General features: G+C 43.4%; 1 protein-coding gene across 2 annotated transcripts; it reads left to right on the top strand.

Moving 5' to 3' along the window:
* Positions 1-26,329: 26,329 nt before the first annotated feature.
* LOC311148446 (protein Wnt-7b-like) lies at positions 26,330-79,035 on the top strand (the record flags this gene model as incomplete). Of its 2 annotated transcripts, none has more annotated exons than XM_084185415.1 (4): positions 26,330-26,673; positions 38,189-38,419; positions 63,935-64,202; positions 77,354-79,035. In XM_084185415.1, the coding sequence occupies 4 exons, from the start codon at positions 26,597-26,599 to the stop codon at positions 77,831-77,833; spliced, it is 1,056 nt and encodes a 351-aa protein (XP_084041541.1). In that variant the 3' UTR covers positions 77,834-79,035. The 2 variants fall into 2 exon arrangements, with proteins under 2 accessions (XP_084041541.1, XP_084041542.1); XM_084185416.1 differs by lacking the exon at positions 26,330-26,673 and adding an exon at positions 28,676-28,758.
* Between the last annotated feature and the right edge of the window lie 65,144 nt (positions 79,036-144,179).

The following is a 144,179-nucleotide window of genomic DNA, read 5'->3' as shown; positions in this document are numbered from 1 at the left end:
TTCCCACAATCTAAAGAAATGTTATAAAAACTTGTAAAGAACACACTAAATGTATTCTGGGAATGTTCTGGCAAAATCAGGCAAATGTTTTTAGCAACCTAATAGAAACATTGTAATAATCAGCACAAATGGACCGTTTTTGTGTTTTGGGAACATATCTCTTGTCATGTCCACACAATGTTCCCACACCCTAATGAAACATTCTGTGAACCTTTAAAGAACAGACAAAATGTGTTCTGGGAACGTTATTGTAATATCAGGTGAATGTTTTTTGCACCCTAAAAGAAACATTGCATTATCATCCGCAAAACTGGACAACTTTTGTGTTTTGGGAAGATATATTTTTTGATGTCCCCACAATGTTCTCACCAGACTGTTCCCACAACCTAATGAAACATTCTGGGAACCTTTAAAGAAAATATTATATGTGTTCCAGAAACGTTGTTGCAACATCAGGTGAATGTTTTATACAAACATAATCATCACCACGACTGGACAGTTTTTGTGTTATGAGAACATTTGCCACGACCTAACGAATGTTCTGGAAACCTTCACAGAATACATTTTAGTTTGCTGGGTAGGCACTTTGTCCTCACACAGGTTCATCAAGTTCACTAACTTTACATCTCAGAGAGGGAGGGACGGCCCACGGTGATCTATAGAACCTGCCTATTTAGCTGCTATAGGTTAAACACATACCCTAAGCCCTAAGGTGTGCAGTGGATCAGATTACATTATAGTCATTATCATACAGGTAGAATACATCATAAAAGTAATCTATCCTCCTCTGGTGGGGTTATCCCAGGTGAAGAAGAGATAATGCAGGCACACATGAAGGAACCTTACCCACACATGAGTCTCACACTCAATTTGCGCAATAACATGCAAAAACTATCACAATGTGGCAGTGGCAGAACTTGGCCCCATGTGCCATGGGTGACAGCTCAGGTTGACACACAGCCAAAACCCAGGACGCACTAACAAGTCAGAGGGCTGTCCTCTATATCCTTATTCTCTGCCTCCTGTGACCTATTTTAAGGTTAACTCTAAAGGATGAGCTCCCATAGGCTGCTGCCAACTGCCTCCCCTAGCTGTCTCTGCTGTCTCTTGTTTGTTTTCACTAGCAGCACAATACACCGATAAGCTTAGGTTGGTTGGCAGATGTATCTTAACAAGCTATCAGGCATCAGGCATTTAAATGAGCTCACAGCCACTCTAGGTCATCATGGGACTCCGTGGACTCCCTCACCCCTGGAAGTAGTAGCTCAGGCAAATCAAACTATTTGCAAGTAAACAAATCATTAAAATAAACTGTTTTACTAGGGCTTCACCATAGCTAAAACTCGATTGGTTCAACACTCAACACTCACAGAGGTAAACGAGAGTACAGACTGAAGAGATTCATAAACAAGACCCCATAAAAGTTAGACTGAAAACAAATATTTATCACTTAATTCTAGGCTTGGCTTGTGCGTACTTGAGTGCACTCTATCTGTCTGCATATGTAATGTGTGTAAGTATACGTTTGTAATTATGCGTGTGTGCAAGGGCGTAACTTTTGTGTTGCATATTGGTGGGGTCAGGGTCAATGGGTTCCAGGGTCAATAGTCTTCTAGGGGGGTCTGGGGGCATACTGCCCCAGGAGATTGTTTTTGAAGAAATAGCTGTGAAATTGTTGTTTCTGGGGATTTTTGAAAGGAAAATACATCTAAAACTTGTCTAATAATTTGGTCAATATATCGCAACCACAACTGAAATAGCAGTAATTTAACTGATGGAGTAACTTGAACAGTTCAAAAAGTAACCACAGTTGGCATTTATTTTGTAGAATGCCTATGAGAAAGTCAGTTCTGGGGTGTGTTGAGTTTGATTGAATGTTTGCTACGTTGCGTAATGGCTTGTACTAAACGACACGTTTCCCCAAAACATTCTTCAATGTTCTTGAACAGACTTTGAGGTAGCCTACGTTTGCTCCGTTTGGTGGGCGTGGCGGGCTGTGGCTTGAAGCAATGAGTGACGTATTTGAAGGGCAGCGGTGCATTTTGAACCCACAACCCAACCCCTCCCCATTTTTCATCTGGTCGTTCAGAACCACACTGTTTCCGTTTAATTGAACGTTGCATTCCGATTTTTTGGGCTGAACCCAGCTCAGGTGACTTTTCCCCCAATCCCCCTCACCCCCCCACAAAAATATTGTATATGAATACATTTTACTCATCAAGAAACAGTACATACAAACACCAGAACCTGGTTTCCCTTCAATATTGAAATCAAGAAGTTAACAATTATAAAGGATAAATAAACCAGCTTACTGCTGTACAATGTCACATGCATCCCTATCAAAGAAGACTAGGGTGGGACAATTTATTTTGTAGATTTTCTCAATTGACATTACATATATAGGTGGTTCTGGAAGTATTCTTAGGGTGATTATTATGTTACACAACTTTGGCCTTCTAATTTGTTTTCTAAACATAAATAAGGAGGACAGGTTGCTGCTGGTGGTCAGAGTCTGTGAGTCTGACTGTGGAGAGAAACAGGCTTGCTTGAGCCTACTGCCTAAGGTTCAGAGAAACAGCCCTTCTCTAATTCTGTAGCCTACTAGAAACCAGTTGTTTCAAAGTTTATAACACTACCAAAGTTGTCTTTGAACTCACAAAATTGAGCACAATATAACCGTTACCAAATATCACTAGTTTTGAGAAATACTGGTCAGTCGCGAGATGTGCATCTCGTCAATTCGCAAATAAATCTTTCTCCATTTGAAAAATATCATTTTCTATATAATTCTTATTCGTGGTTATGAATTTACTGCGTTAAATGTGACTGTACTTTTTAATTTGTTACAAGTTAGTTCACAGAATTAAGGGTTTGGTAGTTAAATAACTAATTGCCTCATGGGTGGAATGTTATTAATATTTTTCATAATTTCATAATAACAGCCGGAAATCTGGTGTTTCTATGTCAAACAGTTTTGATATATATCAGTCTTCTGTGAGGTATAGTTGTATAATATTGGGATAAAACTCAGAATTGAATACATTTGAACTCTATATCTGACATGGTACAGGTGTCTTCTTTTTTTTAAGCCCATACCATGTGTGTGAGGTGTATACTTTTGTTTCTAAGCAGATTTGTTTAAGACCACCAAGAAACATTCTGTGTGACCCTGATTTAGCCCACTGCAGTAAAATGTTTTAAGAAGAGGACAGAGAGAGAGAAGAGAGAGAGAAAGAAAGAAAAAAAAGAAAGAAAGAAAGAAAGAAAGAAAGAAAGAAAGAAAGAAAGAAAGAAAGAAAGAAAGAAAGAAAGAAGGAGAGGAGAGAGAGATAGAGAAAGAGAAGAGGAGAGAGAAGAGGGAGAGAGAAAGAGAGAAGAGAGAGAGACGAGAGAGAGAGAGAAGAGGAGAGAGCGAGAAAGAGAAAGAGAGGAGAGAGAGAGAGCGAAGAGGAGAGAGAGAGAAAGAGAGAGAGAGAGAGAGAGAGAGAGAGAGAGAGAGAGAGAGAGAGAGAGAGAGAGAGAGAGGAGCTATTGCTCAATTCTCCTTATAAGCCTTGCGCAACTTTTTTTCCCTTTACAAACCACGGGCCAAACCAAAAGCATAATTGGCGGGTGGGGGGGGGGGGGGGGGGGGGGAGATCCAATCATAAAATGAGGAATTGTGTAATACTGTGTAATGTAAAGCCACAGAAAGCCAATAGCTACAGTGGGAAAATAATTTCCAATCCATCAAATGCATCATAGCATATTATTCAGGGGGTTAAATTGGCCTGTCTCCCCACGCACGCCCGCGTGTGTGTTTGTGTGTGTGTGCGCGTGCTTAGGTGCGTGTGTGGCATATGGTGTTGTTTACCTTAAACAACCTCAATCTGTTGCTTCCAGTGGCATTTATGTCTCGCCCAGTTGGATTCAGTCCTAGGCTAGCTCATATCTGCTCCACTCCAGGGTTCCTCCAAGCATCTGCCCCGAGACCTCCTGACATTTAGGCTCATTGTCTAGCCAGCTACCAGCCTAGCTGTGGTTATGTTGCAAAAAACTTTGTGTGTCATTTGTCATTTGTCATACATTGTCATTTGTCATACATTGTCATTGTCAAAGACGCCTGTGATAAATGTCTAGCATTCTGTTTACCAAACCGATGTGTTGGCTTTGTGGTTCGTCTGTGTTGTTATTATATTTAATTGATTGTTCATGTAAAGTTGTAAACTCCCTTATGAGGACTTGCCGTGTTATTACTCAAAGGAAGCAGGACTTTCAATGTCTAAGTTAAAGTGGTATAACAGATATAACAATGTTGTTTTATCCTTGCCTGTACTTACAGTAAAATCCTGCTTGAGAAACACACCAGCAAGACAATGGCGTAGTGAATGGTTGTGCTAGGCCTGCTGTGGATTTGTAGCAGAACAACATTCTCCCTCCCTATAGTAAGAATGACCTCTCTGAACTTACATTATGGAGCCAGACACACCATGGGCACACAATATCATTACTGTATGTCCCCCTCTCTGCACCCAGTAATGACAAACACGCATTGTCCAAGAGCAGAACCAGAACAATCACTTCCTTTGTGCTGCAGACACTCACGGGTCCAGCAAGGTCAAGGAACTTTTAAGAGTTTTAAGACACTCAATCATGTCAACAGAATCATAGCCATCTACTGTATGTTTATGAAGAAAATGAGTTTTACTAAAAAGATGGCTGTGACTATTACTGGTTTCTGATACTGTAGGAATGCTATTAGAAACAACAAAGTAAAACTCTGTTGTTTCTAATTTCCATATTACTTCAAATATTTGTTGTACAAATTTGGCTAATAAAACTACTTATATTAGATAATCTCGATACAGCTATTAAACTTTCTCAAACATTTTCAATACCCAAACCAATTCCCAAAGCACCCTTCTCACTCTTTAATTGTTGCATTTGTACTTTTTCCTGTGCTCCTTTTAAGTAAGAGGCTCTATCTATTTAAAGGGCGACTGCACTTCCTGATTTGGCCTCATTTTAGATTTTGATAATTAAGAAATGCTAGAGGCCATGACTGAATTCAAAAGTGAGTTGGTTTCGGGGTTTGGTTTGATGTGGGTGTCTCTTAATGTGTGTTCACAGGTGGGAAGAGTTATTTAGCCAATTAAATCAAATCAAATCAAATCAAATTTTATTGGCCACATGCGCCGAATACAACAGGTGCAGAAATTACAGTGAAATGCTTACTTACAGCTCTTAACCAACAGTGCATTTATTTTTTATAAAACAACAAAAAAGTGTTGAGAAAAAAAGAGCAGACGTCAAATAAAAGAACAGTAGGGAGGCTATATATACAGGGGGGTACCGGTGCAGAGTCAATGTGCGGGGGCACCGGCTAGTTGAGGTAGTTGAAGTAATATGTACATGTGGGTATAGTTAAAGTGACTATGCATAAATAATTAACAAAAGATGGGGTGGGGGGGCAGTGCAAATAGTCCCGGTAGCCATGATTAGCTGTTCAGGAGTCTTATGGCTTGGGGGTAGAAGCTGTTGAGAAGTCTTTTGGACCTAGACTTGGCACTCCGGTACCGCTTGCCGTGCGGTAGCAGAGAGAACAGTCTATGACTAGGGTGGCTGGAGTCTTTGACAATTTTTAGGGCCTTCCTCTGACACCGCCTGGTATAGAGGTCCTGGATGGCAGGAAGCTTCAGCCGGGGCTAGTTAGGGACCTTTAATAAATTACAGAATGTAAATGAGACAATATTTTAATGTTGCACACCTTTTAGTTTTCTCATTAAATGCTTAAAATGTTTTTATATTAATTTCTACAATTTATAGTTGGTTGGAGGTGTTTAAGTCATTGAAATTTGGAGCTATTGGAATATTTACACATTGTCCCATGTACATTGTGTAATTTACTGATGGTCCATAACTAGCCCTATAGGGATATCCAAAGTCAACCCAAATGTAATTTATGATTGGGTTGTGTGCAGCTGCACAATTGATGATTACTTGTGTGCTACCAGCTGTGGGCATGAGGGCAGGATTGAAACAAACCCAACCTTTATTTACATTGTGAGGTTGTCAAGACCACAAGTCTCACAAAACTCAGTTTTAGACAGGACTGACTTTATGACCGAAATTGTCCTATTTGCACTTTCTGACCCATATTGATGCCAGTTAGGCTGTTTTGTAAATGAGAAGTTGGTTTTTAGAGGCAGTTGCTCTTTAAGAGAGCATTGCCTGCTAGAAATATCTTCCCTCCCTCCCTCCCTCCCTCACGCCCTCTCCTCCCTCATTCTCCACAGAGCCTGATTCAGCACACCAGGCTCTGGTGTCCCTCTGCGATGACATCATCATAATAATCATAATCATAATAATCAATATCATCATCATCATCACACGTCTGCCTTGCTGAGCTGGGCCCTTGCATCACCGACGGAACTTGGTCTCCCCAAATGACATAGCCAGGAAGGACAAAAGGGGTGGGGTCAGAGTGGCTTCCACCAGCAGAGCAGGCTCTAAGAGAAGGGGCACTGCCAACCAAAAGTTTCACAGAGTAAAAACTTGAGGGTAAGTAGACAATACAATTAAAAAAAAATGTATACCAGGCAAGGAAAGACACATTTAGATGCAGAAACGGTATACCTGCGGTGTCTTTGTGATGCTGTTTTCCCTATGGCTCTCTGAACAATCCAAAGTTTTATCAGATGACCCAAGCTTCATCTCACAAGTACTCCATTCAAGACAACTAAATGGGTTATGGCTGAATACATTCAAATCCTGAACACATTCATATTTGATTTAACTCTGCTTGTCGGAATGCTACATCTGAACAAAGGAAGAAAATCGTCACTCAAACTCTGCAAATGTACAATTGTTTTGAGCTGAACTTCCAGCTGACCCGTATGATTAAAGCGTCAATCAGCAGTTGAAACAATAACAAGTGATTTCCCCACCCCTGTTTCAGTAAAAAGCTGAGGGATGGGGCTGGAGAAATGTAACCACTCTCAAATTCATAGACAGAGCTATGGATGCAAGGACTGACCATCCACGATATCAAGTTTTACCATGTTTGAGGCTATATAGTGTTTGTTTACATTTACTTTGTTTACAAACATTGGAGTAAAACAAGCTTATACGGGCAAGGATTTTGCTGCTAGTAAGATTGCACCTTAATCAACCATTTATCAGATCATCAAGAACTTCAAGGAGAGAGGTTCAATTGTTGTGAAGAAGGCGTCAGGGCGCCCAAGAAAGTCCAGCAAGCGCCAGGACCGTCTCCTAAAGTTGATTCAGCTGCGGGATCAGGGAACCACCAGTGCAGAGCTTGCTCAGGAATGGCAGCAGGCAGGTGTGAGTGCATCTGCACGCACAGTGAGGCAAATACTTTTGGAGGATGGCCTGGTGTCAAGAAGGGCAGCAAAGAAGCAACTTCTCTCCAGGAAAAACAACAGGGACAGACTCATATTCTGCAAAGGGTACAGGGATTGGACTGCTGAGGACTTGGGTAAAGTCATTTTCTATAATGAATCCCCTTTCCGATTGTTTGGGGTATCCGGAAAACAACTTGTCCGGAGAAGACAAGGTGAGCGCTACCATCATTCCTGTGTCATGCCAACAGTAAAGCATCCTGAGACCATTCATGTGTGGGGTTGCTTCTCAGCCAAGGGAGTGGGCTCACTCACAATTCTGCCTAAGAACACAGCCATGAATAAAGAATGGTTCCAACATATACTCCGAGAGCAACTTCTCCCAACCATCCAAGAACAGTTTGGTGACGAACAATGCCTTTTCCAGCATGATGGAGCACCTTGCCATAAGGCAAAAGTTATAACTAAGTGGCTCGGGGAACAAAACATCGACATTTTGGGTCCATGGCCAGGAAACTCCCCAGACCTTAATCCCATTGAGAACTTGTGGTCAATCCTCAAAAGGCGGGTGGACAAACAAAACCCCACAAATTCTGACAAACTCCAAGCATTGATTATGCAAGAATGGGCTGCCATCAGTCAGGATGTTGCCCAGAAGTTAATTGACAGCATGCCAGGGCGGATTGCAGAGTTCTTGAAAAAGAAGAGTCAACACTGCAAATATTGACTCTTTGCATAAACGTAATGTAATTGTCAATAAATGCCGTTGACTCTTATGGAATGCTTGTAATTATACTTCAATATACCATAGTAACATCTGAGAAAAATATCTCATAACATTGAAGCAGCGAACTTTGTGAAGACCAATACTTGTGTCATTCTCAAAACTTTTGACCACGACTGTAGTATAATTTATTCACAATTCTGCTTGCATGTTTAGAGAAGCACAGTCAGACCTCATATCTATTGTAGTGTTAAATCCTTCAAAACCTTATATCAAAACACTCTCTGTACTACCAGTATTGCTTCAGGTTATGTCTGGCTAACAGTTCTATTCAGGTGTTCAGGTAAAAGAAATGTGTTTCTTCTTAGGAGCTCTCTTTTCCTTTCAACTGAACGTGCTAGAAATTCCCTCATATGGCAGAGAATGAAATGACAATGAATTATATAATTCAGGTGTATTGTATGATTTCCTGGTTCACTCCAAGACATAAGAGGAGACAGCCTAGCCTTTTAATTCCGGTGCAGATTAATCTAAGATAGTTGATTACCTCCAGAATGAAACAGAACCTTTGGTCCGGTCTATCAATAACAACACATGATAGCCAACACGTTGAGAAAAAAACCGTGTTCTGTCTTCATACAGTGTGTGCAGCATCGATCTTTGATCATTTTAAATCACACACACACACATACACTCACACACACACACACACACACTTCTTAGCTATCAATGTAATCCATGGCCTTGGCTGCACTCAGGAAGCGCTAATGAAGTTATTAATGATATGCATGTGTGCTGCGGTGCCGTGCAAGCCCTGGCTCCATAGGGCAGCTGGTAGCTCCTACTCAGCTTTGGTAAGTGGTGATTAATAGTGAGACAGAGAGAGAGGGAGGGGGGGTTAGTGCTGATTACTAGTGAGACAGAGAGAGAGGGGGGGGGTTAGTGTTGATAAGTAGTGAGACAGAGCGAGGGAGGGGGGTTAGTGGTGATTAATAGTGAGACAGAGAGAGAGGGAGGGGGGTTAGTGGTGATTAATAGTGAGACAGAGAGAGAGGGGGTGAGGGTAGGGGGAGATTAGGCTTTTCCCCAGACTCTGTGACATGCAACACCAGGCCTGGGATCCAAATGGCACCCTTTTGCCATTTGGAACGCACATCAGCAGTTTCAGAGAGATGCCTCAGTCACCAACTGTGAAATACTGTGATTAAGTTCTTCTTATCCAGATACTCTGCATGTGAGCCTGGGGACAAGAGAAGGGAGTGCTTATTATACATTGGTAACAACTGACTGTATACACACACACACACGCACACGCACATGCACACGCACACGCACACACACATCCATCCACACTCCACAGAAATTCAGTCCCCATGATTACAGTGAGTAGCCGTCAAGGTCGGGTGAAAATGTCTCGATAATGGAGCGAGACATTTCTACCAAGACGGCAGCAATTAAGATGGCGGAATGACTGGAGGACATTCGGAACTCCAGCCCAGAACCACTGTTGGAGGTGTTTGAGGCAGGAGCTCCTGCTCTACTCATTGTGAATACTTATGAAATAGCACCCTCTGGTGGGTATTATTGATAAAACCTCAAATGAACTCAAGGTGTTTATACAAATCGTATGCTAAAATAAATGGCCATTGTAAATCCAATTGAATTTGTCATCCATTGTGTGTGTGTGTGTGTGTGTGTGTGTGTGTGTGTGTGTGTGTGTGTGTGTGTGTGTGTGTGTGTGTGTGTGTGTGTGTGTGTGTGTGTGTGTGTGTGTGTGTGTGTGTGTGTGTGTGTGTGCATGTGAATCCAGAATGCTCCGCCGTTTGATTTTTTTTGCACCAATTCAGCAACTTAGTTTCTCAAACTAGAACATGTAAAAATATCACACAACACATGTTCTACAGCAGTAGGCAAACATGCATTCAAAGAATACATTCTCTCGTTCTCCCTGTTAATCATTTTTAGACCATTTTATATTGTCTGTTCACCCTGCTCTGTCTCCATCTACTGGGAGGGTTAGGAACTTCTTATTTACTTTCATGTATTTCTCTTTCAAGCCATTACACAACAAACATAGACTGATCACTCGATGCAACAGTGGAGGATTTTCACTGGGTGAGGATGACAGCTACATTGCAGAATATGTGACTGACTATGGCAGTGTCTGTGTGTGTTACAATGACATGACAGAGAAGAATGCATTCACCAACATACAGTATTGGCCAGTTACTCAATCATTTCAACAGAAATGGTAACAAAATACAGAGGATATATACTACAACATCTATACAACATATTGCAATGTATTGAACCACACAAAGACATAAGATATCTTATTTTAACATGCAATGAATGAAAAAGAGTGCATGTAAGGCAGGTCTGAATATCATATGAGTTGCCAGGTACAGACCAACCGACCACCCACTTAATCACTTGGTTATGAAATGATTTATCTGTCCAACAACAATCAGAGCCGGCCCTGTATTCAGGAGCCAATACAGCCATTTCAGTCAAAATTATGATAAATGAAATACTAGTTTATTGCCCTGTTCTGTTCTGGACTGTATAAAAGAGAACCTCATTGTCTAGAGACAGTCCTATATGACACTTCCTGTGAGCTTTGTGTCTGTGCACGACTCAGCGCTAGCTTCAAATTCCACTGGATTCCAGTAAGTAGCATTTGACAGCTTTCCTGGGCTTAACGGGAAATCACTCGATGGGGACCAAGATTATAACCTCTGTAACCGCTGGTCAATGGAAAAGTCTTAATCCACTCATAGCCAACCACACCCTGGTGTAACATTGGCTTCGGCAGATACGGAGGTGGCCGATTTGACCATAAAGCAAATAAATTCAGTGAAGAAGAAATACATTCCCAGAGGAACAGTATGTTTGGAGCCACTGGATGGCATTTCTAGCCTCTCTTACTAATGGTCACTTCAGCATTTATATGTCCTTCTGTATTTATTTATTCACAGAAACAGAGGCTAAATTAGGTATTATCTAAACTAACAGTTTCTTAGACAGTGTGTCACAACATCAGCTGTGTCTTGTATAGCGCCCCCTGCCCTTAACAGGTTACTGAGGGTCCCAGTCTACGAACTATACTAGCCACAGCCTAGTTATGCTTACTAAACTAATTATTGATCCCAGCTTGTTTTACAGTGTAATCAGAAGCTCCTGGACCCTGAATAAAGACTTGACTTACTTGACTTATTACACTGAGCTCTTAGAGGAGCAAAGGGCCTCATGAGGGCCTCTGGAATAGAGACATAGCAACTTATTCCACGTAAACACATCACGTTGTATGAGAACATGGCTCCCCAGTGAGTCTCACTACACAGGTCTCATGCAGGCAGGAGCTGATGGCGACCAGTTTTACACTTCAGTATGCCCTCTGAGTAATTGTCTAAAGACAACTACAGACCAAACTGCCTTCTTAATTCTCAAAGAAAACACATGTAGTGAACTCATGCACCACAGCAAAATAAAACCAAATGGATGCCTTTCATGTCGAACAGCTCCAGTTTATAGATGGGTCACTCTGTGACTGAAAATGTCATTGTCATCTCTGTGGCAGCTGAGGTAATGGATTCAGCGTAGCCTTGAAGGTGGCTCCCTCTCCGACTCCCTCTCCAGCTGTTGTCACATCGGCCACACACTGGAAAGAAACAAGATGGAGACTGCAGAAAGAGTGACGCAGACTGAAAAAATAAGAAATAATCAATGAGGAGAAGACAGGAGAGGAGTAAAGAGTCAATCACAAACCAACTCCAACAACAGAACCCAAATATGCCTTTTGATCTTCTGTCACCAAAAACCACAGAATGCTTTCTGCTTGCAGTTCCACTGGAGTTCAGCCGCTCAGCGGGGGCGTCTGGGTCGCCCATGGTGACTGACTGTCACTCTTCTGTCGCCGCGGAAACTGTCCACTTCCCATCCCGTCTCACATGGGCTGAGGGAAAGCCAGGGGGCAAATAGACAGACTGACAGGAGGACAAACAGGAGGACAGAAAGACAGACAGACAGACAGACAGACAGGAGGACAGACAGAGCGACAGGAGGACAGACAGAGCGACAGGAGAACAGACAGAGAGACGTACAAACAGAAAGGAGGACAGAGACAGGAGGACAGAGAGGTGGACAGACAGACAAACCACAGGCACCCAAACTGGCTTGACTTCATATAATAGTCATTTCTGTGAGGAAGTCAAGCTCAATGTGACGGTCCATTACTGAAACACAACAAAGCAGCCTTTTCATCGACTCACAAACACCGGGAGAGGAACATGGGGCTCTACAAGATGGGGGCTGAAATAGAGTGTGTTGAGTACAAACGGTAGCTAGAAGACATTGAGAACTTCTTGTGGCTTTTTATAAGTAATGTCCTCAAACTAAAAATCTAATCCTGTTGAGAATAAGTGCAGCATTCCCTCTACTGTAGAGGTTGAAATCCTCCCCTGACCTGACTGAGATGTCATCAGGTTACTGTTGTTAGGTCCCAAACAAACAAGCAGTCTGTGTGTAATGTATCCCACTAAACATTCCTTTGTGTGTGAGGCCCTGTGGAGGCAGAGGCACTCTCCTTGACTGCAGACAGACACAACAAAGGGCACCTGTGTTTGACAGGCAGCACCATGCCAAACCTGAGGTCAGAAAGAACACTAGGACACACACTAGATCTAGGACAGGGGTTCTCAAAGTGGGGTCCATCCGCGGAGGTACTGCATGGGGTCTGCGACCAGAACAAAAAATAAATAAATAATAGATATATCTATTGTGGCAGATCAGGGGGTTGGGTCAAGACATTTACACAGATCAGACACGGACAGAGTATGATTAGCTCGGTTTCAAGGGTGTTTATTAATAAAATAATCAAAAGAAAAGTTTAGGTCTCCCCCATGAGACCCTCTCCAGGATACCGTCTCCAACTACACAGAAGATACCTTACTTCCCCCAGTCCTTCCCCTTCTGGCAGCTTTATGGGCCTTGCACGCCGTCTTCTCCCGGGAGGAGGCTGCCAATGGTACCTGCCAATATCCTTTGGTCAGGTCAAGGGTGCTGATGTACCGGGCCTTTCCCAATCGGTCGATTAGCTCGTCCATCCTTGGCATGGGGTAGAAGTCGAATACGCTTATGTCGTTCACACCCCGGAAATCATTACAGAAGCAGAGGCTACCGTCCAGTTTGGGCACCAACACGATGGAGCTGCACCATGCACTGTGGGACTCTTCAACGACCCCCATCCTCAGCATAGCCTCCACTTCTTGTTTCACAGCCTTCCGTCGGGCCTCCGGAATTTGATACAGCCTCTTACCGTTTACCCGGGCCGGGTACGGATGAGGGTTGTGCGGCCCGGCTTCTCGGAGAACACCGGCGTCTTCCGATCGACAAGCTCCCGGAGCTCTTGCTTCTGGGCCGGGTCGAGGTCCTCACTGCTCGGGACCCACTGGTACCGTTGGCATCCTGGGTGCCGACCATAACATGGCCAAGGCTGTCCTCTCGTGCCACTTCTTCAACAGGTTCACGTGGTAAATCTGTTGAGGTTTCCGTCTCCCCGGTTGCCGTACACGGTAGTTGACAGGTCCCAGTTTCTCAACCACCTCGTATGGTCCGTGCCATGTTGCCAGGAACTTACTTTCGGCCGTGGGGATCAACACCAACACCCTGTCTCCCACCTGGAATTCTCTGGGCTGGGCTCCCCGATTGTAGACCTGGGCTTGGGCGCGTTGGGCCTTCTCCATATGTTCCCTCACAACTGGCCATATGGCTGTCATCCGCTCCCGCATCGTCTCCACGTGCTCTACCACGCTGCGTAAGGGGGTCGGTTGGGCTTCCCACACCTCCTTGGCGAGGTCCAGTAGGCTACGTGGACTCCTCCCGTAGAGGAGTTCAAATGGGGAAAACCCAGTGGAGGATTGGGGTACTTCTCGGATTGAGAACATTAGGTGGGGTAGCAGCTGGTCCTAGTTCTTCCTGTCCTGCTCGATGACCTTCCGCAGCATCTGTTTGAGCATTTTGTTAAAGCGCTCGACGAGCCCATCCGTCTGTGGGTGAAAAAACGGAGGTCCGGATCTGCTTGATCTGCATGAGGGCACACAACTCTTTCATGAGGCGGGACATAAACTCTGTACCTTGGTCTGTCAGGATCTCGTTCGGGATGCCCACCCGGCTAAAGAGGTGGAACAGCCCCGGGTGATTTCCCTCGAAATCGAGAAGGGGGAGGCTGGGCTCCTCCTCCAGTGATTCCCCAGAGGGTTCGGGTTCCGGCTCCCCCTCCGACTCCGACTCCGGACCCGTAGAGTCAGGTTGGTTAACCGTTGGTGTCCTGGCCGCACAGGCGAGGGTTCGTCCCCGCTCTCTTCTTCGGCCGGCTCGTATCTTTTCTTTCAACTCGTGCCCCCATAGGGCTGTGAACAGCGGACAATCCCGTCCCACTAGGATAGGTACCGGCAGCTCTGGTACTGCACCCACCATCACCTTGGCCCTGCCGACTGTCGGTTCGGGGTACACCGCGGTGGGGTTGTCCTTCCGTTCCCTTGCACAGGTCGCCGACTCGTCCCGGCTCCCCCTCAGTGGGGCTTGAATGTTCTGATGCATCTCCACTGCTTCCAGGAGGCCCTCCAAGGTCTGGGGCATGCATAGGCTCGCTGCCCTCTTCATGTCGTGGGGTAGCGCCCCTACGAAGCGATCCAGGACCACTTTGTCAAGGAGGGAGAGGGTGGATAGTCAGTTAGGAGCAATGCCCTGGTGACGCACATAAGGTCGCTCATCTGGGCTCGGGGGATGCGTCGGGTACGAACCTCCAGTCGTGGAACCATTGAGCCTGATGGGCCAGGCTGTACCTGTAGCGGCTGAGTATCTCCCGTTTGAGTCCGTCGTAGTTAGCCGCCTGTTAGTCGTTCAGGTCCCAATACGCCTTTTGGGCATTCCCAGAGAGGAACAGCACCAGCAGACTTGCCCACTTCGGCCTTGGCTATCCTTTGCATAGCGCTGTCCGTTCAAACGTACAGAGGTATGTTTCAATGTCATCATCTTCCGTTAGCTTGATTAAAAACTGGCAGATCAGGGGGTTGGGTGAAGACGTTTACACAGATCAGACACGGACAGAGTATGATTAGCTCGGTTTCAATGGTGTTTATTAATAAAATAATCAAAAGAAAAGGTTAGGTCTCCCCCATGAGATCCTCTCCAGGATACCGTCTCCAACTACACAGAAGTTACCTTACTTCCCCAAGTCCTCTCTCATGTGCTGCCCTTCTGGCAGCTTTATGGGCCTTGCACAGCTGGTGAGCAATCCGCCCTTAATTACTCACGAGCTCCCAATCAGCCCCAATTAGTCCTGTCCGGGGAGCCCATCGAGACCTGGCACATCCAGCAGATGGAGCCACCGCCTCGTGATGTATACTCCATCTGTTACCAGGCCTCGACGAGTCTCCCCCTGGTGGCTGACTTGCTGTACGCCACACTATATATATACAATGGGGGAAAAAAGTATTTAGTCAGCCACCAATTGTGCAAGTTCTCCCACTTAAAAAGATGAGAGAGGCCTGTAATTTTCATCATAGGTACACGTCAACTATGACAGACAAAATGAGAAGAAAAAATCCAGAAAATCACATTGTAGGATTTTTAATGAATTTATTTGCAAATTATGGTGGAAAATAAGTATTTGGTCAATAACAAAAGTTTCTCAATACTTTGTTATATACCCTTTGTTGGCAATGACACAGGTCAAACGTTTTCTGTAAGTCTTCACAAGGTTTTCACACACTGTTGCTGGTATTTTGGCCCATTCCTCCATGCAGATCTCCTCTAGAGCAGTGATGTTTTGGGGCTGTCGCTGGGCAACACGGACTTTCAACTCCCTCCAAAGATTTTCTATGGGGTTGAGATCTGGAGACTGGCTAGGCCACTCCAGGACCTTGAAATGCTTCTTACGAAGCCACTCCTTCGTTGCCCGGGCGGTGTGTTTGGGATCATTGTCATGCTGAAAGACCCAGCCACGTTTAATCTTCAATGCCCTGGCTGATGGAAGGAGGTTTTCACTCAAAATCTCACGATACATGGCCCCATTCATTCTTTCCTTTACACGGATCAGTCGTCCTGGTCCCTTTGCAGAAAAACAGCCCCAAAGCATGATGTTTCCACCCTCATGCTTCACAGTAGGTATGGTGTTCTTTGGATGCAACTCAGCATTCTTTGTCCTCCAAACACGACGAGTTGAGTTTTTACCAAAAAGTTCGATTTTGGTTTCATCTGACCATATGACATTCTCCCAATCCTCTTCTGGATCATCCAAATGCACTCTAGCAAACTTCAGACGGGCCTGGACATGTACTGGCTTAAGCAGGGGGACACGTCTGGCACTGCAGGATTTGAGTCCCTGGCGGCGTAGTGTGTTACTGATGCTAGGCTTTGTTACTTTGGTCCCAGCTCTCTGCAGGTCATTCACTAGGTCCCCCCGTGTGGTTCTGGGATTTTTGCTCACCGTTCTTGTGATCATTTTGACCCCACGGGGTGAGATCTTGCGTGGAGCCCCAGATCGAGGGAGATTATCAGTGGTCTTGTATGTCTTCCATTTCCTAATAATTGCTCCCACAGTTGATTTCTTCAAACCAAGCTGCTTACCTATTGCAGATTCAGTCTTCCCAGCCTGGTGCAGGTCTACAATTTTGTTTCTGGTGTCCTTTGACAGCTCTTTGGTCTTGGCCATAGTGGAGTTTGGAGTGTGACTGTTTGAGGTTGTGGACAGGTGTCTTTTATACTGATAACAAGTTCAAACAGGTGCCATTAATACAGGTAACGAGTGGAGGACAGAGCAGCCTCTTAAAGGAGAAGTTACAGGTCTGTGAGAGCCAGAAATCTTGCTTGTTTGTAGGTGACCAAATACTTATTTTCCACCATAATTTGCAAATAAATTCATTAAAAATCCTACAATGTGATTTTCTGGAGAAAAAAAATCTCAATTTGTCTGTCATAGTTGACGTGTACCTATGATGAAAATTACAGGCCTCTCTCATCTTTTTAAGTGGGAGAACTTGCACAATTGGTGGCTGACTAAATACTTTTTTTCCCCACTGTATATGAATTAGGTTTTTTTGGCCCATTTGACCTGCCGAGGTAAACTTTTTCACATGGTCAGGAGCAACTCCTGGCTCTATAGAGCTTGCCAGCTTGTAGTCCTAAAAAACGGAAATGAAACCACTGGTTCGTTCAGCCATATAAGGTCTGAGGTTAACACCAGTTTAGGAGATCTTATACGCTTTGTTCTATGAGATAATATCAGTCAACTCACATGACCTTTATGAATTATGAAACATTTATGTGCTTTATGTGCTTGTTTTGATTACATAAATGCTTCAAAATTCACAAAAAGTGAGGTTAGCTGATCAATATTATGTCATAGAACAAAACGTATAAGATCTCCTAAGCCTGTGTTTACCACATACCTTATTTTCGGCGTTTACCCCAAAACATTAATTTCTTCATAGGCTTTGGACAATGAGCCATTCTTCATAGGCAATGAGCCATGGCGGAGTTAGCCTCCATTAGTGGCTATAAAAATACGCCATTACCATTGCTCTCTATGTAGGCTACATCCTGTGGTGTGTGGCAATAGCATAGCATAAAAGCTGGCTTAATCATGACAAATGGTTTTGAAATTGACTAGTTAAACAAATTGTCAACTAGGTATGCAGTATAACTCATATGACCTACTGTGCCCCTGAGCTTTGAGAATGGCATGGGCTTAGAAGTCAGGAAATACTGGTTTTATTTTCTCAATACCACAGTAATACATTAGTCTGATATTAGACTCACGCTCCAAGCCATCGATGGACATGTGAGGAAATAACAGAGGACCTGCCTGCCGTGATATCAATACTCTGTGGTTGATGTTATGATTATGAAAGGACCTTGTCGCAGTGCCAAGAATGAAAACCCCAATCTTATAGCTTAACATATCAGCCCATGCCATGTTGAAACAAGAGCCTTAAATACACCCAAATACAATGTTAAAGATAAACAGTGAGAATCAATGAAGGACATGGTAGATGTTATGGTGAGAGATTGGGATGGAGGGGAAAGAATGCAAACTCTAAGCTGAAACAAGCGCACCTTAAATACTTGAAAGCTTTTGAATGTATTTGACTACATCTCTCTTCTATAGAGCACCCAGTGCGTACAGCATCATTATGCTGCTATTGTCACCCAGGACAAACTCATCATGCTCATCATGTGTGTGAAACTGCTTGGAATACCAACACAATGTCAATGAATGATGACACAGAACATTGGGAGAACACGCAAGGTACATTACTGGGATTCCGATTGATTTCGCAATGAATTGAGGCTCTTGTTTTTCCAGTGACGGTGCTCTGAGTCTCTCTCTCTCTCTCTCTCTCTCTCTCTCTCTCTCTCTCTCTGCAGTGTGTTTTCGTAACAAAAGCTATGCTTTGAGTGTGATTGAATGAGCTGGGGCTGGATGGGGATGGACACATTGGCTGTTTGAAGCACAGGGCCGTTGTGGGAGAGGAGAGGAAACTAGGTGAACCACTCACACATCAAACACCCCAGCTGTTCAGAGGAAGAAGAGCGGTGTGTGTGTGTGTGTGTGTGTGTTGTGTGTGTGTGTGTGTGTGTGTGTGTGTGTGTGTGTGTGTGTGTGTGTGTGTGTGTGTGTGTGTGTGTGTGTGTGTGTGTGTGTGTGTGTGTGTGTGTGTGTGCGGGTGTGCGTGTGTGCGTGTGTGCGTGTGTGCGTGTGTGCGTGTGTGCGTGTGTGCGTGTGCGTGTGTGCGTGTGTGCGTGTGTGTGTGTGTGTGTGTGTGTGTGTGTGTGTGTGTGTAGATGGGTCCGTCCATAAGTACAGTCAGGGCCCTGCCCTGAGTCAATGCAGTCTGTTAAGTTTTTACAGGTATGTAAACTCATGTGGATTCCCATTCATTTTATGTTTCTGTAACGTTTGCCCAAGGAATGACAAGGAGATCAAAGTTAGTACTGTGACCTACCTGGCAACAGCCGCTGAAATAAATCAATAACAACTAAGCAACGCAGTAATATTCAAAACATAATACTAATATGCCACTTGGATGACAGTAGGTCTGTTTCATTAACATTACTTTACAGGATAGGTTTATGCAATTGTGACACGACTACGCCAACATACACAATCTATACTACGCCAATATACACAATTTATACTACGCCAATATACACAATCTATACTATGCCAATATACACAATCAATACTACGCCAATAAGCACTATCTAATAAATGGAGACTATTATTGTCTATCTCTGTCATGCCGTCTATTTGAAACCAAAACTAAAATGTACTAGAAGACTAGTTTCCTCTGGACGTAAAGACAATTTTTATAATTCTAGTATGACAGACAAAATCATGTCCAAAAACAAAATTAGATTTCATTGTCTGTTCTAAACGTTTCTCTCATATCCTCTGGTTTATTAACATAGAACAGAGAGTCATTAGTCGGCCATATACAAGCAATATGTCTGTCAGATTTCATTGTCAATGTAAATCCTTCAGTTCCATTTGCAGACCAGAATGTATTTATGTTTCTTGGGGTAACTGCAATAATTTTTTGTTTTGTTTTTGAATGATGAACTCATATATGACTGTCTGCTATTAGATGAACTGGGCCCTGTCCTTGTGTGCTATTAGATTAACTGGACCTTGTCTACAGGCAGCAGATGAAAACACTAACGCTTAATGCAGTCATTTGTCTACCGCACATTCCAAAACACAACACACATGCTCATTTATGGACAGCCTGTCCTCATTCCATTTGACAATCCCCGTCCACAAATGTGGTGATGGCCTCTTGTCCATCTGATTTAAATTGAAACATCTGCATACAAATTGTTTCTCTAACTATTGCAGCAGGCCTGAGAGCAGAGAGAGTCGGGCTTTTCTCCCTGGAATGAATTGGAGAGACTGATACATAATGACGGGATCTAAGGGGCTTAAGAGAGGCACATTGTGTCCGGATGCGGCGGGCGCTCACATATTCGGCATGGCCGGGAGACGATGATTAAGTGGAGTTCTGGTATGCTACAGTACTCTGCAGGGGAGTGGGTCTCACTCAGTATTACACATGGCCAAAGTGTTTGTTGAGTCTATTGTCTCAGAGCTTTGTGGAGGACACGTCACACAATGGAGTCCCAGACGTGATCATAAGTCATCAACTGACGGTTGTCCCCTGTAATCACCATGACTAGCCAGGGTAATGTGAGATATGACCAGTCCATCATTATAGAGTCACCACTCTACATATGTGTCCTTCAGTTCAATCATGGGACCATTCTGTTTAACAGGCTGTGTGTTGATTTGGGATAAAGCTGAAGTCAAATCTCATTTGGTGTACAATTGACGAATAAAGTGATCTTAATCTTAATCTGTTTAACAGAGTTGAGAAATCACTGGTCGCTCACCTCTGAAGATGGACTCTTCACGTGATTAGTGTTTTCTGCTAATAAGGTGATTTGTTCTGGAAAGACTCCTGACCCTTACTCAACACACACAGTCCACCATGACCCAGACAGAGTAGTGGCAGCACATCCTAATCTAATCTCTATACAGAGAGAGCTCCTCTTCAGTTTGAAACGGAATGCTTTTCTCCCTCTAAGCCACTAGACCATTTTTGTAAATGTACTCTTGACAAAAAGAGCTTTGGCTTTGATTCCCAAACTGTCAGATCTGGGTAAATCGATCCTGGTCTCTTTGCAGTGTCTCTGAGCCCGACTGATCAGAAAACACACTTGACAGGTTGGGAAGAGGCCCCAGTGAGAAGTGAGCCCTGTTTAAAATAGCAACATCGCAAATTATCGTTTGAAGGTTTAACATGAGCAAAACCCCCACTCACTTTTGAGTTTTTTATGAAATCTTTATCTAAGCACCCGATGTGGCATTCGGCTCTGGTAAGCAACAGTGAACCTCAGAAAACCTGTTTTCCATCTAGAGGGCATAGTGGAGCAATTCAGCTTACGCTAATCAGCCAGTGGAGAGAGCCGGGCCGCATGTGGACACAGTCTGGCGTATCCACACACGGCCAGGCAAGCCTCTCCTCTCATGCCCCAATATATCAGTGGGCATGTTGGGGAATTAATCAGGCCTTGGTCCACTCCACACTCCCGTACGGGCGTCCACAGCTGTGTCCGACCAGAAAAGTTCAATCACATCCGTCAGGTTAGGAGGATTGGAGGACTTGTTGGGCGGTTTTAGACCTTTGATCTTTAAATGGTTGAAATACCTCACTGTGTGATATACGAGGTGATGTTTTCAGCGCTGGTCATTCAGGTCACGCCCTCTCTCTCTCTTTCAGACTCTCTGTCCCTTTCTAACTCTCTCTTTCCCGCTCTCTTTCTCTCTCTCTTTCCCTCTCTCTCCCTCTCTCTTCCCCTCTCTCTCTTTCCCTCTCTCTCTTTCTCTCTCTGCTGTGATCCATATCCTGGTCTCAGTTTTTTCTCTATCAGACAGACCGTGAGCTGGGGCCCCCTTTCAGGAATAGGAAGCCCTCTTTCATCCACACCCTCTCCGTGCCAACCTAAATCTTCCCTAGGCTAATTGAGGGAAGTGTTAAAATCTGGAGAGAGAGTGTGGAGCTGATGGAGCCCGGGCCATCAGGGAGCAGCATAATAGCTAGTTGGTTCCCCCTCCGAGCTGCGTCTGCCTGGGGCCTTGGTTTGGCATGCTGCTGCATTCATCCATTTCACTGCACTGCTGCAGCCGCTTTCCAGCTGACAGGACTCCCACACAAACACATGGATGCCCGATGGGTTTCTTATTTAGTTGTCGGTCAAGAGTACTTAATAATATTCAAGAAGACAGTACGACATATCATCTGACGTCTGCCAAAACACAGGCCGATCTTTTTTTAAACTTTCCTTCTTCCCTCCTGTTTGAAAAGATCGCAAATGAAAAGAAGCAGATACAATCTTCAAAATAGTTTCACTGACCGTTAGAAAGCAATGTTGGATTACATAGGAGCATACTGTAGAGATCTCAGAACCTTTTAAGGTAACACCATGTAAATGGGACAAAACTGCCATTACAATTTTGTGTACGATTATAATACAGGTATTATATGGGAAACACAATGTTTATGATTGGGTCAAATAGTGATGGCTCTAGCGACAGGAAAGAGGACGTGATCAAATAGACAAAACAAAACATAATCGTTTGGTCCAGGAGTTTTCCTGATCATGTAGTTGGGGCCCAAGGTTTTGATGCTCCGAAAAAACTCCTGGCCCTATAAAGTGTCTTCAGAAAGTAGTCATACCCCTTGACATTTTCCACATTTTGTTGCATTAAAGCCTACATTTCAAATGGATTAAATTCAGATTTCTTGTCATTGGCCTACACACAATACCCCATAATGTCAAAGTGGAATTATATTTGTACAAATTTTTATAAATTAATTAAAAATGAAAAGCTGAAATGTCTTGAGTCAGTTAGAATTCAACCCCTTTGTTATGGCAAGCCCAAATAAGTTCAGGAGTAAAAATGTGCTTAACAAGTCACATAATAAGTTACATGGACTCATTCTGTGTGCAATAATAGTGTTTAACATGATTTTTTAATGACTACCTCATCTCTGTATTTCACACATACAATTATCTGTAAGGTCCCTCAGCCGAGCAGTGAATTTCAAACACAGATTCAACCACAAAGACCAGAGAGGTTATCCAATGCCTCGCAAAGAAGGGCACCTATTGGTAGATGGGTAAAAAATTATAAAAAGCAGATATTGAATATCCCTTTGAGAATGGTCAAGTTATTAATGACACTTTGGATGGTGTATCAATACACCCAGTCACTACAGAGATACAGGCGTCCTTCCTAACTCAGTTGCCGGAGAGGAAGGAAACCGCTCAGGGATTTCACCATGAGGCTAATGGTGACTTTAAAACAGTTACAAAGTTTAATGGCTGTGATAGGAGAAAACTGAGCATGGATCAACAACTTTGTAGTTACTCCACAATACTAACCTAAATAACAGAGTGAAAAGAAGGAAGCCTGTATGGAATAAAAAATATTCCAAAACATGCATCCTGTTTGCAATTAGGCACTAAAGTAAAACCCCCAATAATGTGGCAAAGAAATTCACTTCATGTCCTGAATACAAAGCATTATGTTTGGGGCAAATCCAACACAACACATCACTGGAGTTGTTTACCAAGACGACGTTGAATGTTCCTGAGTGGTTAGTTACAGTTTTGACTTAAATCGGCTTGAAAATCTATGGCAAGACTTGAAAATGGCTGTCTAACAATTATCAACAACCAACTTGACAGAGAAGAATAATGTGCAAATATTGTACAATCCAGGTGTGCAAAGCTCTTAGAGACACACAAGAAAATGTAGAATAAGTCAAGGGGTATGATTTATTTCTGAAAACACTGTATATGCTATTGTAACAGGATTGATTATGTTTCCACTTGCCTCTGCAGAAATATGTAGTATAATGGTTATGTATTCCTATTGTTTGGTTGAATTTACATATCAATAAGGTGTTATGCCATTGGTCATGCTTGCAGATAGGGGGTGATTGCGAACGTCAGTTCTTCCCAGTCTACAATTACAAGCAAGCAGTAGGTTACGTTCTAAAGCATTCTTAAAACAGGGTGGTTCGAACCCTGAATGCTGATTGGCTGAAAGCAGTGGTATATGAGACCGTATACCACGGGTATGTGAAAACATTTATTTTTACTATTCTAATTATGTTCGTAACCAGTTTATAATAGCAATATGGCACCTCGGGTTTGTGGTATATGGCCAATATACCATGGCTAAGGGCTGTATCCAGGCACTCTGCGTTGCGTCGTGCTAAGAACAGCCCTTAGCCATGGTATATTGGCCATATATCACAAACCATCTCGGGCCTTATTGACTTAGTATTCTATTTATGTTATTTACTATTTGTACAAGTTCTTTATGTACACCATACACTGTAAATATGTAACTAATTTGAACATCATCAATATCTAAATACTCTTCACTGTCTGCAACTGTCTTAACTGTCTTAATTAATGATCTAATTAATTACAATCACATGAGTATCACTACAGTTTTCCTTTTGAAACAACTGGCTGCATTGTGTGATATGGCATATGACGTGGCTTGATTGATGAGTCCTCCCTGTCCCTAATGCTCTCATCCCTGCTCCTGTCCCCTAAGCTCTTTAAAGTAGAATAAACACTATAAACACTATGTCATAAGATGTTCCACATGTCAGCCACCTCAGTGTCATGAGTGTGTGTGTGTGTGTGTGTGTGTGTGTGTGTGTGTGTGTGTGTGTGTGTGTGTGTGTGTGTGTGCGTGCGTGCGTGCGTGCGTGCGTGCGTGCGTGCGTGCGTGCGTGCGTGCGTGCGTGTGAAGGTCTATGTGTGTGACATGTCTGTCTGCAATGACAGTGGCGGGTGACGAATGGCGCTGACGCATTTTGTCCCTGGTCTTTGAGGATCGGGTTTAATAAAACATTTAACTCCTTTGAATGTTTTAATTAAACTAAACAGGACCATCCCCACCCAGCCTCTACCAAGAGTTACGTTTGAAGAGAGAGAAACAAGTCCATCTTTTACAGGGACACATCAAATACGTGTCTTTTTATGTCACCCTGGGTCTTTATGTTGACGTTCATTATTTAAAAAAATCCATCTGGAATTTTGATGGAAATGTTTTGAAGGAAAAGGCCTGGAAACCACAAAGCAAGGATGTCTTCAAACAAAGGTTTCTGCAGTGTTGTCTGTTTCTTGTGGTTAACAACAACTCTCAGCAGCACAGAGATGGGTCATGTCTGCAATTTTTGTTTAAACTGCAATTATTATTCCAGTTTAGACGTTTTCCTGCATGTAGTTTTGTTCAAATATGGTATGACTTACATTTTATGTGCTGTTTTAACAAAGTGCATTATAGAATCATAAAATCTTAAGGAATCTTGAATAATGGATTACATTTCTTTGCAAGATAATTAAAATGCACAAAAAAATATATAGAGATTAACAGAACTCGACTTTAATCACATTTGCATATTGCATATTGATGGTGATTTACACTTTCTAAAGATTACACAGGCGCACATCATATTAAAATATAAGTGCATGAAATGAGCCACCAAACTGTCTGTAATTTCATTTACCTCTGACAGTAAGACAACAGTTGTCTCCTTCAACCACCAGGGGGAGTATTATTCAGCAGGAAGGGACCCCTGGGGACAGACACTCAAGGAGTCATTTTTACCTATTGTTCTAAAACGCATTAATTATAGTAGGAAAATCTGTCACGTATTTATTGAAAAGGAGCCCTATGATTTGATGTATCGAAAAATAAGAAATGCATTTCCATAATGAACTTTAAATAGTGTCTATAATTCATAAAATGGGACAGTGGTCTCTCCCGAGTGGCGCAGTGGCCTAAGGCACTGCATCGCAGTGCTAGCTGTGCCACTAGAGATCCTGGTTCGAATCCAGGCTCTGTCGTAGCCGGCCGCGACCGGGAGACCCATGGGGCGGCGCACAATTGGCCCAGCGTCGTCCAGGGTAGGGGAGGGAATGGCAGGCAGGGATGTAGCTCAGTTGGTAGAGCATGGCGTTTGCAACGCCAGGGTTGTGGGTTCGATTCCCACATGGGGCCAGTATAAACAAATAATGTATGCACTAACTGTAAATCGCTCTGGATAAGAGCGTCTGCTAAATGACTGAAATGAAAATTAAATAAAAGGTGCCATGATTATTTTTTGCTATACGAATTAAATGCAGAATACTCTTCTAGTCACTAGTCACAATGTAAGCTGGTGGACTAATCGCTACTAATTGGCTACTTGATGAGGGTAGTCTAACTCCTGGTGGGCAATACCCAAGGTTGCAACCTCAAATAGCCTATATAAGGACGTTTCGGTTCGTTTATCTGTATGTTACTGTACAACAACCGCACGTGTTCAGCTCAGCCCCGAAGCCCGTCCCATCCCCTGCATATCCATACCAGCTCAAAGGAGGAGGCGTGGATAGGACTTTTGTTACCTGTATTAGAGTACCTGCAGCTACATGGAAAGAATTTAAGATGTCGTCAAGAGAGAGGAACTGCAACCGATGTGTCACGGCTTCAATACAGGCGAGATTCTATTGAAAAAGAGGACATTGCACCGGGTGTAAATGTACCTGGCGCTAGCAAGAACAAGTGAGAATACATAACTTGCCCTACTTTGACACAAAGGACGAAATATAAGAACGCTTCACTCGAGAACTCATCTTTCTCCTCGACCCCTCTTTCTCTCTCCCATAAGTGTTTCGTTTTTGAACACGCACGTTTTGGATCACCATCACTCTGCGACTCTCACCTGTTGACCATGGATTTCAGACGGCTAAAGATTTCAAAGGAGATTAGATTTTACATTTTGGAAAACAGAAGTTACAGGCCTATCTGCATCTGGAAAGGTTAGGTATTGTAGTGTTGCCAATGTGAACGCAAGCGAGACCACTTCATTGTAGTGAATGGCCCGTCCCAGAAGCGATTATGATCATGCACAGACCCCTCCGAAGGTGGAGTTTTTACGTCTTCTTGTGTTTTGGCATCATCTACTTAAGGCTTGGGTAAGTGTAAATGTAATACTTATTGCAAGTGTAAATATGTTTATGTTGCTTTGTTGTGTGTATTATTATTTTAAATATAGCTTACAACATGTTGTACCACATACAGCAATGGATATTCTGAATGCATACAAATGCAATGTAATGCGGACAGCTGACGCACCTACCCTTTTGACCTAAATGACTTATAACAAACGAACTAAAGAAACTCAGTGTGATCCGTCCATGTCAGTGTTCAAATGAACCTGACACCCATAGCCATCAGGGACAACAGCTGGAAGTGCGGAAAAGGTGTCCAAATATTTAGCGGTTTGAAAAAATAAGAAGATTAATCCATATTCAATCTTAGTTTTTGTTCATCTCCTCAGAGTCTGGTTGGTCAGTCGCTCTGTAGCTAGATCATTTGACCCGCTGTCTGTCTCCGCCGCTCCGGCTCACTGCTGCATACCTTCATTAATAGCCGCAGCCTGGTTGAGTTGTATTTCCACATTCCACAGCCCAGACAGAGTTTTTACCTGTTTTGCAATAGCTCACCTTGATGCATAAAGTCAGATAATTTATATATGTTCTGTCTTTGCAAAAGCAAAAACGTCATAGACATTTTTGGATGTAATTATATTCAAACCAAGGGGATGGCTATTTGCTATTTGCGTAAATACAAAGGATATTACGCAAACGGTTAATTCATTTTGTTTACCTGTCTCTATTGTAGGCCTGTATTGTCTCCAAGGTAACCTACCCTGATGGTTTGGACTCGATTGGTATGAGAACAATTATATGCAACGTGTTCATTAAAAATAATAAACAAAACATCTATAGGATATTTCAACAAGAGTTAAGCCTCATCATACAATAATCCATAGCCATTTCATAGTTATCAAAACAACAGGTGTCATCCTCCAGCTCGTTCCATTGGTGTGATCCTTGAATGAAATAGGCCTAACGGGTAACCTCCACAGGTATTGATATCTTAACAGTTCAAATAGGAAAAAAATCACTCCAAGTGAAGCGTCACCAGATATCTCAGGGTTTCATCAAGCCAAACCAGTTAGCTCATTCCCGCGCATACTACCCCCTCCCTCAGCCTGGGAAAATCTTTCATGATGCCCTCTTCACACATAATGAGTGGAGTCTGCAGGTGACGAGTGACCACGTTGGGCTGAAGCGACTGTGCAGACAGAGCCTTTCACTCACCGGATTCAACGCAAAGATGCACCCTGGAGATCCTGAGTATTAAAACGTCTAATTCTGCAGTGAGACTGTGAGAGCTTGTTGGTATTAAAACCTATCAATTGATCATTTATATACAGTTAGTTATTAGGCTATTCACAATGTATGCCTATTAATTGCATAAATATATGGTCACATTAACCTTTTGATTAAGCATTGGATAAAATTTTTGCAAGCCAATTTAATATCTTTGCTTTACGCCATTACGCACATACGTTTTTTTCCAGCCTGATGATGTGTGAGTGTGAAGCAGTAGGCCTAAAGATGAAACCGTCGGTGAGTGCGCCAGTGTTTGTTTACTTTGGAGTTTGATTTGATGAATGAAAGGCAGCTTTTCCAAGGGAGTAGCGGAGCACTGTCACCCTATTGTCCTGCTGTGGCGCAGAAGTGGGCGGATAGCAGTGTCTCTCTCTGCCCAATGGCAGCCACGACTCTCATGAGAGTGAAGAAAGGCACTTTTCTGCCATCCAAAATCCCTAAAACCATCATCATTCCGGCTCGGGAACCACACTCTGTAACAGCCTCTACCACTGAGAGATGACAGAGCCAATCTCCGCGCCCGCTGCACACTCACGGCCCTGGGACTGGGAGCTAGGAGCTGCATAGCACCGCCACTCAAGCGAGCACCGCAAACGCATCGCACCAAACCCGGAGTCAGCTCTTTGATTTTGGAGCAAAGGGGAACTAAAACGAGCGACATCAAGGAATTAAAAAGGAGTTTATCACAGTATTTTTTTTCACTCCATCAGAAAGCGGCCATTTGTTCAATGTCATCATGATCATATTCTCGTCGCGCAGTGTACTGCTATCAGTCTACTATCCACAGATCTTCCTCATCCTTACGAGTGGGAGCTACCTGTAAGTTGCCCCAATCAACGGGCCCCTTAATTAGCTCACTTGTGTGATTCTGTGTTTGGAGACATACTGAGTAGGCCTATATGAATTTCATTTTCGATGTACTTGATGGATAATTCTATTGTTAAATGTTTATCCGAAAGATTGGCGCAGGTTGTTGGTTACGGTATGGTTGTTTGCTTCCACAGTGCACATCCCTAATCAAAACGATTTGAATATAAAACATACAACATGCTTGAATATAGAACTAGTCATTTAAGACAACTAGGGTATATCAAAATGAAGATATTTCGATGTCAGCGCTTTTGCACTTTGGGTGTGCATTTTACACACCGAATTTAATTGATTATTTGGGTATTTCCCCACATTCGATTATGTTCTATGGACTTTACCGTTTAAAATGACGAAATGATACTCACATTTTATTCGTTATCAAAGCATATGCTTCAGGTAGCTGGGGCATCGCTCCTGTCCACGTGGTAAATAACGGATAGAGTTATATGTCGATGTCAATTACCTGACGTACTATTTTAAGGGCAGGTTGTAACACAGGACTTGCTTCTGATGAGGTAATATACATTATTTTTTTGTTAGGTCGATTTATTCTTCTTAAGGACCCAAATCCTTCTTACAACATTGTAATGACAGATGGACACGGTTTCATTTGGCCACAGAGTGGCAGAGATGTTCAAGACAATTAAATGAAACGAGAACATTATTTCCCCCTATGTTAGCAAATCCCGAAGGTATGTATAGCTTTTACGCATGCGGTGGATGATTACCTGTCACAATTTGTGGATAGGGATTAGGATTTATGCATTACATCACCATGGTTTTATGCAGATCTACCAAGTTATAATTTAAAGCCACATCTGGAAAGTGGCTGTAAAACATCGGTCTCTGACATGTATGCACGTGACTGACACTGGTCATAATACTTGCGTCGTTGAATCAGTTGCTCTCACAAGACAACGTTTTATTTTCGGCTTAAAAATAATTACCGAACCATACTTTGAATCCATCCCCGTGCTGGAGACCCCAAATTTGATGTTAAAATAGATGTGGTTTATGGTTGCAGTTAAAAGTGGCTATGCCTATGTTTAGTATTGGTTTGCACATCAGAAACTACATACCATTGTTTGTTTTTATAATTTAAACATGCTTTATTACAGTACAGTACACCAAATTAAATAGGTTTTAGGGATGAGGATGTTTTTAAAGTGGAATAAGGAACAGAGAGGATCGTGATCCCCATCCTCCAAAGTGCTCCTTTCTATCTCATTACATGTGCAGCTAATGTTTATATGTGTTAAACTCACATTGAAATTTGGTGAACTGCATGGGTGGCAAGTGACTCCTCCACACACAGAGGGATTAGTCAGAGCACGCTATCATCCCATTAAATACTATTCAATTAAGGTCAATCACACATTTAAAGCTGCCTTTATTGCACCAGGTCACCAAATGGTGATCAGTATAAGGTTTTTAAAATGGGGAACTTAGGAAATACGTTTTTCCATATTAAAGCATCATAACATCAACGTGGAATAAGACATGAAAACGAGCTCCATTGCTGTTCTACTTATTTATAGGCCTACATATATTACACTAGTTTTAAAAGCTTTTGATTACAGAAATATTTGTTATTACTTAAGCTAAATATTATGAATTGATATCATATCCTTAAATTCCACAAAATAAATCTTACAGGTTTATTTCGTTTCACAATTGATGTTCCAGCAATTTGCCACTGAAGCACTTTTGACGAAATTCACAAAAAAATCCACCTTAAATATCTGCCTCATGAGACCATTGTGGCTGACATCTTATTTCTCAGTGAAACATACCTGTGAGGTTAATGCTGTGTCACATCAAAGGCATTCTCTCTGATGGAATAGGTGTGTGTGTGTTGGTGTGTGTGTGTGTGTAGGCCCCCACAGCCCCCCTCTGTCATCGAACCCACCACCTTATTTGTAAGAAGGTTATTTTGCCTGCACAATAATACACTGTGGGAATCCCTGGATTTGCTATTGTTAACATCCCTACGTAGCCTACTGTACATTTCTGGTAGCAGAATTGTTTCTATACTGGACAAAAATATAAGCGCAACATGCAACAATTTCAATGATTTTACTGAGTTACAGTTCATATAAGGAAATCAGTCAATTGAAATAAATAAATTAGGCCCTAATCTATGGATTTCACATGACTGGGCAGGGGCACAGCCATGGGTGGGCCTGGGCCCACCGACTTGGCCCATCGACTTGGGAGCCAGGCCCACCCACTGGGGAGCCAGGCCCAGCCAATAAGAATGAGTTTCTCCCCACAAAAGGGCTTTATTACAGACAGAAATACCCCTCAGTTTCATCAGCCATCCTGGTGGCTGGTCTCAGACAATCCCGCAGATGAAGAAGCCGGATGTAGAGGTCCTGGGATGGCATGGTTACACATGGTCTGCAGTTGTGAGACCGGTTGGACGTACTGCCAAATTCTCTAAAACAACATTTGAGGCGGCTTATGGTAGAGAACTTAACTTTAAATTCTCTGGCAACAGCTCTGGTGGACATTCCTGCGGTCAGCATGGCAATTGCATGCTCCCTCAAAACTTGAGATGTCTGTGGCATTGTGTTGTGTAACAAAACTCACATTTTAGAGTGGCGTTTTACTGTCCCCATGCAGCACAAGGTGCATCTGTGTAATGATCATGCTGTTTAATCAGTTTCTTTATATGCCACACCTGTCAGGTGGATGGATTATCTTGGCAAATGAGAAATACTCACTAACAGAGATGTAAACAAATTTGTGCACAAAACTTGAGAGAAATAAGCTTTCTGTCTGTATGGAACATTTCGGAGATCATTTATTTCAGCTCATGAAACATGGGACCAACACTTTACATGTTAGAGCGTCTGCTAAATGACTAAAATGTAAATGTTGCGTTTATATTTTTGTTCAGTATACGCTACCGGTCAAACGTTTCTTTATTTTTACTATTTTCTACATTGTAGAATAATAGTGAAGACATCACATCTATGAAATAACACATATGGAATCATGTAGTAACCCAAAAAGTGTTAAACAAATCAAAATATATTTTATATTTGAGATTCTTCAAATAGCCACCCTTTGCCTTGATGACAGCTTTGCACAGTCTTGGCATTCTCTCAACCAGCTTCACCTGGAATGCTTTTCCAACAGTCTTGAAGGAGTTCCCACATATGCTGAGCACTTGTTGGCTGCTTTTCCTTCACTCTGCGGTCCGACTCATCCCAAACCATCTCAATTGGGTTGAGGTTGGGGGATTGTGGAGGCCAGGTCCTCTGATTTACATTTTCATTTTAGTCATTTAGCAGACGCTCTTATCCAGAGCGACTTACAGTTAGTGCATACATTTTCATACTGGCCCCCCGTGGGAAACAAATCCACAACCCTGGCGTTGCAAGCGCCATGCTCTACCAACTGAGCTACAGGGGACTGTAGCTCTGATGCAGCACTCCATCACTCTCCTTCTTGGTAAAATTGCCTTTACACAGCCTGGAGGTGTGTTGGGTCATTGTCCTGTTGAAAAACAAATGATAGTCCCACTAAGCCAGATGGGATGGTGTATCGCTGCAGAATGCTGTGAATTCTCAATAAATCACATTGTAATAATAATAATAATAATACATTGTCACCTGCAAAGCACCCCCACACCATAACATTTCCTCCTCCATGCTTTACGGTGGGAAATACACATGCGGAGATCATCTGTTCACCTACACCGCGTCTCACAAAGACATGGCGGTTGGAACCAAAAATCTCCAATTTGGACTCCAGACCAAAGGACACATTTCCACCGGTCTAATGTCCATTGCTCGTGTTTCTTGGCCCAAGCAAGTCTCTTCTTCTTATTGGTGTCCTTTAGTAGTGGTTTATTTGCAGCAATTCGACCATGAAGGCCTGATTCACACAGTCTCCTCTGAACTATTGATGTTGAGATGTCTCTGTGACTTGAACTCTGTGAAGCATTTATTTGGGCTGCAATTTCTGATAATTATAATGAACGTATCCTCTGCAGCAGAGGTAAGTCTGGGTCTTCCATTCCTGTGGTGGTCCTCATGAGAGCCAGTTTCATCATTGCGCTTGATGGTTTTTGTGACTGCACTTGAATAAACTTTCAAAGTTCTTGAAATGTTCCGTATTGACTGATCTTCATGTCTTAAAGTCATGATGGACTCTTTGCTTATTTGAGCTGTACTTGCCATAATATGGACTTGGTCTTTTACCAAATAGGGCTATCTTCTGTATAGCGCATAGAATTAAAAAGGTATTGTCGGACATTATTCATTCTAATCAGACAGGTTTTTTACATGGAAGATACATTGGAGATAATATAAGGCAAGTACTGGAAACAATAGAACACTATGAAACATCTGGGAAACCAGGCCTGCTATTCATAGCAGACTTCGAAAAGGCATTTGATGAAGTACGACTGGGGTTTATATATAAATGCCTGGAGCATTTCAATTTTGGAGAATCTCTTATAAATTGGGTTAAAATCATGTATAGAAACCCTAGGTGTAAAATAGTAAATAATGGCTATTTCTCAGAACGTTTTAAACTGTCAAGAGGAGTGAAACAAGGTTGTCCACTATTGGCATATCTATTCATTATGGCCATCGATGTTAGCTATTAAAATCAGATCCAACAATAATATCAAGGGATTAGAAATCCAGGGCTTAAAAACAAAGGTGTCATTGTACGCTGATGATTCATGTTTTCTTTTAAATCCACAACGAATCCCTCCACAGCCTCATAGAGGATCTAGATACATTTTCTAACCTCTCTGGATTACAACCAAATTATGATAAATGCACTATATTATGTATTGGATCACAAAAAAAATACAATTGTAGTTTACCAATAAAATGGTCTGATGGTGATGTGGATATACTTGGAATACATATCCCAAATGAAATAAATGATCTCACTCCAATAAATTTAAATAGAAAGTTAGCAAAAATAGATAAGATCTTGCTACCATGGAAAGGTAAATACCTGTCAATTTGTGGAAAAATCTCCCTGATTAACTCTTTAGTATTATCCCAGTTTACCTATTTGCTTATGGTCTTGCCTACGCTTAGCGAACAGTTTTTTAAATTCTATGAGAAAAAAATATTCTATTTTATTTGGAACGGCAAGCCAGACAAAATTAAATGGGCCTATTTATATAATGAATATGAATTCGGAGGACAGAAATTATTAAATATTAAAGCATTAGACCTATCACTAAAAGCTTCAGTCATACAAAAGTTATACTTAAATCCGAACTTGTTCTCTAGCAAATTAGTAAGATTGTCTCACCCAATGTTCAAGAATGGCCTTTTTCCCTTTATTCAGATTACAACCTCTCACTTTCAGTTATTTGAAAAGAAATCATCTCCCAAATATCACTATTTCTAAAACAAGCCATAGAAAGTTGGTTGTAATTTCAATTTAATCCTCCAGAAACGGCAGAACAAATAACGCAACAAATATTGTGGTTAAACTGAAATATACTAATTGATAAAAAAACATTATTTTTTGACAAAACGTTTAAAAAAGGTATAATCTTCGTAAATGATATCATAGGTAGGACTGGTGGAGTTATGTCGCACATGCTGCTAAAAAAAAAACATATGGAAATGTCTGCTCTACCCAAAATTACAATCAAATAATTGCAGCATTACCGCAAAAATAGAAGAGGAAAGTGGAAGGGGGAAAAAGTAAGGGACTTGTCTGTCGGCCCTGCATTAAAGAACATAATTAGTTAAAGAAAATTGTGAGAAATAAAAAAGTATACCAGTTTCATTTAAGGACCAATGGATTGACAGCCGTCCCATATAGATTGCAAAATAGTTGGGAAGAGATTTTTGACGTACCGATTCCATGGCATAGTGTTTATGAACTGATACGCAAAACGACACCGGATTGAAAACTTAGAATTTTTGAATTTAAATTATGATATAAAATTATTGCTACCAATAGAATGTTATTTATATGGGGGATACAATCTTCCCAGATCTGTAGATTTTGCTGTGAAGAGACAGAATCATTAGATCATTTGTTTTGGTACTGTCCATTTATAGCTTGTTTTTGGACACAGGTCCAGGAATGGCTGAAGGATTGCAATATTTACCTGGAACTAACCCTGCAGATAGCACTACTGGGTGATCTGAAAAGTCATAGTCAATCGATCAATAATATAATAATACTTTTAGCAAAAATGTTTATTTTCAATTTACAATCTGTAGAAACAATGAGAATAGAACGGTTCAGAACTTTTGTGAAACATCAAAGTACAGTTGAAAAATATATGGCAAATATAAATCCAATATGGATGGTGTTAAGAGATAGAAGGGAGGTGTTGAATGGAGCTGAAGGATGGGACTAATAACAACTAACAACAACTAATAACAACAAGATAACTAATGTAAAGCATACTGTGTCCATAATAAGTATATTTGGTTATAGGTTGAGAGCTTTTGTGAAAGAGCACAGTTAGAAAGATTTGGCATATAGAAGCAAACCGAATGGACATCATTAAAATGATCAGAGAGGTTGAGGGTAGAGGAAGTTCAGGAGTAAAAACAAACAAAATATAATTATTGTAAAATTGACTGTGTCCATAAAATGTATATAGTATGTATAAGCTGTAAGTAGAGGCCTAAGCATTGTTGTTCACTAGTTTACTCCAATTAGGGAAGGGGTGGTGGGGTTGGAAAGTAATAAAGGGAAATATATATATTTTAAAGATATGTATATGTATGTATATGTATGTTTATGTAGATTAGGTATATGTATATGTGTATATGATGATCTAGCAAGGTAAACAGATGCTCTGGATTACACCATGTGATACAGTCAGGTGAACAAAAGAGTTTGGCAGACAGATCCCAAATATCCTACAACAACAATAATAACAGCAATACCTCTGTGTAGCTTCTTGGTTAGCAACAAGTCCCTGTCCACCTCACTGACTATTAAAGTGATTATGAGGACCTTTTTTTATTTGTTTTATTTTTTATTAGGGGGTAGATCAGCTTTAATATTGCAGATAGATTGTAACTTCCATCAATGTAATTGTCTGCATCACTTCCAATCCCCCATATGTTTTTTCTTTTCTTCTCACTAATATATATATGCCAAACTCTTTTGTTCACCTGACTGTATCACATGGTGTAATTCAGAGCATCTGTTTACCTTGCTAGATCATCAGTTCAGTGCACCTGACTTCATAAACATTAGCATCATGCGGTATAGGATTCACACATACATTTAAACCACAAACTCCATGGGGGTTGTTTTACAATAGAGAAGGTTGGTGGAGCATTTTGATGGTTTTGTTTAGTAGACATCAAGGAACCAGAGTTACTTTAGTGCTCTGTGCTTCACTCATTATTTGCTTTATATCTCAATTTCCGTTTTTGATGGATAAAAATGAAGCCAAGATTTTTAATGACATTTGAGAGATTTTCAATGAAATTTGAGAGATTTCTAATGACATTTGAGAGATTTCTAATGACATTTGTCGGACCTTGATAATGTACCTGATTTCCTGCATAGTGGTTATGTTATCTTTGCAAAGGTCAAACCATTGGTGAGCTTCATTTATCATATGGTTTTGGATATGAAAAACAGAGAGGTATATGTTACTTAGGATGCACAGCAGTTTTGAAGCAAGCAGGGATGTCTGAATCGTCTCTCTTGAACTAATGAAATCCTTTGCTGTTCATTTGAGTTCACTTGGCTTAAATGTTTGAATTTTAAAGAATTTTAAACAACTTTTGCAACTGAAGCTTACACACAACACATCCATAGTACATCCTCCTCTAGTGCAGAGGATGTATCAAAGAGCCTGAATTAAACAAAAGTATTTATTGTTGCCAGAGATGTTGTGTTGCCGTTATGGTTTTATTTGAACATGTCATGTGGTTTTACATTCAAGGTTTATTTTTTATCTGGAGAAAGCCAATCAACAGAAGATGAACATGGTTGGCCATAAGCAATTTCCAATCAATATTCACTCTTTGGGTTCTTCGAGTCAGAGGGGCAGTATGGTTTTGTTCCATAATCCTTTTAAAGGGGAATCCACAAAATGCAGTCGACCCCGCTCTCTCTCTTCTCTCCCTCTTTTCTTTGTCACACTCCCCTCTCTCCCTCTGTCTCTCCCCCTCTCTCCACTCTCTCCCCTCTCTCTCTCTCTCTCTCTCTCTCTCTCTCTCTCTCTCTCTCTCTCTCTCTCTCTCTCTCTCTCTCTCTCTCTCTCTCTCTCTCTCTCTCTCTCTCTCTCTCTCTCTCTCTCTCTCTCTCTCTCTCTCTCTCTCTCTCTCTCGCTCTCTCTCTCTCTCTCTCGCTCTCTCTCTCTACCCCTCCTGTCGTTTTTCGCTGACACACAACTTGCCTGCATCAGCCTGCCCTGCTTGTGGTAAAGCCCTTGAAGGCCTACGTCATACATCAAAGCTGGCATTCGTCTTCATGCTCTTTTACGGCTACTTGTCTACTGACATGTTTGAAAGGCATGTATCTGCAGGGTTTGGATGGCTATAAACATTCTGATGGAGAAACAACCCCATTTGTTCAGCAGTCTGTTTTCTGGTACATGACTGTTCCAAGCCCATCCAACATGTGTCAGGAATAGGGATGATATTAAGTCCCAAGGCGGTGATCAGAGGTACTACAAAACAGCCTCTGAGGAGCAGAACCTCCAAGGTGTCATGTCATGGGTTAAATGGCTGCTTGATCTGGGTTAACCCTTGAGGACTAACACCTCATAGGGCATGCAGAGAGGCTGGTGTCGGAAACCTTACTATTAGCCAGGCATACTGTAGCATTGCTCTTAAAAGGTGGATAAAGGAAAGAAATCTCGCATAGGAAAGATATTTATAGGCGGTGTATTAAACTGCATGTGTGCTTTAAACACATACATCTCAAATTCTAAGGGATAACATAGTTGTGTGTGACTTCTTGGTTGAAATTGAAGGCACGGTCTAGCCACGTTACCTAACAATTAACGCAAAACTCCAACTAATTTCTCCACAATCATGAGCCAAACCAATGCGGAGAGGCACTGTCAGTAAGCAAATAAACACAATGTCATTTTCTGCATTGGATCTGTTTTACAATGCTCTGCAGCGTCGGATAATCGTTTCAGATGCTTTCTTTGCTCTCTCACCTCTAATCTACTAAATTGTAATATTTTTGTAAGACAGCGGTGAGTAACTAAGGAATGCTCATCAAGGCTTTGGTTGAATTTATTCCTGGCCTGGAGAGCCCTAAAGTCTATGTAATCTATCCTCCAGTAGCACTGACTGACTATGTTTGTGTGTGTGTATGTGTGTATGTATGTGTGTGTGTGTGTGTGTATGTGTGTGTGTGTGTGTGTGTGTGTGTGTCTTTACCTCCCGATCCATAGGGCCCTGTCTTCTGTGGTGGCGTTGGGTGCCAACATCATCTGCAACAAGATCCCTGGGCTGGCCCCTCGCCAGAGGGCCATCTGCCAGAGCCGCCCGGACGCCATCATCGTGGTGGGGGAGGGCGCCCAGCTGGGCATCAATGAGTGTCAGTACCAGTTCCGCTATGGCCGCTGGAATTGCTCCGCCCTTGGGGAGAGGACTGTCTTTGGACAGGAGCTGCGAGTAGGTCAGTCTGGGCACCTTGGGCCTGTCTTGGCTGGGGGGTATTCGGCTTTGGAGGGGGAGATCATTGTCTGCTGCACTATGGGCTGACGCTGTAATGTCCTCAACTATGTATGTCAGATTCAGATTCCGAGTGTTTAATAGTCACATGTACAGGGTTGCAGGTGTGATTGCAGGGTACAGTGAAAATCTTAGGCTCTGAGCTCCAACATGCAGGACTAAGTTAAATAAAACAATTTAAATGATAATAAAAAACAACAACAATAGAAATAGCACTACATACATCATAACTGTAGCAGTGATGAATAAATACATGTCAGTTGGGGTGGAGGCAGAGTAAAGACTGTTGAGGGGGGGGGGGGGTGACCATAGGGGGAGCAGCATGACCATTGAGGGGATTTGGGGACTATACAAATTACAATAATACTAAAATAAGTTTGCTACATTTGTGGGGAGGCATAAGGCTGACATTTGAAGAGTTACTTCAAATCTTATTTGCAGGGAGGACTGCATTGCAATCAGGGTGCGAAATTAACACCAGCCACCAGCCAAATGTTTGTTGATTTTGGCATTGGCTGGTAGAATGTCTATTTCACCAGCCACATTAGCGAGTGGTCACACAGAGCATTTGGGAGCAGTACATCTTTTTTAAAATCCAAATCCCACATGTAAAAAAGCAACAACAACATGTGTGTGTGTGTGGGTGTCAACTCTGAAAGAGAGAATCTCAACACTACAGTGGTGAAAGTGGGGTGGGGTACAGTGTTTTCTGTTATTTATCTGGTAAACAAATTGAGTGGCTGGTAAAAATTAGGGCATCCACTAGTGGCTGGTGGACCAAAAAGTTAATTTCCCACCCTGATTGCAATGGTAGTCATCGGTCATTGTTTCTGACAAAGTATTGAAGCCGTGATGGAAAAGAGGTTACATTTCGAATGGTAGCCTTCTCTAAATGGTAGCCTTAGAGTAGAACTCAATACACTACCAAGCCCCGACACCCCTAGCCTTGTGAAAAATGGCTCTTCACATGCCAAACCCAAGCTGTACACATCAGAGTCAAACTTTAACCAACTGCGCACAACTCTATTGTATAACCATACATATTGGCAATGGTTGCTTAGTGCACTCAACTCAAACTCAAGACGTCTTCATTATGTTACCATTCCAACATATTCCAGTCCGGTGTGTCCTCATCTCAGTTCACACTGTTACTTTTCTGCAGCATGGCTTGGTTTCTGTTGATGTAAGATTTGCATTGAACTTCTGGTTAAAAGTATGCCGTACATTGCTGGCTGCACCAAAGTTATGGAAAGGTTACCAGAAGCACTAAAGTCTAATGGGGAAAAAGTATGGTTGAAAAATGATATAGCAAATGAGGAGACAACCAATGGTATTATTGTAGAGAACGTTGTTGAACCAAAATACTGTAGATGGCCACATCTGTTGTTCATCTTAGGAAACTGGTTGTGTCCATTGCTTGGTTCGTGTGTGTGTGTGTGTGTGTGTGTGTGTGTGTGTGTGTGTACATACAGCCAGAACAAGCTACAAACAGACAAACATTTACATTTACTGTGTTTTTGTTCGAAACGGCATTCCGCAGTCCTCTTTTGCATGGCTTTTTTTTACAGGGACTTTTATACATTTCCTTTCATTTAGAAATGTTTTGTTGCTGTTAAAGTGCGGTTTGACTTTGCATTTAATCCAATAGCTCTGTTAACAATCACTGCTATTTAGGAGCGGCTGACTTAGCTCCAACCCCTCGAAAAGCATTTTTCTTTGTTGTAAATCTGGTGCTTTAGTAATGGATCTCGTCGCATTTTCTTCTGTATTCAGCATCTCTTTTGCCCTCCTTTTTCATCTTTTCTTTTTTGCCAAGCTTCAGAGAGACTTGAACTGAACAGTACCGCAGGATATACCTTTCTTATCACTGAGAAAATGAGCAGGCTACAGCATGTCTCCGATTACTGGATCTTCTTTTCTGTAGTCCCTGAAAAACTATACTGCTTATGTTTTTAGACAAATTTGTATGACTTCTTCTAATTATTTGACTCATGAACCCGGCCACGTCTATAGTCAAATCCTTAACTCAGTTAGTTAGTTGTGTACTTTAACTTTAGTGGGATGTTTCACTCCATCCTACACCCAGAGAGAGAGAGAGAGAGAGAGAGAGAGAGAGAGAGAGAGAGAGAGAGAGAGAGAGAGAGAGAGAGAGAGAGAGAGAGAGAGAGAGAGAGAGAGAGAGAGAGAGAGAGAGAGAGAGAGAGAGAGAGAGAGAGAGAGAGAGAGAGAAAGAAAGAACCTCTGCTCTAGTGGAGGCAGAGATGAGACAGGTTCCTTGTTCTCTACAGTACTGCCATACTGTCCCCTATGATAATCAGTGGCAGTGAAACCAGGGATGTTTCACTACACTCTCAGAACTAGAGCCAGACGATGGGTACTGGTACTGTACAATATGACTCATAATGGTTAGTGATTGGCTGCTACCAGGGCCTCCATGGGCCAAATACCTGTGAGGTCAACCTTGCCAGTACAGTAGGTAGAAAGGTCATTGGATGGCCATTCAGTCAGTATTCAGCTCAGGGTTTTCATGTCCTTTACTAGGTCATCATGGGACACCACATCAACCACCACTGCTGCATCTCAACTTCCACTTCTAAAGGTGGCCCTATTTAGTGGTTCCCGTAAACACCTTATTGTCAATCCGCCATGGGTTTTTCAATGCCGCTTGTTTTGGAAACTAATTTGATATTTACAATTAGTGAACAATGAGAGTAGCCATGCTCTCTAATTATGTTGCATGTATGACAGTAGTGTTGTTCAGTGTGGGATATGAAGTCATGGAATACCTCCTTAGTAGACAAACGTTCCAATCCTTTTCCTTCTCCTTCGAATCTGCAAATTCCCACATAATCATAATCAACTGCAAGGAAAAGATCCCTGTTCCGTTCCTGCTGAAGTTTTTCATTCAAATCCCCAAATTATGAACACTAAACCTTTCCCCTTCTCAATGATCCAGTCTTCATTTTGGATTAGGAGAAATGCCGTCGTTTTCTGAAGAGTTAAAGATCAGGGAACCACAAGCCTAATGCTTTCTCTCTGTGCTGCTTGCACTTGGATGGAGTCGGTCAGTTTGGCCGAGCTCCGTGGTATTACATTCGCTTTCCAAGAAGGCACCCATTAATAGCTGGGTTATTGAGTATTACAGAACCCCAAATATCTTGATTCAAGGAAAGATTCTGTTTCAGAAAAGGCCAGTAATTTGATATTTATTTCTGTATTATATTGTAAATATAGATCCTTTAAAGAAAAAGGGGTGCTGTTGGCTAACGCAGCGCTCCTTGACACTGGCAGCTCTGTTCGATGGGACTTTAAAGGATGGATGGAAACATGGATGGAACCATGCTCATTACGGTCAAGTCCTTCAACAGTTCCTCTATTGTACAAAGGGTCGTTGGCTCTCCTGTTATGTTCTAACTGACACGTTGGAGACAAGGCCATAAACACTGAACGCTGGGTATTAAAATATGTTTGTGTTTCCTCCTATAGACATTTAGCAAGATGAAGATTTAGCAATCTCACTCACTCACGTTGTATGCCATAGCAGAATTACATTGGCACCGCTCTGTAAGTTGAGCCCATAAAATATGGAGTGAACTATCCCGTGCTAATAGGAGTGGTGTTATTGAACAGTATATTACACTCTATTAACAGTTAATAATACAATTGAAGTCAGATCCATCATCAAGGCAGGGAGGGGCTATGGATAGTCAAAGCAGATTGTCGCAGTAGGGCTGGACAGAGACATGGAAAAAGACAGGATAAATGGCAAGAGAGTGATACTCAGCAGCAAGGTTTTGATACAGTGCTGAATAATAGGGATGTATGGTGGGTTGATTCCATCAGTAGGTTATCACAACCTGTGGGAAGTCAACACCTTGTCAGTTTTAACACTGCTGTCTACTTTGGCCTGTTGCTCACCGGTCAGTTAAGATTATTAATGGCATCTTCAATTGGAAGTAGTTGATGTCAAAAGAACCCTGGTGTTATTTTATGTGAAATGGTAGATTCTAGGGAGCACCAGGGACATGCTAAGCCCCTGAGCCTGAGCACCTTCAGCTTTAACAGCCTCAGCCTGAACAGAAGAGCAGAGGGCTTGATGTTAGTGATTATAGTATGAAAACAGACACCTTTCAACGGCTACACTCAGCATCAAAGGCTCGTATAACTGCCCTGCTCTGGTTACTTTCTGTTTAACTTTCCAACCAGTTTGTCACGATAGGGATTCATGCTTTTCATCTCAAAGAGGTTCTTGTTGTGCTCAGTGATGAAATATTGCAAAAGTTAAATCACTCTAGCCCCTGGCTCAATCTTTCCCCTGGATCAATCACTCTGTCCCCTGGCTCAATCACTCTGTCCCCTGGCTCAATCACTCTGGGCCCTGGCTCAATCACTGTACCCCCTGGCTCAATCACTCTGTCCCCTGGCTCAATCACTCTGTCGCCTGGCTCAATCAATCTGTCCCCTGGCTCAATCACTCTGGCCCCTGGCTCAATCACTCTACCCCTGGCTCAATCACTCTGGCCCCTGGCTCAATCACTCTACCCCCTGGCTCAATCACTCTGTCCCCTGGCTCATTGCACAATAATGGAAAATGGTTGCAGCACCGGGGTAGGTGAACCTCTCAGTGCAGAATGAAAGAATGCTGCTATTATTTCATACCAACACTAAAAGCCTGGGTTGGGCTGGGGAATCCACTTTCTAGAATCTATTAGAGACTGGAGAACTCAACCCACAGACTTTGATTCAATGACAAAGCAATGCAGTAGTAGTCCATTCCTTAGTTTTTTGACCAGGTTGCTTTTAGACAAAAATATATATTCAATCATCAGAGAGGAGAAGCTGTCAGGCTAAAAGGCAGTTCTTCTCTGTGACCTACATTGCATTGCACCTTTTTTCATTAGCAGAAGCAGCAGGCAGCAGGCAGCAGACAGACAGACAGACAGGCAGGCAGGCAGGCTGGGAGTTGAGTTATAGCGCTGAGCCTGACTCCGTGAGTACAGCTCTGGAGAGAGGCACTCCAAGGCACGACCAGGTAGGAGGCGAACGGACTGCAAGGGAAATGCCGACCAGCTCCAACTGCCTGGTTACCAAGCGAATGAGAGGGCCGGTGCTTTACGAAGAGGAGAAAACAAACAGGGGTGGAATGTGGGAGCTGGTGGGGGGTGGTTCCGTCTCTATTTCCCCTCCCCTGGGCCCATAGCAAACAGTATCATCTCCCCAAGGAAGCACTGTCTCACTCCCACACAGTGGGCTGATGGGTGTAGAGGGGGAGCGGTGAGAGGTGTAGAGGGGGTGGGCTGAGAGGTGTAGAGGGGGTGGGCTGATGAGAGGTGTAGATGGGGTGGGCTGAGAGGTGTAGAGGGGGTGGGCTGAGAGGTGTAGAGGTGGTGGGCTGAGAGGTGTAGGTGGGGTGGGCTGAGAGGTGTAGAGGGGGTGGGCTGATGAGAGGTGTAGAGGGGGTGGGCTGAGAGGTGTAGAGGGGTTGGGCTGAGAGGTGTAGAGGGGTGGGCTGAGAGGTGTAGAGGGGGTGGGCTGAGAGGTGTAGATGGGGTGGGCTGATGAGAGGTGTAGATGGGGTGGGCTGAGAGGTGTAGGTGGGGTGGGCTGAGAGGTGTAGAGGGGGTGGGCTGATGAGAGGTGTAGAGGGGGTTGGCTGAGAGGTGTAGAGGGGGTGGGCTGAGAGGTGTAGAGGGGGTGGGCTGAGAAGTGTAGAGGGGGTGGGCTGAGAGGTGTAGACGGGGTGGGCTGATGAGAGGTGTAGATGGGGTGGGCTGAGAGGTGTAGAGGGGGTGGGCTGAGAGGTGTAGAGGGGGTGGGCTGAGAGGTTTAGAGGGGGTGGGCTGAGAGGTGTAGATGGGGTGGGCTGAGAGGTGTAGAGGGGGTGGGCTGAGAGGTGTAGAGGGGGTGGGCTGAGAGGTGTAGATGGGGTGGGCTGAGAGGTGTAGAGGGGGTGGGCTGAGAGGTGTAGATGGGGTGGGCTGAGAGGTGTAGATGGGGTGGGCTGAGGGGTGTAGTGTTGCCGGGGTAGGCCGAGCCAAACAGACGTCTAGCCAGATAAAAGTGCAAGTCAGCAGGTTCATTGAAAGCCACTCGAGTGGAACATTCTAGATCAGGAGCTGAAGATGGAAACTACTACGCCCCTAAACAGACCAGCTCCCCCGCCCTGACCAGCCCCGCCCCAGATCAGACAAGGTCACTGTCAACAGATCACATCGCTCCATAAGTCACAGTGATTAGAGTGTGTTTTTATCTCTGTTTAGAAGTGGGCTGCACAGAGGAAGGTGAATCATGTTTTGGCATTGTGTTGGAAGGAGAGTTTGACTTATACAGGTCACTCAAAAGCAATATCTGTGATTTATAGTGCTGAGCGATTAACCGAAATTCAGGTTATTATTTTTTATTTTTTAATAACAAATTGACCTACGTTGGTTCAATTATTTGAATTCCATTTCGTTCTGTTTTTTTCTGTGAGCTCAATGCGTTTCTCTAGAGATATATCAGATCAAGCCTGAACTGTGCAATGTAGTAGGGAGTTGTAGTTTCCAACAGGCCAAGGTTCTACATAGTTTAGTGCAGAAAATGTGGTAATTAACTACAATGACCATAATCCATAAAAGTATGCCTTATTTACTTTATAGAACTACTAAATCAAATAAAACAAATGTAATATACACAACAACTGAAATATTTTATTAAAGTAATGTGAATAAATGATGGTTAATAAGTGATAACCAGTAATGGGCAGTCACTACCATCATAGGATTTTATTAATCGTTTTATTCTGTGTTGTTACAGCATTCAACCCACATCATGCATAGTGCATTTAATGTAAAAAATTATCATATCGAAACCGAAATAGAAAACCGTGATTATCTTTTAATAATAAAAACAAAACAAACCGACCTCAAAAGCACTAATTGCTCAGCACTCGTGATTACATTTTTGTGTTTATGTTTTTGTATTAATGGCACTGGTCAGATAAAGTATCAGGTGCGCTAGATTGCGGTTGGAGCAAAAACCTACAGGAAGGTATTATTATTATTATATTATATTATTAAATGTTATATAGCTCTCCAGCAACAGGGTTGGAGAGCCCTGTGCTAGGCTCATAGGGGTTCAAATAAATCAGGGTTTCCCAAAGTCGGTCCTGGAGCCCCCCCATGGGTGCACATTTTGGCTTTTGCCCCAGCACTACACAGCTGATTAGCTTGATGATGAGTTGGTTATTTGAATCAGCTGTGTAATGCTAGGGCAAAAAACAAAACGTGCACCGGGTGGGTGTTTGGCCCGACTTTGGGAAACCTTTAAATAAATGACGTCTTAATGGGCAATTCAGCCAAATGAAAACATTGCCATGTAATGTCCCACAATTATGTCACGTTATTTCCTGTGGTCGTTTTAATCAGATAAGATGCTATCATTGAATTGGCAATAAAGTGCAAGTGATAGTGTAGACCTTGTTCATTTGCGGTTTGAGTGCAAACAAAGAAAGTATACTGTAGCTCTGTCTCATGGACTGTAATATAGCCAAAGCTCACAATTGGAGGACAACTAATAATCCATTCCAATTATAAATGAATTGGTAAGAGTTCCTTCCCTTTCTCAGAATCACTTGATGGTCATTTGTGGTGAAAGAATGCAAATGCAGACAGAATCTCTGTAGAATCTGATCCTAATAATGAGCTATTATGCTCCCAAACCTAACAATGTATTAAAATGTACTGCCAAAATCAAAATCATACACATATGGTTTAATTTATTCATGTATTGTATGCTTTCTTCCAATTTGACTGAATTAAAGGAAAGGCATTTTTCAATATTAATTTTGTCCTGCTGAAAGTTTTCTACAACCGCTACTTTCTTTTAAGAAATATTTGATGCAGACATTGAAATGGAAAAGTCATATACAAATCTGAAAATAAACATATTTCCTTAAATATAAAACTATTGAGAACCCCCCCCCCCCCCCCCCCCCCCCCCCCCCCCCCCCCCCCCCCCCCCCCCCCCCCCCCCCAAAAAAAAAAAAATAACATTCTTAATGTGAAAGATGAACAGTCAGAAAATATCACCCTCTGCAAAGTAAACGCTATAAATTACTAATTTAATCCCATTATCCCAGTACATTATTACATGTGACAGTGGTCATCTATTTCCCTGACCTCTCCCCATAATTCTACATCCAACATGACTAGTGGGGAGGGAAACAAAGTAATTAAATTCTTGCTAGAATAATGATTTGATGCCCCATCTGATCACACAAGTCTCTGTTGACACACAGTACCTAACACATACCATTCCTCAGCCGAGTACTTTAACTAACCCATCCTTGTTTAATGTAGAGAGGAAAAACTATTTTTTTAAGAAAGCTTTTTTGGAAGAGCAATATAAGTTAATGCTTTGACACCGATGAACTCTCCCAAAATATAATTAATCACCTTAGTATAATACAGCTACTGAGGCCATTCCTTTTAGCGTCACTGTTTCTCCTCTTCCTGTTGGCTATGTTATTCTCAAGCAAATTATTGTAATCAAAGCTGATAATTATGCTATCATACGTTCTACAGCGTTATCATGGATAGATATTTAATGTGCAACAACATCATGCCCATGCAGTCTCAGAAACGGAGTCACCCATAGCCAAGTAACTCATATCATGTGGATAACCCTATGCAAATGATGCGTATATTGTGCTATGCGAGAGTGGCAGCAAATAAAATACCTATGTTTGGAGCCATCATCATGTGGGTAGGCCTAATCCACTGGCCTCCTCCTTGTCAAGCTGCTGAGGCCAGGGAAAACAGAGTGGGACGAGGGACTCCTGATGGAAACATGTAGGATGTGTATCACCATCTGTAGGCTTTATCAGGATCATTAGAGTTTATCAGGTACTGTACTGTTTTCTGGCTGTGGGTTCCACTACAGTGTGGGCAGCATCTTTAGGCTTTATCAGGTACAGTAGTCTGGCTGTGGGTCGATCTACAGAAGTGGGTTGTTAGTATCCAAGGCATGGCAAGGTCAGATATTTTTCCCCTTAGACAGTGGGCAGTGTTTTCCCTAATGCGTTTGTTCGCTAGGCGGGGCCCACCACCTACGTCAGGGAAACAGTGATGGCTGGGTCTCTCTCTCTCTCTCTCTCTCTCTCTCTCTCTCTCTCTCTCTCTCTCTCTCTCTCTCTCTCTCTCTCTCTCTCTCTCTCTCTCTCTCTCTCTCTCTCTCTCTATCTCTCTCTCTCGCTCTCTCTATCTAAATATATATAACCTCTCTCTCTCTTTCTCTCTCTATCTATCTATACCTCTCTCTCTCTCTTTCTCTATCTATCTATCTATCTATCTATCTATCTATCTATCTATCTATCTATCTATCTATCTATCTATCTATCTATCTATCTATCTATCTATCTATCTATCTATCTATCTACTATCTATCTATCTATCTATCTATCTTTCTATCTATCTATCTATCTATCTATCTATCTATCTATCTATCTATCTATCTATCTATCTATCTATCTATCTATCTATCTATCTATCTATCTATCTATCTATCTATATATCATCTATATATATATATATATATACACTACCGTTCAAAAGTTTGGGGTCACTAAGAAATGTCCTTGTTTTCCATGAAAACATACATGAAATTAGTTTGAATAGGAAATATAGCAAATGCATAGGAAATGTAGTCATTGACAAGGTTAGAAATAATGATTTTTAATATAAATAATAATTGTGTCCTTCAAACTTTGCTTTCGTCAAAGAACCCTCCATTTGCAGCAATTACAGCCTTGCAGACCTTTGGTATTCTAGTTGTCAATTTGTTGAGGGTAATTTGAAGAGATTTCACCCCATGCTTCCTGAAGACATCTCACAAGTTGGATTGGCTTGATGGGCACTTCTTACATACCATACGGTCAAGCTGCTCCACAACAGCTCAATAGGGTTGAGATCCGGTGACTGAGCTAGCCACTCTATTATAGACAGAATACCAGCTGACTGCTTCTTCCCTAAATAGTTATTGCATAGTTTGGAGCTGTGCTTTGGGTCATTGTCCTGTTGTAGGAGGAAATTGGCTCCAATAAAGCGCCGTCCACAGGGTATGGCATGGCGTTGCAAAATGGAGTGACAGCCGTCCTTCTTCAAGATCCCTTTTACCCTGTACAAATCTCCCACTTTACCACCACCAAAGCACCCCCAGACCATCACATTGCCTCTACCATGCTTGACAGATGGCATCAAGCACTCCTCCAGCATCTTTTCATTTGGTCTGCGTCTCACAAATGTTCTTCTTTGTGATCCGAACGCCTCAAACTTCGATTCGTCTGTCCATAACACTTTTTTCCAAACAACCTCTCCCTCAATGTGAACAAGACAAAGGAGATGATTGTGGACTACAGGAAAAAAAAGAGGACTGAGCACGCCCCCATTCTCATCGACGTGGCTGTAGTGGAACAGGTTGAGAGCTTCAAGTTCCTTGGTGTCCACATCACCAACAAACTATCATGGTCCAAACACACCAAGACAGTTGTGAACAGGGCACGACAAAGCCTATTCCCCCTCAGGAGACTGAAAAGATTTGGCATGGGTCCTCAGATCCTCAAAAAGTTATATAGCTGCACCATCGAGAGCATCCTGACTGGTTGCATCAACACCTGGTATGGCAACTGCTCGGCCTCCGACCGCAAGGCACTACAGAGGGTAGTGCGTACGGCCCAGTACATCACTGGGGCCAAGCTTCCTGCCATCCAGGACCTCTATACCAGGCGGTGTCAGAGGAAGGCCCTAAAAATGATCAAAGACTCCAGCCACCCTTGTCATAGACTGTTCTCTCTGCTACAGCACGGAATGCGGTACCGGAGTGCCAAGACTAGGTCCAAAACGCTTCTTAACAGCTTCTACCCCCAAGCCATAAGACTCCTGAACAGCTAATCATGGCTACCCACACTATTTGCATTGCAATTTCTCGCATGGAATAGCCTTCATGTCTCAGAACAACAATAGACTGATGAGTTTCAGAATAAAATTATTTGTTTCTGGCCATTTTGATTCTGTAATCGAACTCACAATTGCTGATGCTCCAGATACTCAACTAGTCTCAAGAAGGCCAGTTTTATTGCTTCTTTATTCAGCACAACAGTTTTCAGCTGTGCTAACATAATTACAAAAGGGTTTTCTAATGATCAATTCGCCTTTTAAAATGATAAACGTGGATTAGCATACACAACGTGCCATTGGAACACAGGACTGATGGTTGCTGATAATGGGCCTCTGTATGCCTATGTAGATATTCCATTAAAAATCTGCCGTTTCCAGCTACAATAGCCATTTACAACATTAACAATGTCTACTCTGTATTTCTGATCAATTTGATGTTATTTTAATGGACCAAAAAATTGCTTTTCTTTTGAAAACAAGGACATTTCTAAGTGACCCCAAACTTTTGAACGGTAGTATATATATATATATATATATATATATATATATATATATATATATATATATATATATATATATATACACTACCGGTCAAAAGTTTTAGAACACCTACTCATTCAAGGGTTTTTCTTTATTTTTACTATTCCACAAATTAACTTTTAAGAAGGCACACCTGTTAATTGAAATGCATTCCAGGTGACTACCTCATGAAGCTGGTTGAGAGAATGCCAAAAGTGTGCAAAGCTGTCATCAAGGCAAAGGGTGGCTATTGAAGAATCTCAAATATAAAATATATTTTGATTTGTTTAACACTTTTTTGGTTACTACATGATTCCATATGTGTTATTTCATAGTTCTGATGTCTTCACTATTATTCTACAATGTAGAAAATAGTAAAAATGAAGAAAAACCCTTGAATGACTAGGTGTGTACAAACTTTTGACATATATATACAGTGCCTTTGGAAAGCATTCAGACACCTTCCCTTTTTCCACATTTTGTTACGTTACAGCCTTATTCTAAAATATATTACATAATATTTTCCTCTCATCCATCTACACACAGTACCCCATAATGACAAAGCAAAAATAGGTTTTTATACATTTTTGCAGATTTATTAAAAATAAAAAACATAGTTACCTTATTTACATTAGTATTCAGATCCGTTGCTATGAGACTCGAAATTGAGCTCAAGTGCATCCTGTTTCCATTGATCATCCTTGAGATGTTTCTACAACTTGATTGGAGTCAACCTGTGGTAAATTCAATTGATTGGACATGATTTGGAAAGGCATACACCTGTCTATATAAGGTCCCACAGTTGACAGTGCATGTTAGAGCAAAAACCAAGCCATGAGGTCAAAGGAATTGTCCGTAGAACTCCGAGACAGGATTGTGTCGAGGCACAGATCTGGGGAAGGGTACCAAAACATTTCTGCAGCATTGAAGGTCCCCAAGAACACAGTGGCCTCCATCATTCTTAAATGGAATAAGTTTGGAACCACCAAGACTCTTCCTTGAGCTGGCCGCCTGGCCAAACTGAGCAATCGGGGGAGAAGGGCCTTGGTCAGTGAGGTGACCAAGAACCCGATGGTCACTCTGAAAGAGCTCTAGAGTTCCTCTGTGGAGATGGGAGAACCTTCCAGAAGGACAACCATCTCTGCAGCATTCCACCAATCAGGCCTTAATGGTAGAGTGGCCAGACAGAGCCACTCCTCAGTAAAAGGCACATGACAGCCCACTTGGAGTTTGCCAAAAGGCTCCTAAAGACTCTCAGACCATGAGAAACAAGATTCTCTGGTCTGATGAAACCAAGATTGAACTCTTTTGCCTGAATGCCAAGCGTCACGTCTGGAGGAAACCTGGCACCATCCCTACGGTGAAGCATGGTGGTGGCAGCATCATGCTGTGGGGATGTTTTTCAGCGGCAGGAACAGGGAGACTAGTCAGGATCAAGGCAAAGATGAACGGAGCAAAGTACAGAGAGATCCTTGATGAAAACCTGCTCGAGAGCGCTCAGGACCTCAGATTGGGGCGAAGGTTCACCTTCCAACAAGACAATGACCCTAAGCACACAGCCAAGACAACGCAGGAGTGGCTTTGGGACAAGTCTCTGAATGTCCTTGAGTGGCCCAGCCAGAGCCTGGACTACTGAGTAAAGGGTCTGAATACTTATGTAAATGTGAAAATGTCTAAAAACCTGTTTTTGCTTTGTCATTTTGTGTGTAGATTGATTTACATTTACATTTTAGTCATTTAGCAGACACTCTTATCCAGAGCGACTTACAGTTTAGTGAGTGCCTACATTTTTTCATACTGGTCCCCCGTGGGAATCGAACCCACAACCCTGGCGTTGCAAGCGCCATGCTCTACCAACTGAGCTACACAGGACATTGATGAGGGGAAAAAAACAATTTAATCCATTTTAGAATAGGGCTGTAACGTAACAAATTGTGGAAAAAGTAAAGGGGTCTGAATACTTTCCAAATGCACTGTATATATATATATTTATTTCTCTCTCTCTCACTCTCTCTCTCTCTGTATACCTCTCTCTATATATATATATACCTCTCTCTCTCTGTATCTCTCTCTCTCTCTCTCTCGCTCTCTCTCTCTCTCTCCACCTACCCCTCTCTCTCAGACAGCATGGGGTTCCCCTCTCCCCTCCCTCCCCTACAGATTATATTGTTTGCTGACAGGGGCTGGGTTTCCCGGCCTGCCCCACCCCTTGACCCCCTGGGGGCCTGATGCCATGGGCCGGGGTGGGTGGATAACCCACGTGGCGTTATCGTCCGCTGGGATCTGTGTCCGTCTGTGTCCGCCTGGCCGCTAGACGCGGGGGAACAGGATGTGAGAGGATCAACTGTAATCTCAAAACGTGCTTTGTTCCACACAATCCCAGCACTAACTGTATTCACTACCGCAGGGCGGCACTGCACATTTACATGTGCCAACCATCACAGTACTATTGGCCATTAAAGAGAGTTGAGAGACATATACAGAGAGGTTTATGGAGGGAATTGTTAAAGAGGCTTTAACCCCTTATTGAGATGACGATATGAAAATGGAAGGCTTTGCATATTGTTAATGTCGGGATGATCAGATATCCTCTGAGACTTGAATGAGTGGTTGAGTTACAGTTCAACCAGTATGTTGGATATCTAGGTAGCATACTACTGTTGGATATCAAACAAGATGTCAGTAAACAAGATGTCACAAACAATAATTAAAATTGACTAGAACCTCTAACAATGACCTCAAATGAACTTCTTTCTGAGTTGCACAGTTAGATGAGGTCTTGAACTGTCCTGACTCATTATGGGATTTTCCATTAAAGGAGTTTGATGGATTCTGGCTCGTTTTTGACAGTGTCATCATTGTGTCGAAATCTTTATCCTCACCTGGGGGAAGACAGATGGGAGGGGAGAAGTGTAGGCACATGAACAGTGTTCAAACTGTAGGTCTTATGGCCATGTCTTAGAGGCAGATTGGTTGGCTTCCCAGCATTTAAAACCATTGAACCCAAATGATCCCATATTGTTTTTCAGTTCTAATTACAACTTAACTCTTTCTCTCCTCATCATCACTCTATGGACCAGAACTGAAGACTCATTCTTATTCCGACTGCCCAAGTGTGTGACTCCCACAGTATTTCAGTATACACGCTGTATAATGTGAGTGCATCCAGTATGTAGTTCTGGTAAAACAATATTATTTTATTGTACAGGAACATGGCTGCGCTAATTCCTCTAGCTGCAAACCTCTTGGACCACAACTTTGTCTATAATTTGCTCAGAGCATACAGTATGTTCATAGCAACTGTACATAAAGAGGAATGGAAAACAGTAGTACAGAGCGTATTAGTTGGGGGGAGAGAGAGAGAGAGAGAGAGAGAGAGAGAGAGAGAGAGAGAGAGAGAGAGAGAGAGAGAGAGAGAGAGAGAGAGAGAGAGAGAGAGAGAGAGAGAGAGAGAGAGAGAGAGAGAGAGAGAGAGAGAGAGAGAGAGAGAGAGAGAGAGAGGTTGGTTGGTTGGTATACAAAGCAGGGGTTTTCCTCTAATGAACCCTGAACCATACTGCTCAACTGCAGCACCTCGTGACTACCAGCAGGTGCCACTTTTTTCTTTGTTCCAAATGAATGATTACGTTTGTGCTGTACATTATGGTCTCTCTCTGTGCCTAAAGCTGCAATATGTAACTTTTTGGGCGATCCAACGAAATTCACATAGAAATGTGAGTTATAGATCTGTCATTCTCATTGAAAGCAGGTCTAAGAAGCGGTAGATCTGTTCTATGTGTGCTATTTATTTCTTAAGTTTCGGTTTTGTGTCTTTTACTTTCGGTTTTGTACACCAGCTTCAAACAGCTGAAAATACAATATTTGTGGTTTTGGAAAATATATTTCAGAGAGGTTTGGGTGGTACAATGATTCTCTACACTATACGTGCTTGTTTTGTCACATAAACTAAAATTAGGTGAACTATTAACATTTTTAGCAACCAGGAAATGGTGGAGAGATTTCTGCATAGTGCACCTTTAATGGAGACTTCAAACTACAACTATATAACTATCCTATAACAGTAATGCATCCATGCTATAAGCAACACACTCCTCCTCTCTCCGCCCTCTCTCCTCTCTCCTCTCTCCTCCTCTCTCCTCTCTCCTCCTCTCTCCTTCTCCACCCTCTCTCCTCTCTCATCCCTCTCTCCTCTCTCCTCATCTCCCCTCCTCTCTCCTTCTCCACCCTCTCTCCTCTCTCCTCCCTCTCTCCTCCTCTCTCCTTCTCCCTCTCTCCTCCTCCTCCTCTCTCCTTCTCCCTTTCTCCTCCTCCACCTCCTCTCTCCTCCTCCCTCTCTCCTTCTCCCTCTCTCCTCCTCCCTCTCTCTATCCTCCTCCACCTCCTCCTCCTCTCTGAGTGCATGTCAGAGACAAGGTCTTTAAAAGTCTTTCCTCTCCAGAAGCCAAGGCTGTACCCCTCTCTTTGACAGACGCTGGGCTTGTGTGTAGAGGCCACTGGTCTGCCCTGCTGGGCTCAGTGTGTATGTGTGTGTGTGTGTGCGTGCGATTATTGATGTGTGTGTATCTGTATGTATATCTGTGTGCGTGTGTGTTCTGCCTCTGCTTTGGCTGGGTTCCCACCCTGATTCCGTCCGGGACCGGCTCTCCTCTCCCCAGCTTCTGCTGCTCCCCTCCTCTCCCCAGCTCCCCCTCCTCTCCCCAACTCCCCATCCTCTCCCCCTCTCCCTGCGCTCCGCTCCAGAGCAGTGATTAAGTCATCACTGTGCTCTGTGACTTACTGGGACAGCTCTCTGTCTGATCCTCTGATTCTCTGTCCCCAATCACCTACACAGCCTCTACAGAGACATCACACTACCACTCCAGAGGGATGGTTAGTTGTAGAGTCTCCACTCCCTACAGCTTCCAGGCAGCCCAGTGTCCAGGCCAGGAGCTCACCAAAAGGACAGGCCAGGCCAGGGGCTGGCTGTAACCTCAGTACGTGTGAACCGGCTGCTGTTTCTATGGTGACTCTCCCCAATGTGTCCTTTCTGTGTCCTTTTGTGCCCTCTTTTCCTCCCTGGTCAGCAACATCAACATAGGCCTGGCGTGGTGGGGACACTGAGCCCAGAGAGGTCACCAGGAGAGTGTTGCTAGTGTAGCCTAGCACTGCCTGTACTCTCTCAGGTTGTAAATCTCCTTTGCTGTGTCATGCAAAATGTGTTTAGCGGTGCGTTCGCCTCCACTTTAAACACAGATTGTGGTAAAAGCGGCCGGCCACCACATCCAGAAATGTTTGGGTCCATTTGGGACGGCAAGACATGAAGGACACGCGGAGGCCAGGCAGTGGTCAGCTGATGTGAAGGCCATACTCTTACACCCACTCTCTCCGTACATGGTGTATTCCTCCGTACAGGGTGTATTCCTCCGTACAGGGTGTATTCCTCCGTACAGGGTTTATTCCTCCGTACAGGGTGTATTCCTCCGTACATGGTGTATTCTTCCGTACAGGGTGCATTCCTCCGTACAGGGTGTATTCCTCCGTACAGGGTGTATTCCTCCGTACAGGGTGTATTCCTCCGTACAGGGTGTATTCCTCCGTACAGGGTGTATTCCTCCATACAGCGTGTATTCCTCCATACTGGGTGTATTCCTCCATACAGGGTGTATTCCTCCGTACAGGGTGTATTCCTCCGTACAGGGTGTATTCCTCCGTACAGGGTGTATTCCTCCGTACAGCGTGTATTCCTCCATACAGGGTGTATTCCTCCGTACAGGGTGTATTCCTCCGTACAGGGTGTATTCCTCCGTACAGGGTGTATTCCTCCGTACAGGGTGTATTCCTCCGTACAGGGTGTATTCCTCCGTACAGCGTGTATTCTTCCATACAGGGTGTATTCCTCCATACAGGGTGAATTCCTCCATACAGGGTGTATTCCTCCATACAGGGTGTATTCCTCCGTACAGGGTGTATTCCTCCGTACAGGGTGTATTCCTCCATACAGGGTTTATTCCTCCATACAGGGTGTATTCCTCCGTACAGGGTGTATTCCTCCGTACAGGGTGTATTCCTCCGTACAGGGTGTATTCCTCATACAGGGTTTATTCCTCCATACAGGGTGTATTCCTCCGTACAGGGTGTATTCCTCCGTACAGGGTGTATTCCTCCGTACAGCGTGTATTCCTCCATACAGGGTGTATTCCTCCATACAGGGTGTAGCGAGCGGTCCTGTATGGCCCCCGGATGTTGACTGGTAGCTGCTCTCAGGGAAGAGCTTGTGCCTTCCTTCCTTCTCCTTCTGTCCATATTGAACACTGTCACAGACACTTGCCACTGAACTCCATTAGACGGCTGGTTTAATATTTCTCTATTCTTCTCAACCAGACCGTTCCAATTTCATTGAGGTTTTTCTGGTCAGTCCAATTTTCCACTGGCAGCCTACAAGGCTATCCCAGGGTGGTTCCTCCTGGAATCCTGTCAGGACTATGGGGCCTGGTGCCTCTTTAGCCTTTCTCTCTTTCATAAACCACATGCCTGTTCAGCAAGCAGGGGCTCCCCAAGGGCATGGGAGTACACTACACAACTCCCATTCATGCTGTAGATGTAGATGTACTGGAGCATCACGCCCAACACAGCATGGAACATCTGTCTTCTCAATACACAATCAACCACCTCACGGATCAATGATTAAATATCTTCACCACCACTACTCCATCAAACCTTTCACTCACTGAGACTCAGAGGCTCAAACACAGAAATGGAGCATCAGAAATGTAAGCAGTATTAAAGTTCCTCACTGCTAGCTAGTCCAAGCATCAAGCAACTCCCTCCCTCACTCACACAGCATAAATCACAACCTTAAAAACACTAGGGTTGGTCTTGGGTCTGCAAACATTCCTTGCACAGTCGTAAAACAGTCAGATTCAAGAAGACGTAAACCAGTTGTAGAGTTAGAGTTAGAAAAATGTATAAAAGTGTCACTCCACATGCGCCAAATACAGTGCCTTGCAAAAGTATTCATCCCCCTTGGCGTTTTTCCTATTTTGTTGCATTACAACCTGTAATTTAAATGGATTTGTATTTGTATTTCATGTAATGGACATACACAAAATAGTTAAAATTGGTGAAGTGAAATGAAAAAAAATAACTTGTTTCAAAAAATTCTAAAGAATAAATCACGGAAAAGTGGTGCATGCATATGTATTCAACCCCTTTACTATGAAGCCCCTAAATAAGATCTGGTGCAACCAATTACCTTCAGAAGTCACATAATTAGTTAAATAAAGTCCACCTGTGTGCAATCTAAGTGTCACATGATCTGTCACATGATCTCAGTATATATACACCTGTTTCGGAAAGGCCCCAGAGTCTGCAACACCACTAGGCAAGGGGCACCACCAAGCAAGCTGCACCATGAAGACCAAGGAGAAAAAATAAGAAAAGGCATGTGGGAGACTCCCCAAACATATGGAAGAAGGTACTCTGGTCAGATGAGACTAATATTGAGCTTTTTGGCCATCAAGGAAAACGCTATGTCTGGCGCAAACCCAACACCTCTCATCACCCCGAGAACACCATCCCCACAGTGAAGCATGGTGGTGGCAGCATCATGCTGTGGGGATGTTTTTCATCGGCAGGGACTGGGAAACTGGTCAGAATTGAAGGAATGATGGATGGCGCTAAATACAGGGAAATTCTAGGGAAACCTGTTTCAGTCTTCCAGAGATTTGAGACTGGGACGGAGGTTCAACTTCCAGCATGACAATGACCCTAAGCATACTGCTAAAGCAACACTCGAGTGGTTTAAGGGGAAACATTTAAATGTCTTGGAATGGCCTAGTCAGCGCCCAGACCTCAATCCAATTGAGAATCTGTGGTATGTGGTATGACTTCAAGTTTTCAGTTTTTTTGTGTTATTTCTTGTTTGTTTCACAAGAAAAAATATTTAGCATCTTCAAAGTGGTAGGTAAGTTGTGTAAATCAAATGATACAAACCCCCCAAAAATCAATTTTAATTCCAAGTTGTAAGGCAACAAAATAGGAAAAATGCCAAGGGGGATGAATACTTCCGCAAGCCACTGTACAACAGTTGTAGACTTTACTGTGAAATGCTTACTTATGAGCACTTTCCCAACAATGTAGAGTTGAAAATTAAGATAATGTGCTAATAAAAAGATGATAATACAAAATACAGATTTTAGAAATCACATTGTGGCCACTCAAATAGCGTTTTGAGACACTAAAAGCAGTCAAAGTCAAAACATGGTCCAATGAAAGTCGTCCAGCAGTAGTAAAGACCATTAAGCATTTTGTTGATATGATTGTCTAATGGATAATGCAGATTCCAAGTTGATATCATTGTCTAATGAATAACGCAGATGACCACTAGCAGAGCTCTCATTGTGCTTAGGATCACTGCAGGAGAATAAAGAGAGTGCTGCTCTCTGACCAGTTATACTGGGCTTAGCCCTCTTAAAGTATCCGCATGCTTCCCAGCCGAAACCGTTCAGAACAGTTTGTGCCAAAACATTTTGACGTTTTAGTTAAATTTCGACTTCAGCAAGTTTTTGGGGGACTGTTCGGGCACACAATTTTTTTTTATTGAGGCAAGTTGAAGTCGGTACCTGAAGTCTATGCCCTCTCGTCGGCGATTGGTCAACAGTAGGGATTCTTCAATGAAGTGCCTGTTGTCATTCAACGAGAGACGACTCATCCTCATGCAAAAAATTTAACTTGAGAAATACTGCATCAAACATCCTAGTCAGAAGTAAAATTGTGCGACTAAGATCCCCTCGGCAAAAACGTCAAATTTAATGACAGATTTCTTAAGTTATACTAGTTTGAGTAAGTGTATACTGGCTACGGCGTCTCAAAATGGACAAACAGGACTATTGAGGCTTTCTTCTTTTAGGCAACATGTGTAAGACTGATCAAAAAGGCTAAATATGATTATTATGTAACCACTCTTTCTGATTGTAAGGGAAACTCAGCTAAATTCTGGAAAACTGTCAAATCCCTAAAGGGTTGCACTACCTCCTCTCTGCCCCAGCCAATTAATTCAGACTCTGGCCCCATTACGGGCAAAAATGCCATCATACATTTTATTTCAGCAGACTATCTTTTTGAAAGAGCGTCTGACCCTTCTATCTCTAACAATGGGCTAAAGGCTGACTCTGAAAATGGTAGTCAAGTTTGTGAACCACTGATCTAAGTGACATAACTTAGACCATCGTGATTGATGGGGTTAAGTCAGAATTTCTTGAAGTACATGTAGGTGTTCCGCAGGGGTCGATTCTAGGACCCGTTCTTTTCACTATTTATATAAATGCTATTGGTCAATCTGTAAAAAGTTGTACATTTCATCTATATGCAGATGATACTAAAATGTATGTAATTGCTCCGACTGCTGACCTGGCTGTAACAAGGCTACAGTCCGATTTTGCAGCCCTTACTGATTTAAAACTTGTATGCACTCACTAACTGTAAGTTGCTCTGGATAAGAGCGTCTGCTAAATGACTAAAATGTAAATGATGTAATACAGGCAAAACTAAATACATGTTGTTTTCAAGTTCTTGTAAGATTGTCTCAGATGGATTACATCTTCACTCATTGGATGGTTCTATAATCGAACAAGTCTCTGCATACAAATACCTTGGTATTTGGATTTACAATGATTTATGGTTTAAAAAACATACGAATGAGCTTGTTAAGAAACTAAGATTTAAAGTGGGCTTTTACAGAAACATATATTTTCTCTCTCTAGTCAGCAGGAAGCAGATTGTGCAGTCAGCTTTTCTACCTGTTGTTGATTATGGTGATACTATTTATCAAAGTGCAGCTGCCTCTACTCCTAAACCCCTGGATTTATTTCATAGAGCTCTTCATTTTATCACAGGAGACAGTTTTATTACCTATCACTGTATTCTTTACCAAAAGGTTGGCTGGACCTCTTTGAAGTCATGTAGATCACATCATTACGCTCTTTTTGTTCACAAAGCCTTGCTCCACATGCTTCCGACTTACTTAACTTCACTATTAAGATTTAAAATTACGTTATCAAACCCGTTCACAGGGTTGGTTAACTTTGGAGGCTCCTTTGGTGTCTTCAGAGTTAGGTAAATCAGCGTTTAGTTTTCTGCTCCGTATGTTTGGAATAATCTCCAAAAAGCAGTACACATAGAGGCCTTAGTGTCCCTGGGGCAGTTTAGAGAGATTCCTTAGTGTCCCTGGGGCAGTTTTGAGAGATGCCTTAGTGTCCCTGGGGCAGTTTAGAGAGATGCCTTAGTGTCCCTGGGGCAGTTTAGAGAGATGCCTTAGTGTCCCTGGGGCAGTTTAGAGAGATGCCCTAGTGTTCCTGGGGCAGTTTAGAGAGATTCCTTAGTGTCCCTGGGGCAGTTTTGAGAGATGCCTTAGTGTCCCTGGGGCAGTTTAGAGAGATGCCTTAGTGTCCCTGGGGCAGTTTAGAGAGATGCCCTAGTGTTCCTGGGGTAGTTTAGAGAGATGCCCTAGTGTCCCTGGGGCAGTTTTGAGAGATGCCTTAGTGTCCCTGGGGCAGTTTAGAGAGATGCCCTAGTGTCCCTGGGGCAGTTTAGAGACAGAGGAATGTTATAATGAACGTGTTTTATTTTAGTTGATTGTGTATATTTATGTCTGTCTGTATTTTACTTGTTTTATACTGTATTTGATTTTGTAGTTCTATGAAATTGTATATGCAGGGCTGCCTTGAAAAAGAGACATCGGTCTCAATGGTGACTCCCTGCGAAAATAAAGGTAAAATACAAATAAATGTTTTCAAGCGAATGTCTTTTAAGGAACTGAAGCATGTTGACGCCTTTAGCGTTAGTTGACAGTTCCAGACCCAACAGGGGTTGTCAACCAATACCAGCCCACCCCATCATCATAATTTCCCCCATGAGCAGTGTTAGTGCAGGCTGAATGGGCCCAGAAACAGGCCTGTATCTATGGCACGGGGAACCACCCTTCCTACCCTGGAAACTCCAGCCTCCATTCTGTTTTTACCATTACACTGCCCCGCCATGTGTGTGTTCGGTGTGTGTGTGTGTGTGTGTGTGTCTGTGTGCATGTGTCTGTATGCGATTCTGTGTGTGTGTCACTGTGTGTGTGTGTGTGTGTGTGTGTGATGAGGGTTACTGAGAGTGACCACAAGCTGGCAGGGCACAGCTCTGTTGGTAACCAGTAAGGCTGGTGTTTGTGAGTCAGTCCCCATACAGTACATACGGCAGGCAGTGGGCAGGCAGTGGGCAGTGGGCAGGCAGGGCATTAGAAGCAGAAGCAGCAGTCATGGCCGGGCCTATCTCCAGCAGTACAGACTAGCAGCCTCAGCCCTCAGCCTCCACTAGATGTGACCACAGTGTTTCGGGCTGTAAAATAAGGTAGAATAAGCAGTGATTTTAGGTCTAGTAAGTTTCTAAATTGTTAAATATGTATTTGTTTAGCCAAATAATGTGTAACTTTTCACAATTTAGGTTTGTCATGTTTTTTCTGTAATTTGGCTGTATTTATTGCAATATGCAGTGGTCAAGATCCTTTTCCCTTCCCTCATGCTGGTAGCCTGGTACAGTAGGCCTCCTCTGCCTTATGGACCAGACAGCAGAAAGTACATGTCGGTCCAATGATCATAAAATCTCCTGGATATCTGAAATACTTGATTAATATTATTTACATGAGATGGAACACACATTTGAGTAAGAAGAAAACACAACCATGAATTCTACAGACTGATGTTACAGGCAAAGTATGTTACGTAAAGAAACAGGAACATCCATGTAAAAAAATGATACCCCACTCGCCTCCCCGCAATAAATTCTTAAAGGCCCACTAACCCCACTGGTTTGTCACTAGTAGCATTTGTTCTCCTTCCACCCTCTACCCTCTCTCTCTGAGGCCCAGAGCCCCTCTACCCTCGCTCTCTGAGGCCCAGAGCCACTCTCTCTCTCTGAGGCCCAGAGCCCCTCTACTCTCTCTCTCTGAGGCCCAGAGTCCCTCTACTCTCTCTGAGGCCCAGAGCCCCCTACTCTCTCTCTGAGGCCCAGAGCCCCTCTACTCTCTCTGAGGCTCAGAGCCCCCTACTCTCGCTCTGAGGCCCAGAGCCCCTCTACTCTCTCTGAGGCACAGAGCCCCTCTACCCTCGCTCTCTGAGTCCCAGAGCCCCTCTACTCTCTCTATCTCTGAGGCCCAGAGCCCCTCTACTCTCTCTCTCTGACACCCAGAGCCCCTCTACTCTCTCTCTCCCTGAGGCCCAGAGCCCCTCTACTCTCTCTCTCTCTGAGGCCCAGAGCCCCTCTACTCTCTCTCTCTCTGAGGCCCAGAGCCCCTTTACTCTCTCTCTCTCTCTCTCTCTCTCTCTCTCTCTCTCTCTCTCTCTCTCTCTCTCTCTCTCTCTCTCTCTCTCTCTCTCTCTCTCTCGCTCTCTCTCTCTCTCTCTCTGAGACCCAGAGCCCCTCTACTCTCTCTGAGGCTCAGAGCCCCCTACTCTCGCTCTGAGGCCCAGAGCCCCTCTACTCTCTCTGAGGCACAGAGCCCCTCTACCCTCGCTCTCTGAGTCCCAGAGCCCCTCTACTCTCTCTCTCCCTGAGGCCCAGAGCCCCTCTACTCTCTCTCTCACTGAGGCCCAGAGCCCCTCTACTCTCTCTCTCTCTGAGGCCCAGAGCCCCTTTACTCTCTCTCTCTCTCTCTCTCTCTCTCTCTCTCTCTCTCTCTCTCTCTCTCTCTCTCTCTCTCTCTCTCTCTCTCTCTGAGGCCCAGAGCCCATCTACTCTCTCTCTCTCTCTCTGAGGCCCAGAGCCCTTCTACTTTCTCTCTCTCTCTGAGGCCCATAGCCCCTCTACTCTCTCTGAGGCCCAGAGCCCCTCTACTCTCTCTCTCTCTCTCTCTGAGGCCCAGAGCCCCTCTACTCTCTCTCTCTCTCTCTCTCTCTCTGAGGCCCAGATTCCTTCTACTCTATCTCTCTCTCTGAGACCCATAGCCCCTCTACTCTCTCTGAGGCCCAGAGCCCCTTTACTCTGTCTCTCTCTCTCTCTCTCTCTCTCTCTCTCTCTCTCTCTCTCTCTCTCTCTCTCTCTCTCTCTCTCTCTCTCTCTCTCTCTCTCTCTTTCTCTCTCTCTCTCTCTCTCTGTCTCTGAGGCCCAGACCCTCTCTAATCTCTCCCACTTGAATGACTACTCAGGGGACACCTGGGTAACTCACAGTGACAGCACAGTGCCCACGGCCCCTTTTGGAGCACATTTACATTTACATTTAAGTCATTTAGCAGACGCTCTTATCCAGAGCGACTTACAAATTGGAGCACAGCAGCCTTTTAAAGACTGAGCACTGCCTACTGACCATGGGACAGCACCATCTGGGGGATGCATACTGGAAAAGGGATGGTAGAAAAAAGCATTTGTATTAACGGTCCTGAACAATACATCTCATTGGAGGAAATACTATGTCATACCGGCATCACTTTTGTCTGTTGATTGTCCTCTGTCTGACATTGTGCATACATGGCCTTGGCCTATGCCAGTAATGCTGAAGTCCTAACCACTGCAAGTGTACTATATAGAGACAGAACACCAGGCTCCCAGAGAGAGAGAGAGGGAGAGCCAGGGAAAGGGAAGTAACTGCACCAGACAGCCAGACAGACCTGCAGATCACAGCTGTAGTAATGTGGGCATGCAGTACAAGGTGCTCGAGGAGAGGAATTCAGCACTTTGGACAGCACCTAGCTACAGTTCTCTCCTCTCCCCACGCTGCCTGGAATCACAGCACTGCACACTTGGAGGCTGTCCTTGAAGACTTTGTGGTCTGACGCTGTGACCACCTTGTTACCAAGGTGCAGGAGGGACCGCCTGGAGGTGCAGGGGAGGTCTTGCCTGGAGGATTGTGCCTGATTTCCTTATCTAGAGATCATCAAGTCAAAATAGAGCAACAAGGTCATAGTATACACCCGCTTCTATGGTGTTCTGTTGTGTCATCGCTGTAATTCCAGAATTATTTAACGTCCCTAACCTCCCCTCCCTCTTCTCAGGTAGCCGGGAAGCTGCGTTCACGTATGCCATCACGGCTGCCGGCGTAGCCCACGCCATCACGGCGGCGTGTAGCCAGGGCAACCTGAGCCAGTGTGGCTGTGACCGGGAGAAGCAGGGTTACTATAACCAGGAAGAGGGCTGGAAGTGGGGAGGCTGCTCGGCAGACATCAAGTACGGCATTGAGTTCTCCAGGAGGTTCGTGGACGCCCGCGAGATCAAGAAGACAACGCGACGGCTAATGAACCTCCACAACAATGAGGCAGGGAGAAAGGTAAGCAACTACATCGAATAAATACATCTTTATCTTTTTAGATCGGTGTGTGTGTGTGTGTGTGTGTGTAAAACCCCCAGCCCAGATAAAGAATGGAAACCTACAGAGTGGTGGCAGCAACCTCTAAATGGGGGACGTGCTGATTGACAAGTCCCATTTAGCCTCTCAGCAGCTTGTTTTGCTTTAGCACAATTACTGTTTTTTTTCCTACAATAATGTGGGGTGTTTTTCTCTAGGAGATCTGGCACCCTTCTCCTGGGCTATGTTTGTTTGTTATTAGTCATCTCAGAACAAAGAACAACATGAATCATAACAGAGAGAGAGAGGGAGTGAGTGAGTGAGTGAGTGAGAGAGAGAGAGAGAGAGAGAGAGAGAGAGAGAGAGAGAGAGAGAGAGAGAGAGAGAGAGAGAGAGAGAGAGAGAGAGAGAGAGAGAGAGAGAGAGAGAGGGAGGGAGCGAGCTAGTGAGAGAGAGCAAGAGAGAGCCTGCCTGCCTGGGCTTCTCTGGCATTCTGGTGACAAATGGATCTAATTAATAAGTCCAGGGTTTAATCGTGTGTTCGCTGGGAAAGCGGAGCGCGGCCGGCCGCCGGCTGCCAGATGGAGTTCTGCCATGGCCCTCCATCCAGCCCTTTCATGGAATTATGAAGTGTAAAGTCAGGAACAGGATATTATTGCAGTTCTCTCGACCGTTCCAAAAACACAGCACTGCCATTTCAATGCGTCCATTCAGTTTCTGAAAGCACAGCGACAATGGCGGAGTTAACGCAGGCAGACTGATATGAGGGGATCATAGTCAGATGACCTGTCTGAGTCTGAGCTAAGCCTGGCAGAGGTTTGGTACGGAGGATGGGATTCAATCAAACACACGCTGTGGAAACTGGTGTTGTGGGGAACAGTACATGTTTAAGTGCAATCTATTGAATAACGAGACAAGAGGGAAACTCAACTAAACACGTGGATGCATTTTCACAGCATAGGAATAATGTCATTTTCTTCACAGTGTTTGTGGTTTGATTGAAGCTGGCCCTAGACCTTTTGGTGAAAAACAAGTTGAGAGTCTACTACTCTACCACTACAAAGATCCCTCTGCATCTAGAACATTCAGACACAAACACTGTAGGCTCCAGTTCTGTGAATCGCAAATAAATACAGACAAACCCATGGAATGATTTAGTCTCTCTGTATACTGGGATCCAGTGAGTTTGACAAATCTGGTCAAATTTGACTAATTGGTAGCAGACAAGGTTTTGATGGACACAGTGTAAAGTAAATGTTTTCAACCATTCAATCATTCTGTTTCACACAGACATTCATTGTGGTTTATACCACCATAGATTTTGGGAAATCCTCATTCTGAATCATCATCTGTAACGAGATTGTCAGTTGACCCTCAAGTATTTGATGTACCTTCTCCCCACTCTTTCAATCAAATATCTGCTAATGAGAGATTTCAAATCACATACAGTGTCAATGTAAGGCTCAGGCATCATGTATTCATCCATAACTCTGTGTACATTGTGTACATTGTGGAAGTGTCTGACAGAAACGATGACTACTGCTTGCAAGGCGTCATGCCAGGAAAAACCCTGCTCTGGAAAAAACATCTTATATAACGAATACATGCTTGGTTCTTACAAGTAGAAGCACCCAGTTAGAGAATGAAGATTTACAGTAGGTAAGTAGAGGCCTGTTGTAGAACAAGGATTGACTCAGTCCTGACACTAAACTGCTGAGGACACCACACAATATTTCCCAGAAGCCCTAGGATTAGGCATTTAAGAGGAGTTCTCTACTATACTGTGTACCACATGTCAGTGATGAGCTTAGTAATGAATGGGTACTAGTGCATTTTGAAACGATTCAGTTTCTAAGAGATATGTCTGCTATCTGAACATGTAAGAGTGTTTTGATTTAAGATAAGAGGCCTTGAAGTGTTGCTTTGGATGATCTGTTTTATTGTGACAACCAGTATTTAATACTTATTTTATTCAAACGCCATGTTTCCTTAGTTAATAAACCAAACCATGATCCCAGCATACACTCTGATCCAGATGCAAACACTTAAAGGTCATCTGTCGAGTATGTCGTATCTGCAATGCATTAAATAGCTGAATGATCCACATTTAACTCAAGCTGTATGGTTATATGAGATTTATATTTATTTTCCCTTGATATTGATGTAGTCTTCAGGAAGGTAGGGATAATTATATGGTTGAATATTACCAGTAAGTACATTTCCCCCTGTTTCTGACATATAGCTGGCATCAGTGTCCCTCTTAGAATTTCAGATATGCCTGGTTCGGTCTACTTCATAAGGAACAGTCACTCTACGCTTAGCCAGATTGCGAATGTTTGACCCTCAGACGTAAATGCATGTGGCACAACGCACAGAACAAACAACCAGTGTGAATTCAGATCAAACACAACTCTCCATTCTATAACACAATATTAACTCAAATACTTTAAAATCAAAACAACTGTCTTTGGAATTGCACACATTGTGAACATCCGTTTCCACTTACAGGCACTCCTCCATACAAAGAGTGCATTCACCAACCGTCTGCTGAAAACTCTTTGTTATTCATTAATAAACACAATATTGAACTCAAATAAATACGTCCTCTTCACTCAGAATGTCTCTTGGTCTCTCTCTGAAGAATTTACACTGAGTGTACAAAACATTAGGAACACCTGCTCTTTCATTTACATCTTAGTCATTTAGCAGACGCTCTTATCCAGAGCGACTTACAGTTAGTGAATACATATATATTTTTTTTCTCAAACTGGTCCCCCGTGGGAATCAAACCCACAACCCTGGCGTTGCAAACGCCATGCTCTATCAACTGAGCTACATCCCTGCCGGCCATTCCCTCCCCTACCCTGGACAACGCTAGGCCAATTGTGCACCGCCCATGAGTCTCCCAGTCGCGGCCGGCTGCGACAGAGCCTGGATTCGAACCAGGATCTCTAGTGGCACAGCTAGCACTGCGATGCAGTGCCTTAGACCACTGCGCCACTCAGGAGACATAGACTGACCAGGTGAATCCAGGTGAAAGCTATGATCCCTTATTGATGTCACTTGTTAAATTAACTTCAATCAGTGTAGATGAAGGGGAGGAGAAAGGTTAAAGAAGGATTTTTAAGCCTTGAGACAATTGAGACATGGATTGTGTATATGTGCCATTTAGAGGGTGAATGGGCAAGACAAAATATTTAAATGCCTTTGAAGGGGGTATGGTAGTAGGTTCCAAGCGCACTGGTTTGAGTGTGTCAAGAACTGCAATGCTGCTTGGTTTTTCACACTCAACAGTTTCCCATGTGTATCAAGAATGGTCCACCACCCAAAGGACATCCAGCTAACTTGACACAACTGTGGGAAGCATTGTAGTCAACATGGGCCAGCATCCCTGTGAAACACATTCGACACCTTGTAGAGTCCATGCCCCGACGAAGTGAGGCTGTTCTTAGGGCAAAAGGGGGTTCAACTCAATATTAGAAAGATGTTCTTAAAGTTTTGTCAGTCAGTGTATGAGAAAGAGACAACAAAGAGAAGAGAAACTAAGAAAGCATTGGTGGGCAAAGAAATTCAAAAGGGGTGATGATATTAATTAATAGTAATTTCGATCCGAATGTGCAAATTATCCAAATAGATACGCAAGGTAGATGGATTATTTTAAATATGTTATTGGACCATAAACAGATATGGCTCATTAACCTTTACGGACCAAATAATGATGATCCACAATTCTTTGACAATATATATAATAAATTATCAAGCCTGCAAGCAACTCAAGACAATATTATTATGGTGGGGGATTATAATACTGTTTTAAATAGCTCAATGGACCGTAAAGGAAATCACACCACAAACAATCACCCACATGCTCTTAAGGAAATTGTGAATGTCATGGATACATTAGAACTAGTAGATATATGGAGGCTTAAATATACTGATCTAGTGAGATATACATGGCGGAGACTGAATCAAGCTAGTCGTCTTGACTTCTTTCTTATCTCATTCTCGTTGGCACCAAAAGTAAAAAAAGTGTTGATAGGGGACAGAATGCGGTCGGACCATCATATAATAGGCATATACATTACTCTTACTGAATTTCCACGTGGGCGAGGATATTGGACATTTAATCAAAGCCTATTGGATGATAATATATTTATAATTAGAACAAAGGAATTTATAACTGACTTTTTCCAACATAACATAGGTACAGTGAATCCCCTTATTGTATGGGACACCTTTAAATGTGCCTTTAGAGGCCATGCAATTCAGTACTCATCTCGAAAACAAAAGCAATTTAGGTCAAAAGAGTTTATACTAAGAAAGGAAATAGAAAGTCTAACAGAACAGATGGATGGCAATAAAAACTGTAACATAGAGGCTCAGAATAAATTAGAGGAAAAACAAAAAGAAATGGAGAAACTTATTCAAGAAAGATCAAGTGTAATATATTATAAAAATAAAGCAAACTGGATGGAATATGGGGAAAAATGCACAAAATTCTTTTTTAATCTTCAACATAGGAATGCTACCAAAAATAACTTAATGAAACTGGTTACAATTGACGGAGTCACCCATAATTCACCAAATGAGATTTTGAAGGAAGAAACAAAGTACTTTAAGCATATGTTTTCTTTTCAGTCGCCTCCATCTCCTCTAACTGAAGCTAATTGTAGAGATTTTTTTTCTATTGACAATGTCAAATTAACAGCCACACAGAAAGACTCATGTGAAGGTGAAATTACAGAGGAGGAACTTCTGGATGCAATTAAATACTTTAAGTCCAGGAAAACTCCAGGGTTGGATGGCATACCAGTCGAGGTATACCAAACCTTTTTTGATATACTAAGAGGACCGTTATTAGCATGTTTTAACCACTCCTATGTAAATGGTACATTATCTGACACTCAAGAAGAAGGTCTGATCTCATTATTACTGAAACAGGATACAAGTGGAAAATATAAAGATCCAGTCCATTTACAAAATTGGAGGCCCCTTACACTTCAGTGTTGTGATGCAAAAATCCTAGCAAAATGTATAGCGCATAGAATTAAAAAGGTATTGTCGGATATTATTCATTCTAATCAGACAGGTTTTTTACATGGAAGATACATTGGAGATAATATAAGGCAAGTATTGGAAACAATAGAACACTATGGAAAATATGGGAAACCAGGCCTGCTATTCATAGCAGACTTCGAAAAGGCATTTGATAAAGTTCGACTGGGGTTTATATATAAATGCCTGGAGCATTTCAATTTTGGAGAATCTCTTATAAAATGGGTCAAAATCATGTATAGTAACCCTAGGTGTAAAATAGTAAATAATGGCTATTTCTCAGAAAGTTTTAAACTGTCAAGAGGAGTGAAACAAGGTTGTCCACTATCGGCATATCTATTTATTGTGGCCATCGAGATGTTAGCTATTAAAATCAGATCCAATAATAATATCAGAGGATTAGAAATACAGGGCTTAAAAACAAAGGTGTCATTGTACGCTGATGATTCATGTTTTCTTTTAAATCCACAACTAGAATCCCTCCACAGCCTCATAGAGGATCTAGATACATTTTCTAACCTCTCTGGATTACAACCAAATTATGACAAATGTACTATATTACGAATTGGATCACTAAAAAATACATTTTTTACATTACCATGTAGTTTACCAATAAAATGCTCTGATGGTGATGTGGATATACTCGGAATACATATCCCAAAGGAAATAAATGATCTCATTTCAATACATTTTAATAGAAAGTTAGCAAAAATAGATAAGATCTTACTACCATGGAAAGGAAAATACCTGTCAATTTGTGGAAAAATCACCCTGATTAACTCTTTAGTATTATCCCAGTTTACCTATTTGCTTATGGTCTTGCCTACGCCTAGCGAACAGTTTTTTAAATTATATGAGAAAAAAATATTCAATTTTATTTGGAACGGCAAGCCAGACAAAATTAAAAGGGCATATTTATATAATGAATATGAATTCGGAGGACAGAAATTATTAAATATTAAAGCATTAGACCTATCACTAAAAGCTTCAGTCATACAAAAGTTATACTTAAATCCGAACTGGTTCTCAAGCAAATTAGTAAGATTGTCTCACCCAATGTTCAAGAAAGGCCTTTTTCCCTTTATTCAGATTACAACCTCTCACTTTCAGTTATTTGAAAAGGAAATAATCTCCCAAATATCACTATTTCTAAAACAAGCCATAGAAAGTTGGTTGCAATTTCAATTTAATCCTGCAAAAACGACAGAACAAATAATGCAACAAATATTGTGTTTAAATTCCAACATGCTAATTGACAAAAAACCTTGCATTAAAGAACATAATTGGTTAAGGAAAACTGTGATAAATAAAAAAGTATATCAGTTTCACTTAAGGACCAAAGGATTGACAGCCGTCCCATATAGATTGCAAAATAGTTGGGAAGAGATCTTTGACGTACCGATCCCATGGCATAGTGTTTATGAACTGACACGCAAAATGACACCGGATTCAAAAATTTGAATCTTTAAATTTAAATTATTATATAAAATTCTTGCTACCAATAAAATGTTATTTATATGGGGGATACAATCTTCCCAGCTCTGCAGATTTTGCTGTGAAGAGACAGAATCATTAGATCATTTGTTTTGGTTCTGTCCATTTGTAGCTTGTTTTTGGATACAGGTCCAGGAATGGCTAAAGGATTGCAATATTTACCTGGAGCTAACCTTGCAGATAGCATTACTGGGTGATCTGAAAAGTCATAGTCAATCAATCAATAATATAATAATCCTTTTAGCAAAAATGTTTATTTTTAATTCACAATCTGTAGAAGCAATGAGAATAGAAATGTTCGGAACCTTTGTAAAACATCACAGTACGGTTGAAATATATATGGCAAATAGAAATCCTATATGGATGGTGTTAAGAGATAGATGGGAGGTATTGAATAGAGTTGAAGGATGGGACTAATAACAAATAACAACAAATAATAACAAAGATAGCTAATAATGTAAGCATACTGTGTCCATAATAAGTATATAGGTTGTATGTTGGGAGCTTTTGGGAAAGAGCACAGTTAGAAAGATATGGCATTTAGAAGCAAACCGGATGGACATCATGAAAATGATCGGAGAGGTTGAGAGTAGAAGAAGTTCAGGAGCAAAAAAATAAAAAATAATAATATATATATATATATATAATAGAATTATTGTAAAATTAACTCTGTCCATAAGGTGTAGATAGTAAGTATAGACCGGAAGTAGAGGCCTGGGCATTGTTGTTCACTAATTTACTCCAAGTAGGGAAAGGATGGTGGGGTTGAAAAGTAATAAAGGGGAGTATATATATTTTAAAAAAACATGGGGGATTGGAAGTGATGCAGACAATTACATTGATAGAAGATACAATCTATCTGCAATATTAAGCTGATCCATTCCCACCCCCCAAAAAAAGAAAAAAAAAGAAAGCATTGGTGTGAACTGTGAAGCTGACGTTATATCAGAGAAATACCATCCATAAAGCAATGCCATCCAAACGTCTGTTCAATCAATGAAAACAGCAACAATGTCAACAACAGCAACAAAAAATATATGTTTTTATTTGTCACGTTTCATAAACAACAGGTGTACACTAACAGTGAAATGATATATATATATATATATATATATATATATATATATATATATATATATATATATATATATATATATATATATATATACACAGTACCAGTCAAAAGTTTGGACACACCTACAAGGGTTTTTCTTTATTTTTACTATTTTCTACATTCTAGGATAATAGTGAAGACATCAAAACTATGAAATAACACACATGTAGTAACCAAAAAAGTGTTAAACAAATCAAAATATATTTTATATTTGAGACTCTTCAAATGGCCACCCTTTGCCTCGATGACAGCTTTGCACACTCTTGGCATTCTCTCAACCAGCTTCACCTGGAATGCTTTTCCAACAGTCTTGAAGGAGTTCCCAAATATGCTGAGCACTTGTTGGCTGCTTTTCCTTCACTCTGCCGTCCAACTCATCCCAAATCTTCTTAATTGGGTTAAGGTCGGGGGATTGTGGAGGCCAGGTCATCTGATGCAGCACTTCATCACTCTCCTTCTTGGTAAAATAGCCCTTACACAGCCTGGAAGTGTGTTGGGTCATTGTCCTGTTAAAAAACAAATGATAGTCCAACTAAGCCCAAACCAGATGGGATGGCGTATCGCTGCAGAATGCTGTGGGAGCCATGCTGGTTAAGTGTGCCTTGAATTCTAAATAAATCACAGACAGTGTCACCAGCAAAGCATCCCCACACCATAACACTTCCTCCTCCATGCTTTACGGTGGGAACTACACATGCAGAGATCATCCATTCACCCATACCGCGTCTCACAAAGACAGGACGGTTGGACCCAAAAATCTCTTATTTGGACTCCAGACCGAAGGACAAATTTCCACTGGTCTAATGTCCATTGCTCGTGTTTCTTTGCCCAAGCAGGTCTCTTCTTATTATTGGTGTCCTTTAGTAGTGGTTTCTTTGCAGCAATTAGACCATGAAGGCCTGATTCACACAGTCCCCTCTGAACAGTTGATGTTGAGATGTGTCTGTGACTTGACCTCTGTGAAGCATTTACAGTGGCTTGCGAAAGTATTCACCCCCTTCTGCATTTTTCCTATTTTGTTGCCTTACAACTTGGAATTAAAATAGATTTTTCGGGGGGGGGGTTGTATCATTTGATTTACACAACATGCCTACCACTTTGAAGATGCAAAATATTTTTTGTTGTGAAACAAACAAGAAATAAGACAAAAAAGCTGAAAACTTGAGAGTACATAACTATTCACCCCCCCCAAAGTCAATACTTTGTAGAGCCACCTTTTGCAGCAATTACAGCTGCAAGTCTCTTGGGGTATGTCTCTATAAGCTTGGCACATATAGCCACTACTCCAGCTCCTTCAAGTTGGATGGGTTCTGCTGGTGTACAGCAATCTTTAATTCATACCACATATTTTTTATTGGATTGAGGTCTGGGCTTTGACTAGGCCCTTCCAAGACATTTAAATGTTTCCCCTTAAACCACTTGAGTGTTGCTTTAGCAGTATGCTTAGGGTCATGTAGCTCAGTTGGTAGAGCATGGCGCTTGCAATGCCAGGGTTGTGGGTTCAATTCCCATGGGGGGCCAGTATGAAAACAGGATGCACTCACTAACTGTAAGTCCCTCTGGATAAGAGTGTCTACTAAAATGTAAAATTGTCCTGCTGGAAGGTGAACCTCTGTCCCAGTCTCAAATCTCTGGGAGACTGAAACAGGTTTCCCTCAAGAATTTCCCTGTATTTAGCGCCATCCATCATTCCTTCAATTCTGACCAGTTTCCCAGTCCCTGCTGATGAAAAACATCCCCACAGCATGATGCTGCCACCACCATGCTTCACAGTGGGGATGGTGTTCTCAGGGTGATGAGAGGTGTTGGGTTTGTGCCAGACATAGCATTTTCCTTGATGGCCAAAAAGCTCAATTTTAGTCTCATCTGACCAGAGTACCTTCTTCCATATGTTTGGGGAGTCTCCCACATGCCTTTTTTTTTTTTTCTCCTTGGTCTTCATGGTGCCCCTTGCTTGGTGGTGCTCCTTGCTTAGTGGTGTTGCAGACTCTGGGGCCTTTCAGAACAGGTGTATATATACTGAGATCATGTGACAGATCATGTGACACTTAGATTGCACACAGTTGAACTTTATTTAACTAATTATGTGACTTCTGAAGGTAATTGGTTGCACCAGATCTTATTTAGGGGATTCATAGCAAAGGGGGTGAATACATATGCACACAGCACTTTTCCGTTATTTATTCTTTAGAATTTTTTGAAAGAAGTTATTTTTTTTATTTCACTTCACCAATTTGGACTATTTTGTGTATGTCCATTACATGAAATCTAAATAAAAATCCATTTAAATTACAGGTTGTAATGCAACAAAATAGGAAAAACGCCAAGGGGGATGAATACTTTTGCAAGGCACTGTATCTGAGCTGCAATTCCTGAGGCTGGTTACTCTAATGAACTTACAGTGGGGAAAACAAGTATTTAGTCAGCCACCAATTGTGCAAGTTCTCCCACTTAAAAAGATGAGAGAGGCCTTTTATTTTCATCATAGGTACACCTCAACTATGACAGACAAATTGAGAAAAGAAATCCAGAAAATCACATTGTAGGATTTTTAATGAATTTATTTGCAAATTATGGTGGAAAATAAGTATTTGGTCACCTACAAACAAGCAAGATTTCTGGCTCTCACAGACCTGTAACTTCTTCTTTAAGAGGCTCCTCTGTCCTCCACTCGTTACCTGTATTAATGGCACCTGTTTGAACTTGTTATCAGTATAAAAGACACCAGTCCACAACCTCAAACAGTCACACTCCAAACTCCACTATGGCCAAGACCAAAGAGCTGTCAAAGGACACCAGAAACAAAATTGTAGACCTGCACCAGGCTGGGAAGACTGAATCTGCAATAGGTAAGCAGCTTGGTTTGAAGAAATCAACTGTGGGAGCAATTATTAGGAAATGGAAGACATACAAGACCACTGATAATCTCCCTCAATCTGGGGCTCCACGCAAGATCTCACCCCGTGGGGTCAAAATGATCACAAGAACGGTGAGCAAAAATCCCAGAACCACACGGGGGGACCTAGTGAATGACCTGCAGAGAGCTGGGACCAAAGTAACAAAGCCTACCATCAGTAACACACTACGCCGCCAGGGACTCAAATCCTGCAGTGCCAGACGTGTCCCCCTGCTTAAGCCAGTACATGTCCAGGCCCGTCTGAAGTTTGCTAGAGTGCATTTGGATGATCCAGAAGAGGATTGGGAGAATGTCATATGGTCAGATGAAACCAAAATATAACTTTTTGGTAAAAACTCAACTCGACGTGTTTGGAGGACAAATAATGCTGAGTTGCATCCAAAGAACACCATACCTACTGTGAAGCATGGGGGTGGAAACATCATGCTTTGGGGCTGTTTTTCTGCAAAGGGACCAGGACGACTGATCCGTGTAAAGGAAAGAATGAATGGGGCCATGTATCGTGAGATTTTGAGTGAAAACCTCCTTCCATCAGCAAGGGCATTGAAGATGAAACGTGGCTGGGTCTTTCAGCATGACAATGATCCCAAGCACACTGCCCGGGCAACGAAGGAGTGGCTTCGTAAGAAGCATTTCAAGGTCCTGGAGTGGCCTAGCCAGTCTCCAGATCTCAGCCCCATAGAAAATCTTTGGAGGGAGTTGAAAGTCCGTGTTGCCCAGCGACAGCCCCAAAACATCACTGCTCTAGAGGAGATCTGCATGGAGGAATGGGCCAAAATACCAGCAACAGTGTGTGAAAACCTTGTGAAGACTTACAGAAACGTTTGACCTGTGTCATTGCCAACAAAGGGTATATAACAAAATATTGAGAAACTTTTGTTATTGACCAAATACTTATTTTCCACCATAATTTGCAAATAAATTCATAAAAAATCCTACAATGTGATTTTCTGGAATTTTTTTCCTCATTTTGACTGTCATAGTTGACGTGTACCTATGATGAAAATTACAGGCCTCTCTCATCTTTTTAAGTGGGAGAACCTGCACAATTGGTGGCTGACTAAATACTTTTTTCCCCCACTGTATGCTCTGCAGCAGAGGTAACTCTGGGTCTTCCATTCCTGTGGCGGTCCTCATGAGAGCCAGTTTCATCATAGCACTTGATGGTTTTTGCGACTGCACTTGAAGAAACTTTCAAAGTTCTTGAAATGTTCCGTATTGAAATAATGATGGATTGTCATTTCACTTTGCTTATTTGAGCTGTTCTTGCCATAATATGGACTTGGTCTTTAACCAAATAGGGCTATCTTCTGTATACCCCCCATGCCTTGTCACAACACAACTGATTGGCTCAAACGCATTAAGACGGAAAGAAATTCCACATATTAACTTTTAAGAAGGCACACCTGTTAATTGAAATGCATTCCAGGTGACTACCTCATGAAGCTGGTTGAGAGAATGCCAAGAGTGTGCAAAGCTGTCATCAAGGCAAAGGGTGGCTATTTGAAGAATCTCAAATATAAAATATATTTTGATTTGTTTAACACTTTTTTGGTCACTACATGATTCAATATGTGTTATTTCATAGTTGTGATGTCTTCACTATTATTCTACAATGTAAAAAATAGTAAAAATAAAGAAAAACTCTTGAATGAGTAGGTTTGTCCAAACCTTGACTGGTAGTGTATGTATATATATATATAGTGTCAATTTGCCACAGTGCCATGGTGTGTACTGTACTGAGACATTAGCAAACAGTGCTCCAAATACATCACACACAACAGTTATCTTTTGGTCCATGCAAAAGTGTGGTATAGCTCCATGTTCTGACACTTTTTTAATTCAAGAATATTAAAAGACTGTTAGAGACATTTAAACTGGATCGTTTCAAGTATTCTCAGACTTGTCTTGTAAAAATTGGTTCATGATTGTTATCTGAGTATGTCATTCTTAAAATGTCAGGGAAGACTTTAGAGCAGTGTGATTCATAAGTATCATTAAATGTTCTCATACTTAAAAAAAATAAACATCATTAATGTCACCAAGCCCAATAGAGGATTGTTGGACAGAATCCTGTCACGTTTTCACCTTGCATTTGGTTTAGGAGATCACTAGTTATTGCCAAACGCACTAAAATAATATCCATTCAAAGTACAGTTGTTGGCTCAAGAGGTAATTCGTAGGGAGTTTTGAGAAAAGTGTGGTGGTTCACCAACATTTGAGAACAGCTTGGTCTTGTCTAATGTTCTTTTATTACAGAAAAAAAATTCATATTATCCAAGGACCATCTTTTCTCACTGACCTTCTGTGGACTGTTTTTTCCATCATTCATTTAGCAGCAGAGCTAGCTAGCAACCTCTTCACCCTTAGGGTTTCTCTTGGTTTCTCTTTCCGCCTAAGTCAGGTCATCCCTGTATTTCAACGCTGGGCCTGCCCCTGTAATACAATGTAATGTGTGACTCTCTCTCCCTGTTTGTCCATGTAATGTCATGTAATGTTCAGTAATGTAATCTAACGCCATGTAACCTCCTCTATCCCTATGTGTCCATGCAGGTCCTGGAGGAGCGGATGAAGTTGGAGTGTAAGTGTCATGGCGTGTCAGGCTCATGCACCACCAAAACCTGCTGGACGACCCTGCCCAAGTTCCGAGAGATCGGCTACGTCCTGAAGGACAAGTACAACCAGGCGGTCCACGTGGAGGTGGTCCGGGCCAGCCGACTACGCCAGCCCACCTTCCTCAAGGTGAAGAAGACCCAGGGCTACCGCAAGCCCATGGAGACCGACCTTGTCTACATCGAGAGTTCGCCCAACTACTGCGAGGAGGACGCGGCCACGGGGAGCGTGGGCACCCAGGGGAGGCTGTGTAACCGCACCTCGCCCCACACGGACGGCTGCGACCTCATGTGCTGTGGCCGGGGCTACAACACGCACCAGTACACCAAAGTGTGGCAGTGCAACTGTAAGTTCCAGTGGTGCTGCTTCGTCAAGTGCAACACGTGCAGCGAGAGGACGGAGGTGTTTACCTGCAAATAAAGGGGCGTGGCATAACGGACCTACGGTACTGTACGATGATTGGGAGGGGCGTGGCAGGACTCTCTGGATGACAAGGAAGACCCCCAGAGGAAAGATAAAAGGACATGTCTTGGAACAGGAATAGTGAGAGATTTTAAAATAAAAAGGAATGGAATTTTCAATATCAGCTCTTCATGGCATCGTTTTGCACAGCAGAATCTATATGAGCTTTTTAAGAAAGTAAAGGCTAAATATCAATAGGTAATAATACTAAAATCTTTGACTGACTGAGACAGAATAATGTGTGATCATGTACTGATGTAAAGGTTAGGACTACAGGAAACAAATGGTGCCTGGATGGGAACTGTGCATTGCACTCTGGGATTTGTAGTTCTTTTTTTCACGGAATGGCTTCTACATGGAACAGAAAGACAGACTCTGGAGATGTGGTAGAAAATGACAGTAACTGTTGAGGGATGAGACTGGCATGAGACTCTAAAAGTCCTAGTGAGAACTTTTTAGTTTTCTTTTCTTTTTCTACAGAGGGAGAGAGCAGAGGTGAATATTTGAGCCCCCAAACTGGAGGTGTTTTCTTTTTGGAGCTGTGTAGACATGAAGAACGCTGTGTAAGTGTGGTGCCTAGGGGCGACCGGAAAGCTGAGTGGAGAAGTCTCTATAGTAAGCCCTCTGCTGCCAACTGGAATACGGTGGAGTATGTTAGTTTTCCAGTCACACTGGAACTGTCTGTTTGAACACTGAAAATAAATTGTTTATTTATGTTATAGTATCTTAAAACAAAGCACTAACGGGTAGAAATGTCTTTTTTTTGTACTAAGTGTAAAAAATACTTTTTAGATAATGCATGTCTTTTAGAAAATGGCCCCCATCCCACTATCAATCCCCCTTTTTCTAAAATGGTTTCATTGCTACTGGTGTGTTGACTACAAAAAAAATCAACAATACAGGGTATTTCACATCACAATCAATCACATTGGTTCTATGTTGCTGTAGCATAGCTTTTGTTTGCAGTCATTTATGCAGCAGACGTTAGGCCTACGTCCTGTCTGGGTTATTAAGCATAGACAGTAGCAAGATAACTCATTTCTTAACGCAAAGATCCTTCCTCAATTATTTAAACATGATATTGCTGGATGCATTGTAGAGTGGTGCACTGATATTATTTTCTATTCAGAAACGACTCAAATTAAAATGAAATAATCTCCCATTTGACTGCTTTTTGAAATGTATTGCAAAGACAAACAAGACTAAGAATTAGTGAGTGAAGTCTGCTGGTATCGAGAGGAAATGTTAGGTTTTAGCCAACAGCTTCATTAATTCACTGCATCCAAAGCTGTGTTCGCATTCTCATCTGTATTCATTGGTTGTGGTTATACTATACCAAGTGTCAGGCTATGTAGAGCTTCAGTGACGTAAAGCATCACTATACATCATTTGGCACACTAATGGCTGATCATAATCAGTCATTATTTTCAGCATCTTTTCGTCATGCTTAAAGCTAGAATACTTAGTTGCAACATCCATTTTTGGACTTATAAATTAATGATATATACCCATTGATTCTTGAAGAATATAACTTATAAATGCCTCATGAGCTTAGTTCAACTGTCGTATCCCATCAGAACCCCAAATACAAGCCTGTTTTACTCCAATGTTTGTAAACAACGTAAACAAACACTGTATAGCCTTAAAACATGGTTGAAACTATCATGTTGGTATCGTGGATGGTCAGGCATTGCATCCATAGCTCTGTCTATGCATTTGAGAGTGGTTACATTTATCCAGCCCCATCCCTCAACTTTTTCCCAAAACAGAGGCGGGTGACCGCTTTGGTATAGTTTCAACAGTGGATTCTAGCTTTAAGCTTCAAATGTTGATAAGAGAAGATTTGCTTTCTGCTGATTTGAGATTATGATGACCCAAGGTTTACCTATCAGATAGGCCAGTTTCTTTCTTGGCTCATTTTCTTGGTTTTCATAAGATAGACAGATCTGTGCACATTGAATAATAACCACTCAATTTAGGTGAAGGTGCTGTTTTATTGTGGTAATGATGTAAATCTAGTCCTTTAATCGTTTTTAATCATGCTATCAATGTAAGTGCTACTCCAATGCAATACTAGTGTAATTAACTGGATAGTCTGCTGACTAAAGCTAACTATTTAACGTAATCTAGAGCTGGAGCTGAGGAACGCTCAACTCCGTTCTCTTATCCGCTTATATCCGTCTTGATATAAGAGAACGGAGTTGAGCGTTCCTCAGCTATTAGGGTGCAGGTGTATCAAATGAATATGCGTTCTTATTTTAATTAAAATCACCGCAGCCTGTTGCTATTTCTAGATACAGTATAAACTCAGCAACAAGTGGATAAAAGTGTGAAAATGATCCAAATGATCTCTCAGATAGTTTCTCATAATATCTACTAATACACATTTAGCGACACCAAAACAAACAATCTGAAAAACTCATCCTGAATCAGTTGTTCTTTTCAAACCTGTTTGGCAGAAGACCAGATATTGTTTGGGCCCAGTGCATGTTGATTCACATAATGTTGTATGTCGGTGCTCATCTCAGTTGCCGATGTCAACTGTTCCATCAAATACCCAAAGCCCTTATTTGGGCTCTGACTCCCTGTAATGGAACACATTCTTTATATGTCTGGCCATTGTATGTAGAGGTTTTGAGCTGCCAACGTTTATATATAAAATATCCCTTATTCAGAACATCCAACCACCCTTAATATGGCTATTGGGGTTGCAAAGGAAGTGTAAATCATTAAATATCATAAATACATTATTTTGTACACAGCACATTCATAGTAATCTGTGCTTCGTTTGTCTTGATTGTGGCACGCACGGAACAAAAGTTAATTATTTCTCGAAGCCCATCTCTGAGTCAGTCAGTCACATGCAGGCAGCGAGTGGGAGAGAGAGAGTCTTGGGCACATATTATATTACATATTATATTTTTTTGATAGCAGCCATTGCAATGAGCCCGTCCTCCTCAATTAAGCTTCCACCAGCCACCTGTGGTATTGGGGTTTTGTGAAGCTTCATTGGGAGTTCTTATGTTGGGTAATTGGAGTTGTCTGGCTTGGATTGTCAGAGCTGCCTGTGAAGATAAACCTTCTCACTCTATCATCTGATTAATTGGTCTAACTCAGTCACCATTCATTGCCCAGGTTCCTGACCGTATGTCAATATATCACCATTTGATATAAGATACTATTATTGACGTCAATAAGTTATCTCTCAAGTGTTACGAACGCCTTTATATGTTGATAGAGTACTAGTACAGTGATTATCTTAACTCTCTGAACCCTCTCCATACTCTCTGTGTTGGCAACATTGGCGTCCAGTGTCACTGGGGAAGTGGAGCTCCATGCAAATGACATGTGCTGAATAGGCAATGCCTCAGTCTGCCTCTTGTTTCTGGACACAAACGAGAGTGTCGTTCTTTTGAGTGTGTTTCCTAGATGGATGGGATGGCTGGATGGAACAAGGATGTGCATGTGCAGCCGGAAACAGCAAGTGAAAAGACTGGTTACTTAGGAGAGAGAGGTTGGTGAAAATGGGTTGGGAGAGGGAGAGAACATGTGTGGATACTGTTAAGGAGCTACAACCGTAGGATCAACCTATCAGTTTTGTGTGGCGGAGAGAAAATGGTGTGAATCACAAATGTTTGATTTGTGTTGCTGTCTTTTCCTCAGTCAATATTCAAATCTAATTAAGATCAGATCAAAAAGTAAGAAGAAACCCATAGCCTACTCATCTTTGAACCAATTCATTTGTTGGTTAGTTCCCTTGTTTGTTGTTGATGGTTAAATCAACTTTTCTATGGATTCTAATATGGACTCTGAAAGTCAGTGAGCAAGACTTGGGTTTGTTTACGTAGCCACAGCTTCAAATGAACATTGTAGGAGCTAACAAGGTCATGTCATTTCCTAGCTGGGTTTCTCAACTCAGTCGAGGGAACAGTCAGTGGTTGTATTTGATTAACTTTTTATCAAAAAGTATTGGATTCCAGCAAACAAAGAAAGGCACGTAGCTACAGAGGACAAACACGGTAAGGGTTTAAGAATGTACATTTTTACAAGTATCGATTGACAGAGACTCGATGTAGTTGGAGGAAAACACTCCGCCCACAGTCATCTCCGCTCAACTCCATTGATGTGATGTACACTACCTACTCATTCAAGGTTTTTTCTTTATTTTTACTATTTTCTACATTGTAGAATAATAATGAAGACATCAAAACTATGAAAAAACACATATGGAATGATGTAGTAACCAAAAAGTGTTAAACAAATCAAAATATATGTTAAATTTGAGATTCTTCAAATAGCTACCCTTTGCCTTGATGACAGCTTTGCACACTCTTGGCATTTTCTCAACCAGCTTCATGAGGTAGTCACCTGGAATGCATTTCAATTAACAGGTGTGCCTTCTTAAAAGTTAATTTGTGGAATATCTTTCCTTCTTAATGCGTTTGAGCCAATCAGTTGTGTTGTGACAAGGTATGGGGGGTATACAGAAGATAGCCCTATTTGGTTAAAGACCAAGTCCATATTATGGCAAGAACAGCTCAAATAAGCAAAGTGAAACGACAATCCATCATTATTTAAATACAGAACATTTCAAGAACTTTGAAAGTTTCTTCAAGTGCAGTCGCAAAAACCATCAATCGCTATGATGAAACTGGCTCTCATGAGGACCGCTACAGGAATGGAAGACCCAGAGTTACCTCTGCTGCAGAGGATAAGTTCATTAGAGTAACCAGCCTCAGAAATTGCAGCCCAAATAAATGCTTCACAGAGTCCAAGATGAGGTGATTTTGACGGAGTCAGGTGCAGGAGGGTAAATCACAGAATAACAGGATTTATTCTGAACCACAGAGTTACGCAGTAATGCGTAAAAACACTCCAGTGCGCAAAACAGGCACACTGGAAAATACAAGGCACACAGGGAATATTCCCGGCGATACAAAATACACTGAGCTCCACCGAGCTTCTCTCTCCTCCACAATAAACAATCACACACAAAGACAAGGGGGCAGAGGGAACACTTATACAGGTACTGATGAGGGAATATGAACCAGGTGTGTGTAATAAACAAGACAAAACAAATGGAATGATGAGATGAGGAGCGGCAGTGGCTAGAAGGCCGGTGACGACTAACGCCGAAGCCTGCCCAAACAAGGAGAGGAAGCAGCCTCGGAGGAAGTCGTGACAAACAGACACATCTCAACATCAACTGTTCAGAGGAGACTGTGTGAATCAGGCCTTCATGGTCGAATTGCTGCAAAGAAACCACTACTAAAGGACAACAATAATAAGAAGAGACTTGCTTGGGCCAAGAAACACGAGCAATGGACATTAGACCGGTGGAAATGTGTCCTTTGGTCTGGAGTCCAAATTGGAGATTTTTGGTTCCAACCGCAGTGTCTTTGTGAGACGCAGTGTGGGTGAACTTATGATCTCTGCATGTGTATTTCCCACCGTAAAGCATGGAGGAGGAGGTGTTATAGTGTGGGGGTGCTTTGCTGGTGACACTGTCTGTGATTTATTTAGAATTTAAGGCACACTTAACCAGCATGGCTACCACAGCATTTTGCAGCGATACGCCATCCCATCTGGTTTGGGCTTAGTGGGACACTCATTTGTTTTTTAACAGGACAATGACCCATCACACCTCCAGGCTTTGTAAGGGCTATTTTACCAAGAAGGATAGTGATTGAGTGCTTCATCAAATGACCTGGCCTCCACAGTCCCCCGACCTCAACCAAATTGAGATGGTTTGGGATGAGTCGGACCGCAGAGTGAAGGAAAAGCAGCCAACAAGTGCTCAGCATTTGTGGGAACTCCTTCAAGACTGTTGGAAAAGCATTCCAGGTGAAGCTGGTTGAGAGAAATCCAAGAGTGTGCAAAGCTGTCATCAAGGCAAAGGGTGGCTATTTGAAGAATCTCAAATATAAAATATATTTTGGTTTGTTTAACACTTATTTGGTTACTACATGTGTTATTTCATACTTTTGATGTCTTCACTATTATTCTACAATGTAGAAAATAGTAAAAATAAAGAAAAACCCTTGAATGAGTAGGTGTTCTAAAACTTTTGACCGGTAGTGTACATCGTGGAGTTGAGAAAAACCTGGCTAGTCATTTCCCAGTGAAGGAGTCATTTGGGTGAATGTTGCCTTTAAAATTGAAAACTTGGTATTTTGGCATTGCTATAACTGATTAGTTATCCCTGAAAAATAAACAAAAGCTAATAAATACAATTCTGATACGAAGATATTACCAGATAATTTAGACAACAAAATATTATTGTTTCATTTCTATTTAAATCCATATATTTTTTTTGTATCAATGGTTTCAACATTGCTATTTTTATACATGACTATGAGTCAAAATCATTATTTTCATGGGTATTGTTGTTGAGTTTTATGGTATATTTGACATGTGATATATTTATATCTACAGCTTTGAAACAGACATGTGTCTATCCTAATTTGTAAAGATTGGAATAAAAACATAAACAATATTAATGCATAAGTACATTACTGGGTTATATTTTGACCGTTGTACAAGAAGAGCTTTTAAACTTACAGCTATTGAAAACAAATCTCGTAAATTATGTTTTTTTTTTATTATGTGAAATGTGTAAATGGTTGCTGTGTGTTAAACTTGGACAACATTTCGAATCCAGATCTTAATATAAAGTGGCGCTACATAACTGTGAAAAGTGCCATTATACTTTATTAATTTGGTGGGCACTCCCACTCGTTCTCCTGTATGTGAAAAGCATTACAGCCAGGCACCAGAGCAGAAGTAAGATGTGTTTTGTTAGTTGTCTGAAACCCTGGGGACCGGAACCACATAAGCTCCCCATACTATACCCTGGATTGAAAAATATAAATCCATTTGTGTCTGACAAACATTTTGTCATTAAAAAATATGAGATAGAAAAACAGACTTTGCTGTGTGTGTGGCTTCTTGTAAACCAGCTATTGTTTAGGTGTCAGAATCTTTAGTTCATTGGGATATATTCTGCAAGCTAATGCTTCTGGTCTAATTCACACTAGTAGAGAGCGACGTGTCTGCTTTTCCAAATCAGGGCCCGGGATGGGAGAGAGAGGGGGAGGTCTGATCCAATGTACATCACTTTGGCAAGAGAACGAGATTCGTTAACTTAAAGATGACTGAGGGTGCATCCAAAATGGCACCCTATTAGGGCTCTGGTAAAAAGTAGTGCACTATATAGGGAATAGAGTGCCATTTGGGACACAGTCGGAGTCTAAAGAGCATAAGAGAGGCCCAAATGGCTGCCAAGTCTCATTTGAGACCAGTTGGTTGCCCACAGCACAGAGCAAAGAGAGGATGAAGAGAGGACAGGAAGCTGGATGCCCTCCCTCGTGAGATCCTGATCAAAACTAGTGAATGTTTTCTCTCCTTTTTTTCTGGAAGTCTTTGCTGCTCAGACCCATTGAAGTGCCTCCACAGATTGACCATGCAGTGTTGTCCTCCTTCAGCTGACAAACATCCTCATTCACTGATTCTGGAAATCGGGCACCGTTAGTTACCGCCTATGGTCTAATGGGCCTGAGCCAGCCCAGAGGCACAATAACCAACTGTCAGCTTCAAGTGTCAGACCAACTCAGGCCTCAGGGAGGCCCTATGTATAATAGATATGGGGTGGTCACTAAAGAGGTAACAAAGACGTTAGGTTCTGCCTTGCACAGAACTACCGGAAAAACACCAGTGTAGGTGCCAGGGTTTCCTCTGTCTTTTCCCTTAACATTTATGAATTGACAAAAGCATATAGATTACTCCAGCTTGGCTCAGGGGATCTGGCTCCACCTGTTACAGGAGGGGATCGCAGTTCCGGAGAGACCCACTAGGTGTCATCCTCCGACAACCTTAGGCACCTCCTCACTCCGAGTCGGGACTAATCATCATCCTATTGGTGTCACCTGTGTCTATCGGTTCACCTGTGTATTTATGCCCTCACTTCCCTGTGTTTCCTCGCTCAGTTTTCTCTGCTAGTTTCTCATGTCCAGCAGTACTACTCAGTGTCTGATCAGAGACCTATGTACAGGTACTTGAGAAGTGTTCTCCCTGTTTCGTTATTTGTTTCAGTCGTAGGTAGTATTTCGTATTTTGTCTGTCAGACAGTTTTTGGAGACTTATTTGCTCCGCCTTTCTTTTATCTTGATAAGTCCGTTATTTTGTATTTTGGCTTCGGGACCACCAGTAAAGATCCTTGTTTTACCATCTCTGCCTACTGCCTACTGTATATCCTGCACCGCACTTGGGTCACACCTCACCCCAACCCTTACACCACCCAGTCATTTATAACTACAGTGAAACAAACGAGAACCTTAGGATTAGAGGCTAGCCCTCATTCAAGGAGTCAGGAGTCGTTAGAGTTGACGTTTGAGATTATCCAGGGATCAAGAGAGAAGAAAGAAAGGACTGTTGTCTTCCAGACACTGAACATCAATTACAGGGTGCCTGGAAGACACGTAGGGAACATATGTAAAAGTCTTCAGAGTGATGCATCATTCTAAACCATTCTACCATGTCTTGTTTTTTGTTGGGAGGAACATCCCACTTGGAACACACTGGTTGATCAACATTGTTTCCACGTCATTTCAATGAAATTAAATTGAACCAAGGTGGAATAGATGTTGAATTGACGTCTGTGCCCAGTGGGATGATGGCTTTGGATGAGCTGATAAGAAAGTCCGGAGGCACTACTGTGCTGCTGAAATCCTCTGTCCTGGTATGGTAGCACTCTGTAACGTGATGTAAGAATTTCTATAGCATACTATGTAATTTGATTGTAATCTTAGGCCTCTATTCAATCTGTATTGCTGAAGTGTTACAGATTGCACATTATATGTTTTAAGGTAATTTCCGATTGAGCCGACATATGCAGCATTTACTGTGAATGCAGTCTCTGCTAACGCAGGAACAATGTCTTTAAATTTCAACCACGCTGTAACGCCATACGGATTGAATAGGTCGCTTAGTTTGACTTCAGTGTTCCTGTAAGAGAGGTAAATATGGGCGGCAAGTAGCTTAGTGGTTAAGAGCGTTGTGCCAGTAACCGAAAGGTCGCTGGTTCTAATCCCCGAGCCAACTAGGTGAAAAATCTATCGATGTGCCCTTGAGCAAGGTACTTAACCCTAATTGCTCCTGTAAGTCGCTCTGGATAAGAGCGTCTGCTAAATATATTTAATTTAAATCAGCTGATGTCCAAGGATCTCTATTTGCTCTAAAATGTATTTCAGCTCTAAAATGTATTTCAGATCAAAAATGCATGTTATCCTTTTCTGTAATCTAAGAACAACACACCAAAACTTATGAAGTGTTCTTACAGTAAATGGAATCAATAGAAAATAGGTGCAAATTATTTTTGCCAACTCAACAGGACCTATTCCTCGAGCGCAACAAAGGTTGCAACAATGTACTGTACCCAATTCCAAAATCACCATGGCCTTTTATCTGCTGTTAGGTTAGAATAGTGTTTCTTTAGTTATTTTACATTGTTTTGACTGCTTGTCTTATTGAAAGACCATCATTTTGAGGTTTCGCATCATCTGTTTGATATTAGTGGCAAGGAACACATGGATATTCAAAGGCAGAGGCATGAGTGACATCATACACCGCATAGCGAAGCCGGGATCGTATCGTCAGACCCTAGTCAGAGACTTCTTAAATATATACTGAACAAAAAATATGAACGCTACATGTAAAGTGTTGGTCCCATGTTTCATTAGCTGAAATAAAAGATCTCAGACATTTTCCATACTCACAAAAAGCTTATTTCTCTCAAATGTTGTGCACAAATTTGTTTACATCCCTGTTAGTGAACATTTCTCATTTGCCAAGATAATCCATCCACCTGACAGGTGTGGCATATCAAGAAGCTGATTAAACAGCGTGATCATTACACAGGTGCTCCTTGTGCTGGGGACAATAAAAGGTCACTCTAAAATGTGCAGTTTTGTCAAACAACAATAATGCCACAGATGTCTCAAGTTTTGAGGGAACACGCAGTTGGCATGCTGACTGCAGGAATGTCCACCAGAGCTGTTGCCAGAGAATTTAATGATAATTTCTCTACCATAAGCTGCCTCCAACATCATTTTAGAGAATTTGGCAGCACGTCCAACCGGCCTCACAACCGCAGACCACGTGGAACCACGTGGACCTCCACATCCGGCTTCTTCACCTGCGGGATCGTCTGAGACCAGCCACCCGGACAGCTGATGAAATTGAGGAGTATTTATTTCTGTAATAAAGCCCTTTTGTGGGGGAAAACTCATTCTGATTGGCTGGGCCAAGCTCCCCAGCGGGTGGGCCTGGGTCCCAAGTGGGTGGGCTTATGCCCTCCCAGGCACACCCATGGCTGCGTCCCTGCCCAGTCATGTGAAATCCATAGATTAGGGCCTAATGAATTTATTTTAATTGACTGATTTCCTTATATGAACTGTAACTCAGTAAAATCGTTGAAATTGTTGTATGTTGCATTTATATTTTTGTTCAGTATACCTGACTACCCCACTACCCTGCATCTTACTACATTGTTGTATTGGTGCAGTCTTCATCTATGGGATTCACCTTGGATTCCCCCCTTTAGAATGATTCCAATGACCTGCATTTATTCAACAGTACCAGTTACTATATGTAGTCCTCTAGTTAGAGGCTTGTTCAGGAGGCTATAGCCCAATTTGCATAATTACATTTACGTCATTTAGCAGACGCTCCTATCCAGAGCGACTTACAGTTAGTGAGTGCATACATTCTTTTTTTATTCTATACTGGCCCCCCGTGGTAATCGAACCCACAACCCTGGCGTTGCAAACACCATGCTCTGAGCTACATCCCTCTGATACACAACTGAGCTACATCCCTGCCGGCCATTCCCTCCCCTTCTTTATTTTTACTATTTTCTACATTGTAGAATAATAGTGAAAACATCAAAACCATGAAATAACACTTGTGGAATCATGTAGGAACCCAAAAAGAGTTAAAACAATCTAAATATATTTTATATATGAGATTCTTCAAATAGCCACCCTTTGCCTTGATGACAGCTTTGCACACTCTTGGCATTCTCTCAACCAGCTTCATGAGGTAGTCCCCTGGAATGCATTTATTTCCTTCTTAATGCATTTGTGCCAATCAGTTGTGTTGTGTCAAGGTAGTGGGGGGTATACAGAAGATAGCCCTATTTGGTAAAATACCAAGTCCATGTGAATCAGACCTTCATGGTTGAATTGCTGCATAGAAACCACTACTAAAGGACACCAATAAAAAGAAGAGACTTGCTTGGGTCAAGAAACACAAGCAGTGGACATTAGACCGGTGGAAATGTGTCCTTTGGTCTGGAGTCCAAAGGACACATGTGTCTTTGTGAGAAGCGGTGTGGGTGAATGGATGATCTCCGCATGTGTATTTCCCACCGTAAAGCATGGAGGAGGAGGTGTTATGGTGTGGTGGTGCTTTGCAGGTGAGACTGTCTGTGATTTATTTAGAATTCAAGGCACACTTAACCAGCATGGCTACAACAGCATTCTGCAGCGATACGCCATCCCATCTGGTTTGGGCTTAGTGGGACTATCATTTGTTTTTCAACAGGACAATGACCCAACACACTTCCAGTCTGTGTAAGGGCTATTTTACAAAAAAGGAGAGTGATGGAGTGCTGCATCAGATGACCTGGACTCCACAATCCCCCGACCTCAACCCAATTGAGATGGTTTGGGATGAGTCGGTCCGCAGAGTGAAGGAAAAACAGCCAACAAGTTCTCAGCATTTGTGGGAACTCCTTCAAGACTGTTGGAAAAGCATTCCAAGTGAAGCTGGTTGAGAGAATGCCAAGAGTGTGCAAAGCTGTCAGCAAGGCAAAGGGTGGCTATTTGAGGAATCTCAAATATAAAATATATTTTGATTTGTTTAACACTTTTTTTGGTTACTACATAATTCCATATGTGTTATTTCATGGTTTTGATGTTTTCACTATTATTCTATAATGTAGAAATTAGTAAAAATAAAGAAAAACCCTTGAATGAGTAGGTGTGTCCAAACTTTTGACTGGTACTGTATGTGGAGACGAGACATTAGCCTAGGGAGTAATTTTGCCAGCACACCTGTTTATGTTGGACGGGGGTGGAAAGCGTTGCTCGTAAAATATGAGCAAGGTTAATACTTATGTGGTGATTCCCTCAGTCAGGCCCCACAGCTACTGTTAGGACAGCATCAGTGCTCTTACATGACAGGATGGGTGCAACCCCAGGCTGAGCAGAGGGGTGTGTGTGTGTGTGTGTGTGTGTGTGTATGTGTGTGTGTGTACACCCTAATGTGTGTGTGTGTACACCCTAACCCTAGGTTTAGGGTTAGGGTTAGAATTAGGGTTTTTGAATGGGAATCAACTGTTGGTCCCCAAAAATTCCTCACAAGTATGGTAAGACATAGCTGTGTGTGTGTGTTTGTGTGAGTGTGAGTGAGAGAGAGAGAGTGAGAGAGAGAGAGGGGGGGGGGGGGGGGGGGGGGTGGGGGGCATGAGAGTGTGTCTGTCTGTGTGACTGTATCTCTGTCTGTATCTCTTAGTGTCTGTACTGAATGTGAGTGTCTGTATGTATGTATTAGTGTGTGTCTTTGGGAGACAGACAGATCCCTTAGGGAAGTGGGTTTCCACATGGAGACATTGGTGGGGAGAGTTCGAGGACAGCCCACACGCGCTTTGTGCAGCGCGGCTCGGTGTCCGGTGGTTGGCTAGGCCACGGCTTTTCCTTGAGGATATTTTCTTCCTAGCGTTTTGTTTTCATGAAGTGAGGTTGGGGTTCTAAAAGCAGACTCCACCTAGGGAAAACTCAGAGAGACCCTTCACAGCTTTTCTTAGCACATCCATTGAAAGTTTCAATTTGAAACTGGCCCCTTCCTCTATACCCCAAATCAAATCAAATCAAATTGTATTTGCCAAATGCGTCGAATACAACCTTACAGTGAAATGCTTACTTACAAGCCCTTAACCAACAATGCAGTTTTGAAGAACATTTAAAAAAGTGTTAAGGCAAAAATAGATAAGTCAAAAATAAAAAAGAGCAAATAATTAAAGAGCAGCAGTAAAATAAAATAACAGTAGGGAGGCCATATACAGGGGGTACCGTTACAGAGTCAATGTGCGGGGACACCGGTTAGTCGAGGTAATTGAGGTAATACTTTGAGATGGAGCCGGAGAAGATGGCTGCCGTTTTACAGCCCTCTAACCAATTGTACTATTATGTGTGTTTTTTCGCGTTATTTGTAATTTATTCTGTACATAATGTTTCTGCCATCGTCTCTTATAGCCAAAAAGAGCTTCTGGATATCAGGACAGCGATTACTCACCTCGTATTGGATGAAGATTTTTTCTTCAACGAGTCGGATGCGAAGTATATCCGACAGACAAACGACAAGGCCCAAATCCCCGTCATCCGCAGGAGAAAGAGACGGAAATATCGTGGACGTAGGTCGGGATTCCTTGTAAGGATCAGACGGCGAGCGAGTAAACTGCCTCTTCCATCAATCCTATTAGCCAATGTTCAATCATTTGAAAATAAATTAGATGACCTAAGATTATGGTTATCCTACCAACGGGACATTAAAAACTGTAATATCTTATGTTTCACCGAGTCGTGGCTGAACGACAACATGGATAACATACAGCTGACGGGATATACGCTACATCGGCAGGATAGAACGGCTGAGTCCGGTAACACAAGGGGTGGCGGTCTGTGTATATTTGTAAACAACAGCTGGTGCACAAAAGCAAACACTAAGGAAGTCTCAAGGTTTTGCTCGCCTGAGGTAGAGTATTTTATGATAAGCTGTAGACCACACTATTTACCAAGAGACTTTTCATCTACATTTTTCATAGCTGTCTATTTACCACCACAAACCAATGCTGGCATTAAGATTGCACTCAATGAGCTGTATAAGGTCATAAGTAAACAGGAAAATGCTCATCCAGAGGCAGCGCTCCTAGTGGCCGGGGACTTTAATGCAGGGAAACTTAAATCCGTTCTACCTAATTTCTGCCAACATGTTAAATGTGCAACCAGAGGAAAAAAAACTCTAGACCACCTTTACTCCACCCACAGAGACGCATACAAAGCTCTCCCTTGCCCTCCATTTGGCAAATCTGACCATAACTCTATCCTCCTGATTCCTGCTTATAAGCAAAAACTAAAGCAGGAAGCACCAGTGACTCGGTTAATAAAAAAAAAGTGGTCAGATGACGCAGATTCTAAGCTACAGGACTGTTTTGCTAGCACAGACTGGAACACGTTCCGGGATTCTTCAGATAGCATTGAGGAGTACACCACATCAGTCACTGGCTTCATCAATAAGTGCATCGATGACGTCGTCCCCACAGTGACCGTACGTACATACCCCAACCAGAATCCATGAATTACAGGCAACATCCGCACTGAGCTAAAGGGTAGAGCTGCCGCTTTCAAGGAGCGGGACTCTAACCCGGACGCTTATAAGAAATCCCGCTATGCCCTCCGACGAACCATCAAACAGGCAAAGAGTCAATACAGGACTAAGATTGAATCGTACTACACCGGCTCTGACGCTCGTCGGATGTGGCAGGGCTTGAAAATTACTACAGACTACAAAGGGAAGCACAGCCGCGAGCTGCCCAGTGACACAAGCCTACCAGACGAGCTAAACCACTTCTATGCTCGCTTCGAGGCAAGCAACACTGAAGCATGCATGAGAGCACCAGCTGTTCCGGATGACTATTTGATCACGCTCTCCGTAGCCGATGTGAGTAAGACTTTTAAGTACTCCGAGCATTTGCTGACCAACTGGCAAGTGTCTTCACTGACATTTTCAACATGTCCCTGACTGAGTCTGTAATACCAACATGTTTCAAACAGACCACCATAGTCCCCGTGCCCAAGGACACTAAGATATCCTGCCTAAATGACTACCGACCCGTAGCACTGATGTCTGTAGCCATGAAGTGCTTTGAAAGGCTGGTCATGGCTCACATCAACACCATTATCCCAGAAACCCTAGACCCATAGATGATGCAATCTCTATTGCACTCCACACTGCCCTTTCCCACCTGGACAAGAGGAACACCTATGTGAGAATGCTATTCATTGACTACAGCTCAGCGTTCAACACCATAGTGCCCTCAAAGCTCATCAATAAGCTAAGGATCCTCGGACTAAACACCTCCCTCTGCAACTGGATCCTGGACTTCCTGACGGGCCGCCCCCAGGTGTTAAGGGTAGGTAACAACACATCTGCCACGCTGATCCTCAACACGGGGGCCCCTCGGGGGTGCGTGCTCAGTCCCCTTCTGTACTCCCTTTTCACCCATGACTGCATGGCCAGGCACGACTCCAACACCATCATTCAGTTTGCCGATGACACAACAGTGGTAGGCCTGATCACCGACGAGACAGCCTATAGGGAGGAGGTCAGAGACCTGGCCGTGTGGTGCCAGGATAACAACCTCTCCCTCAACGTGACCAAGACAAAGGAGATGATTGTGGACTACAGGAAAAAAAAGAGGACTGAGCATGCCCCCATTCTCATCGACTGGGCTGTGGTGGAACAGGTTGAGAGCTTCAAGTTCCTTGGTGTCCACATCACCAACAAACTATCATGGTCCAAACACACCAAGACAGTCGTGAAGAGGGCACGACAAAGCCTATTCCCCCTCAGGAGACTGAAAAGATTTGGCATGGGTCCTCAGATCCTCAAAAAGTTCTACAGCTGCACCATCAAGAGCATCCTGACTGGTTGCATCACCGCCTGGTATGGCAACTGCTCGGCCTCTGACCGCAAGGCACTACAGAGGGTAGTGCGTACGGCCCAGTACATCACTGGGGCCAAGCTTCCTGCCATCCAGGACCTCTATACCAGGTGGTGTCAGAGGAAGGCCCTCAAAATTGTCAAAGACTCCAGCCATCCTACTCATAGACTGTTCTCTCTGCTACCGCACGGCAAGCGGTACCGGAGTGCCAAGTCTAGGTCCAAAAGGCTTCTCAACAGCTTCTACCCCCAAGCCATAAGATTCCTGAACAGCTAATCATGGCTACCCGGACTATTTGCACTGCCCCCCCCCCACCCCCACCCCATCTTTTTACACTGCTGCTACTCTGTTAATTATTTATGTATAGTCACTTTAACTCTACCCATATGTACGTATTACCTAAACTACCTCAACTAGCCGATGCCCCAGCACATTGACTCTGCACCGGTATCCCCCTGTATATAGCCTCCCTACTGTTATTTTATTTTACTTCTGCTCTTTTTTTCTCAACACTTTTTTGTTGTTGTTGTTTTATTTTACTTTTAAAATTTGATTTGATTTGATTTAATTTGTTTTCAAAAGAAACACAGAGGTCAAAATGCTTTGGAACTCACCAGTGACCGTTTGACCAGTAGCAGGCATGTAAAACACAAGAAAAAAAATGCCATTTTGTCAATGGTAATAATCCTGTTCCTCTTGCATGCTAGAATTAAACAGGAATAATAAAGAGAGAAAGAAAGAAAGAAAGAAAGAAAGAAAGAAAGAAAGAAAGAAAGAAAGAAAGAAAGAAAGAAAGAAAGAAAGAAAGAAAGAAAGAAAGAAAGAAAGAAAGAAAGAAAGAAAGAAAGAAAGAAAGAAAGAAAGAAAGAAAGAAAGAAAGAAAGAAAGAAAGAAAGAAAGAAAGAAAGGAGCATTGCTGTGTTTTCTTGCCTTTACAAACCAGGTCCAAGCCAGAAACATAAAAATAGCCCAGAATGCCATGCTCTGAGTGATCTGTTCTCAATTGATAAAACATCAATGTGCTACACAGCTGAGACCACAGAACTTGATACCCAACAGCCCAATTCCCTGGACATTTGGAAAATATTTGCATTTTCAACGTTTTGGTTAGCATTCAGAGCACGCGAGATGTTGTCTACAAGCTAAGAAATGACCTTACAACTGTGAAAAGAGATCAGACTGTACAATCATTTCAATGAGGCACTTTTCGCAACGGTTCAACTCGGATACAGTAAAAAAATGAATCTATATTTGGAAAGTAATGTATACGACAGCACTTCATAACATTGCCTTGTGCTGGTGCTGTGTTGGAGCAGACAGTGGCTTGTGTACAGAGATGGGTAAACTCCAGTACTGAGCATCATCCTCCCCTGTCTGTCTTTCTGTCTGTCTGTCTGTGTACAGAGGTGGGTAAACTCCAGTACTGAGCATCATCTTTCCCTATCTTTATTTCTGTCTGTCTGTCTGTCTGTCTGTCTGTCTGTCTGTCTGTCTGTCTGTCTGTCTGTCTGTCTGTCTGGCTGGCTGGCTGGCTGGCTGGCTAGCTGTGTATTGAGATGGGTAAATACCAGTACTGAGCATCATCCTCCCCTGTCTGTATGTCTGTTTGTCTGGGTACAGAGGTGGGTAAACTCCAGTACTGAGCATCATCTTTCCCTGTCTTTCTTTCTTTCTTTCTTTCTTTCTTTCTTTCTTTCTTTCTTTCTTTCTTTCTTTCTTTCTTTCTTTCTTTCTTTCTTTCTTTCTTTCTTTCTTTCTTTCTTTCTTTCTTTCTTTCTTTCTTTCTTTCTTTCTGTCTGTCTGTCTATCTATATGTCTGTCTGTCTGTCTGTCTGTCTCTCTGTCTGTCTGTCTGTCTGTCTGTCTGTCTGTCTGTCTGTCTGTCTGTCTGTCTGTCTGTCTGTCTGTCTGTCTGTCTGTCTGTCTGTCTGTCTGTCTGGCCTGTCTGTCTGTCTGGCCGTCTTTCTGTCTGTGTACAGAGATGGGTAAACTCCAGTACTGAGCATCATTCTCCCCTGTCTGTCTGTCTGTCTGTCTGGCCTGTCTATGGAAAGAGAAGCGGTGGAGGTGATGATTCCAGGGAAAGCTACTGATCTGGTTCACTAACTTGGAAAGAACGGTTTACACTGCTTTTCCATGGAGGTGGGAGGTCTAAGGAACAACATACACAGCACACAAATACTACAGTTCAGCCTGGGGCTATGACATAGACCTACAGTACAGTATTATAGCCACATGGGTTCGTGCGACTATAGTATGCATCGGTTGTTAAATTAAAATCTCCCTACCATCATATCTAAGCCATTATGACACCAATGTCGATGAAAATTCTCAAATCAACTTGATTGGAGGTGCACAACACACTCCCCGTCTCTCGTCATGATCTGTTCGGCCATTACCGAGAACCACTATACCGGATTTTTGACAGGGTCATTAGCATTAGGGTCGTCAGACAATTTCTACCCCAAACCTAGCTCACAATATAGACGTTGGATGTGGTCCTCTGTAGCTCAGCTGGTAGAGCATGGCGCTTGTAACGCCAAGGTAGTGGGTTCGATCCCCGGGACCACCCATACACAAAAATGTATGCACGCATGACTGTAAGTTGCTTTGGATAAAAGCGTCTGGTAAATGGCATATTAAAGGAAGGCTACAGTGTCCATAAGGTGACCATTAGACTTAGATCCATTTGGACTAAATAAGTTTGTAGGTGCAACAGTTTTGATACAATTTATCGCTCTCACGTGAACATTTCTGCCCAATAAAAACCAACATTTCTGACAATGCTAACATCTTTTTAGCCGAATTTCAGATTTCTAAAACTGGGTTGAGCAACTGGGTTGAGCAACAGTAGCAGCTAGCTAGTAGAAGGCTAGCAGATGTAGCTAGCTTACACAAGTTGGATGAGAAGCAAAAGGAAGGTAGCTAGCTAGCTAGGGAAGGTTTTTCATATGGAGGAAGTCATCTGTGTAAACTGCTGACCTGGACACTTGCGTGTAATCAGAGCACAAACAAATAAGCTAGTGAACGTCCTTGGCTGCTATTATAGCCAGTTAGATACACCAAACTTTGAGAACTTTGGGAAAACTTCCACTCTGCTAATTTATAATACATGCACACACCAGACCGACACGTCACTGTTAGAAGATCCAGAGCAAATTCTAGCCTTTACCTTATACATTAATTCAGTACACTCCCTCTTCTGTCAATGCAATTTTCTTCTTGCAATTATAATCCACATTTAAACTGACTAATCAGCACAGTTGAAAGTTACTTTTCAATGTGTACCCGAAAACCTGAAGTCACCATCCACAAGTAAAAACTGGAAGGGGTACGGGTTGCACACGAAGCATCTAGGTAAAACAACAACAACATCATAATGATCATTGCTTGCTTGCGCGACCTGTGCACAGTCAAAAGAAACCCCTGTGCTTGCTAACTTGGTTAGCTATGTGATCAAATGAAACTGTTTTCAACACATCAACTGTTTTAGACTATTTGTTTTTAAGCAAAAAATTTAAATAAACGTTCAATCAGTATTGAGTGAATGAATAAAAACATTTTGGAACAAACGTTTGCTGTCATCACTAGACTGGCCATTTAAATAGTGTCAAGTTAACGCATCTATAACAGGGTTCGTAGCGTAACGGTTAGCGTCACTGCCCTGGGATTTGAAGGTCCTGGGTTTGCCTACCTGAGGGGATATTTTGACCATTCTCTTTCATTTAAAGCTTTTGACACCTCACTCCCTTTCCCGACATACACACACACACACACACACACACACAAGCACGAAAACGCACGGTGTACAGTATGCTTATTTTTATTTATTATTTGTCTCTTAAAAGAGCCTTAGTTGAGTGGCAAGGGACAGGGAGTGTGACTTGTACTAGTACTAGTGTGCGCGTCTTGCTACTGAGGAAGAGAGAACAGTGGAGAGATCAGCCACAGATAGCGCTCAAACTCTCAAGGAAGATGTCTTTGCTCTCATCCATTCCGAAATGCTCATTCATATGCACACAGTACATCACACAGTATCAATAGCACCTATGTATGTTCTGTTCCAGATCTGTGAGTACTCCCATCTGTTTTCATATTTATACTTCCATTTATAAATGTGGGAATGTGTGCTCTTTTACTGGAGTTGGACAGCAGTGTACAGCATTACTAAGAACATCTGTAGCTAAAGGATTTAGACCCCCTATCCAATGTCAGATTTGTAAAAACGTATTCTTAAAAGTGTTTTGTACTTGTCTAATGACTTTGTATTTTACAGGTGTCTTTCAGCAGTTTGTCATTTGTCACAGTGTTTGTATCAGGAGTTACCAAAATTGCTATTGAGGAGCCACAGGGTTATGCAGGCTTTTTTGTTAAATCCCAGTGCTACCACACCTGATTCTACTACTCAGCTGTTCATTGAGACCTTGAATAGTAGAATCAGGTGTGGAAGAACTGGGCTTGAACAAGCAAGCCTGCATAACCCTGTAGCTCAGTGGAGGCTCCTGAGAGGAGAAAGGGGAGGACCATCCTCCTCAGTGAATTTCATTAAAATACAAATTGTAAAACATTGAAAAGGTTATCCTTTTTAGATAAAACTATACTAAATATATTCACATGTCACCAAATAATTGATTAAAACACAATGTTTTGCAATGAAGATCTACAGTAGACTCAACAGCACTCTGTATGGTAGCACAATGGTGTAGCCGGAGGACAGCTAGCATCCGTCCTCCTCTTGGTACATTGACTTCAATACAAAACCTAGGAGGCTCTTGGTTCTCACCCCCTTCCATAGACTTACACAGTAATTATGACAACTTCCGGAGGACATCCTCCAACCTATCAGGGCTCTTGCAGAATGAACTGACATGTTGCCACACCTATTTTCAGGTCTCTCCAGAGATGTTCGATCGGGTTAAAGTCCGGGCTCTGGCTGGGCCACTCAAGGACATTCAGAGACTTGTCCCGAAGCCACCTCTGCGTTGTCTTGGCTGTGTGCTTAGGGTTGTTGTCCTGTTGGAAGGAGAACATTAGCCCCAGTCTGAGGTACTGAGCACTCTGGAGCAGATTTTCTGTAATTTGCTGTACTTTGCTTCGTTAATTATTCCCTCAATCCTGACTAGTCTCCCAGTCCCTGCCGCTGAAAAACATCCCCACAGCATGATGTTGCCACCACCATGCTTTACCTTAGGGATGGTCCCAGGTTTACTCCAGACGTGATGCTTGGCATTTAGGCCAAAGAGTTCAATCTTGGTTTCATCAGACCAGAGAATCTTGTTTCTCATGGTCTGAGAGTCCTTTAGGTGCCATTTGGCAAACTCCAAGTGTCATGTGCCTTTTACTGAGGGGTGGCTTCCGTCTGGCCACTCTACCATAAAGGCCTGATTGGTGGAATGCTGCAGAGATGGTTGTCCTTCTGGAAGGTTCTCCCATCTCCACAGAGGAACTCTGGAACTCTGTCATTGTGACCATTGGGCTCTTGGTCACCTCTCTGACCAAGGCCCTTCTACCCCGATTTCTCAGTTTGACCTGGTGGCCAGCTCTAGGAAGAGTCTTGTTGGTTCCAAACTTCTTCCATTTAAGAATGATGGAGGCCACTGTGTTCTTGGGGACCTTCAATGTTGCGGAAATGTTTTGGTACCCTTCCCCAGATCTGTGCCTCGACACAATCCTGTCTCTGAGCTCTACAGACAATTCCTTCGACCTCATGGCTTGGTTTTTGCTCTGACACTGCACTGTCAACTGTGGGACCTTAAATAGACAGGTGTGTGCCTTTGCAAATCATGTCCAATCAATTGAATTTACCACAGGTGGACTCCAATCAAGTTGTAGAAACATCTCAAGGATGGTCAGTGGACACATGATACACCTGAGCTCAATTTCTAGTCTCATAGCAGAGAGTCTGAAAACGTATGTAAATAAGGCATTTCCCTCTGATAAAAAAAGAGATATATATACACACACACACACACACACACACACACACACACACACACACATACATACATACATACACTACCAGTCAAACGTTTGGACACACCTACTCATTAATTTTTTTTTTACAATTTTTTACATTGTAGAATAATAATGAAGACATCAAAACTATGAAATTACACATCTGGGTGTAGACAAGCTGAATGTACCGAGCTGTCTGTTTGGAATGCTGGCACACAGCTCGGACACCCATGCATACCCCACGAGACATGCCACCACAGTCCCCAAGTCCAGAACAGACGCACAGTACTAAATAGAGCCATGACTACATGGAACTCTGTTCCACATCATGTAACTCAGTCAAGCAGTAAAATCAGATTTTAAAAAAAGATAAAACTCCACTTTATGGAACAGCGCGGACTGTGAAGACACACACACACACACCCAGGCACACACACAGCATTCACAAACACTTGCTAACACACACACATTTTAATATTGTTATTTTGCTGTATTATTGATTTTGTATTGTAAATACGTTATGGTAGAGTAGTGTGTAATAAGGTGTTGTGTTATGTATTGTTTTATTGTATGTAAATTGTGGTTGGACCCCAGGAAGAGTAGAGTTACCATCCTCAGAAACTGCAGCCCAAATAAATGCTTCACAGAGTTGAAGTAACAGACACATCTCAACATCAACTGTTCAGAGGAGACTGTGTGAATCAGGCCTTTATGGTCGAATTGCTAAAAAGAAACCACTACTAAAGGACAACAATAAGATGAAGAGACTTGTTTGGGCCAAGAAACACGAGCAATTGATATTAGACATGTGGAAATTTGTCCTTTGGTCTGGAGTCCAAATTTGAGATTGTTGGTTCCAACCGCCGTGTCTTTGTGAGACGTGGTGTGGGTGAATGGATGATCTCAGCATGTGTATTTCCCACCGTAAAGCATGGAGGAGGAGGTGTTATGGTGTGGTGGTGCTTTGCTGGTGACACTGTCTATGATTTATTCAGAATTCAAGACACACTTAACCAGCATGGCTACCACAGCATTCTACAGCGATACGCCATCCCATCTGGTTTGGGCTTTATGGGACTATCATTTGTTTTTCAACAGGACAATGACCCAACACACCTCCAGGAAGTGTAAGGGCTATTTTACCAAGAAGGAGAATGATGGAGTGCTGCATGAGTTGACCTGGCCTCCACAATCCCCTGACCTCAAGCCAATTGAGATGGTTTGGGAAGAGTTGGACTGGAGAGTGAAGGAAAAGCAGCCAGCATATGTGGGAACACCTTCAAGATTGTTGGAAAAGCATTCCAGGTGAAGCTGGTTGAGAGAATGCCAAGAGTGTGCAAAGCTGTCATCAAGGCAAAGGGTGGCTAGTTGAAGTATAAATATACAATATAAAATATATTTTGATTCGTTTAACACTTTTTTGGTTACTACATGATTCCATATGTGTTATTTCATAGTTTTGATGTCTTCACTATTATTCTACAATGTAGAAAATAGTACAAATAAATAAAAATCCTGGAATGAGTAGGTGTGTCCAAAGTTTTGACTGGTACTGTATAAATATATATGTAGTTGAAGTCGGAAGTTTACATACACTTAGGTTGGAGTCATTAAAACTCATTTTTCAACCACTCCACAAATTTCTTGTTAACAAACTATAGTTTTGGCAAGTCGGTTAGGACATCTACTTTGTGCATGACACAAGTAATTTTTCAACAATTGTTTACAGACAGATTATTTCACTTATAATTCACTGTATCACAATTCCAGTGGGTCAGAAGTTTACATACACTAAGTTGACTGTGCCTTAAAACAGCTTGGAAAATTCCAGAAAATGATGTCATGGCTTTAGAAGCTTCTGATAGGCTAATTGACATAATTTGAGTCAATTGGAGGTGTACCTGTGGATGTGGTTCAAGGCCTATCTTCAAACTCAGTGCCTCTTTGCTTGACATGATGGGAAAATCCAAAGAAATCAGCCAAGACCTCAGAAAAAAAATTGTAGACCTCCACAAGTCTAATTCATCATTGGGAGCAATTTCTAAACGCCTGAAGGTACCACGTTAATCTGTACAAACAATAGTACACAAGTATAAACACCATGGGACCACACAGCCGTCATACCGCTCAGGAAGGAGAAGGGTTCTGTCTCCTAGAGATTAACATACTTTGGTGCGAAATGTGCCAATCAATCCCAGAACAACAGCAAAGGACCTTGTGAAGATGCTGGAGGAAACAGATTCAAAAGTATCTATATCCACAGTAAAACGAGTCCTATATCGACATAACCGGAAAGGCTGCTCAGTAAGGAAGAAGCCACTGCTCCAAAACTGCCATAAAAAAGCCAGACTACGGTTTGCAAATGCACATGGGGACAAAGATCGTACTTTTTGGAGAAATGTCCTCTGGTCTGATGAAACAAAAATAGAACTGTTTGGCCATAATGACCATTGTTATGTTTGGAGGAAAAAGGGGGTTACTTGCAAGCTGAAGAACACCATCCCAACCGTGAAGCACGGGGGTGGCAGCATCATGCTGTGGGGGTGCTTTGCTGCAGGAGGGACTGGTGCACTTCACAAAATAGATGGCATCATGAGGAAGGACAATTATGTGGATATATTGAAGCAACATCTCAAGACATCAGTCAGGAAGTTAAAGCTTGCTACCAATTTAAAGGCAATGCTACCAAATACTAATTGAGTGTATGTGAAGTTCTGACCCACTGGGATGTGATGAAATAAATAAAAGCTAAAATAAATAATTCTCTCTACTATTATTCTGACATTTCACATTCTTAAAATAAAGTGGTGATCCTAACTGACCTAAGACAGGGAATTATTACTAGGATAAAATACTCCTGAGTGGCGCAGTGGTCTAAGGCACTGCATTGCAGTGCTAACTGTGCCACTAGAGATCCTGGTTTGAATCCAGGCTCTGTCGCAGCCGGCCGCGACTGGGAGACTCATGGGCGGCGCACAATTGGTCCAGGGTAGGGGAGGGAATTGCCGGCAGGGATGTAGCTCAGTTGATAGAGCATGACGTTTGCAACGCCAGGGTTGTGGGTTCGATTCCCACGGGGGTCCAGTATAAAAAAAAAATGTATTCACTAACTGTAAGTTGCTCTGGATAAGAGTGTCTGCTATATGACTAAAATGTAAATGTAAAAATGTCAGGAATATTGAAAAACTGAGTTTAAATGTATTTGGCTAAGGTGTATGTAAACTTCCTACTTCAACTGTATACATACAGTCGTGGTCAAATGTTTTGAGAATTACACAAATAATAATTTTCACAAAGTCTGCTGCCTCAGGTTTTATATTGGCAATTTGCATATACTCCAGAATGTTATGAAGAGTGATCAGATGAATTGCAATTAATTGCAAAGTCCCTCTTTGCCATGAAAATGACATTTCCACTGCATTTCAGCCCTGCCACAAAAGGACCAGCTGACATCATGTCAGTGATTCTTTTTTTTTAACACAGGTGAGAGTGTTGACGAGGACAAGGCTGGAGATCACTCTGTCATGCTGATTGAGTTAGAATAACAGACTGAAAGCTTTAAAAGGAGGGTGGTGCTTGAAATCATTGTTCTTCCTCTGTTAACCATGGTTACAATGGTTACATTTCCACGTGCCGTCATCATTGCTTTGCACAAAAAGGGCTTCACAGGCAAGGATATTGCTGCTACTAAGATTGCACCTAAATCAACCATTTATCGGATCATCAAGAACTTCAAGGAGAGAGGTTCAATTGTTGTGAAGAAGGCTTCAGGGCGCCCAAGAAAGTCCAGCAAGCGCCAGGACCGCCTCCTAAAGTTGATTCAGCTGCGGGATCGGGGCACCACCAGTGCAGAGCTTGCTCAGGAATGGTAGCAGGCAGGTGTGAGTGCATCTGCACGCACAGTGAGGCGAAGACTTTTGGAGGATGGCCTGGTGTCAAGAAGGGCAGCAAGGAAGCCACTTTTCTCCAGGAAAAACATCAGGGACAGACTCATATTCTTTAAAAGGTACAGGGATTGGACTGCTGAGGACTGGGGTAAAGTCATTTTCTCTGATGAATCCCCTTTCCGATTGTTTGGGGCATCCGGATAAAAGCTTGTCCGGAGAAGACAAGGTGAGCGCTACCTTCAGTCCTGTGTCATGCCAACAGTAAAGCATCCTGAGACCATTCATGTGTCGGGTTGATTCTCAGCCAAGGGAGTGGGCTCACTCACAATTTTGCCTAAGAACACACCCATGAATAAAGAATGGTACCAATACATCCTCCGAGAGCAACTTCTCCCAACCATCCAAGAACAGTTTGGTGACGAACAATGCCTTTTCCAGCATGATGGAGCACCTTGCCATGAGGCAAAAGTTATAACTAAGTGGCTCGGGGAACAAAACATCAACATTTTGGGTCCATGGCCAGGAAACTCCCCAGACCTTAATCCCATTGAGAACTTGTGGTCAATCCTCAAGAGGCGGGTGGACAAACAAAAACGCAAAAATTCTGATAAACTCAAAGCATTGATTATGCAAGAATGGGCTGTTCTTGCTTTTTAACTCAGCATTGTTGGGAAACGGCTCGTAAATAAGCATTTCACATTTAAGTCAACACCTGTTGTATTCGGCGCATGTGACATATACATTTGATTTTATTTGATTTTTGACTGTGTCGAACACACCACCTCCTCTTGTTATGTTGGGTACCTACTGACCAAAAAAGACGTTATGAAATATATGTATTTTTCAATGTATTGTTAAAATAAATGTTTAAGGAAATACAGGCAGGCACCACATTACTACAAGACAAAATAGATCACTGTCACGACTTCCGCCGAGGCTGCCTCCCCTCCTTGTTCGGGCAGGTTTCGGTGTTTGCCATCATCGGCTCACTAGCTACTGCCGATCCATTTATCATCATTCCATTTGTCTTGTCTTCAATCACACACACCTGGTCCTTATTCCCTCATTAGTCATTGTATAAGTCAGGGTTCTTCAATTCCGGTCCTGGAGGGCCGAAACACCTCTGTTTTTCATCCTCTCCTTCTATGCAGGGGCTAATTCAGACCTGGGACACCAGGTGAGTGCAATTAACTACCAGGTAGAAATAAAAAACAGAAGTGTTTCGGCCCTCCAGGACCGGAATTGAAGAACCCTGGTATAAGTGTTCCCTCTGCTTCCTTGTCTGTGTGGGTAATTGTTTATTGTGGAGGTTAGTGAAGCTCGGTGGAGCTCGTGTATTTTGTTTCGACGGGAGTTTTCCCGTGTGCCTTGTATTTTTCAGTGCGCCTGTTTTGTGCCCTGGAGTGTGTTTGACGCATTTCTGCGTAAACCTGTATTTTGCAGATTAAAGCCTGTTATTCTGTGAATTACTCTCCTGCGCCTGACTTCTTCAACACCACCTCATCACAGAATCACCCACCCGCTATGGAGTCAGTGGGACAGACGCGCATGCCTGGAGTCGTGGAACGGGTCCAGGAGCATTCAACGATGCTAGCCAGCTTGGGTGAAGCGATGGATCGGGTTCTTCAGGTCGTCCAACGCCTGGAGATGAGAGAGCCCGATCCGTCGAGACCAGCTGGCCAACCGAATCCCGCCACCTACACCCCAGTACCCGGAGGGATCCAGATATCCCGACCACGGGAGTTCGACGGGACAGTGGCGCTGTGCCAAGGATTCCTTCTCCAACTGGAGCTCTACTTCTCCAGCATCCGGCCGGTCCCATCGGAGCAGGAGAGGGTGTCTGCCCTCGTCTCCTGCCTCTCGGGGAAGGCCCTGGAGTGGGCCAACGTGGTGTGGAACGAAGGAGGAGCCACGTTGGAGAACTACGGGGTCTTCGATCACCCGCCCGAGGGTCGAGAGGCGGGCGAGCGGCTGGTCCACCTGAGGCAGGGGACGAGGACTGCGCAGGACTTCACATTGGAGTTTCGAACTCTGGCAGCTGGTTCCGGGTGGAACGAGTGGGCCCTGATCGACCATTTCCGGTGCCATCTGCGAGAGCACGTCCGACGGGAGCTAGCCTGCCGTGACACCATGTTGTCATTCTCGCAACTGGTGGACATGGCCATTCGTTTGGACAACCTGCTGGCAACCAGAGGACGTCCTGGAGGAGGTCTGCCCGTTTCCATCCTGGCCGACTCGGATCCAGAACCGATGGAGATGGGTGGAACCGCTAGCCGAGAGAGCGGAGGACGACAGCGCCAGTGCCACACTGGTGGCGTGAAGGGACATTTCACCACACGTTTTCGTCAACGCTCTTCTGGGTTTGGAGGCGGCAGGCAGGGCACTCTCGCATCACCCCAGGTATCGAACACCCACATTCGTTCAGAGCCCTCTGCTGTGCACTGTAAAATACACATCTCCTTTCCTGAGCACAAGGTAGTTCCACAGTGTAAGGCGCTAGTCGATTCAGGCACAGCTGGGAACTTTATTATTTATTATTTTTATTACATTTCCCTTCATTACTTTCCAACCCCACCACCCCTTCCCCAATTGGAGTAAACTAGTGAACAACAATGCTTAGGCCTCTACTTCCAGCCCATACATACTATATAGGGTGGGGAGAACAAGTATTTGATACACTGCCGATTTTGCAGGTTTTCCTACTTACAAAGCATGTAGAGGTCTGTAATTTTTATCATAGGTACACTTCAACTGTGAGAGACAGAATCTAAAACAAAAATCCAGAAAATCACATAGTATGAATTTTAAGTAATTAATTTGCATTTTATTGCATGACATAAGTATTTTATCACCTACCAACCAGTAAGAATTCCGGCTCTCACAGACCTGTTAGTTTTTCTTTAAGAAGCCCTCCTGTTCTCCACTCATTACCTGTATTAACTGCACCTGTTTGAACTCGTTACCTGTATAAAAGACACCTGTCCACACACTCAATCAAACAGACTCCAACCTCTCCACAATGGCCAAGACCAGAGAGCTGTGTAAGGACATCAGGGATAAAATTGTAGACCTGCACAAGGCTGGGATGGGCTACAGGACAATAGGCAAGCAGCTTGGTGAGAAGGCAACAACTGTTGGCGCAATTATTAGAAAATGTAAGAAGTTCAAGATGACGATCAATCACCCTCGGTCTGGGGCTCCATGCAAGATCTCACCTCGTGGGGCATCACTGATCATGAGGAAGGTGAGGGATCAGCCCAGAACTACACGGCAGGACCTGGTCAATGACCTGAAGAGAGCTGGGACCACAGTCTCAAAGAAAACCATTAGTAACACACTACGCCGTCATGGATTAAAATCCTGCAGCGCACGCAAGGTCCCCCTGTTCAAGCCAGCGCATGTCCAGGCCCGTCTGAAGTTTGCCAATGACCATCTGGATGATCCAGAGGAGGAATGGGAGAAGGTCATGTGGTCTGATGAGACAAAAATATAGCTTTTTGGTCTAAACTCCACTCGCCGTGTTTGGAGGAAGAAGAAGGATGAGTACAACCCCAAGAACACCATCCGAACCGTGAACCATGGAGGTGGAAACATCATTATTTGGGGATGCTTTTCTGCAAAGGGGACAGGACGACTGCACCGCATTGAGGGGAGGATGGATAGGGCCATGTATCGCGAGATCTTGGCCAACAACCTCCTTCCCTCAGTAAGAGCATTGAAGATGGGTCGTGGCTGGATCTTCCAGCATGACAACGACCCGAAACACACAGCCAGGGCAACTAAGGAGTGGCTCCGTAAGAAGCATCTCAAGGTCCTGGAGTGGCCTAGCCAGTCTCCAGACCTGAACCCAATAGAAAATCTTTGGAGGGAGCTGAAAGTCCATATTGCCCAGTGACAGCCCCGAAACCTGAAGGATCTGGAGAAGGTCTGTATGGAGGAGTGGGCCAAAATCCCTGCTGCAGTGTGTGCAAACCTGGACAAGACCTACAGGAAACGTATGATCTCTGTAATTGCAAACAAAGGTTTCTGTACCAAATATTAAGTTCTGCTTTTCTGATGTATCAAATACTTATGTCATGCAATAAAATGCAAATTAATTACTTAAAAATCATACAATGTGATTTTCTGGATTTCTGTTTTAGATTCCGTCTCTCACAATTGAAGTGTACCTATGATAAAAATTACAGACCTCTACATGCTTTGTAAGTAGGAAAACCTGCAAAATCGGCAGTGTATCAAATACTTGTTCTCCCCACTGTACATTTTATGGACACAGTCAAATTCTACAATAATTATATTTTGTTAGTTTTTACTCCTGAACTTCCTCCGATCATTTTCATGATGTCCATGGAAGACCACATTCAGCACAACCACGGGGCATTATGAATACCTGGTGATGCCCTATGGTTTGATGAATGCTCCCTCAGATTTCCAGTCCTTTGTGAACGAGGTGTTTCGGGACATGCTTGGTCGCGGTGTAGTGGTCTACATCAATGACATCCTGGTGTATTCTGCTACGCACGCCGAGCATGTGTCCCTGGTTCGCAAGGTGCTGGCCCGACTGTTGGAAAATGACCTTATGCTAAGGTAGAGAAGTGTATGTTTTTCCAGCAGTCCGTCTCCTTCCTTTGATACCGCATTTCCACCTCTTATGTGGAGATGGAGGGAGATCGCATTTCAGCTGTGTGTAATTGGCCGACTCCAACCACGGTTAAGGAGGCGCAGCGCTTCCTTGGCTTTGCCAACTACTATCGGAGGTTTATCCGGGGCTTTGTCAAGGTCGCAGCTCCCATCACCTCCCTGTTGAAGGGTGGGCTGTCCCGGCTCCGCTGGTCTGCTGAGTCTGACCTGGCCTTCAGCAAACTGCGGGGTCTGTTCACCTCAGCCCCAGTACTGGCCCACCCCGATTCATCACTACCGTTCGTAGTGGAGGTGGATGCTTCCGAGGTTGGGATAGGACCTGTCCTGTCTCAACGCTCGGGTACGCCACCCAAGCTCCGCCCCTGTGCGTTCTTCTCGAAGAAGCTCAGCCCGGCGGAGCAGACCCACGGCGTTGGTGATTGGGAGCTGTTGGCAGTTGTCCGAGCCTTGACCGTGTGGAGGCATTGGCTCGAGGGGGCGAAACAGCCTTTCCTCATCTGGATGGACCACCATAACCTGGAGTACATCCGGGCAGTGAGGAGGCTGAATCTTCGCCAGGCCAGGTGGGCCCTATTCTTCACCCGGTTTGATTTCACTCTATCATATATCCCGGGTACGAAGAACATGAAGGCAGACGCGCTGTCCCGGCTGTATGACACAGAGGAGAGGCCCAGCGACAACACCCCCATACTGCTGGCCTCCTGCATTGTGGCGCCGGTTGTATGGGCGATGGACGCGGATATAGAGCAGGCATTACCCACGGATCCCTCTCCACCTCAGTGTCCAGATGGACTACAATACGTGCCTAATCTTATCTGTGATTGTCTGATCTACTGGGCACACACGTCACCCTCCTCTGGTCACCCAGGTATCGGCCGTACAGTGCGCTGCCTGTCCGGAAAATAGGTGGCCTACCTTGGCTAAGGACGCCCAGAGTAAGGCACCTAGGCACCTCCCAGCTGGTAAGTTACAACCTTTACCAGTTCCACAATGACCATGGTCTCACCTAAGTGTTGATATTCTAACTGATCTTCCCCTCTCCCAAGGTAACACCACCATCCTGGTCGTTGTGGACCGCTTTTCTAAAGCCTGCCGCCTCCTTCCTCTGCCCGGTCTCCCCACGGCTCTGCAAACTGCGGAGGCCCTGTTTACACACGTCTTCTGGCACTAAGGGGTACCAGAGGATATAGTGTCTGACCGAGGTCCCCAGTTCACGTCCAAGGTCTGGAAGGTGTTCATGGAACGTCTGGGGGTCTCGGTCAGCCTGACCTCTGGGTTCCACCCCGAGGGTAATGGGCAGGTGGAACGGGTAAATCAGGACGTGGGTAGGTTCCTGCGGTCCTACTGCCAGGACCGGCCGGGGTAGTGGTCTGTGTTCTTGCCATGGGCAGAATATGCCCAGAACTCTCTCCACCACTCCTCCACTAACATAACGCCTTTCCAGTGTGTTCTAGGTTACCAACCGGTTCTGGCACCGTGGCACCAGAGCCAGACCGAGGCTCCTGCGGTGGGATGCTGCCCACATTCACCTCCAACGCGCTGTGCATCGTCAGAAGGCCAACGCTGACCGCCACCGCAGTGAGGCCCCCATCTTTGTACCGGGTCTAGCTCTCGACCCGGAATCTGCCCCTCTGCCTGCCCTGCCGGAAGCTGAGCCCGCGGTTTGTGGGGCAGTTCAAAGTCCTGAGGAGAGTCAACTAGGTCACTTATAGGTTATTAGTTCCCCCAGATTACCGTATTAACCCCTCGTTTCATGTGTCTCTCCTCAGGCCGGTGGTAATTGGTCCGCTCCAGGAGTCTGAGGTGCGGGAGGTCCCTCCGCCTCCTCTGGATATCGAGGGGGCCCCGGCGTACTCTGTCCGTTCCATCCTGGATTCGAGGAGTCGGGTGGGGCGCCTTCAGTACCTCATGGAGTGGGAGGGGTACGGTCCGGAGGAACGGTGCTGGATCCCGGTGAGGGATATCCTCGATCCCTCCACGTTACGGGATTTCCACCGTCGCCTTCAGGCTCGCCCTGCTCCGCGTCCTCCTGTCCATCCCCGAGGCCGGGGTCGGCGTGCTGCTGGAGCCGCATGTCAAGGGGGGGGGGGGGGGGGGGGGGGGGGGGGGGGGTACTGTCACGTCTTCTGCCGAAGCTGCCTCCCCTCCTTGTTCGGGCAGGTTTCTGTGTTCGGCGTCACCGGCTTACTAGCTACTGCCGATCCATTTATCATCACTCCATTTGTCTTGTCTTCAATCACACACACCTGGTCCTTATTCCCTCAATAGTCATTGTATAAGTGTTCCCTCTGCTTCTTTGTCTGTGTGGGTGATTGTTTATTGTGGAGGTTAGTGGAGCTCATGTATTTCGTTTCGACGGGAGTTTTCCTGTGTGCCTTGTATTTTCCAGTGCACCTGTTTTGTGCCCTGGAGTGTGTTTGACGCATTTCTGCGTAAACCTGTATTTTGCAGATTAAAGCCTGTTATTCTGTGATTTACTCTCCTGCGCCTGACTCCTTCAACACCACCTCATCACAATCACTCTATCAACCCTGATTGTGTTGTAAGTATAAAAGCAAAGCTTTCTTTAATTTAATTTAAAAAAGCTTGAAAATGGAATGGGGTAATGTCTTAGTGTGGGGTGGGAAGAATGCTATACATTTCCTTGTAAGCGACACAAATCACACTATTGTGGGAGCACCACCTCTAAGACTATGAATTAGGCTGTGAGAAGGTTTGAATCCTAAGCAACCTGCTTACACATCGTTGGAAGTACAACAGACCAACATAGCTACTGTAGTAGGTCAAAGCTGTGTGCTGGAAAACCTTGGTAGAGCTGGGTACAAGTACACATTGTGGTGCTCATGTGAATTTCCTTTTAGTCTTAAGACCAATGCCTACTTGGCACTTAAAACTCAGTTTTTTGTTTTAAATATAATGGAGGTTCTTGTCATCTCACCATTGAACTCTTATCCTGGGTGACAGGACAACTGATCCACTATACTAAATTAAATGGTTCCCCTGCCGTCAATATTTCGGTCTCCATCTGTGTCACAGGGTTGGAGCGGGCTGGAGTACATGCCTTTGAATATGTAGGGCTTTGGACATGAACGTCATTTTGTAGAAGTAAAAATATGGTTGGGTTTTAATCCAGCACTCCTCCTCCTCCTCCCAGGTTTCACCTCTTGTCTATGCTGGTCCCAGTCCCCCCACCTCCCCCATAGTCCAACCTCACCAACCGGTCCACTTCTAGCTACAATACGGAACCCTAATGCCTGATGGATCCACCGAGGTCGCACTGACGATCTAGCAGAGCCCTTTGGTCCATCACTGGGCCTTTGATCTCAGGGTTTAACCCCCTCTCCCTCAGCAGAGCAATAGGCTGCAAAACATCTTCTGGTAACACGTGCCTTTGTTAAAGGCTCTCCTCTCCTCAGGCAGACAGCTCTCTCTCTGGCACAGTAGACACTGCTCTGCCAAGCTCCACTGTGACCCTACCAGCCCCACCTGGTTGCTACAGAGGAAGATTCGTACACAGAGAGGGGGGGGGGGGACAATCAAACCTAACGAAACATATCATTTGAATGAAACTGAAGTGCACAGATACCTTGAACTGAGCAGTAGCCTATATGATACAGTATGTAAACCCTCGCCCACTCGAGTCACTCAAGAGGGGAGTGAGCCACTCAATGTTTCTGTGGATTGCTCTGGCAGTTTAAGACCATCTGGCTTGAAGGACCACAAAGAGGGCCACCCAGCGATGGGTGAACTCACAATCCACTATTTCACTATTTAAATAATGATTTCACTATTTCACTTAATTATTTCCTTAAATCTTGTACCACAAAACATCCAGTAATCATGCGCCTCGGTCTCTGTTTGAAGTTAAATTAACTTGTGGTGCTCTGACATCTTAACAATAGACTCTGTTTGATCAAAGAGGTACACCAAAGGTTGAGTCAGGGAAAGCATGCAAATTAGTCAAATGACTGGAATCTCAAATGACTTATTTGTTTAGTCTATTACGTTCTGTGGGTGAGAGATTGTAACACATCAATACAATGCCATATGTGTGTTGTAAATGTAAATCAAGGAGAAACAAGTGGATGCATCATTATGGGGTGTTAATGAACTCATTTGTTATGAGTCCTCATGACACAACACAGCAAGTCAAATGAATGCTTCAAGCTATTTGTGAAAAGAAAAATCATAAACTCTCTGAGTTGACAGACTAATTGACTTTCAAATTCATACTGATGATTTTCACTGCAGTTGTGTCGTCTTTCAATGCGTGGTCAGTTGCCGGATATGTTTGATCAATTAGCGTCTTGAGGCTGAAAGCAGGGAAAACTTAATGTGTTTCTAATTTTAATATCTTCTGGTTTCTACATGTATTTATCATCTTTCCAAAGAAAACTTCTGCCCTTACGTTTCTCTGTTTTATTGAGCTGAATTGCAATAAATCCACAAGTACATAAACGCATTAGACCTCATTGGGAAATGCCATTAGGTCTCTGGAGCAGCAGTAAAATCCATTTTTAACTCCCAGCCAGTTAGTTCACTGCTCCCTGCCTGGCTGGGATGCCCTGCAACCCACAACTACACCTCTCATCACACCGGCCATAACAGCCTGCTCCCTGGGCCATGTAGATGACCATGTGGACAGGGAGATGGGGCTCAGGCCCAGTCAGACACAACCGGCCAAGCCTGGCCAGCCTCTGTCTGGCTGGCTCTAGCCAAGCTTTTCCAATGAGTCCAGGTTGGTTTGAGAGGGGAGCTGTCAGACAGTGGTTGTAGGAAGGGCGTGGTGCCTGACCAGTGGGCTGACCGGTCGACCATACAACGCGTGCTAGCTTAGACGTGACCTGGGAAGCATTTGTCTACTGGCCGGTGGGTGAGCCAGCGGCGAGGTTCTCATCTCCAGATGGATGACAGAATGGATTAGAACTCCTCAGCCCTGGACGGACAGAGGTCTGTCTGTCTGTCTGTGGCCATGTTTCCTAGTGTGCTGCCTTCACCAGAGAAGGCTAAGGAAGTGAGGACTCTGTGTCTCCTCTTGTGACCATAGTTTGAACCATAGTCTGGTGTTATTTCAGAAAATAGGTTTAAATACAACTTCAGTGTTGAGTGTGTGCTGTAGATATACAGTCTTCCTATCAACAAACTGACACGTCTTTGTTCTGTGACAGATTGAAATGTCAATATATTTTGGTATCCCTCGGTTTAAACCTCTTACTTTTAAATTATCTTTCTCCTCCTTACTTTACTGTGAATTATAAATGTAAGACTTTCCTTTTGACTTCCTCCAAGAAATGTGCCCTGATTTGGCCAGAGGACAAAAACACTGCCCGAAATGGAGGTGGTTAGAGAGGGTAGAGATGGTTAGAGGTGGTTAGAGATGGTTAGAGATGTTAGAGATGGTTAGAGATGGTTAGAGATGCTTAGAGGTGGTTAGAGTAGTGTGTGAGTGATGACTGTCACTATGGCAACCTCCTTGTGTTTTCAGTTTGATGCTGACATCCCAATAGCTGCTGTTGTGCTGATATGTGGGGCAGTTAAATGTTCTATACATATGTATTATGGTGATGTATTAGGAAGCTGTTAATTACAGAGGTAGAACTGGATATAAATCTCTCCGATTATAGGCTGGATGCTGAAGCAAAACAAACCGTGAGCCCAGACACTTCTTACATTCAGACCAAGCGATAGCGGAGGGATCTAGCCTCAATATCAAGGTTGGATGGAGAACTTAACCCCTCAATTCACCACTGAACACAGATTTAGCTAGACCGCTAACCCCATCTAAAGGGTAGTAATGTTCATTAGCTATGAAGGATGAGAGAAAGACAGAAATAAAACTCTACATGTCTTCAATGAAGCTTAGAAAGTCAACTTAAAGTTTAGAGATGTGTGTGGACAAATAAGGTCAACGTACAGTGAAAGGGTTAAATCCAATGACAAATGAGTCAGCCAACTTCCAAATGACATTATTAATTGGAGAGATACAACTGCATACCTTCCATTGTGCTTATCAACAATAACACATACAAGACAGCTGTGGGGAGGGGGGTGGGTTGTAATGAAAGAGAAAGAGAGAGAGAGAGCAGGCGTGGGGATGGGGTAATGAGAGATAAAGAGAGAGAGAGAGAGAGAGAAGAGAGAGAGAGAGAGAGAGAGAGAGAGAGAGAGAGAGAGAGAGAGAGAGAGAGAGAGAGAGAGAGAGAGAGAGAGAGAGAGAGAGAGAGAGAGAGAGAGAGAGAGAGAGAGAGCGAGAGAGAGAGAGAGAGAGAGAGAGAGCAGGCATTGGGCTGGGGGTAACGAGAGAGAGAGAGAGTGAGAGAGAGAGAGAGAGAGAGAGAGAGAGAGAGAGAGAGAGAGAGAAGAGAGAGAGAGAGAGAGCAGGCGTGGGGCTGGGGTAATGAGAGAGAGAGAAAGAGAGAGAGAGAGAGAGAAGAGAGAGAGAGAGAGAGAGAGAGAGAGAGAGAGAGAGAGAGAGAGAGAGAGCAGGCATGGGGCTGGGGGTGATGAGAGAGAGAGAGAGCGAGCGCAGGCAATGGGGCTGGGGGTAATGAGAGAGAGAGGAGAGAGAGAGAGAGAGAGAGAGAGAGAGAGAGAGAGAGAGAGAGAGAGAGAGAGAGAGAGAGAGAGAGAGAGAGAGAGAGAGAGAGAGAGAGAGAGAAAGAGAGAGAGAGAGAGAGAGAGAGAGAAGAGAGAGAGAGAGAGAGAGAGAGAGAGAGAGAAAGAGCAGGCATGGGGCTGGGGTAATGAGAGAGAGCAAGAGAGAGAGAGAGAGAGAGCAGGTGTGGGGCTGGGTAATGAGAGAGAGAGAGAGAAGGTTAGGAGGAGGCTGATAGCCTGAGTCCTGGAGAGGAGATGGAGAGACAGACAGGTCTAAGAGCTGCAGCATTCACACACAATGGGCCCTGAGAGGCTCCTTTCTCCCAATTGCAGGCCCTTTCACAGGTCCCCCCTCACCCCTGACTGGCCCCTGAAAGGGAGCGAATGCCACACCACCCGGGAAGGGCAGCGTCCCAGTGACAAGTCAGTCTATTTTCCTTTCCCATCATTCTCTCCCCAATCCACCAGCTGTTACATGGCTGTGGCATCTTGTCTTTATTTGGTTACTTTTACAGTTTAGGGCTAATGAAGAGACATACAGTTGAAGTCGGAAGTTTACATACACTTAGGTTGGAGTCATTAAAACTTGTTTTTCAACCACTCCACAAATTTCTTGTTAACAAACTATAGTTTTGGCAAGTCGGTTAGACCATCTACTTTGTGCATGACACAAGTAATTTTTCCAACAATTGTTTACAGACAGATTATTTCACTTATAATTCATTGTATCACAATTCCAGTTGGTCAGAGGTTTACATACACTAAGTTGACTGTGCCTTTAAACAGCTTGGAAAATTCCAGAAAATTATGTCATGGCTTTAGAAGCTTCTGATAGGCTAATTGACATCATTTTAGTCAATTGGAGGTGTACCTGTGGATGTGTTTCAAGGCCTACCTTCAAACTCAGTGCCTCTGCTTGACATCATGGGAAAATCCAAAGAAATCGGCCAAGACCTCAGAAAAAAATGGTAGATCGCCACAGGTCTGGTTCATCCGTGGGATCAATTTCCAAAAACCTGAAGGTACCACGTTTATCTGTACAAACAATAGTACGCAATTATAAACACCATGGGACCACGCAGCCGTCATACCGCTCATGAAGGAGACGCGTTCTGTCTCCTACAGATGAACGTACTTTGGTGCGAAAAGTGTAAATCAATCCCAGAACAACAGCAAAGGACCTTGTGAAGATGCTGGAGGAAACAGGTACAAAAGTATCTATATCCACAGTAAAACGAGTCCTATATCGACATAACCTGAAAGGCCGCTCAGCAAGGAAGAAGCCACTGCTCCAAAACCGCCATAAAAAAGCCAGACTACGGTTTGCAACTCCACATGGGGACAAAGATCGTACTTTTTGTAGAAATGTCCTCTGGTCTGATGAAACAAAAATAAAACTGTTTGGCCATAATGACCATCGTTATGTTTGGAGGAAAAAGGCGGTGCACCAAAAAAAAGGTGCACCACCACCACCCTGATGGATTGGAAACAATCTTATGTCTCTAACTAACTCCAGGATAGTGGTAATTAAATTGCTATGAAACAATTAAAAACAGATATAGCCTACTGTTAGTTGGCTTGTGCCAGAAGATAAACACTATAGGATCCCCATGTGTGGTGGTGGTGAGCTGGGGAACACTCAGAATGTTGGCAGAGAGGTTCTGCATCCTGTCTGCACATGCGCAGTAATCAGGCGGATTCTATTCCCACTCGTTTGATTTTACTTCACACAAACTTCATTGTCTATCTGGTATACATCTCAAAAGATAAGGCCATGGCTTTGCATTTTCACACATTTAGTTTGCGCCCGGTTTACACCAAGTTCTACATCATCATCAGACAGTACAGACTAGATTTCCCTTTGTCAACATTTCTATTCACACATAGAAAGTGTATGTCTCATTCCTGCTTTTCAGGTGCATTTAGATTATCATTTGTGGCCTACGGTATTTCAGTGTTTGTCTCTGGCACTATGAGTGAATCTGATGGGTATTCAGCTGAAGGCTATCCAGTCCTACCAGTCCAACACTTGGACACTCAGCTTGCTGCCTGTGGAATGTTTTCAGTCTGTGAGTGGTCAAGGCAATTAGACAGTTAATAAACACTTGTAATTGTGTAAAGGGGGGAATTACATGATCAAAGCAGCCTTCTAAGACCATTGTCACATTTGGCCTAAATCAGTTGTTGTTGATTTTGTTGCTAGCTCTGCTTTGTTTTGTGAGATTTGAGAGACTCTACGTCATGAGATTACAACTCCTGTATGTCTGATGTGATGTTCCGTGTGCATGTTTCTGTCTGACACTGTGATGTGCATCATTGCCACAAGAAATGAGACATGACATTGGGGACAAAAAGGGATCAATCACTGATTGTGACATGAAAAGAGACGATGAGGGATATTTAGACATCTCACATCACAATTGCTAGGTTGGCACCGAACTCATGTTTATATTCCTAAAGAGTGATAATGCATTGACTGGTGTGGAGTCAAAAGAGGACAAAATACCAGAGGAGGGTAGGTAAGGTAAGTAGTTGCTATTTGAGGAATTTGGGCACCAGCTGATGCGACCATATAATATGCTCAAATAAATATGGGTTCTAACCTGAATTGAGTTATAAACTAGAGCAATTTTGTATCAAAACAACAACAACAACTCCATACCACAGATATTTATTTATATTTTCGTCCTTTAGGTAACTTTTTGATACTCAATAAGAGAAAAGTTGTCTAGGTTTACCCTCCCATTGCTATTCTTCCTTGGCCCCACCATGGCTAACGAATGGGAGGTCATTTCTAATGGTCAGTAACTGCAGCCAGGCAGCTCTGAATGGGATTCCCTGACCGCCCGCCCATTCCCTTAAGTAGCTGTGCCAGTCATAAGGCCCAGGCAGGTCAAGACATCCAATCTGCAGCACTATGGTCACCATGGTCCAGTTGCTAAACATTGAGTATGTGCCTTGTGCTGACACTAAGCGGTGAGTCAGTTCAGTGGCCATTCAATGGAATTCTATCCTGGGCATTCCAATGGGCATTCCAATGGTAATGCATCTCCCGAGTGGCGCAGTGGTCTAAGGCACTGCATCGCAGTGCTAGCTGTGCCACTAGAGATCCTGGTTCGAATCCAGGCTCTGTCGTAGCCGGCCGCGACCGGGAGACCCATGGGGCGGCGCACAATTTGCCCAGCGTCGTCCAGGGTAGGGGAGGGAATGACCGGCAGGGGATGTAGCTCAGTTGGTAGAGCATGGCGTTTGCAACGCCAGGGTTGTGGGTTCGATTCCCACAGGGGGAAAAAAATATAATGTATGCACTAACTGTAAGTCGCTCTGGATAAGAGCGTCTGCTAAATGACTAAAAATGTAAAAAATGTAAAAATTCACTCAGGTTAAGGCCAGGTGGGAGGGGAAGTGGGGAATGGGGACGACGGTCAAACAATGTGATCTGCGTTGGTCCTCCTGGGTGGGGTGGATGTGGTTCACAGCTCTCTCCTAACTGCCTGAGATATAAGTTAAACATGTGGAATTTTAAGCTGTCAATGTGTGGTCATGGTCCTTTTTTAACCGGCTGTGATTTGAATCACGAAGCCGTGCTTGCCGTGGTTCTCTCCCTCCCTCCCTCACTACCTCAGCCATCCATCCCCCAGTCCCTACCCATCAACTGTGATTAGAGGTAACCCGCTCTGACACACTGATGGCCATGAGAGGCATCCCTGGCTGGGCCAACAAAGCCACATGTCACCCATTGATGGGCGGCAATCTTGTTTTCTCCCACCAGGCCTGTGGAATGTAGTTCATCCCTTCACCCTCCTCAATAAGCCATTCTAGAACATTCAGAGTGAGAGACCATTGTTTCTCCTTCTCTTAAGGGGATGCAAAATACCCCTCACCATGTGAAACTATGTAGAACGAATGCATTTCAGCGCCTGCATTATCTGGCGTTGACTGTCTTCTCACTTAAACCAGAGTGATCCGAGACCACATCTTAGTAAATGTCTTGTCAGAAATAAAACAGTGAAACAGACAACTGCATGGGCTGATAAACTTCCCAAAGGAGAAGTATTCATTGTGCTCCCTTTTACTTGAAAATCAATGTCAGAGTTTTGAAATTCTTTAAACATTGTCAACATTACTCGAGTGTGTTTGAATAAAATGTATTGTAGTAAGGAAGTGAAAGATGCATTTTTTTTACTCCCAATATGCTTGGATAAATGTATGCCATGTTGGAAAAACATTTGTACCACAGCTCTGGTTTGTGGTGGGCTATTGTACCCGGAGTGCTATATCACTTATGAAGTGATTCCGTTACAGCTGTCCCCCCAAAACCTCCTGCACGCACTCACTTACTAACACAGACACACACACACACACACAGACACACAAACACACACACACACATACACACTACAAAAAAACTGGTTATTTTAGAAATTGCTCAATATTATGCCAAGTTGCACATCTGCATAGCGGGACTTCCAGGCCCTGCCATGTGAAACAGGATCTAATGCTTGGTTTCCAATGAATGATATCCTCACGCTTCTATCTGTTGAATAATCCATTTCACTTAAGCCCTTAGATAGCTGGGCTCTCTAGCTGGGGAAACAAATCTTGAAAGTATTATGCATTTACTTATTTGGCTGGGCCCAGAGTTGATATGGGAGGTAGTTGTGGCTTTTGTGGCCTTATGTTTATGCTTTGTTTTATTTTTTAATTAATGCTGTGTTGACGACCACTGTCACAGACACCACCGAACAATGATTGAGTCTCACGCAATGTGTTGCCGGTTTCCGTCCCCGTCTCAAGGCCGTGCCGCGGCGTGGCGCAGAGCGTTTCCTCCCGCCCGTGTCTCTCTCTCTCCGTCTCTGAGCTCACCTCGCAGCGGAAGACAGATGTGATAGAACAACACACACACCAAACCAAACTGTCAATCTGCATCCCCCTCATCTTCAAACGCACTTTGGACTCGTTCCCCTTTTATTCAGCATGCTGCACTTCAGAGTCGAGGAAGTTCAACAACATGTTTTTGTATATTAGAATACTTTAGTATGCTTATCCAACTGCCTGGGGGGAAAGCACACACAGGGTCCACTCAAGAGGTTACAGTCAGGTCTCAATGACCCCTATTACATGCACACTGGTTTTCAGGACAACCAGCACAACCAGTCTGTTTCTCTACAATTATTGTGTTCAGATTATGTGTTCACTGATGGATGATGTGCATGATGGGGAAGTGATGATATGTGACGGTTGTCCAAATAGTTATTGAATTCTGAAAGGACATGGCTGTCCAGTATGGAATCCGTTCCCACTGGGCACAGACATCAATTCAACCTCTATTCCATGTTGGTTCCACGTAATTTCATTGAAATTACGTGGAAACAACATTGATTCAACCAGTGTGTGCCCAGTGGGATGCTACACTGCAACAGCATCAACAGCGATCAACAGCCAAGTTCACTCATTTTCTACACACTTTTCAATGCTAAACTGATAATCATAAACTGATAATGGCATGATGGTTAATTGCTAGGTTCTGGGCAATTTCTATCTAATCTCTAGACTTTCTTATGTAAATATGACTCTTGGTTACTTTCAAATGGCGTACTAGTGGCAATGTTTTCTCTGTTGAATGTTCTGGAATAAGATCTTCTCTCCTTCTTACACAATAAAGAAGTTAAAGACCTTTGTGGCTTTTCCAGTCAAGCATGGTGGACTGACTCTTTGCTGGAGATGTTGACTCACACTAAATATATACAGTTGAAGTCGGAAGTTTACATACACCTTAGCCAAATACATTTAAACTCAGTTTTTCACAATTCCTGACATTTAATCCTAGTAAGAATTCCCTGTCTTATGTCAGTTAGGATCACCACTTTATTTTAAGAATGTGAAATGTCAGAATAATAGTAGAGAGAATGATTTATTTCAGCTTTTATTTCTTTCATCACATTCCCAGTGGGTCAGAAGTTTACATACACTCAATTAGTATTTGGTAGCATTGCCTTTAAATTGTTTAACTTGGGTCAAACGTTTCGGGTAGCCTTCCACAAGCTTCCCACAATAAGTTGGGTGAATTTTGGCCCATTCCTCCTGACAGAGCTGGTGTAACTGAGTCAGGTTTGTAGGCCTCCTTGCTCGCACACGCTTTTTCAGTTCTGCCCACACATTTTCTATAGGATTGAGGTCAGGGCTTTGTGATGGCCACTCCAATACCTTGACTTTGTTGTCCTTAAGCCATTTTGCCACAACTTTGGAAGAATGCTTGGGGTCATTGTCCATTTGGAAGACCCATTTGCGACCAAGCTTTCATTTCCTGACTGATGTCTTGAGATGTTGCTTCAATATATCCACATAATTTTCCTTCCTCATGATGCCATCTATTATGTGAAATGCACCAGTCCCTCCTGCAGCAAAGCACCCCCACAGCATGATGCTGCCATCCCCATGCTTCACGGTTGGGATGGTGTTCTTCGGCTTGCAAGGCACCGCCTTTTTCCTCCAAACATAACGATGGTCATTATGGCCAAACAGTTCTATTTTTGTTTCATCAGACCAGAGGACATTTCTCCAAAAAGTACAATCTTTGTCCCCATGTGCAGTTGCAAACCGTAGTCTGGCTTTTTTATGGCGGTTTTGGAGCAGTGGCTTCTTCCTTGCTGAGCGGCCTTTCAGGTTATGTCGATACAGGACTTGTTTTACTGTGGATATATATACTTTTGTACCTGTTTCCTCCAGCATCTTCACAAGGTCCTTTGCTGTTGTTCTGGGATTGATTTGCACTTTTCGCACCAAAGTACGTTCATCTCTAGGAGACAGAATGCGTCTCCTTCCTGAGCGGTATGACGGCTGCGTGATCCCATGGTGTTTATACTTGCGTACTATTGTTTGTACAGATGAACGTGGAACCATCAGGCGTTTGGAAATTGCTCCCAATGATGAACCAGACTTGTGGAGGTCTACCATTTTTTTCTGAGGTCCTGGCTGATTTCTTTTGATTTTCCCATGATGTCAAGCAAAGAGGCACTGAGTTTGAAGGTAGGCCTTGAAATACATCCACAGGTACACCTCCAATTGACTCAAATGATATCAATTAGCCTATCAGAAGCTTCTAAAGCCATTACATCATTTTCTGGAATTTTCCAAGCTGTTTAAAGGCACAGTCAACTTAGTGTTTGTAAACTTCTGACCCACTGGAATTGTGATACAGTGAATTATAAGTGAAATAATCTGTCTGTAAACAATTGTTGGAAAAATTACTTGTGTCATGCAGAAAGTAAATGTCCTAACCGACTTGTCAAAACTATAGTTTGTTAACAAGAAATTTGTGGAGTGGTTGAAAAACTATTTTGAATGACTCCAACCTAAGTGTATGTAAACTTCCGACTTCAACTGTACCTTCTATTTTAGTAGTTGAAGGGCTTTGCATGTCAAGCCTTCAGACTACCCTATAGAGTAAAACAGAACACTTCTATAGTTGGGTTTTATCCGGGGTCAGATTCTCCCCAATGGAGAGCGAGGGTTTTCTCTCCACCCGCTGACTGTACCATGGGGGCCACCCCAGCATGTATAATCTGTAATGCACAGCTACCCTTTACTATATACTACTTACCTGTGCCCAGCAGCCTCCCAGCCTCCCAGCCTCCAGCCTCCCAGCTTCAAGCCTCCAGCCTTCCAGCCTCCCAGTCTCTCAGACTCCAGCCTTCCAGCCTCCAGCCTCCCGGCAGCCCTGTGGTTTGGGTGGTGCAGACCCTGGAAGTTTGTTTTTATCTTGAAGGTCCTAAAATCATATATCACCACCTAAGGACAGGAGTAGTAGCGTGATTCACTAGCGTGTGGTGAGATAATGGAGCTTGGAGAAACATTCTCCCCAAGATTACATAGACCACTGCTTTTTCTATAGATATAGACCGTTTTAAGAATGCTTGACTTGAAATGACATTTCTCTGACATTAGTCTACTTACTGTTAAATAATTAAATCAAAGACCTAATGTGTTCTTTAACCTATAGGAAATCTATGGACCCATTTCTGTAGTCCTGAGGCTAAGAGGCTCTCGCCCTGAACCCTGTACCCTCTGTTCTGTACACAGGTCCTATCTAGAACCTAAAATGGTTATTCGGCTGTCACCATAGGAGAACCCTTTGAATAACTATTTTTGGTTCGAGGTAGAACCCTTTTGGTTCCATGTAGAACCCTCTTGGGTTCCATGTAGAACCCTTTCCACAGAGGGTTCTACATGGAACCCAAAAGGGTTCTACCTGGAAGCAAAATGGGTTCTCCTATGGGGACAGAAGAATAACCTTTTTTTCTAAGAGTGTACCCTGCCCTGTTGACATGTGGGAAAGGGAGCAGCCTGGCAGGGGAAGGGGGGAAACCAGCATGGCCCAGGCTGATGGCTGGGCAGAGAGAGAGATGCTGCCTTGCCTCAGTCCCAGGCCCCATCCCAGGCCCAGCAGGGGCTCGCTGACTGAGCTTCCTCCGCAGTACCAACTGCAGCCCAGCACCCGCTGTTCCATCTCCGTCTCCCTCTGTGGTGTGGCCAGCATCCAGCCAGCCACAGGAAGTGTCTCCCACCGCTCCCTCACTCTTTTCCTCCTCTTCTCTTCTCTTCTCTTCTCTTCTCTTCTCTTCTCTTCTCTTCTCTTCTCTTCTCTTCTCTTCTCTTCTCTTCTCTTCTCTTCTCTTCTCTTCTCTTCTCTTCTCTTCTCTTCTCTTCTCTTCTCTTCTCTTCTCTTCTCTTCTCTTCTCTTCTCTTCTCTTCTCTTCTCTTCTCTTCTCTTCTCTTCTCTTCTCTTCTCTTCTCTTCTCTTCTCCTCTCCTGGCATGGAAACTATTAGCAGTGCAGGGTTCCATGGTGCTGTGTGGGGAAGTTATCGTTCAGGCAGCTCTCCAGCCTCCTACTGACCCTCTCTCTCTCGCTCGCTCGCTCGCTCTCTCTCTCTTGCTCTCTCTCTCTCTTGCTCTCTCTCACTCTTGCTCTCTCTCTCTCTCTTGCTCTCTCTCTCGCTCTTGCGCTCTCTCTCTCTCTTTCTCTCTCTCTTCCTCTCAAAGACCAGTAAAGTAAACCCCACCACACAGCCCAATATAGAGAGGAGACTCACTTCACTTTGGCTTTGCCCTCTTTTTTTAACCTCCACGCGACAGGGTAACAATTTTTCCTGATATGCACGTGGTGAAAATGCGTAAGACCTGACCTTTTTATTTGGTCCCTTGTGTGTCACAGGCAGGGGTGACATAGGAGGAAAGAAAATGTGATCGCCAGCAAACTGCAAAACAGTTTTTTAAAGTGTCAACAGGTGTCAAAAGAAGACAGATTCTCTGAATGTAATTAAAAAGTAATAAGTGAATTCACTTACACGACAACTTGAGAGCTGACTATCACTTGGCATGTAATATACCTTCTCTGGGGGCACTGAGTCCAGTCCAGTCTGTATCGCTCTTCTCTCATACCCTAATCTTCCTCCATTTCTCCTCCTCCTCCTCCTGTTCCCCAGGCTGCTGAAAAGATGTCATTGATGAAACTGCTGTGAGGGGGTGAGACTGCGGCACCCAGGGTCCAGCAGGCCAGAGGCTCGTGTTGCGTTGGGTAGCCTCACTGAAAGACCTCCATTTAAAAACCTGCTAACAAACAGCAACAACGGCCTGCATGGCTGCCAGTTCAGTGAGCTTCTTACGCTGACCCCTCTCCCACCCCCCGGCCCCCTGCCGGATATTAAAGGGCCTCTATTACGCAGACCGGCACACAACTCAGCTCGCAACACAGCAGTACAGCACAGTGAAGGCCCTAGCCCCACAAAGATTTGCCAGGGGTGTCCTCAATTGACCATTGTCCAGAGACTGGGAGGCGTATGTTCAGAATGCTGAGGTAAAACTGAGGTTTTGCAGCTGTTTCTGAATCTCAAGCTCTGCCTGAGATATTGGAGAAGAGCTTGGGGAAGGCACATGAGTAAATCCCTGGCAAAAAAGTACTACACAGCAACTTCTGCATGTGCCCAAAGATAAATCTAACGGTATGCAGTATTTGTGTCTGATTGAACAGTTATGACCCTAAATGTTAGCTTGTCATTAGCAATGAACTTCGGAGGTCAATCCCCATGCTATCACCATCCCTGTAACTCTCCTCCCTCTCTTTCCTATTGCTTATAGAGACACATGTTTTTATCACCCTGCATCAAACAGAATATCTGAGTTTAGTAAGTTATAGGCTATATAATGTGAAATGAAATGATTGCTTGTATTAAAGATACACTCTCAAACTTTTGTATAATTTCAGCCTTTAGCTTTGAAAGTGATGCTCACGAGCCAAAACGGGTCCCCATTTTTTGTGTACTACTTCATCCAATTGTGTACTACGTCATCCATTTCATGTTACGAATTTATTGTGCTTACGATCGCAGAGTGCATCTTTAAGATAAACGGTGTCTCCTCCTCCTTGGTGGAGGTACAGGGATAAAGCCATGCATCAGGCTGGGAGTCGGTTATACTGATGGCTAGCATTCTTCAGATGGGGCCATTCTCCAGCACAGCTCGGCCCTGGCCACTCCTTTTGTGTGCTCTGAGGGGGGTGACCCATTCAGACCTATCTGAGGGATAATAGCCCACTGGCCCACTCCCTCAGCAGCCCCATCCTCCCATCAAATTCCCCTCTTTAATTGCATTCCATGGAAGCCAGGAGAGAAGAAGAAGAAGACAAAAAATGCAAAGAAAAAAAAAGAAAAAAAGGAAGATAAAAAAAATCTAAAGTGGGCCGGCTTTATTCATCCAAGCCTACACATTGTTTTGAAACAACAAACTGTGAACCCAGTTTTCTATGAAGAAAGACACAACAGTCAAAAGCATTTGGAGGACTGGCCCACCGGTTTCCAATTCAGCCGGTTCTGGCTTCTTTAATGACCGATCGGGTTGAGAATTAATCCCCCCTGGCTGGTAATAGAAGTCTCTTTAGAGGCTCAATTGCCATTAGTGGGAGACAGGGGGACTGTTGTGTCCTGGGGATTAGAGCCAGCGGAGGAATCAAAAGGCCCTGTACAATACAGTAATCAGCATGTTTTCTCTCTGAAAAGAACTCCCGGTCCCCCATTTAGAAAACACAGAGCATTACCCTCTTTCTGCTCTCCCCAAAACCCATTCCTGTTGTATTATATGGATTTTGTGGCCCCCACTGCTTGGCAGGGCGGGGCGGAGGTGAAGAAGTGTACCACTCCAGATGGGTGAGTGTGTGAAGGGGAGTGAAGGGGACACCCACTGCCATGTTCCCCAGGCTGAGCCAGGCCTCTCCTCTTCTCTCATCCATGGCCACTGAGGAATTCCTATCTCCAGCTGCCCTCCTGGAGTTAACCCTTCACTGTCTAGAATCAGTTCAACCAGACGATCTCACTGCATGGATCTACAACATGCAAGTGGTGGACATTGGTCATCAGATGTTAGGTATCTAATCCCTGAAAATGTTCACTGAGCGTTATAATTTGAAGGTCTTTCCTTCCGGTCACCTTTACTATCATCAAAGGAAGGAATAGGGAAACTATTCAGCTTTGGTTTGATTTATAATCATGTTAATAATAAGTTAACAAGAATAATCATTGGAATATGAATTGCAGAATACAGAGCTGCATATTTTAAAGAACAAATACTTGAGAACAAAAAGTAATTTTATGGGTAGAAATGTTTACTGATGAACAAACTGCAAGTGGCTGAAAACAAGAACCACCTGGGAAGAGAGGAGGAATGGAAGAGAAGAAGAATGGAAGAGAAGAGGAATGGAAGAGAAGAGGAATGGAAGAGAAGAAGAATGGAAGAGAATAGGAATGGAAGAGAAGAGGAATGGAAGAGAAGAGGAATGGAAGAGAAAAGGAATGGAAGAGAAGAGGAATGGAAGAGAGGAGGAATGGAAGAGAGGAGGAATGGAAGAGAACAGGAATGGAAGAGAACAGGAATGGAAGAGAAGAGGAATGGAAGAGAGGAGGAATGGAAGAGAGGAGGAATGGAAGAGAAGAGGAATGGAAGAGAAGAGGAATGGAAGAGAAGAGGAATGGAAGAGAAGAGGAATGGAAGAGAGGAGGAATGGAAGAGAGGAGGAATGGAAGAGAAGAGGAATGGAAGAGAGGAGGAATGGAAGAGAGGAGGAATGGAAGAGAAGAGGAATGGAAGAGAAGAGGAATGGAAGAGAGGAGGAATGGAAGAGAAGAGGAATGGAAGAGAAGAAGAATGGAAGAGAAGAGGAATGGAAGAGAGGAGGAATGGAAGAGAAGAGGAATGGAAGAGAGAAGGAATGGAAGAGAAGAGGAATGGAATGGAAGAGAGGAGGAATGGAAGAGAAGAGGAATGGAAGAGAGGAGGAATGGAAGAGAAGAGGAATGGAAGAGAAGAAGAATGGAATGGAAGAGAGGAGGAATGGAAGTGAGGAGGAACGGAAGAGAAGAGGAACAGAAGAGAGGAGGAATGGATGCCATTTATCTTATTAATGATATCAAAGCTGTTATTATGTTGTCAATCTTTTCATAAGGTTCAGAATAAATCCTGGTCTGGTATCATGAAAGCTGAGTCCCTTGTACCGGGGATGAGGAGAGGAAGTATTCAATTTCTCTGTGCTTCAACTTTTTGATGAAAACCACGATGGTCCATCTGCCTTCATTTACAGTACATTATCAACCACAGTCTCATTGATCTCTGTAACAAAACAAGCACTGTGTATGTCAGACTGAGACTTAGCTTTAGGCTAATCACAAACTCCTTCCTACCCGTGACTTTCTGACACTCCTTAACCAATCAGAGACCAGAAAAACTAAATTTCAAATGTCAGGAAAATAGTATTTCGTAACCGAATGAACGTCAACAGACCTGACATCTGTAACAGTAATCGTAGTGTAGCATTGACCTGTTGTTAGCTCAACCCTTTGCTCTATGAGCTGTCGCTTGTGGACTAACAAACCATTAACAGACCAGAGCCAACCAACGCGGAGGGAAAGTGGAATGTTTGCTTACCCTACAGCCAGCCTATTAGGAGGTGTTGTGAACAATACGGTTCAGATGAGTCATGGGGTTGAAAGACGTTGCTATAGAGGAGGAGGAGGAGGAGGAGGAGGAGGAGGAGGAGGAGGGCAGTGATGCAAAGACCAGGCAGAGACCAGGTTCACAGAAGGGCAGAGATGCTGGGCAAACTGACCACTGAAAGGAGAAGTTGGTAAATGGTCAGAGGTCAGAGATCCTCAGTCCAGACTCCAGACCTCTTCTGTGGGATCTCACTCCATAGGTCAGACCAGAGCCTTTTATAGAGAATATCATAATATACTGTATGCTAAGGCTATGGATCAAACAGGTGGTCAGAGGCAGCAGACAAAGTCTGTTTAAAAGTTCATTGACTAGAACAGGGCACTCCAACCATGTTCCTGTAGGTTTTCGCTCCAACTCCAGTTGTAACTAACATGATTAATCTTATCAACCAGCTAATTATTAGAATCAGGTGCGCTAGATTAGGGTTGGAGTGAAAACCTACAGGATGGTAGCTCTCCAGGAACAGGGTAGGAGAGCCCTGGACTAGAAGAAGATGGCTACCAGAAGGAAAAAGCATTTTCAAACATCCATAATGGAGACAAGAGGCTGGCAGTGCAGTAGAATACAGTTCATAATAATCCAACACCAAGACGGGATAGTCTAAGTAAAGACAAACTTTGATCATTTTCTAAAAGCTCCCACACATTCCTGACTAACCCCCCTCACTGTCTTCTTCTTCTGTGAACGTGTTGCAATAACCCCAGTGGTGACCCTTTAGCTTAAATCAGAGATGAAAAAATGCAGAATAACAAAATGGTAGTCCTGTACAAGTGTTCTGAACAAGGAGGAGGAGGAGAAGGAGGAGGAGGAGGAGGACGATAACATAAGATAATATCCTGAAGGTATTGCTGTGTGTGGCACACGGTGTCATGACAGATGAGTAACTTTATTTCAGTACTCTAAGGGCATCTCCTGTCTCTCTTCCCTCAGTGAATTGTGTAACCTTTTTAGGAAAGGAGGAAGGGGGATGCTCACTTTTGGTCTGATAAGAAAATAGCTCCCCCAATGAGAGATAGAGAGAAAGAAGGAAAGTAAGAGAGGAGAAAGGGTCAGGTGAGTTTGGCATCTTTCCATACAAACCATTAAAGGTCCAGAGTGTGTGGAGGACTTGGTGCACTCCTCTCCTCCTTCCAAGGTTACCACTCTAGCTACTTCCCAAATGGCACCCTATCCCCTATATAGCGCACTACTTTTTACCAGCTCTGGTCAAAAGTAGGGCACTCTATAGGGAATAAGGTGCCATTTGGGACACATCCTCTGTTCTGCTCTGTCTACTGGGGCTGTTCTGTTGTAAATACTGGCCACTGGTTAAAGTGACGGCTGGACTAAATAACTATTTCCTAGGGGGATTTACTGCCAGACCAGACTTGGGGAGACCTGTGCCATCACTGCCATCCACTTGAGCTTTTAACACGGATCGCATGGATCCCAGGTCCCCTCCCGTGGGATGAGATTCTTGGTCTGCTACTGGGCTCCACTTATGGAGCAGGACATTCCATTAGCACTAAGAGGCAATCTGAACCCATTTACTGGGTTATCATCAAACTGGACGTTGACATGTTAATGTGATAATAAGGGTGGTTGAAGGACCAGGTTTTTCAGACGCGCACAGATAGTGTTGACAACTTGTAGGGTAGTACATCATTCTCATGTGGTTGAAAGCAAGGATGAAAGAAAACAATGAAAGCAACGATACACATGCTGAAGAAGAAACCACAGAAAAGTACATGTACCATGGACTTTAAGAGAATGTTTTTTAGGAGACTAGGGAGGAGTGAGCAGACCACTTGGGAATTTAAGTTTATCAGCGGTGGTGGTTAGAGTGCTCATGATGGAGAAGGTGATGAATATATGTGGTCCTCTGTAGCTCAATTGGTAGAGCATGGCGCTTGTAACGCCAGGGTAGTGGGTTCCACCCATACGTAAAAATATATGCACACATGACTGTAAGTCGCTTTGGATAAAAGTGTCTGCTTAATGGCATAAAAAATATTCAATGAGTAGTGCTATTGTTCACATGTGTCGTCAGACTAGATAGGCCCCCATGACCCTCCCACCTAGGAGGCTCATGGTTCTCACCTCCTTCCATAGACTTACACAGTACAGATGTATGATGCCGTTTGAACTGACATGTTGTATTATCCAATCAAAGGATCTGAATCCAGCACTGAAAGCATAAGCTACAGCTATAGATAACACTGCAGTGGATAACATGTGGTGAGTAGGTGACTCAAAGAGAGAGAAAGACAATAGTTGAACAGTTTTGAACAGATTCATTTATAGAGAGAGAGAGCGAGCTATATTTTGTTGTATTTTTTCTCTTCTTAGTTTATTAATGTATTGCCACCGGGGCCCACCGGTGTAACTGCTAAACTGTGTGATTGTACACATGGATTGGATTGTGGGTTTACTAACTCGTTAGTTGTAGTTTGTTGACTGTAACGTTAATATGGTGACAACGATGTAGGCTGTGTAGCGGTTAGCGGTTATGGTATGAAGGTTTGGCTTGGAGAGGGTTTTGCGCCTGGTCACAGACAGCTGTTGTGCACTGAAGTCCACAAGCGAAGGGAAAAGGTGAGAGGAGGAGAGCACGTAGATGAGAAAAGGAATTATACAAGGAGTGATGCTGTATGTGGCTGCTATGAAAGGGAACTGTGTGTGCGAGTGATCAGGGGTGCATTCATTCCACCTATTCTATTACAAAACGTTTCTTAAATGGAAGCAAACAGAAAGAAACGGGGAGGGACCAACCTGATTTTAGTTGCAAAGCGGAACGTTTTGCAAGTGTTTGGACTAATGATTACACTCCAGATCAGCTGGATGCATGCGAGAGTGTGCAAGGCGGTATTGAATGTGTCACTGCCTGTCACCTTGATTACTCCAATTTGTCTCTCGACCTATGCACCTATGTTATAAACTGTATAAACTCATTTGTAGGCTATGTTGTAGCAACCTCATGATGGGTATAGGGCAAATTCAAGTATCATGTATAGTAGCCTAAACCTATCAATGTTACATTGAGCTGGGTGAATGGAATATGAATGACAGTCATCCAGTATGCTGTAATAGAAGGCCATGCTAATAAATAAATAAATTGTCCACCCTAATCTTGAACGGCACTGAACGCCGCTGCCACCCACCCAGCCATCCACCTTCCCAGCCGATGGGGCCGGCCAGTTGGTCGGTCGCTGTGGGCTGAAGTGCTACAAGGAGATTAGCTGCATTGGGAGTACTACCAATACTCCCATCACTCTGGTGTTCTGCAGCCCAGAGGTGAAATGAAACATGGCCCAGTCCCTAATCCTAGAAACACTCAACGCTCTTAGATTGTGGAACGCAGATTCACTCATATTCACACTGGTGTCTGATGTTGCCATGGTGACTGTAGTAATACCACTGGTGTATTGGTTGTAAATCAACAAAAGAGGGTTTCAAATAATTGGGATATGAAACTAACATAACTGCGAGACAGAGACTTTTATAGTGTTATAACTTCTGCAACTACAAATGTATTCTAAAGGGCTAAGCCAAGCTTTTGTGTGTTGTGTTTTACTACATTATCAATCCACTTCAAACTTTGAATTTGTGCATAATGTGAATTAGCACAATAGAAGCTCTTAAGATATGGGATCAGATGAGTGCCGTAGAAACCAGGCTCACTGCCAAGAAATGATCACTAATCCCTCTAGGCTCACAGAGTAGGAAGGAAAGTGTGTGTGAATGTGTGTGTGTGTGTGTGTGTTTTGCCAGTTCAACATAACCCCCCTTCCCCTTTGACTAGCCTTACATCCAAAAGAGTCACAATGGCTAGTTAAACATTACAAGAGAGCGCTGAAGGAGCTTGAACCACCTGGCACTATGGAACAACATAGCCAGTGTTTCTCAATATCAACAACATTCATAAATTAAACCTGCATCAATGGACACTGACACAAACACAATCTAGCAAATGTTGAGAGGTGGGTTAACTGGTTCCGAGCGTCTTTAAGTATTAATTCATTGTTGATCAAGTTTAAAATCTGATTCCAAAACCATAATAAAATCCATATTTTAGCTCTGCCAACTTTTATTCACTTACTAACTCAGTTGTTTATGCATCGCGGAAATATTTATTGCTTATTTACAGCTGCTAGTACTTTTATAGGAGGCTGCAAATACTCTATGCTTGACCTCAAATTGGGTATTATACATACATCTTTCCTCTTTTTCTATGCACTCCCTTAGTGACAACTGTGAAAAGTATTCTCAAAACAAAGCTGTTTTTCTAATTAATTGTTGGCTGAAGGTGAAATCCTCACTGAACTGAACTCCCTGTCCTCCAACTCTCCTCCACCCCGTCCGCCCAGAGAATTAACTACCAAAATAAAAACTACAGAGCAGCCCTCTTCTCTTCTCTCCCTCCCCTGCCATGAACAAACACATACCATCAGGCTGCGACAAAGCCTTCCCATGCATGTCTGCATGACAGCCGCCAATATCCCCACGGAAACCACAGAGAGATGAATTAACCCACACACATCTCACAGCGGAGAGAGAGGAAGCAGAGGGAGGACCGAGCCAGACTAAGCCCAGGACGGTGTGTTACAAAGGACATGCCACGCAGAGTTCACAGGTCACTACTGAACTAGGCTGTGGCTCACCAGATTCTTCAGTCACTATTTCTACTGGAAGTCATGTATTATTCTAGTCAATAGGTTTAGTTTTTTTCTGAGTGTCAGGATGTGAGTGTGAGAAAAGCTGTGGTTAGTCAGTTCCTATTCAGATGAGAATAGCGTTTGGACATGCAGGTATGGCACTTCTTTCATTGTCTTTTGTTCTCTATTGACTTTCTCTATTTACTCAACTCTACCATTTTGTTCCTGAAATAAACTCGCAGTCACAGAAAGAGCTTGATGGATCTTTTTTGAGGAAACCACTAACACTTCAACTGTTTGCCAAAAGCAAAGCGTTCGCTTATTTGCTAATCATACATCCAAAACAAAATACAAAGAACATGTTAAGCTCATGGAATCGACCACAAGCATGACACAAACATTATTTCCCCAAACATCGTAAAAATGAGCAAAAGCAAACACAAATAAAGTGTTGTGCCAGTCTTTTCTTTCCCCTGCTGATGGGAGTTAGCAAGGCAGAAAACCACCGCTCGCAGAATGAACCAAACAGAAAAACATCCTGAGAGCCTGCCAAGAGAAACTACAGGGGACACCTCACTCTCACATCTGTCTGGCTGGACCAACCCAGACCTACAGATCAACACACTCTCACATATGTCTGGCTGGACCAACCCAGACCTACAGATCAACACACTCTCACATCTGTCTGGCTGGACCAACCCAGACCTACAGATCAACACACTCTCACATCTGTCTGGCTGGACCAACCCAGACCTACAGATCAACACACTCTCATTCTCTGGTTCCTTTGGCTGCAGACACCTGTACCATTACATTTGATCTACCTGTTTGTAGCCCTGGTTGAATGTTCCCTGTCCTCAGCATGATAACTAAGTAGCCACGCTCACTCACACACACACACACACATACACACACACACACACACCACAAACCATGTATCTCATTAACCATGCCACTTAGTATACACTTAACTGTCCAAAACCTTTTAGATATGTCCATTTATCACAGTCTCACAGTCTCCCAGTCAGATGGCCAATGATTAATCTATGCAGGTAGACATAGGAAGCAGCCTCGTCCGGCACTGCTGGTGCCCCCACCCCATCGCTCTGATGCCTGACACCTCAAATGGAGCCTTTGTTCACACACACAAGCGAGCACACACACACACGTACACACACACAGACACACACACAGCCAGTCGGTCTGACCCAGCAGCACCCTGCCTCCCTCCCTCGGGCCCCAGTTCCCCTCCAAAATAGCCATCACTCAGAGAGAGAGAGAGCTCAAACAGTTCCCCTGCCAGCCAAGTCATGCCACAGTGACAAGGAAGCACAATAGATGATCAGACAATAGAGGGAGAGGGGCCCATCTATCCCAATCACCCCTACTGTAGTAGACAGAGATTTCTCTGGGTTGTTGAGTGACTTTCCCTCCCTGAGTCTGGTGTCTGACCTGACAGGCTAAGGGACACGGGGGGAGGTGGGGAGGTTGTGGGGAGGAGGTACTCAGGGGACGTGATGAGAGAGAAAGCTAGCGGGACTGCAGGTGAACCTCCCAGCCAGGGAGAGTCAACATGCGTCACTGCCAACAGTTAAACCAGACCAGTAACTCACAGGGGCACCACACTCATTCACAGATACTGTATGTCACGATGATGGATACATACAGTTTAGTGATCATGTAAAGGGGAAGTGGTTGGGTGAGATGGGTAACAGTACCTGAGACCTGAAGACTCCTGTTAGCGCCCAGATCGAATCCCTAGGTTTTACCTCAGTGGGATAATGCGGTATTGAGCCGTGCAATCGACCCGAGTTTGATACCCCAGTTCGGTCACACTCACGCCTTCTCTCATTTGACTAACAAAGATCTGGTTTCCGTTGGACGTATTTTGAAAGACACTCCTAATCATTTTGGGTGCCTTAGCTGGTAGCACTTTTCCAGGGTTTCATGTGGACGCGTCCATCTTGTCACATTAACTGAGCGTTCAATCAGTAGAACAGTAGAACAGGCCACTGCCAAAACAGATTATGGAACTTAGAGGTTAAGCATGGCCCAACTCAGCGCAGTTATCTCCCGGGGTTACGTACTGTTTCAATAGACTCCCCAACAGTCCCAAACTCTTTACTCCACAACACTCCCTATAACCAAAGGTTGCGTAACTACACCCCCTAAAGTGCACTTTGTACGGAATAGGATGCCATTTCGGAAGCAGCCAATAACATTGTACGTTACCTCACCCCCTGATTCCTCCTCCTCTCCTTACCACACAGCTCCTCTGTCTCTCGCTGTGTGTCAGGCAGGCAGGCTGGCCTGCATGTGCACCGTTCATCTCACAGTGAGCCTGGAGCCAAGATCTGAGTTGTGCAGTGAGTCATGGTTTCAACCAGAGCAGGGCAGATCAGGGCAGGGCAGGGCAGGGCAGAGCAGGCGTCTTTTATAGTGCCTGGGTGAGCTTGTGGTGGCTCGTGGTCCAAGCCAGATTCTGAGAGTACATCCTGGTCACTGGCTCTGAGGAGCACCTGCTGGGCGCATCCGGAACTTAGCAACGGAGGGCCCATAAATCTGAGTGGAGAGGGAAACAGGAAATCAGACCTGAGACAGCGAGAGAGAGAGAGAGAGAGAGAGAGAGAGAGAGAGAGAGAGAGAGAGAGAGAGAGAGAGAGAGAGAGAGAGAGAGAGAGAGAGAGAGAGAGAGAGAGAGAGAGAGAGAGAGAGAGAGAGAGAGAGAGAGAGAGAGAGAGAGAGAGAGAGAGAGAGAGACAGACAGAGACAGAGACAGAGACAGAGACAGAGACAGAGACAGAGACAGAGACAGAGACAGAGACAGAGACAGAGACAGAGACAGAGACAGAGACAGATACAGAGACAGAGAGCGTGATGGCTCTTCAAACAAAACACTCCACAGGGCAAACACTACAGCAATTCTCTCCATGCAGAACAAACAGAAATCAAACATGGCCAGGCCCGCAGATCGTGGAGAGGAGCGGCCTGCAGCGCCGAGAGAGACACACAGAGAGAAGGGGCTTTCCTGTACACCTGCTCTGTCCGGCCCCACAGCCAGAGGCTGACCCATCCTAACACTGGGCTTCTGTCTGGACTGGAGTGCTGAGGTTTCTACTATGGCCAGGGGGTGATGTTGGGGCTGGGACTGGGGCTAGGGTTAGGACTGCTGCTGGGGATAGGGTAGGGATTATGACCAGGTTTGGGGTTAGGGTAAGGGTTAGGATATGGCTAGGGATAGGGTTGAGCAGGGGTGTGGTTATGGTTAGGGTTAGGGCTGGAGCTGGGTCTGAGGGCTGGGTTGGAGTACAGCAAAGGTCTGGCTGGAATGAGGAGCCGTGCCCTGGAGGGCTGTTTGTCACCAGTCTGCTACTGTGGCTCCCAGTGAGTGGTGATGGTAGAGGTCCGCGGGGCATGGAGCAGACCCAGCACACCCAGCCAGGGCACCAGCTGCACCCAACACATGAGGAGCTGATGGCAGGTACAACAGGTGCTCTGCCCGGAAACCACAACCATGGCTTTTATCAGCTGTGAAATTAATGACACAGAGATCATAATGGGCTAGTTGAGGAACAACTTCAGTTTAATAAATTATTTAATTGAAACGTCAATCCCGATGTGTGGGGAGAGCCAAGGGGCAAGGCGACGAAAGAAAGAGAGAAAGAGAGAGAGAGAGAGAGAGAGAAAGAGAGAGAGAAAGAAAGAAAGAAAGAAAGAAAGAAAGAAAGAAAGAAAGAAAGAAAGAAAGAAAGAAAGAAAGAAAGAAAGAAAGAAAGAAAGAAAGAAAGAAAGAAAGAAAGAAAGAAAGAAAGAAAGAAAGAAAGAAAGAAAGAAAGAAAGAAAGAAAGAAAGAAAGAAAGAAAGAAAGAAAGAAAGAAAGAAAGAAAGAAAGAAAGAAAGAAAGAAAGAAAGAAAGAAAGAAAGAAAGAAAGAAAGAAAGAACGAAAGAAAGAAAGAAAGAAAGAAAGAGAGAAAGAGAGAAAGAAAGAAAGAAAGAAAGAAAGAAAGAAAGAAAGAAAGAAAGAAAGAAAGAAAGAAAGAAAGAAAGAAAGAAAGAAAGAAAGAAAGAAAGAAGGAGAGAAAGAAGGAGAGAAAGCGAGAAAGAGAGAAAACAACTTTGATTAAGTAAAGCCCAGCTATTGATCTCAGATCAAAGGTGGAACGTTAATTTAACGGAGGGGGATTTTTAACCCCAAGGCTACTGTGCCTCTGAAGACCTTGTTTTAATTTAACTTTCAAAGGACATCACTGGGTACAGGACAGCGGTGTCAGATGAATCAATGTCCCAGTCTTTCTGAAATGAGTAGGCAGACAAAATGCCTTAAAGGTGTGACTGTGAATCATGTATGTATTGTTGGTTAAGGGCTTGTAAGTAAGCATTTCACTGTAATGTCTACACCTGTTGTATTCGGTGCATGTGGCAAATGAAATGTGATTTTATTTGATTTTATTATGAAGAGTGTGAATAATTTTGGCATCATTCTAAAGGAGACAACAGAGATATATGTGCAACAATGCCCCTCCCCTGGCTTCCACACAATCACAGTAATACTCACAGACATCATGGAACGACAGATTACAGGTCACTTCTCTGGTAATGACGTCCGCCCAAAACCAGCGCAAAACCAAGCAATTTCCTCTATGACACGTTACCATTTCAAAAGCATCGGGTTCTGTGTGGAATTCAGGTCCCCCCCCCACGTCTTTATATATACCTTACTTAAAGTTGAACACGTACTTGTGATTCTTCAGATAAGAGATTACCCATTACCTTGTGTGCTGCCCGCAGAATAAACAGTGTTTATGTGTGTTCGTATCCCGTTGCCGTGGTAACACAGCACCAAGCCAGGAACACAACAGAACACAGGCTGAACCAGCTGACCTCACACTGAAAGATACGCCATGCAGTCAGTGGCTCAGGAAACATGAGGAATGATACTCTATGCCCAACATTTCCAAATAGACTAGATAGCATACTTTGAGAGTGCCTAATTCACACAAGGGCTACACAAATCCAATTGATGTTCCTGGACTCAAAGTAGATTTTGACAAACCTTTATTTTTATTTTTATCGCTCTCCCCCACTAAAAAAAAAAAATCTCCCTCCACATACACACATACTTATACCTGCAACACAGCACTAAGAAAAACCACATTGAGAAGCCCTTTTGGAGGTCACAAAACGACCTGTGCCAAAGCATTAAGGCCTCTTAAAGGGCCAATCTGCAGCTGTTACATGCATTTTTGGAATTCATGATATGTACCCATATGATTCTGGAAGAATATAACTTATAATTACCTCGGGAGCTTAGTTCAACTGTCGTACCCCATCAGAACCCAAAATATAAGGTTGTTTTACTCCAATGTTTGCAGTGGCAATCCCGTCATTCAGGGCAGGTGGAGCTGAGCCCCACCTGTTTTGAGCCACACATGTTTAGCAAAAAGAATAATAATAATTTGTTGCCTGATTTGCATGTTATTTGGGCATTAATACGTGTCACATATCAGTTTGCAAACAATGTAAAAAATATATATATTTGCATTAATAAAGCCACATACAAACATTATCTATTTTTTGCTTTCTTGAGTAAGGCAGCACCAAAATGCAGGTGTTCCAGCCTAGCTCAGTGCTTTCTGTGGTGATGGGACAGCCAGCGGAAAATACAGAGCGTAGGGGTTGGTAATGTTCTCTAGTCGCGCCGTGATTGGCTCAGTGTTCTGTCACTCATGATTTCCCAGTTGTCTTGAAAGCACCATAAATCCAGAGAATGCCAGACTTTGATGTCAAAATCTGATGACAGCATTTGCCCACAAGAAGGACCGCCGCGCCACCTTCCTGTTCAAGTGAGCACAGCACAACAAAGTGAGTCCAAAAATGTATTGTATGCTGCTGCATAAATGATGTAATATAACAGGGAGATATGTATACTGTAGCTAAGAAAGTGATACTAAGTGTACTGTTCTGACTTGGTGGTGCACGTGTAGCCTATAGCCTGTTTTAGAGAAATGTAATCTTTGAATATTGTAAGAGCTTTCCTTGTCTGCTTATATGCCCCCTTTATTTATCCTACGGTTCTGACTTGGTGTACAGGTGAATACTGTAAGAATGGCCCATGTTCTGAATTCTGTCGCTGTACATTTCAAAGGTGCTGTACAAATAGTTATATTGACTACATCCGTCCTAGCTCGCTCATTTCATGTCTTAATCGAAATTACGGATTGCCTCTTATCTACTCGTCATTCCCTTATGCCATAGTTTGTACATCTCAATTGTCAGTAGAAACCACATTTGTTTAAGCAAGTCAGCCATATCAGCTATGTTTTTAAAAAAGGCGGTAAAGGAGGCTGAATGAGCTGTTTCGCTGCCAGACAAGGCTCCGCTGATAGCCAGGTGTAGCGGTGGTAAGGATTCACTCCATGGTGCTGAAAAGAAAGCTCTGCTGTTGGGACAGCTTTATGTAGGCCCTAACAGTTTGTGGGCACCGGTTGTCACCGTTATAGTGCAATTAATGTATTGTTTAGTGTTATGATGTGTAGTGGCCTTTGCTGGCATGCATCAAAAAATAAATAGTCAATGAATTTGAGAGTGGTTACATTTCTCCAGCCCCATCCCTCAGCTTTTTACCGGAACAGGGATGGGAGAGGACGCTTTGTTATTGTTTCGATTGCTGATTGCCGCTTTACATATGAAAATGAAATGCAGCACATAATTGCAGCGAGATAAAGGTAGCCGGGATGTCCAGAGGAAGGTCGTGTCAGGAAAACTCACAAACAAACCCCTTCCAAAACATGCAATCCGGCCCTGGCCAGAATGAACTAGCCAGCCAGGTCTGTTTGAGTGAGTGAGCGAAGCAAGTTCCACTTCCCAGTCTCAACCCCTCAGTATCAGTATCAGCCAGAGAGGCAGGCAGAGGGGAAGACGAGAGAAAGGCTGGAGAGCGGGCCATTCTGGACAGACGTGGGAGGTCAGACGTACACTATATATACAAAAGTATGTGGACACTCCTTCAAATTAGTTGATTCCGCTATTTCAGTTACACTGTTGCTGACAGGTGTATAAAATCAAGCACACAGCAATGCTATCTCCATATACAAACATTGGCAGTACAATGGCCTTACTGAAGAGCTCAGTGACATTCAACGTGGCACCGTCATAGGATGCCACCTTTCCAACAAGTCAGTTCGTCAAATTTCTGCCCTGCTTCCCCAGTCAACTGTTAGTGCTGTTATTGTGAAGTGGAAACGTCTAGTAGCAACAACGGCTCAGCCGTGAAGTGGTAGGCCACACAAGCTCACAGAACAGGACCGCCGAGTGCTGAAGCGCATAACACTCACCACGAGTTCCAAACTGCCTCTGGAAGCAACGTCAGCACAATAACTGTTCGTCAGGAGCTTCAAGAAATGGGTTTCAATGGCCGAACAGCCGCACACAAGCCTAAGATCACCATGCGCAATGCCAAGTGTCGGCTGGAGTGGTGGAAAGCTCGCCGCAATTGGACTCAGTGGAAATGCGTTCTCTGGAGTGATGAATCACGCTTCACCATCTGGCAGTCCGACGGACGAATCTGGGTTTGGCGGATGCCAGGAAAACGCTACCTGCCCCAATGCATAGTATAAACTGTAAAGTTTGGTGGAGGAGGAAAAATGGTCTGGGGCTGTTTTTCATGGTTCGGGCTAGGCCCCTTAGTTCCAGTGAAGGGAAATCTTGACGCTACAGCATACAATGACATTCTAGATGATTCTGTGCTTCCAACTTTATGGCAACAGTTTGGGGAAGGACCTTTCCTGTTTCAGCATGACAATGCCCCCGTGCACAAAGCGAGGTCCATACAGAAATTGTTTGTCGAGATCGGTGTGGAAGAACTTGACTGGCCTGCACAGAGCCCTGACCTCAACCCCATCGAACACCTTTGGGATGAATTGGAACGCTGACTGCGAGCCAGGCCTAATCGCCCAATATCAATGCCCAACCTCACTAATGCGCTTGTGGCTGAATGAAAGCATGTCCCTGCAGCAATGTTCCAACATCTAGTGGAAAGCCTTCACAGAAGAGTGGAGGCTGTTACAACAGCAAAATGGGGACCAACTCCATATTAATGCCCATGAGCAGGTGTCCACATACATTTGGTAATGTAGTGTTTATTCTCTCCTCCCAATCTGGGTGAAGAGGAAGAAAGAAGGAAGAAAAATGAAAGAAAAACGTTGTTAGAGATTAGATTCCTGACATTCTGCATGCCACCTTCTGCAGATCTCTCCTCCCTGTGATGAAGACATGACGGAGTGTTCCTCACACTGCAATAATCATCATCCGCCTCCCCTATTACTATAACGGGGTCCAGCTAAGAGGTCCAGCCCAGAGCCTGCTGAGGAATACAGGAACTAGCATTGTCTCTTTCCTTTCTGACACAGCTTGTTAACATTGTTTACATTTAGCAGCTTGTGTATTAGGTCTATGTAGTGTATGAAAGCACATAATATAATAATATAAATAATATATGCCATTTAGCAGATGCTTTTAATTAAAGCGACTAACAGTCATGCGTGTATACATTTTACGTATGGGTGGCTCTGGGAATCGAACCCACAACCCTGGTCGTTCTCTACCAACTAAGCTACAGAGGACAACTAGGAGCATGCATTATGAAGTATCCCTGGATAGTACTGGTAGTGGGCCATTTCTTATCTTTAGTAGGTGATGTGTTAAAATAGGAAGTACTAATCTAATCCACTGTTTACATCAATCTATAAATTAGATGTAATAGGAAAATGGGGTTTTAAGATGTGGTTCCACTGTTTATATCAATCTATAAATGAGATGTAATAGTAAGATGGGGTTTTAAGATGTGGGTCTTTTATTGAGTGCTCTATAAAATCAGAGCCAGAAAGGGTGCCGGAAGGCTTAATTGATCAATTAATATGCTTACACCAAACTTCAAAAGTATCTAGGTCCATGTTTATTTTATTGCGTGCTCTTGGATTTCATGAGTTACTTAGACTAAGCTATATGTTAACACAAGCTATAGTACTTTGTATAGGACTGCCAAACATGCATAGGGAAATAGAATGGCATTTGTAAGACCCCATCCAGTGTAAAATTTGTAATAAGGTGAAGATGGATGGGCTGTCTGTGGCCACGTGAGCCAGACACGACACTGACATCTAGTGTTTCATTGCGCAACTTCAAAATCAGTTTATCAAGTCTTATCATTAGGAACTGAAGGGGGTAAAAAAAGTCATGATAAATGCCAAGATCTACAATAGCAACCTTTATCAACAAAAAGGAAGATCTATGAAGGATCAGTAGTTAGGCTGCTGTATCAATACCAGTCATTGGATATCCTATGTATGATTATATATTCTGTCACTGACAATAATTCCACCACTAGAATAATCAAAGCAAACAGAACAGACGCCCAAACATCATATTCAGGTGGTGTGGAGGAGAGTGAGACTGTGTTAAAGTCATTTGATCTGCCACCGCTCCCCAAACCACACACAGCACTCAGGCTCTCATCCCAGAGCCTCTTCAGGACAGAAGAAAACAGAGTGATAATTATGCGTGTAAATTCCAGCAATCCGCTCAGCAGCTCGACAGGCTGGTGTTGAGAGGTATGAGAGTGAGAAAGAGAGAGAGAGGGAGAGAGAGAGAGAGTGAGAGAGAGAGAGAGAGAGAGAGAGAGAGAGAGAGAGAGAGAGAATGCGAGAGAGATAGCGAGAAAGAGAGAGAGGGGGGGGGGACAGAGAGAGAGAAGGGGGAGAGAGAGAGAGAGAGAGAGAGAGAGAGAGAGAGAGAGAGAGAGAGAGAGAGAGAGAGAGAGAGAGAGAGAGAGAGAGAGAGAGAGAGAGAGAGAGAGAGAGAGAGAGAGAGAGAGAGAGAGAGAGAGATTACTGTTTAACTGCATGGCTTGAGGGAGGGAGTGAGATTTTGAGACATATCCTCAATAACCCCCCACGCCCACCCTCCCCTAAAACGGTCTCTTCACCTCTGGCACACCATGCTCCATCATGCCTGGGCATATCACAGGTATGCAGCTATACCCATAGTTTAAAAAAAGAACAGAAAAATATGATTGCATATAGAGAAGATGATTAAGACCACAGAGTCAATGGGTCCATCGCAGCGCTACCACATAAGTAGGCCTACACCTGCATTCAATCAAGTCATGGTAAATGTTGCTGATGTTGGCTCAAGCATTAATTACTGTTAAAAGTCAAGTGCAATGCGATTGTCGACATCAAGTCTTTGATTGAATCCTGGCTCTACTCACACTCTTCACCGGGAATTCAATTCACTGGCTTTACTGGCAGGCATTGTTTTGCCTTGGTCTTGTGCTGCCTGCCTGTTGTACTGCCTGCCTTCCTGTGTGTGCATGTGTTTGGTCTGGTACCTATAACTGTGGTGTTTGGTCTGGTACCAATAACTATGGTGTTTGGTCTGGTACCTATAACTATGGTGTTTGGTCTGGTACCTATAACAATGGTGTTTAGTCTGGTACCAATAACTATGGTGTTTGGTCTGGTACCTATAACTATGGTGTTTGGTCTGGTACCTATAACTATGGTGTTTAGTCTGGTACCAATAACTATGGTGTTTGGTCTGGTACCAATAACTATGGTGTTTGGTCTGGTACCAATAACTATGGTGTTTGGTCTTATACCAATAACTATGGTGTTTGGTGTGGTACCAATAACTATGGTGTTTGGTGTGGTACCAATAACTATGGTGTTTGGTCTGGTACCTATAACTATGGTGTTTGGTGTGGTACCAATAACTATGGTGTTTGGTCTGGTACCTATAACTATGGTGTTTGGTCTGGTACCAATAACTATGGTGTTTAGTCTGGTACCTATAACTATGGTGTTTGGTCTGGTACCTATAACTATGGTGTTTAGTCTGGTACCTATAACTATGGTGTTTAGTCTGGTACCTATAACTATGGTGTTTGGTCTGGTACCTATAACTATGGTGTATAGTCTGGTACCTATAACTATGGTGTATAGTCTGGTACCTATAACTATGGTGTATAGTCTGGTACCTATGGTGGTGTGAGATCTGGGGGGTAATGCGTCCAGACTGGCCTGTACGGTGGCCATATTCCTTTGTCTACCCTAATGATGAATACAACACATGTAGGTAATATTGACTCCTGATGGACCTATAGGCATTAGAAGCAGCACACCTCTAGGACAAGCTTCTTCACAGTGGTGTAAATTAAGTAAAAAATACTTTAAAATACTACTTAAGTGGTTTTGGAGGTTATCTGTACTTCATTATTTATATTTTTGACTACTTTTACTTTTACTTCACTACATTCCTGAAGAAAATAATGTACTTTTTACTCCATACATTTCCCTGACACCCAAAAGTACTAGTTACATTTTGAATGCTTAGCAGAACAGGAAAATGGTCAAATTCACACACTTATCAAGAGAACATCCCTGGTCCTGCCTCTGATCTGGCGGACTCACTAAACCACTGTGAGGAACGGGGCAGATTGGGGGGATCTGATTCCTGTTACATCATACTATCCTGCCTGCCTGCCTGCCTGCCTGTGGCCAACAGACACTGACTGTCTGGCTGCACCACCAGACTTATCTGTCTGTGGTCTCGAGTGGCATTAGTCTGGACCCACAGCCATGAGTCACACTTTCTGTTCACCCTGACACAGCCTCTTTCCTGAGGCTGGAGGTTGGAGGCTCCTCCCTCCGCTCTGGCAGCTTCACATCCAGGGGCTGGGAGCTGGGGCTGAGAGCTGGATGGTTGAA

This window comes from Coregonus lavaretus (assembly GCF_964263955.1).
Source record: "Coregonus lavaretus genome assembly, chromosome: 21".
NCBI lineage: Eukaryota > Metazoa > Chordata > Actinopteri > Salmoniformes > Salmonidae > Coregonus > Coregonus lavaretus.
This window is presented reverse-complemented; position numbering and strand designations above follow the sequence as displayed.